Source organism: Cydia amplana, chromosome 1 (genome assembly GCF_948474715.1).
Source record: "Cydia amplana chromosome 1, ilCydAmpl1.1, whole genome shotgun sequence".
NCBI classification, from domain to species: Eukaryota; Metazoa; Arthropoda; class Insecta; order Lepidoptera; family Tortricidae; genus Cydia; species Cydia amplana.
This window is the reverse complement of record NC_086069.1, coordinates 13,031,703-13,174,751: the sequence shown is the minus strand read 5'-3', so window position 1 is coordinate 13,174,751 and position 143,049 is coordinate 13,031,703. Positions and strand designations below refer to the sequence as shown.

Genomic DNA, 143,049 nt, shown 5'->3' with positions numbered 1-143,049 from the left:
TGGGAATAACCCGATCTAACGTGCCACGAATAACGCGTTGCATTAAATAACACCCTCCAGGACCACAAAGTTGAATTCCTAAAATGTTGAAATCCCAAAATGTTGACTTTGACTTGAACTTAACTAGACGGAGCCCCGCTTCGCGGCGCTCCTATTTCTAGGCGGTTTGCCCTTCGGGCATCTGAAGCTACCTAACGAACCTAACCTACCTACCTATTGATTTAGTCTGATATCAGTGATATCCGTGAAAACATTATTCAACATTTTGAGAATCAAACATTTTGGGATTTCATCATTTTAGGAATTCAACTTTGTGGTCCTGGAGGAATAACACGATCATGATTATTATCTTGGAATAACAAGGTTTACTTACAATGTTTGTCCGGGCGCTTGAAGTACCTACCTATTGATTTAGTTTGATATCAGTGATATCCGTGAAAACATTATTCAACATTTTGAGAATCCAACATTTTGGGATTTCAACATTTTAGGAATTCAACTTTGTGGTCCTGGAGGAATAACACGATCATGATTATTATCTTGGAATAACAAGGTTTACTTACAATGTTTGTCCGGGCGCTTGAAGTGAAGCAAGACCGGTCTATAGAATCCTGGTTGCCGTATAATGCCGTATACAAACTCCATACAGCCGATTAGTACTCTAGCTAATGAAATCAGACTACCATCTTGTTCTCTGTAGCTTGTCGTTCCACCATTCATAGCCCTTGGCTTTACATACAAGCAGGTTCTTCGTGCTTAGCGTCCTTACAATTATATCATAAAGCTACATAAAAATTACATTCATACATGAGTGTCTGAACTCGCCTTTTTAGACTTTTTTATTCAAGGATAATGCAACGTTAGACCATACTTGACCATAGTAAGACCTAAGTTGAATGAGATTAACATGATATCTCCTAGAGCAGTGATTCCTAACCTGGGAGTAAACTGGTATTTTACGGGGGTAAATAAGCTAACCTAATATAACAATACAACAAACGTACACGTTTTATTTTTTATTACCATTGGGAGGAGGGGTAAAATCAGGTTCCCTAGTTAGTCATAGGGGTGACCGGACTGAAAAGGTTAGGAACCACTGTCCTAGAGTAAGGACGCTAACCACGAAAAAAATCGTACATTAACCCACCTGTTCCTAGCCATTGCACGCGCGTAATTATATTGCTGTCTCGCCCACAACGCTGGCGGTCAATGACATTGTGCGAGTGGGACAGCAATTTAATTATCCGTATGCGACTAATGCGATAGAGATAAGAACAGGCGGGTCAATGTATGAAATTCTTCGTACTTAGCGTCCTCACTTTACCAGAGTTCTACTTAACGCCTGACTTATTGCACAATGCACAAGTTTAATTTACTTATAGATAATCTATTTATGGAATAAAATAATACAGTGTTTAACACGTTGACTGTTTTAATATATCTATTCTGCATTCCCGTCCTCAATTACTGAATTAGATACGGTGTGCAAAGCTTCACCAGACGAGGAAAAACTTCCCTGCTATAATTACCAGTGGTTTATAATAGGTGAAAACATGCGGAAATCGCTATTTTTAAGTCCCTGATACACGGCAAGCAGTACTGAGTATAATTTTACAACTCTGGCCACACTGGTCAAAATGCCGCTCATCATCATAGCCCCCTCCACACTCGTGCGCGAAGCCGTGAACGCGAGTGTGGAGTCGATTTACAGATCTGAAATGAAATTAAATTGAAGGACATTGCCTTTATTATTATTATTATTATTCTCGATTATTCCACTATGTATACGTGTGCACGCTAGATGAGATTGACGCCAATTATTTTTCTGATCAAATCGTCAGTTTAGTCATCCCGTCTGAATGGACCTTAAAATTGTAGCCCATAGATAGTAGGATCCCATGGTCTAATAAAACATGGTCTTCTCTTCCCAGAGTGTCACTTGCCTACGTCACAATAACATTGCCACTTTATTTCAACATAACATGTTACATGGGTACATTATATCTATGGTTAATAAGTTAATTTATTTCTTCATAATTTAATAATTTTCATTTATATGTATTTTATCTTAAATTTTACAATAACACGTCATTTTTAATTATTCGTTAGCAATATCTTCCGATTCACGAAAGAAATTTCAGACGTTCGGGTAATTCTGTTTACACTATTGGCAACACAGGATAGTGCTGTCACATTTGACAATCCGCCAACCAGGCGGAGTATATTATTATACCATGGTAGGATCCTATACATGTGCTCACAGACCATATTAAAGAGGTTAGAATGGCTATCGCGCGCAGTTAGTATCGGAACCGGTGTCGCCGCTCGTTCCTCTCCACATTTACTAACACTCGCGCAACGGTAGTAAAAACTAGCTAGCGCTTTGTGTGCGTGGTGAATGGATACGCCTCCTTTAGACAGATTTGATGTCTGGCTTCTTAATCTGAAAGTTATTGTAGCGCAAAAGGCATGTTTACTTCGTTTTTCGGTCAGCGCGGGCGAGTAGAATGTGAGCGTTTACTCAAAACCGTCGGCGACACGTACCCTGCTCGCATCGCCATTCTAACTTGTTCTGTGTATGTGCTATACGCGTGCGTTCGTTAGGGACAAAACATACGCAATGCGACATTATAGCTAGTAACAGACTATCGGACTGGACCGCGACCTTGGAGCGTCGCACCCGTAAGTGGGAGCGAGAAACATATATCTCTTTCTCGCACTCACTTATGGGTGCGACGCTCAAGGTCGCGGTCCGGTCCGATAGTTATCACTATAAGGCCAAGCACGCAACACGATTTTAATTTTTCCGACACGATTTTAGAATCGCGCGAATATCGAAGAAATATCACTGCGCGCACTGCGATGAAAAAGTCAACGATTTGTTCATTCTCAACATGGATTTCGTACCAGTCGCTTGTCATGATACGTGTCTAATATGCGATCGCTGTATGTCTTTGAGTATTTATACCACAAGGGCGATCTCCTATTTCCATAATTAAATGGTCAACATCTAGCGTCTCATCTTGAGACTCCATTGGAGAAGTAGGTTCCGAGATGTTGAGGCTTGAAGAACGAGGTCCGAGGTGCGATTTATTTAATTATCGCAGTGCGCGCGGGGCCATACAACCAACTATACAACTCCGTATGCTGCAATTCACTTTGCGACAGTCGCGTCACGAGCAGTCGCGGAAAAATGTGACAAATCACAAATTTGAAAATCGCTGCGATTTTTTTTGCCGTATATGCGTGCACTGACATATAAACACATACGTTGCATTTCTGCGACAAAATTATCGCACGACAAAAAATCGTAGTGCGTGCTTGGCCTAAGATTGGTCGAATTTATTTGTTGCCCACTGAGTATATAGCCTAAGGAGATGTGATAACGTAAACTCTTCGAACAAATTTTTTCACCACTTTTAGCGGGGGGGCAAGGTAAACACCTACAGCACACCACCAAAAGATAAGTAACTCAACAGACACAGATTTTGCTGTTGCGACAAACGCACACTACAATAAAATTCAACACATCAAAAATTACACGCACACAGACAGAGTTTTCACATAACTATGCAGCATACATACGAATATAATAGTGATGGGTCACATCTGAAGAATGAGTCAAATCAGTTTGATGAATGAACTGAATTGTCTTATACTATTTATTATAAAATTGTAAAAGTGAAAATTCTGTACATTGAAGATATTAGGTAGCCAATAAAATGATTGTTTGTATGTATGGTTGTCTGTATTTATGTGTCTTTGGGTCTTAGCCCGCACGCACAGCTAAACTGTGGAATGAACTGTCGCCCGCGGGTTTTCCGGGTTTATAGAAAACTAGCTTTTGCCCGCGGCTTCGTACGCGCAGGAGAGTTTTTTTAAATTTTGGACCCCCATTTCACCCCTTTAGGGGATGAATTTTGAAAAATCCTTTCTTAGTGGACCCCTAGACCTTATAAGGAACCTACTTGCCAAATTTGGACTTTCTAGTCCCAGCGGTTTGGGCTGGGCGTTGATTTAAGTCAGTCAGTCAGGTCTTTCACGTTTATATATATAGATTTGAATTTCGCGCCTTTTTTTACTGACATTATTTGCTTGATCAGCTATATTAAACAAACTGCAGTGCAGTTCAAATGTTGAGTCGCTTTTTTGACTTTGTCACATCCCTTAAGACCGATTCGTCCCCGTACCACTGTATTCATGTTTACATTTTTCTGTCGTATAATGTAATGGACCCTATAATGGACGTGGAACCGGTAATGGGACATAAAACCACAAATCCTCTAAAATAAGTATCTAAAAGTAGTTTATGAACACTGGCAATATTTTACCATAAATAAGAGTCATAGAGCTGTTTAAGTTTGAATTTTTATTAATTTCGGTTACTTTTTAAGAAATTGGCGTCAACCCAAAAGTTGTCGTGTCACCGAAAAATATAACTAGTAAGAATTCTTAACAACTTCGCTAAGAGAGGTGAGTTCATATATTAAATTGTAATTAATTATAACTTGGTGTAAACTAGAATGTGTTTTGTTAATTGCATTTACCATGAAATAAGGTATACAACACACTATTTTGTGTCTCTAGAGATGTATAAAAAATAATGGTATTTTGCCCAATCCCATTATAGGAGCTCTAAAACTGCATACCTCCTATGATGGGATAACTTACAATTTACATAATGATGCTTGCCATGGCGTAATTTCATGTTTAAATAATACAGAAGTAGGTATAATGTAGTTACGAACTATGTCAGGAAGTCTTCTCGGACTTCGGATATAGTATTTTATGCAACCGTTGTTTAAGAGGGGTCAAAAAAGGCGAGTGGCGTGAAGCCGAAAATTGTTAATAAAGACGCCACGAGTATTTTTTGACTCAGTTAAACAACGTTGCATACAATACTTTTTCTACGACCAAGCACTTACTTTGAAATGCAATGAAATAATAATAAGAATAGATGATGATGATTGTTTAATGTCCTAATGTGATAGGTTGTTCAGTGCGTGGGATTCTTAAGGGGAACGAAAATTTTATTATTTTTGCGCCACGACGCACGGTTTAGGAGATACAGCCTTATAAATATATATATATTTTTTTTGTTTTTTTAATATTAATTAGGGGTTTCTTACAGAGGAATGAACATTTTATTATTTTTGCGCTACGACGCACGGTTTAGGAGATGTAACCCATAAACATTTTTCTTTCTTTTTTTTTTATTTTGTTTTGTTTTTCGTGTTTTTTTAAATATTACTTTGGGGTTTCAAAGGGAAACGAAAATTTGATTATTTTTGCGCTACGACGCACGGTTTAGGAGATACAGTATTATAAAGTTTTGTTTTGTTTTTTTTTATTTTTTTTTTATAATATTAATTAGGGGTTTCTTACAGAGGAATGAACATTTTATTATTTTTGCGCTACGACGCACGGTTTAGGAGATACAGCATTATAAAGTTTTTTTTTTGTTTTTTATTTATTTCTCTTTTGTGTTTTTTTTTAAATATTAATTAGGAGTTTCTTACAGAGGAATGAACATTTTATTATTTTTGCGCTACGACGCACGGTTTAGGAGATACAGCATTATAATTTTTTTTTTGTTTTTTTTTTTATTATTTCTCTTTTGTGTTTTTTTTTATATTAATTAGGGGCTTCTTACAGAGGAATGAACATTTTAATATTTTTGCGCTACTACGCACGGTTTAGGAGATACAACCCATAAACATTTTTCTTTCTTTTTTATAATTTTTTTTTTGTTTTTCGTGTTTTTTAAATATTACTTACGGGATTCAAAGGGGAACGAAAATTTGATTATTTTTGCGCTACGACGCACGGTTTAGGAGATACAGCCCTATAAAGATGAAAACTGATGATGATGATGATGATGTGACCAAAACATGTCTATGGTTCACTCATCTGGCAGAAATGACAATTAAAATTAGGTTGGCAACAATGTATTCCATACAATATTTTTTAAGTGGTGATTACACGAAGTATCGTAAAAGTGCCAAAAAGATACTGCGTGTATGCACAAATACTTTTTTGGGGAATAGAATAAAGACTTGTCTTGACAACTATAAGAGAGGGGTTTAAAGGTGTGTGCACGACCCTTTAAATGACAAATAAAAGTACGGGAGTAGAAAAAATTAATATCGTTTTTACAAAATTTTATTTAACATGCCTGTTAGTTAGTGTGGTTCAAATCTTGGAAGTTGAATTTGAGCCACTTTCGGATTTCCGATTGAGTTGAAATTTTGGATACGTAAGCAAATCGGATGACAATGCAATATTATGATAACATGGACCTGATCTCATGATGGAGACAGGAGGTGGCCATGGGAACTCTGTAATAAACGCAACCTTATTGTGTTTGGGTTTGTTAGAATTGTCTTGATGAGTATTAGTTGGCTGTGAAAAGAAAAATACATTCTTACATAAAAGCTTATACCAAATATGACTAATAACTAGTTTTTTGCCAAAAATTTATTCCCTGTTCCAATATCTTATACTGATAGGGTATGTCCATTATAGGGGGCCCATTACTGGATCCACGTCCATTACCGGGGTACCATTACTGGAGCTTTGGTGTCCATGACTGGAGAAAAAAGGCATAGTTTTAATTTGTAAATTATGTGGAAACTAATTGCAGTATCTTTGATATAACACGCCTGAAACATAAAAGATGGATAGGATTTTCATCTTTAAACCAGGGATCGGATACCGGTATTTTTTGTATGGGAACGGAAACGGTATTTTTTCGTTCTTTGCTAATTACTTCATTTCTAATTGGGCAATCTAATAATACGAAGTCGTAACCTAAAAACACAACTGAGTCCTACATTTCGAGTATAAAATAATGCAAAAAATATGGTTATTTCTAGGTTTTTGCAAAAAACCGGTTCCGATCCCTGCTTTAAACACGCTAAGCGGTAGAACTTTTGCCGGTATCAGGGAAATATCACAAATACTCCAAATTTCCTCTTAAATGTCCCATGACTGGTGCTGTTACTATATGTATCGCAACGGTTTTTTCTTTAAATGGAGATTGTACTTCAATATACATTTATAATAGTTAGTATAAATACTTATTTATGATAGGAAACGCAATCTTGTTGCGAATTTGAGCTATCAGATCACCTTTTACACGATAATACTGAACAAGTCACCATTTTTTAAGAGAAACGTCTTGCGACACGGAACGATGCAAAATGGCGGTGAAGCGACTTCAAGTAGTTTTATATAACGTGTTTGAACAGTTGACCAATGTACTTTGCCGGAGGGGGTCGCCCGTGTATCACATCTCCTTAGGCTATATACTCAAAGGTTGCCCATCATAATCATACTAAATTTACGGTGGGGAATAAAAAAAAGTGAGACTGGGACAAGGAAAAACAATAATAGCGCTTTCGCTGCTACTCCTGAAAGATACATAAGATAAGACTATTCCGTTCGGTCATTTCCCCCCACTCCTTTAGTCGCCTGATCCAGTTATAGGCTCATTTTGTAACCACTTGTAAAAGTCCTAACACACTGCCGCACCGCACCGCAACCTTGGTGCACCGCACCCATAAGTGCGAGCGAGAAACAGATATCTCTTTCTAACGGTACGGTAGTGCGTTATGGCTATAACAGCTATAACACACTACCGCACCGTACCAACGTCACGGTGCACCGCACTCATAAGTTATCAAAATACGACGGGTATTGAATGATCTCAAACGGCTTAAAAAAACTAGACAACGTGAGCTTGTCATTCACATTGAATTGTCAATCTAAAAATAATAAAATCCTTCCGACACCGCATTTTATTACATTTCAAGAACATTTAACTTTTAAGAACAGGATGTCGGACGTAAAGATCGTCGCGGCGTCGATCGTCAGCTTCTTAAAGCAACAACTCGAAGGTTCGGAACTGAGCGCTGACAGCCGCGAGAGCGTCGAAGTCGCCGTGCAATGCATAGAGACTTCGTTCGAGCTTGGGGCAACCGATACGGCGCGTGCTGTCGACCTGCTGGCACTCGTACGTAACACGAACAGCGCGGGTGGGACCGCACCTGGACCTGTCAGTGCAGCTACCAGCGCTGTCGCTGAGCAGCTTAAGAACGAGGGTAACGAGCTGATGAAGGCGGAGAAGCACCGCGAGGCGCTGGAACGCTACTCGCGCGCCGTGGAGCTAGACCCCCGAAATGCTGTGTATTTCTGCAATCGCGCTGCCGCTCACTTCAAGCTGGGTGAGCACGAGGCGGCAGTTGCCGACTGCACCGCGGCACTCGCACTGCAACCTGACTACAGCAAAGCGCACGGCCGTCTCGGACTTGCGTTGACCGCACTCGAGCGACATCGTGAGGCGCGCCAGGCATACGCGCGCGCTGCTCAACTTGAGCCAGACAACGAGTCGTACCGCCAAAACTTGCGTCTCGCTGACGAACGGCTCGCTGCGCGTGGCGAGCGTGGGCCCGTGGACCTAGGAGGGCTACTACAAAACCCCGCTTTGCTCAATATGGCTACAGAGATGTTAGCGGATCCCAACATGCAGAATCTTATCTCTGGACTTATGAGTGGCACACAAGCGCAAGGAGGAGGAACAGGTGCAGGCGCAGCGGGTGCTGGTGGCATGAGCGCGTTGTTGGAGGCAGGGCAGGCACTGGCTCAGCACATGCAGGCAGCCAACCCCGAGCTGGTGGAGCAGCTGAGGCGCCAGGTGCGCCCTCCTGGGCCCACGCCACCACAGTGAGCAACATTACAAGCCTACACTTTGGGACTCTGAGCCAACTGTGTTTTGTCTCTCATGGACGGAATGTTGCTAGCTATGTAATCATTTTACTCTCCATTCCAATTAAATCTACATAAAAGGAAATTCTCTTGGCAGCACTGCTTTTTTTAAATTGAAATGATAAATTATAAAATTATATTTCAGTGTAAATACTTGAATGGTATTATTTTCTAGTGTAAATATGCCATTTTTCAAATTAGCCGAATTACGACCTGTTGCACCAACCACATTTAGCAGACTGATCAACGTCACTCAGCAGTCACCATGAAGCTTCCCATAAAAAAAAATTTAGCGAACACTTTAACGGTGACAGATGGTTTGGTGCAACCGAACCGTAGTTTACAGATTAAAGTCATTGCACATACATGCTTTAATTTTAATCTTAAAAATAAATGCCTAGGAAAAATTATATTGAGTAGTTTTGTTAATTTTGGCAAACATACTTTTACCATTGACTGAATACTAAAATAAAGGATCAATGACCATTTGTATAGATTTATTGGAACAAATCAATCATTATTCATCCACTCAGTATCCTGTTTGGTTATAGAATTAAGTTATTCTTACAGTTAGTTTACTTTATGGGATGTAGATTTTCTTATTTTAATCAAATTGTTTATTTGGTAAACCTACTTGATATATGCATTTACTTATAAAAAAATTATGAATGTTTTTCACAGTATCCCTGAATTGAAATTTAGATACTGTTATGTTGTTTGCAAGTGGTGGAGATATTGGAACTTGATCATAAGTTTTATGATATTGTCATATTTAAAATAAATTGCTCCAACCACAACTTAGCACAATGGCAACGAATATTTTGTCTTAAAGCTTATATGTATATAGTTACTAATTCCAAATAGTCATAGGGGTTCCAGATACATCAGTAACTGACAAATTTGAATGTTGTGTGTTACATATAGGTACTTACCCTTGTAAGACCCACCATAGAAAGTTTTCCAATTTTTATTTTGAACCTTGTTCTATAAGTAAATTGGAACGAATTTCGTTTGTTTTAAAACGCAATGAACCAATAGAAATACTACTTTATTTGTTTCACGAAAGGTTCAAATTAGATTGCAACAAATATGTACATATAGACACATGAGGTTACCTAAATTATTTTGTACTTCACATCATTATTGCATGGTGCTATTCATACTGTTGAAAACATTAACATGTAAGTACCATACTAGTAATAGACCCTTCTTTTATTCATGCATTCAACTACATTGGTAGTAATAAGAATTCAAAAGGTACCTGTGCTGTGCAGGCAGGACGCCTGTACTGTGCTGGCAAATGTGTAAATAAAATACTGAGATGTATTAAATGTGGACAAAGAGATGTATAGTCTGTGTAATTCTGTGCTAACAATTTGCCCATAAATACTGCAAAAAGTTTCCGTAACAACCTATTTCGTTCACAGCAGTGTTTTTTCCGTGTACCAATGTGATGATTCTAAAAGGACCTTCATGCACCTCATCCTAAGGTACATTTTCCTAGAGAATCACACATCATAAAGCAATATTGCTTTAATTTCGCTCATCATCTCATCTTGATCATCTTGTTTGCATAAATGTTTTGGACGCTGACTATACATATGCACAATGTTACAGCCGCCGCTGGCGCCTCCACGCGACTATTTCTAGCTAAGATATGAAATTGGTTTTGTTAATAAATTTATTTGAAAAAGTCCTGGTTTTCTTGATCATATTTGAACAGAATAACCACATTAGGCTCATTGACTTGATAAGTTTAGCAAGTGCAGTAGTTAGACTCCTTAGCCGTCTCGCAATGCCTTGTTTTATATGTATATATAGGTATTAGTTGTCTGTGGAAAGAAAAGTACAGTCAGCGATGTAAGCTTGTACCATTTCACAAAAATGTAATTTTTGCCAAAAACATAAGAGCAAGTATTGAAATATGTATTTGAAATTATCACCATCACTAGGTGGCGTTATTTAAAAGCAGCGCCATTTACAACAAGGGATAGGTTAGGTTAGTGAGAGATAACCAGGCGTGGCTCACTCCGGAATTTCGTCGCGTCGCTACAAGTACATGCGGATCACACCCATTTTGGTGTCTAGCCATAGTAGTTGCCGCGCACCGCTACGGAACGGAGGCCTGCTCGCGATTACGCCACCTAGCGGTCAGATCTGTCGTAATAAACTCGTTTTGTTAGAGTGAATCTTTTGTACCTATAGCTGGTCAAGCAAGTCTTGTCAGTAAAAAAAGGCGCGAAATTCAAATTTTCTACGGGACGATATCCCTTCGCGCCTACATTTTTCAAATTTGCCGCCCTTTTCTACTGACAAGATCTGCTTGACCAAGTATAGTACTATTATTTATTCTGTGATTTCTGTGACATCACTTATTCAGATTACTAAACTAATATTTACGTGACTCTGCAATGTTCGTGCGTGTAGGTGGTACCTATACAAGTTACCATTCGTGTACAATCTATTTATACCTAAAATCGAGGGAACGACAGGGTAGGAAAATAAAATAAGTATTAACCATTGAATTCTTATCTATTTATTACACTCTAAGTATAATTTACGATTCTTTTAATAAATTTACATATAATTATGTACACACATTAGCAAATGTAAAAACGTTCATTGCGTGCCCCGTCCAGTGTTAGCAAACTTTTTTCGAAATTAATCTCGAAACCGTGTGTTCACACGGAACGACGCACAAAATGCATTCCAAATATCTAACGCATATAAAAATCTGTACCTATTTACAAAGAGTTCCCGCGCGGCGGGCTTCATCTGCTAGAACAGAGTAGGTATAATAATTATAGAAGCTACTGCCGAGACCGGGCGAGCGAGCGGTCCCGTAGACCGCTCTCTACTTATTGTAGCAAAGGCACTGAACAATCTGAAGGTTTCATATAAATGCAATATTTTAGGTCGAGGGACTGTTATACAAAGTAGGTATGAATAATACCGATCGATTGACCTAAGCTGAGGTGAATTAAGTAAGGAGATAATGATATCTGTCTATTGTTTGTGTCTGTGTTGTGTTATCCTAAGACCTACAAAGATATACTTTCTCTTTCATTTGTCAGTTCACAACAGCTTTAGAGAATCGACATGTATAACAGTATTTACCTTAGAATGTTTAAAGAAAGGTACATATGAAAATTATTGAAATAATATTAATTACTTATTTTGTTTCTGTCCTGGTCCAGAATCACCTAATAGGAACCACTTTAGAAGTGTAATTGTTTCAATTAATGAAGAACCTAATGTAATGAAGACAAATAAAACAATAAAAAACAGGTGATTGATGAAATTAATATTATGAATTTATGAACTAATACCGGAGGATGAACGTAACTCTTAGAGCACCAACTTCACCTCGCCAAATAAATTAAGTAGTTAAACTAAACATTGGGAGCAACGATTAAGATATAAAATATGAAATACTCTCTCATGAAATTAAAATCTTATTTAAAATTTCGATAAATAATGTAGATATTGCCACGTCCTGATATAATTTAAGAAACATCCATCTCAATAGACTCCTACGATATGCTTAATGCAGTTTGTATTAGAGTACACACACAGGTGGAATAGCCACGCCGCTCTCTGCCACAGAACAAGGGTAAGGAAAGCTGCAGACAGTCACACTTCAAGCGAGTGGTAGGACACAGGGAGGTGTGGGTGCGTGACGCAGTCTGTGCGCGGCCGCAGCTATACAGACGAGTCCCTCACAACAACGATCACACACGAGCATTAGCTCGTCACGTCAATAACTAAACATACTATATTTCATCATACGTATTTTCAACGCACAAAAAATATAATCTGTTTTAACAACAATTCACAGATAAACAATCATTCGCGGTGTATTAAATAGGTTTTATTATTATGCACGAAAATCACTGCATGGAAATCGAATAGACCGATTGACGCAGTTAACCGGAGCACCCGTTAGCGGAAGAATATAAAATTGTAAAGCTTACATAATGAGCATTCCTTTACTGAAATCTTTAATTACATTAGGATACATGTAGCCTCTTTCCGCCAACGGTCGGTTTGGATTGCATCATCGGATAAATTCGATTAATCACAAGATTCCAAACGACAATGACGAAGGCAATTAAATATTAGAAATTCGTCAACTTTCGCGGGACGCCACGTGCTAATTTCTATTTAAATACTCTCTAGAACTGCCACAGGACCGTTGAATATCCGTCAGGAGGTTCAGGGAGTAACTCTACAGCAGTGGTTCCTAACCTTTTCAGTCCAGTCACCCCTATGACTAACTAGGGAACCTGATTTTACCCCTCCTCCAATGGTAATAAAAAATTTAAACGTGTACGTTTGTTGTATTGTTATATTAGGTTAGCTTATTACCCCCGTAAAATACCAGTTTTACCCCCACGGGGGTAATTACCCCCAGGTTAGGAACCACTGCTCTACAGGATAAATGGGTAGATATATTCGCCTTCGTCGCTGTCGATGGAGCGTAACTTTACCAATCCCTTGACGTCTCAGTTCCGCTTGGAGGGCGGCACTAGATGCGGCGGCAGGTCCGCGGGCAGGTCGTGCCCGTCGATCTTCACCTGGATGAGGTGCATGGCGAGGGCGAACTCCTCGTCGTCGAGGAACCCGTCCTTGTCGATGTCGGCCAGCTTCCATATCTTGCCCAGCACCGAGTTGGGCAGCTTCGACTTCACCATCTCCGTCTTGGCCGCTGGAGACAAACCGCCAGACAGCTTAGCAACTTGCTATCATCTTACTTACACTATAAAGCTTTATTGATAAAATTGCTACGTTTAGATAGGTACAGATTAAATCAGAAAAGCTGCCGTCGAAGTATATGAACATTTTGATAAGTTAATACAGATCAATCGCTTATGAATCCACCTGTAATTAAAATTGATGTTTGCGATTCATACAAATTTATGCGATTTTAAACAATTCAAAATGATTGTCGAATTTCTGGTTTAATCGGAACCAAATGGATTATTATTTCAAATAAGCAAGAAATCCATAATACTAAATCATATAAATACAAGCTTTGGATATGGAAGTTTGGGTAAAGATAAATAGGCTATGCATTTGTGAAATATTTTGAACTTTCGATAATACGAAAAGATCCTTATCTAAGGTTATTACGACATGCATTTTAAGCATTCATAACTCTGATTATTCAATTTATAGACTTAGACTTATTGATATTACAAATAAATAAAAGCGAATACCTAAGTTTAAGCTAATAATGGATAAGTGGTAGATTTCCACGTACGTTCCCACTGACGCCATTCTAAAATGTTCGGTTTGTAAACCCAAATATATTGGATTATTTAATTGGCAGCCTTAATCAGCCATATTATTATTATCCACCTACGAAATACATAATTTATAATAGACATTACAAACCTAACAACCATAATAAATCAACACATTATAGGTACTTATAAATTTAGTAACAAATGTCAATTGTTTGTCATGAAAACTAAGGACTTCATCTGACTAGTTAAGAGCCAGAGGCGTCAACGCAGCTTGAAAGTCGCTTCAGAAGTTTAACTAAATTAGAGCGAGTGAACAGCTGGTGCAGTGAAGCTATCCGCACCAGCTCCGTCTCAGGCCCGAACGCCAGCGCCTTGGACTTGTCCAGCCACGACTCGGGTGTTCTCTCCACCACAAACTCTAAATATGGCTCCCCAGTCAGCACGTAAGCCACGGACAAAAAAACAACCTCCGCTGTTATCGTTATTGTTACTATATTCAGCAGCAACAAAAATATAAACTTGACTGAGTGAAGAACTGGTCGAAAGAAATTAGATTTTTCTTCTGGTAAATCTAGATTGTAAAGTGGAGCTTCAACGCTCGAGTCATCTTCGGAGCTATCGCTAGTTGCTATTTTATCTGTGACTGGGGACTCTGGTCTACTGGGGATGTACGTGGAAGTCCTATCTACACTAACTCGGTTGGACGGTAAACTGTGGATGGAGACGGCTGAAGAGAGCCTATCGCTACTAGAGTCATCGTTCACTAAGTAATGCGCGATTAAGTTACAGTTGTGCGTGGCCACAGTTAAGGCGCCTGCTAATCTATGGAACTCCTGATTGGAGTGTTGGTTAGTGTTATTGGAAAGCGTCATGCAGAGTTCTGTGAGCAGAGAGCAATTGTGCGTGGAGGAGAGCAACGCCTGTAAGGCATCGTGTGCTCTAACCCCTGTGAGTGTGTGAGACGTACCAGCGCCTGTGACCTTGCCGTCAATGGGATTGAGTCCTCGGAACATTTCATCGTAGCGTGGTTTCTCGCGGCTGCATATCCATTCGGGGTCGCCGTGGCCCGCGTCGACACCCTCGCCGCGCCCGTAGCCGAACGGTGACACCTGGTCTTCTACGCCCTCAAACGCGCCGCCTGAAATGTGACAATGAAAATTATATACCTACAATATTCTATAACAGTATGCCTGTTGTAAGACTTCTACTTAAAGTATAATTATGTAAGTGTGTATGTTATTTGAACATCAGCTTCTAAAATTAATGAAAACACCAGCAGGAATTAATGAAGACGCCTTGACATTTAAGGAATGTTAAAGTGAGTAACATAATTTATATATAAACTTCATTTGTTTATGAAGCCGTAGTTATGTACCTAATTCATTTTTATTAAACTTAAACAGATACTTCAGAATGTTTTCAAAAGAACCGGTTGTTAATAAAACAAGTGGAACACCGTGAAAGTTAACAAAGTCCGCGTTACTTCCTCGTGCACCTGCAGGCACGTTTCAGCACCAATGCCAGATCAACAGTCAACACATATATTGTTATTATAACAAGCTGCAAATAATACAACGGAAGCGTCTGCTAACCCATAAACAACGTGACCGCATCGTCGTGCGAAAATTATTGCACCGGCGCTAACTAGCTACTAGCATATTAAGTACCACATGCGTCAGGTTCTAAGTAGGTACCTAATATCACGTATATATTTTAGCATATAAATTGGGGTTCACGAAGTAATCTGAAGACGTGTGGCAGGCAGTGAGTCAGGCAACGCAGGCAGTGAAATGAGACTAAATCCCAATTCAACGGTTACTTATGAGTAACAATATGCGGGACTCTTAAACGTACTGGCATTAATAATTTGTGGACCATCAACTCACTTTGATGCCCTAAGTTATGTAAAGAAAGTACAGATAAATGTCTATTATGCTATTAATAATGTGAATTATGTTCAGTAATACACAAAGAAGCTCTGTCAATGGAGACTCCATTGACAAAGTTAACAGACTACCTATAGTACAGTTAGATGGATACCGAAGCCATTCATAGCCTCTAATTGGCACGGAACCGGGTGCAGCTAGTGCTTTCACTACTGACAGGATTGTCGCTCTTCGATATCTGTTCAATTGGTTATATTTAGACAAAAAAAAATGCTTTAAAAACCGGTCAAGTCCGAGACTCACGCTTGACTGTACATTTCTAATAGGTTTTCTTGTCATCTATAGGTAAAGAACTATTTTGTGTATTTTTTTCAAACTGTTAAACCCAGTAGTAGGACAGACAGACGCACGAGTGATCCTATAAGGGTTCCGTTTTTTCCTTTTGAGGTACGGACCCTAAAAAATAAGAGATCTTTAAAAAAATAGCACAGTTAGTTTATAAGGAATCAGCTAATCACGACTTTCAATTGTAAGAATCGAGAGCAGCAACCCTGGGCAGCTGAGTGAGTCCGAGCAATCGTATGGGCATTATCTCGGTTCGAGCGCAAGGCCGCCCATTCATGACCCCTCTCCTCCCTCCCCAGACGGATACGATAGTTAGGGAGGCGAATAGGGGAATTTTCGGCAATACTCGAGCGTGGCAGTTTAAGATATGAGAGATACCTTAGACCTAATAGAACAACCTTGTAAAGTATTTAGCTCTATATGTAGTGACGCGCGCCTAGGATAGACGATCAGATTAGTAAAAAAAAATGGATGGTCTGAAATACTCGAGCGCGTCAGATTAAGATATTGAGGGTTGATTTTAGTGTTTAAAGACTAAATTTAACTAATCTGACGATAAGTCCTTGACGCCGCCGAGTTATAGGGTCGCGAACTTGTAAAAAAAAACGTTAATCCGGCATTCTCAAGCGCGATTTTTTTTAATTTTATTTTGAAGAATATAATCTAAAACTTACTAAAAATACAAAATCTGCCGGTTTCCGCATGACCGGAAGTGTGGAGGAGCCATTTCGTCTTCCTAAGAACGCGTTGCGGCATATAAGTCGCGAACGATACATTTTACAAAAAAAAAGTTTAAATAAACAAAAAAGGTAATTTTAATTTACACAAAAAAGGTCTCTTTACATTTTTGTCCAAATAAAAAGCGCGGCCACGGAATTTTTTGAACCAATAAACCTTTTTCGGTCAGATTAAGAGAACCCACCAACATTTTTGTCAGATTAAAAAAATATGCTTTCAGGATATCGAGATAAACCTCCCCTATGAAAATCTGACGCGCTCGAGTATTTCAAAAACCTTTTTTTTTTTTGCATTTTCAAAAATTCATCGTAACTTATCGTCACGCCGAAATCGACAGTTTTTTTAAAAGAAGCTTCTTTGGGGCCTACTTAACACCCCTTCCGAAAATCTGACGCGCTCGAGTAAATTTTTTTTTTTTGCATTTTTGACTACTTTATATGCCTACCCCCACCACGCAAACCGGCAGATTAGTATACCGTTGTTATCAGAGGCACTCGGGGCATACGTAGTATGAATATCTGACGCGCTCGAGAATGCCCAAGTAACTGTTTTTTTTAACATTTTTGAAAAACCGTACACGCCAAACCCACCGCTAAAATGGTTTTTGCCATACGAGCTTTTCTTTTCGAAATTATTTTATCTTTCGATTTTGATAGGTCTTGACGGCGCCGTTGAATTACGCCATTTAGCTACCTCGCCTCCCTAACTACGATATCTTTTTATCGGCACTTTTTATTTCATGATTGCAAGTATTGTTCTATGACTAATAGTTTTTTAATCTATTTTCTTACTCGTAATCAAAACTAAGTCAAGGATATTATATGATGTAGGGCAAAACTTCAACTGCGATTAAAAAGGCCAATTGAATCTTGCTAGCCAGTAGCCACCAAGTGCATCAAATAGCCTGTGACGTTCACTAAATAAATATCACTGTTTAATAGTCAACCTTCGTACTGGTGTAATAAATCATGCGGACGGAGAATTGAGCAAATTGGTGTTGTTGTGGATTGCATCGCCCACAGACGACAAACAAACACACACCGGGGCACACATGCAGGCACCCACCACAGGTATCAAGATTAGTCATATATAAGCCTCTCATTTGATTTGCTAATATACCTACTTATGTACGGACACAGCCATTATTTAAGTTTCCCAGAAAAAATATATTACGCGTTACGTGTCGCAATGCAAAGCGTTTGCGTCAGGGATTCCATCATAATGAGTAAATTAATGTACTTTACAAAGTACATTAATTTACTCATTATGATGGATGTTGTACACAACATATAACTAAGCATGGGCATAGGCAATGTTGTGCCCATGCAGGCCGGTCCAGTATGGAGTTGCACTAACCTTATTGCCGACTTAAGCCTATGCCGCCGGAACGTAAAGTTGCAATGTACAACTGAACAACTAAGGAGATTTTGCTTTTTGTTAACTATTTATTTAAATTTGCTTAAAACAAGTATTAGATAAATATAATATTATATGACTAACTTTAAGTATAATACGCTCTGCTGTAAAACGCTTCTATCCAACCTTATCAATGATTCATCTCTACTCAAAACGAGACAAAAACTTCCTATCGTTACACAGGCGGTAATGGAATTAGTGAAATAATAATGTCTAGTCTAGACTAAGGGTTGCGTAAACTGGGATCTAGGTTAGCCAAATGATGTCATGTAAATAGTTTATACCCTGATAACGGTTAATTAGTACCCACTGACATAGTTTTACGAGGCAGATGACTATCACATGATAGCACAGAGTAAACAAATCATTGATCAAAGTCACCATAGACTCACAACTCAATAGGTCAATACTAAACGATTAAAATAAAAAATAGCCGCAATCACTGTGTGAAACATAAATACAGCTCGTTATCGGGTTTATGGTCAATACAAAGACAAAAGCGCCAAACAGTTTGAAACCCCAAGCGATGACATAATAATCAAGTAATCTAGTTACACGATGGAGCCCGGTGAAAGTGAAGGAAGCAGAACATTTAGTGACGGATGGCGGACAAATCGATTTATGATTACATACTCGCACACGACAGCGACAGCACGGCACGCGAAGCTGAATCAACAATACGTAGTTTGTCGACCAACAATGGAGAGATCGAGCGAGCTGTGGGAAGCCTGCACCGTGAGGGTAAGGTAAGAAGAACATGTTAGCTGACGCAGACGGAGCAGTTAGCGTCGTCGGACGACACAGGGAAGGTCAGGCGACGGACAGGATACCTGTATCCTCGGCGTAAGGAGGATGCGCGTCCGCCGCCCACCGACCATGCATCGGCGCCCCGTAGTAGCCGCGCCTGCTGACCGCTTCCTGATACTCTGAGAATTGAATGCATTCATAACGACATCACACCTTCCTTCCACTTAAATATTTATTCACCCACCGTTAGTCGATATATGTATAGCAGTTTTTTAATATGAACATGGTTTAGATTACTTTTTAGAATGTGCTATGCAAACTTCCAAAAACAAACTTCTGACCAATACAGAGTCAACAATACGCCGCCGTGATAAGTTATCTTTTGCCAGCCGGCAACACGCTGGCAGTTTCAAAAGATAACTAAATAAAATGATTGTTTTCTAGTCGATTCAGTAATGATATTTCGTTCTGCGAAAAATAGTATTTTATGCAACCGTTGTTTAAGAGAGGTCAAAAAAGGGGAGTGGCGTGAGTAACAATTAGTCATGCTTGTTATGAAAAAAAAGCTGCACTTTTGGAGGAAAGCAAGCCGCTTTGCACGATGATAGTGGAGGCCCATTAAAACATTTTTTTTCGAGGAACCCGTAATTTCGTCCCTTAGAGGCCGAGGTGAAGCGAGGTCTGTTAAAAACAGAAAAAAAATCCTGCAAGTTTCACGGATCATCCAATTTCATTAAATTGGGTGTCAATTGAAAGAAAATTACATTCTTAATTATAAAAAAAATAAAAACAAAATATTATTAAAGAAAAATAGTGTGAAAAGATAGAAAACCTATTTTTTCCTTTTAAGGTTTATTTGTGCAAATAGTGTCTTCCACATTGAATAATGTTTAGAAAAAAGTACTGTACCATAAAATTAAACACATTTTTCATCATATACTGAAAACTGCATCAAAATCGGTTAAGCAGTTTATGAGATCCATGTTTCAGAAGTTGGCTTAGTATTATTTATTTATTTTATAGACCAAGAAGCATGTAAATCATAGTACATTTTAAGTATTTTGTGGGTATTTACTTTATCTATTTTTAAAATATGTGTATATATTCACAAAAAACTGGACAAGTGCGAGTCGGACTCGCGCACGAAAGGTTCCGTACCATTACGCAAAAAACGGCAAAAAAATTACGTTTGTTGTATGGGAGCCCCACTTAAATATTTATTTTATTCTATTTTTAGTATTTGTTGTTATAGCGGCAACAGAAATACATCATCTGTGAAAATTTCAACTGTCTAGCTATCACGGTTCGTGAGATACAGTCGGATGTTTACCAGTTCTGTTCCGTTTGGACAGACGGACGGACAGACGGACAGACAGACAGCGGAGTCTTAGTAATAGGGTCCCGTTTTTACCCTTTGAGTACGGAACCCTGAAAAGGTCTATTCGCCTTCATTCGTACTTAGCTCACATGGTACGCTGCACGCAACGTATGTTTGTGAAGTGCAGCTTGAGTTGAGGGAAGGTTAGTTACAAGTTTGTTCTTTAAGTACTGTAAAAAACCGTTCTGTGCTCTGCATGTGCATAATACAATTTAATAAAATGGTTTCTAGGGAACCAAATAAGCTTACTTAGGTATAAAGGCAGGAGGTACTTCAGAATGCTACTGGACGCTGGACGTGTTGGAGTCTCAGGGCCTAAATAGGGCTGACGGAAAAAGGCCAGATTGTTTGACACTGCTGAAAACGCAGCCCCGTTTGGGATGCGACGTGTGTAAGCACACTTGCCCCTTCACACCTACCACAGGGCGCGTCGGAGCAGCCGCCGAAAATACAGCAAAACTTAAACGAGCGAAATATTCTAATTTGGAGCCTGCCTACGAATTTGTACATAGGTACAGTCGACGTCAAAGATATGTTTACACTTTTGTACCTTATGCCTTTGTAATAAGGCGAAAATTGTAAACATATTTTTGACGTCGACTGTACCAGTAGCCGTAGAGACAAGCGGCTCTTAGTGTGCTGAGGCAAAAAAAACTATCAATAAGTTAGGACAATGATGCCTACGTGAAAAAAGGGGCGACCCCAGGTCCGGCGCATATTTAGTGTAAGACACGTCGTTAGCCACACAGCGAAGCAACGCGAGCAGCGTTATAGGCACAAGCTCATCGGAACCATCTACCGCAAAAGTACTGCAAGTTCCCGGCCCTAATTCTGCATCCAAAAAGGAGTCGAACAGGATGATCGACCCACTATCTCCAAAGCTGTTTACCTCTTGCCTACAGGAAATCGTCCAGAAGCTGGTGGCTAAATGGGAAACAATGGGCATTGACGTCGGCGAAATAAGGTTAAAAAACCTGCGTTCTTCCGACGGCATAGTCTTGTTTTCCCACACTGCACCTCATTTAGAGAAAATGTTAGACCTTAGACCAGCAAGTCTTGAAGTCGGATTCGAAATGAACAGGACAAAAACCCAGTTAATGGTCAATGAAGTGAAACGTATGGTCACGGTAGATGGGCAGGATATACAATTTTGTTGACGAATACACCTGCATGGGCCAGATAGAATCATTCGATAATATGCAGTCCAAGGAAATCGATCGACGCATCGAAAACGCCTGGAAGACCTTCTGGTCCACGAAGGGCCATCTTCCACTGGCATCAAAACACAAACACTTCAACATGTGTATCCTTGCTTATCCTAACAACCTACAGCACATAAACTTGGTCATTAACAGAAGCCCAATAATAGTCCCAACTCAAGAATATGACAGTACTAAAAATCGCCATGTAAATAAAACTTAGCCAAATTTGAAAACTTGAATCTCATAAACGGCTTAACCGATTTTGATGCGGTTTTCAATATACGATAAGAAATATGTTTGATTTTATCATTTAGTGCTTTTTGTAGACTTTTTTCTATATGGAACACACTATTTGCAAAAATAAAGTGTAAAAGGAAAAAATAAGTTTTCAATTTTTTATACATTATTTTTGTATTGACATATTTTGTTTTAATTTTTTTTACGATAAAGAAAGTCATTTTCTTACAATTGATACCAAATTTAACGAAATCGGATGATCCGTAAAATTTGTAGGATTTTTTTTCTGTTTATAACAGACCTCGCTTCACCTCGGCTCCTAAGGGACGAAATTACCGGTTCTTCGAAAAAAATCGTTTTATTGAGCCTCCACTATCATCGTGCAAAGCGGCTTGCTTTCCTCTCAAAATGCAGCTTTCGGGCAAAAAAGCTTCATAACCAGTAAGACTAAATTTGAGGCGAAGCCGAATAAACTCCACTTACTTTGAAATAAAATTGTAAATTTAACAAATATTTTTCATTCAAGAAGTAGCATAAATGGAGGGTACGGGCGGAAGAAGACTGAATCAAATAAAAAAAAACATGACTATGGTTCACTTATATGTCAGAGATGACATTTAATATAGGGTTGGCAACAATGTATTTCATTCAATATTATTTAAGTGGTCATCGAAGTATCCTAACCTAAAAGTGCCAAAAAGATACTACGTGTGTGCACAAATGCTTTTTTAGGGAATAGACTAAAGAGTTGTCTTGACAACTGTAAGGTAGGGTTTTAAAGGTGTGTGCAAGACTCTTTAAATTACAAATAAAAGTACGGTAGTAGAAAAAAGCTGTAACAGTGGGGCGCGCTTAAATAAGGTCAATATGAAATAATTGAACGAAGTTAGGCCGTTCATGTTACCTACTTTACTATGAATTGGTGAAAAAGGTCAACTCAAGGTAAAATTAATATCATTATTAATGCGAAAAAGATACTTGTAAAACTATAGGGGTAACCAGACCAGACCAGATAATTACTACAAATTCTTTGTTTGCCAATAAACTACGAGTACCTACATCGATTGATTGTTTGTTTACAGAAAGGTGAAAATAAATGCGAGCGGTGTCGACTTGCATACAATCACGCGCGCGGGCGCACGTCGCGCGCATTATCATACACCATCGATACAATGGCACCGTTATGTTATGTGGAGGACAGGACCATTCCGAACGAACCCACGAGTATATTGTTTGCCAAAGCATTGGGGATGACATCATGTGAGCATACTAATATTACGAATATCGCTGATAACTAGTGCTAACATAGAGATAACGTTTAGCTATTTCATTTTACGGCGAATAGAAAACTTTAGATATCACGATGAAAAAGAATACTGCATAACTTAGAAAGTGATAAAAGGCCTGCTCGTCCCTCACATTTATAAAGTAATCAACGGAATTGGAACATCAACAAAGCCAAATATGCTAATGTATGTACTTGTACTTATAGCCAAAGAGAGTAGAACAAAATACAAAAAAAAAGGTTTAAGCCATGTAAGATATGTTATAGGCTATATAGTAAGCATATTTCTTAATTGAGCATAATGTGTGAAATAAAATGTCTATAATTATTTGTGGTGTAAGTATTTGATAATTATAAAAATAGGAAAAGTAGGCTCTTGTTAATATGCGTGACGCATCCGGACCGGACCACCATGCGAGCACGTCCATTCTAAAGAAATAATATGCGCCGCGCTATCAAGAGCTGGTTCAACAGCAGCCATGCTCATCATTACGTGCATAAATCATGTGACTTGCACCATCCAACCCGTTGGCTCTCAATCTCTGCTGTACCAATCATGTCTGACGCAGTGGCAATGAATTAATATAGTCGGAACTTCGTCCGTGTAATGACTACTAAAAAAAGTGAAGGTTGGTCTCCTGAACTCACAAAAACACTGTATTGAATTCAATTTAAAGTAGGTAGGTATAAACAAAAGTACAAAAAATTGCGAACTAATATTACGCCGTTCAATAACAATTTTTCGTTTCTTCAATATAAACATAAGAGACGCCGATCGACTGTGTGAACATCTAGGTAGGTTACCGAGCAATTGAGATTCAAAGGAGCAACTTCTTCTCGCGACAAAGGGAAAGAACAATCGAGATTCAGTTCCGAGGGTGGCCACACTGGCCACAAAGCAGCACAATAGCAGCGCACGCGCATGATGTCACAGCGGACGCGGGAACAATGCCGCCCACAATTAACTAATCGACCGAAATCGAGCGATTATATTGCAGCAGTGGAATTGGAGCGTCTATTGATCGCATAGTGGTAATAGTTCCTCATTTAGTGGGCGTCTTGGGAATCGTCGAGTATCCGCCGGCGAGAAACGCCAATGAGTAAAGCCAATCCAATCGCCAATTTTACTTCCTTGTTTTTGATAGGTAGCAGAGTAATGCGGTCGTTGAGGGCGAAGACGTTCAGCGTACACAACTACACACGCGTACGTTGTTGTTGTTGCCGAAATCGAACAGTCTACGTGAGCAACAAATTAGTGATATCGGCCATCTCGCTTAATTAAAGTAATGGTTCAAAAGCAATAATAAAATTATCCTTTCAAGTTATCTATTTTAGGAATGTACGTTTTTCGTTTGATACCCTGTCATAACAACTCATGTGTCACCTCACCTGGCATTTGCTAAACGCCGCAACAGTTTTACAAATTGTCGGTATGCAGGTATGCACCTCGGAAACTCGGAATTTGGTGAACGGATGCAAGTACGCGAAACCACTATAAGCGCGCTCTCCGAGGACTCATAACTGTCAAAGTTTTCTAATTCACAGCTAAATTGGATTAAGTAACAGAGCTTTTAATAGCGAGAAGGGAGTGAAAATACACTGTCAAAGTGGCATGATGAGGCCGCAGCCGCGCGACCGCCGTCACGGGCGCGGGCGACGGCGCAGGAAGCGCTGCGCTGCAATGGTTTGCGACACTGCACCGATCGATCCGATACCAGAATTATTTTTGTATCAGACGATCTAGATTCTAGAATGCTAGTATGCAGGTATGCACCTCGGAAACTCGGAATTTGGTGAACGGATGCAAGTCCGCGAAATCACTATAAGCGCGCTTTCCGAGGACTCATAACTGTCACAGTTTTCTAATTCACAGCTATATTGGATTAACAGAGCTTTTAATAGCTAGGAGGGAGTGAAAATACACTGTCAGAGTGGCGTGATGAGGCCGTGGCCGCACGACCGCCGTCACGGGCGACGGCGCAGGAAGCGCTGCGCTGCAATGGTTTGCGACACTGCACCGATCGATCCGATACCAGAATAATTTTTGTATCAGACGATCTAGAATGGATTTCATTGTTATTTCATCGCATGGCGTAACGAGTTTCACTCGTGGATACGATTTTTAACAAATAACGCAACTTTGTAGGTATAACTTTGCAACTTTGCAATTTCTTTGCAATATGTCCTAAAGTAACTTGTCGTGATATGACACTTAAGAAATTTTGTGTTTATGGTCGAGAGAGAACTGTGTACGACTTTAACTGCGCACTGTACTGTGTTGTACATGAATGAACCTACACGCTGTAGGTACCTACGCTGTAAAATATGTGCCGTGCATGCAAGGCGGTCAAAGACCTTTTTTCACGCTACAATTACAAGTAAATATTATATGATCCAGCTAGTGGATTGATATACTGGTGACATTAAGAGCAGTCCCAGGCCTCTACAGGCATTAGTCACCCTTCTCTGCCCACTAAACCGTATGCATTAAACATGTGATAATTATCGCCCCAGCCAAGCCACGTTGCAAGTTTTATTGTACGTAGCATAGTACGACGTACGACGAACGAATTGAAAACGCTTAAGAGTAAGAATAAGAACAAAGAGATAGCTATAGAGTTGCGCCATTGAAAGCAGACAATACTTATACAAATAGCTTAATAGGCGAAACAAATTCGGGCCGAAATTTAAACACTATGCGAATGACATCTATTAGGCTGACTGTACAGACAGTACCAAGAATTGGATGTGTCATCAAACACAATTTGATTGTCATGTCAGTCAGCCTAATAGATGTCACAAATTATCCCATTCAATAATAACAAAAGCATGTTGTTCCGGCGTGTTAATACACTTGTACAATAGACTATCAGAGGCATCGGCGTGCGCGCACAGTGCGGCGAAAGTGCCCGTTGCGCTCCCATTAGCAGGGCGGAACCAGTAGCACCCTGCATTATGGAGCCTTGACATTCACATTACGTTACGCGAAATAGTTTCCAACATAGGTAATTGTTTCATTGTAATGACATAATAGGAAGGATATGAAGACGACATTTAGATATCCAGCTTACGGGAATCGAGAAATAACACAATCACAATTATCATATCCGTATGATTGTGCAGATATTTTGCAAATGAAAACATTTTGGCTTAATTTTCCTTGACACTCACAGCGAGTTGGACGCCTCGCGCGAACAATACCTACAACACGACAGCGCAGATAAGCCACCATCCGATCGATAACATTCGATAAAATTAACAATTTTCAAAGAACAGGGCCAAGGCACTCGACGAAACGGATGAGGCGAATTGATATGATTAACGCAATTTATTGTTGGACTTTTACACGTTCACGTGAATCACATTATTGGATTGTGATATGAGTCAGAACTACTTATTATCTAGAAAATCCAAAAAAATAAAGCTTTAATACTCACATTGTATTATACTTATACTAATATGATTATGATTTGAACATTGCTAGTGTAAGTAACAAAATCAGTTAAAAAGTTTATCAAATCAAATCGATAGTTTTTAGGCTTTTGATACAAGATTAGAATTTCCGATGTAATAAAAGTAAAGAAAATTTATATGATAGACCATATACAGTCATACATGCCTTAAAAAGTTGTTTTCAAAGTTTTGGTTGCTTGTGTTGAGCTGTTGACACACGCAACGGGAAAACACGGTACAGTTGAGGATAAACTACATACGTAGGTAGTTCCTACATCCTACGTTGTACTAGAACGTACATAATGATGGAATAACGTAGGATGAATTTATTTAAGAAGGTATTTATGCTGTAGCCCTAGTCAAAAGGGGTACGTCTTGTGCGACTCAGGTGAAACAGAGAGAAACTCAGTAGACTGAAATAGATTGAGTAATTTGATTTGTTCCCAAAGTTGTGCTCAGTACAGGTACAGTATCGTTAAAAACTACATATTCATTCCAGTAACAATTTGTAACTTTTTCTGAGACGGGTTGCTTTTAATTACAGTGAGTTTTGTCAACCCTTAGTCATATTTTGCGAGGTGAACATGTAGCTGCTTCATTTCATATATTTTGGCTGAATAGATGTTGACGTGTTCTATGGGAGACCCAAAATTATTTTCGCGCTTTCATGGCTAGCCCCATAGCAAAAGTTGTTTAGTATTACTTATGTGTTATATATTTATCTTACAAAGGATAAGGGTTGAGAAAACAACTCGTATTCGCTCCGTGCAAAGCGGGTGGTTGGGGAAGCCGAAACGATCGCAGCGCTTGATGTGGCCAATAATGACAAGATTGGTGTTTCGTGTTTCTGCCAATTCCCATACTTCTCAGTTATTTTAGCTTTATAATCATACTTACGATAAAAATGGGTCACGGTAGATATTGTGTGGTAAACTGCAATAATACTGGACGAAACAGTAATAGTAAATTTTATATATTTTCAACGCCAAGCTAGATATTAGCCTTTTATACCATATAGTACTATTCCAGGCTTAACAACGTAATGGCTAAACATTTTATCTAGTCTATGTCAACACAGAGTTTTTCTTGTATGTTAATAAAATAGTATGGCTAATACAGTGTACCAACATTAAGTGATTGTAATATTAGTTATTGAAAGCCCATCAAAAGCACACTTTTGGCATGTAGGGTTATCTGTCGTCTGTCACAAGTCACACAAGTGTCACAACAGACATTGTGCCTATTAAGCGGGAGAACATACATTTTTAACATAAAATGTGTTGATCAAAACCTGTGAAAAAGGTCAAAGTTTTTATAATTGCAAGCATCGTACGTATCCCCAGGAAGAGGATCACTAAGTGAGTCATCAAAACATAGTGAAACATGCGTTTTTTCATTGAAACAACAACGAAGGAAATTGACCGAATAATATTAAATACACAGATAATTCTTACTGTTTTCACTTTAACAAAAACCAAAACCCAGCAAAAACCAGGTGTATTTAACATTAAATATGAATAGATTCCGCACATTGTTAAGTACATTATAGTAAATATTTTTAAGGAATAATCTTTATTTTGTTGCGCTCGCTATTTGACAGCGCCGACCACGTTGCGAACGCTAGGCGGCGCTGCCATCGTGCACGGTGCCATGGCCAAGAACATTGTAATTTTTTTCCGACTCGTTAACAGTTAGTGATACACTGAGTACCGATGCAGGTGTTATGGGGTCACGCAGAGGACTGCGCTATCGATCGAGTGTTTATTGCATTGCAAGTAATTGCATGTACCCGAATTAAGTTAATATACTGTGGTTGAATTTCCTTAATGGCTTTGGTTGAACACTACATTACCTGGGTACTTTAAACAAATGGATTACTTCATTATCTACCTAAGTCAAGCCGTACATATCCTTGAAAGCAGCGTTCGGCAACCCGCGGCCCACGGGCCGCTGAACCTGTCACTTGCGGCCCGCGAGCCTTCCTGGCTATTTTTTATGTAATATTGACAAACGACAATGTCTGATAAAGTCATAAATATTAACAATGTGCGGCCCGCGTCAACTTCGTTAACTACTATGTGGCCCTTGGCTACTAAAACGCGGTATCGGCCTGTCAGTTAGAACAAAAATTTGACAGACAGCAAGCATGTCCAAGCTAACGAGTCGCCAGTGGCCCGAATTGCGCTTCCGGATTAACTGGCGCGTGCGCCTAATAGCTATTTGGTAAAGCATATTTATGCAGAGCCGTAATTGGCAAGTAGATGCAAAAGAGCTTATGTGGTGCACGTCTACAATCGTCAGCATCATCCTATACTTGAGGTTGCATGACATATATGTCGCGGCGTGACTCCAGAAGGACGTATTGCAGCATTACAGTTCAATGTTTGGCTACGTGATACTTGGTTGTAACGGAATAATAGTTGCGTAGAGAGTAACGCCATCTTTTGGGGTATTGTTGAACTTAGATGATAGGTAGAAGGCTTTGGAACGTCAAGTAGTTTAACTTGGGTGAAGGTAGGTACGAGGGGTGGCATTTTTGTTGTTTTGGTTGGTAGACTGGCAGGTTTGCAACTTGACTTGGAGGCGGGAGCGGTGACGCTCCGCGGGCAGAATTGATCGGACCGAGCTAGAGATCGGACGTTAGCTAACCACGTGCCTAATTCGCCACGTTCCTGAAGGCTTATACCTGAAGGGATTATTCTGAAACATACTATTTTAACTGTAAAATAATACATCGAGGTACTACGCCCACCCGCCATCGCTCATGCATCCGTCATATATTATAGTTCTCATTAGATCATTAGGTAATTTACAGATGAAATTGGATCCCGTGCTAAACGTGAGAATGGGAATGTTCTTTCTTAAATCGTAACATTCGTAATCCGCCCATTTCTGTTTGAGGTGCAATATATGTAAAACATTTTTGATTCCTACCTTAGTCAACTTTCCCTTAATGACGATATTGCTAATTTCATAATTACGAGTATTAATTGCCACTTAACGGCCTCAAGTAGAGTTAAATAACATTTATATTGTACTAGTATCTAAAGGCATAAAAATAATACGCAATGACGGATACAGCACCTATTATACACTGGGAGAAACCGCTGCCAATTGAATACATTCACCTCGTTAGCACGTCTACTTATGTATTTAATAATAATACCAACAAGCGAATTATATCGACGGCGATAAAAACGGTGCGGTTGCCATTATGACAATTGTTTCAGTGAAAAGCGAATATTTACGACAACCGAAAGCCAACTCCGTATGCTAAGGAATGTGAACGATATGAAAACAATGAACTGAAGGAAAGATCCGAGTGGATAGATATTAGACATGATTCAGCGCAGAGATGACGAATGATGACATATCCAATAAGTACTAATAGGCAAGGCAACTTATATAGGTAGATACCAAGAAAAACACAGAAGGCCAACAAGAGTTCCGTGGAACATGGAAAAACAAGTTGAACGTTTATAGATAGCGCGTTCAAAGAGAATTAGAGATAGCTAGCAACCATAGCTAATAGCCGCAACACTTATGATAGTTATGATTAATACGTTAATTTTATAGTTACTGCGATATGTCCTACATATTAGATACCATGATTTCTGCATGGTTAATTCATACCATGGTATGATGGTATTACCTATAGAATAGAATTGACTAGGCTGTAGGTATAGTATTAGTTTGCACTCCATTTCTGCTAAGCTTAATACGAGTACAGCAAGAATAGAGCAAGTTACACTAGGAAGGAAGATGCTTACAGTGGAGACAAGTTTTGTGAATCTACAAATAAAGTTGATTGGCCTTAACCGTGATGCTTACGACTAAAAACAGTGTTTGGTGTTCTCTAAAACCAGACATCGATAAACAATTGTCGCATCTGTAATCCGAAGGCTGCGTTGTGATATAATGGAGAATCACCGTTCAGCGCACAATGGGCAAGGTCGCGCGACAGCTAATAGGTGCGCCGCCCGCCTCACTATCAAGTACCTAACCTAACTATCTACAAATTCAGCGTTCACGTGAAACGGTGACGCAAACTGTTAAATAGGTAATTCCTTAACAGGTTATTGGTAATTATCACTTGATGTGAAGGACCTGCATACTCGTAGCGCAGTGATCGCTTGATTTGGTTCCGTGTCTGTTAGCGCTATTGCTAATAATAGATTTCTGCGTTTGAAACGATCAGAAACGTTTTGCTAGATGAAACGAAGTAGTTATCAAGTATAGGTGATAGCGGACTAAGACTGTGATAGCGGTAATCCTGCGACACATTTTGATACATACACGCAGAGATTATGATACATGTGATATTTGCTTTTACTACGTAGATATAACTTACGTAATTTACAGATTATGCTTTACGTAAGATTCATTAATTCGTAATGTAGCGAAAATACTTAAGTATCATTAGGTCATTGAATAAACAAATGTAACGGCCACATTAACATAGTAGGTAGAGCATCAGAGCATTAGGCCACTGCTATCTTTATATTGAACAGGAAATCAGATTCGCGACTTTACCACAGCTTTGCTAAAAATGTTGAATTATGTCCGTACTTAGTTTAGATTTTAGAATGTGGAAGTACGGCCAGCTGCCAGCTAACTAACATGTCCAAGCAGTCACAGATCGCCAAAGCGTGCACAATTGTCGATACGAAAGGTCAAGAACCCTTTCAAGTTTCAAGTCAATGAACCTTTTCAAAACTCCTCAATTTCGAAAAGATGACTAGAATAGTTGGAAACGTTAATTACGTGACGCAACGAGAGACAAGCAAGTTGACGGGGCACTGAGAACAAAAGGAGGTCGAATTTTGACATGCACCACGCGCGCGACCAACACATTTAGCAAAACAAAATGCCGTTAATTTGTACGAAATTATGAGGCAACGCTTTTGGCACGAAAAGGACGGCGCGACAGTTACGAGTAAAAGGCGCGGATATATTGCAACAGGTGAACGAAGTCATTAGGTGGGAAGAAACAATTAAGTGTTGATGAAACCAAGGAGCGAGAATATGCTAATTACTTTAAGGGAAATTTGTTGTTATAATTATGGGTACAGAAAACACTGGAAACTCTTAACTACTACAGTCTTTATTGTTGCGGCTGTCACTTTTTGTTTCCTAATTTGTTTATGAGCGCGTGATTTAATTCTCATATGATAATTATAAGACCTTGATGGCAAGTTTCAATTAACATTGTATATCTAGAAAGTGAATCATGATATCCGGCAATGGCCCCGGAAAGCAGCTAGGATGGTCAGGCTCAGGCAGGCGAGTTTTTGAGGAAAGCCACACGCGACGCGAGGCAACACGGTTTGCCTTCTAATGAATGACCAGCAGTAGAAAGTTCCCCCCAATTAGGATATCAACTGCTGAAGCACTTAGTGCCTTTCAGATCCATTTATGATACTTACTTATGATGACTAAGTCGGTAGCACTGTTATATTGTGCAATGTTTGATTGTTGAGTGTGTATGTATATTTTTAGGTTTCTCCATTACTTTCGTTATGCGATCGTGAATCGATTTTTGAAAGTCATTTTTCTATATCTACTTTTTATCACATGCAGGTTTGTGGCAATGAAAATTTTAACTGTCTACACTTACGTGTTACGAATCAATAGAAACAAGATTCAGTTTGTGCCTAAAAAGGATATCGGTTTTATTTAGAAAGGACCAAGCACGTATGGCATCTACGACATCTATAAAATTTAGTTGGTGAACACATGACCGCCAAAGCATGAAACATAATTATATTATGCAGCTGATCACCATCTTAGAAAGCTAACAAGAAATTAGATTGTCCGAAGCACGAAACTTACGAGACTAAGTAGCTACACTTATTAATTCTATTTTACTATGAGTCAATACTATCACGAGAATTTGAACTTCTGAAGTGTTGGAATGAGTACTAATAGGAATTAAATTGTCTTTATAATTTAACTACATAGTTGAATACAAAAAAGAATAGCGACAAATACAAGGAAAAGTACATAAGGTTATGGTAGCAATTAATTACGTACACAACACACACCTACAGAGGACGCGTTGAAATTACGACCAAAAGCTGACTGACATTTGGAGGTGCCTACAGTTTGTCGATAAGACTGTTTATTATTCATCGAGTTGGCGGTTAAGAATGGTACTTGTAAGTACTCGTATTGTGAAACAATTTGTGCACGTTACGTTCATGAAGTAGGTACAACTGCACATAACGAAGAAATTAATATGCATTCATAATAATGTCATGACAATTGAGAAACTGTGATTATTTTTTTTCACATTTTGTAATGGCAATATGGCTCTTAAACTATTAGAGTAGGTAATACTAAATTCTCTCACGGGTGTACTGGCCTGAGTGGCCTGCTTTGCAAGGACACGACACGATATCGACTCGTAAATAGTCTAGTTGACTCTGAGTGGTTAAAGTAAAATGCATCGCGTGCAAGTAGTGTTACAACATCGGTAAGCGGCAATACTTTAATTATTGGGCTGCTCTATCGGTAGTTAACCGGCTGTGAATCAGGCTGTTACATTTACAACGCTTAAAGAACACATTGCCTCCAATTAACTAGCAAGTGTGCGATCCAAGATTACGCATGGTTTTTACGATATTAGAGATCACGTTATACTAGAGTTAGCTCGCCATCGACTATAAAAATGATTGAATGGATAAGTCAGGCTAGTCGTAAGTTAATACGATGCAATCATAACCAGGACGTGTCTACGCGGGCGTACTTGGGTCGCTACTTTCCCCGCCTGTCACTAGCTACTTAAAATCAAATATTGTCGAGCAGTAAGCCAGCCTGAAGCTGTTCAAAATGAATGGTAGGTAGTTCTGTGTGGACGATTATTGTTTAAATTTTGTAAAGCGTCGTTGCGAGCAGCGACGTGTGTAGCTTTGACGTGCGCCGCAGTCCACTGCCAGGTCCACCTGGTGCGGGTCAGAGACAAATCGTAGCGTACGAAATCGCTGCATTAATTACCACTACAAGCTTTTATTGAACTTGCCCTGTTAGTATGCTAAATTTGAAATTTCTTGGAAGCTAAATTTGACCCACTTCCCGATTTCCCATTGAGCTCAAAATTTGCATAGGTACATATATTACATTATGTACACCGCTATATTATGGTACCATCGAGCTGATCTGATGATGGAGACAGTTTTTTTTAAGCTAACACTTATATCCTTATCAGATAGCAAATTCAGGTCAATATCTGAGATAAATTTAACAGGCATCTAAGTGCTCACGGCATCACTTCACCGTAGTTGTATCGCCATGTGTAAGAATGATATAGATATGCACACTCGCGCACGTAGCCTTGAGAACGTGACGATAAGTGCCACTCCTTGCATGGAAACATCAGAAATTACATACATTATCTGTTGTTTGAAATATGGATTGCTCAATGGCGTTAAGTAATTAAACGATAATGGTTCAAGACTTCAAGTAGTATGAAAAATTATAGTTAGCCGGTTTGATCCCAAGAGTTGCTGATGGGGTGAACTATGCAGTTGGAAACAATTTACGATGTTTAACTTGACAATGACAAGCTTGTAACTTGTACCAGGCGTGGCTCACTCTGCGATTTCGTCACTTTGCTACAGGTAGCTAAAAGTACATCCGTTCCGCCCCAATTTTGGGGAAAGCCATAAGCCGCGTGTGGCGCTGTCGCCACCTAGCGGCCATATCTGTGCTGATCGTAACAGACGCGTTTTGTTAGAGAGTGAGTCTTCTGTACTTAGTACTATTATTTATTCTGTGCTTGTACACATACAACTTGGCGCATGCAGTATAGAAAAATCTAAAACTCGTAACATAACATGGATTAGCTAATGATCAAAACAGAAATGAATACCAAAAATTAAATACAACAGGTGACTAAATAGGACAGATAAATAGAATAGCTGCCAAGTGTCAACAATCTAATTACTTTTACATTGCAATTTTGATCCATCAGTCCAAAATTTCTTGGAACATATCTTCCAAAAATCCAGGGAAAATTCACATTTAAAATCATATTTAAGTACTATATATCCAATTATTTCCTGGTGCGCTCAGGGGTAAAGCGCTGGTGGCCTAGCGGTAAGAGCGTGCGACTTGCAATCCGGAGGTCGCGGGTTCAAACCCCGGCTCGTACCAATGAGTTTTTCGGAACTTACGTACGAAATATCATTTGATATTTACCAGTCGCTTTTCGGTGAAGGAAAACATCGTGAGGAAACCGGACTAATCCCAATAAGGCTTAGTTTACCCTCTGGGTTGGAAGGTCAGATGGCAGTCGCTTTCGTAAAAACTAGTGCCTATGCCAATTCCTGGGATTAGTTGCCAAGCGGACCCCAGGCTCCCATGAGCCGTGGCAAAATGCCGGGACAACGCGAGGAAGATGATATCCAATTATTTCCCACATTTACCAGCCTCTATCAAGGAAACCGCAAAAAACGTCATTTTTGTATATAAAAAATCTATAATAATATAAAAATACTGACCTTTGATGAATGGCTCGGAGACAACATTGGTGTCTTCTTGTGGAATCATATCCATAAGGCGGGCGATGTCATTGGCCAGCATGTGATCAACAACTTCAAGTAGCTTGGGCTTGAGGGGGTGGAACTTTGTGAAGTCGTGATTGGCTAGAGTTTCCTGCATCTTCTTAATATCTGGAAAGTCCCCGGGAGAAATCTGTTGTTCACGCTGGATCCTGTCATACACTTGTCCCAAATTTTTAATGAGTTCCTTCTTTTTGCCATCTTTACCAAACATTGAGGGCATTTCTTTTCTTAGCTCACTGACTATGTATGCGTGAACTTTCGCGAGGCGCGCCCTTTTGATTAAATCATTAAGTTTTCGTAATGCAGCATTTCGGGGGAGGGATTGCATGTCTCTGAAGAGGTCCTGTTCCTCGTCCTCAAAGAGGCGGCGGTTAACATCATAGCGCAGAGGCTGGTCCCAGAAGGAGCCTATGTAGACTCGCGCCACCTCTGGCGTCTGTAGCACCTTGCCGAGCGACCACATGAGCGCGCCATATACGCGCATTAGTTGCTGGTGATCAATCATGTCTGCTTTGTTCAACACAATGCGAATCTTATCGTCGTGGCCGCGCAGCGCTTCTATGCTGCGCCGGAACTCGTCAGAGATATCCAGCTTATGCGCGTCGAACAAGAGGATGATGCGATCTACACGTTCCGCAAACCACTCCAACACGCCAGTGAAGTCGTATCCTCGGTCCACACGCTGTTTCTCGCCTGACAGGATACCAGGAGTATCCACAATGGAGATGCCGCGCAATACCGGTGACGCTACCGTCGAGCACTGGAAGCGGTTAAGGAAGGCGTTTCCGAACTTGCTGAGTGGTCGGAACTGTTTCTTGGGGTCGACGACGAGCGCGTTGCCGGGGATCACGCCCTCTTTCTCGTCGAACATGACGGCGATGAAGCGGTCCGTGGTGGGCTCGGGCCCGATGCGAATGCCAGGGAACTCTCGCTCCAGCAGGTACTTGATGAATGTCGTCTTGCCGGTCGAGTATTGTCCCACGAGCAGTATCATGGGTTTGGCATCGAAGTCCGGCTCCTCCAGCTGTGGCGAGTGAAAGTCATGGAACTGGTAATGCTGCTCGAGTGGCAGCAACTTCTGTTTGTAGATTTTTTTGAGCCCCTCGACGACAGTGTCGATGCTCTCCGTTTTTTCACCCTCCTTCTTTAACCAGCTAAACATGGTGGTACTTTCAGTTCAGCTGAGGTGAAACACTTAAACACAATTCACTCACAACACTATTTTACAGCGCTACTCCAACGAGACCACCACGATCATCCTCCTGCACGAAAATGAAACGAATGACGTGTGTGACGTGACTTCATCGATGTTGCCAAGTCGTGGTATGGTAATTGCCAAATTAAGTAACTTTACTAATTATGTGAAAATTAGAAGTAAATCTGCTTCTAACTATCATTGTAGCAAATAACATGAAGAAAAATAATCATTACATTATTTAGAACTACTATTAGAGAAATACTTTGATACCTCAAAGTCCTTAAAGCAGTTTTAACTAACACTCGAACAACACGAACTTGAAATCGGACAGTGACAGTGACAGCCGCTGGAAAAGGGCGAACTGGGCGAAGGCGCAAATGTGTGTTGTTGTTATTAACAATTTACGTTTCTTTCGACAATTATTAGATAAACCATGACGATATTTCACGACGAAATAGAAATCGAAGACTTTGAGTATGACGAGGACGATGATATGTATTATTATCCTTGTCCATGTGGAGACAGATTCCAAATCAGTAAGGTTAGAATTCGAATCTTCTAATTGGAATAAATGCATATTATCTTCTAAACTAATTCGCATTGGGTATTTATCTAAAACTTTCGGTGGTTTTGTTTTCCAGGAGGAATTAATGGCGGGAGAAGAAGTAGCAACATGTCCTAGCTGTTCTCTTGTTGTCAAAGTTATATACGATTTGGTAAGAATATTGACCATTAAAATATATCACACTATATACTATACCACAAAAGAGGAGTGTAAACAAATCCATTAAGTATTCTAAATGAAACATTTTAGATATGGTTAAAAACTGGCTATTGCTCACTGCCATCTCACTGCAGATGGCACTAAATAGGTTTCTACTCATTTGCTTTTGGTTTTTATTTTTTACCATCTAGCGGTCTAGCATAAGTTGGATTCTTGCGCGCGAGTCCATGCTTGAAGTCATACTTGATGTATGGAGTCGCACTCGAGAACGCAACTCATGCTAGGTCTAGCTAGACGGTCGTCTGTTAACATAATTTATTAATGTATACATCTGAAAAATAAACCTCAACCATGTGCTGACTGAGACTGCTTTAAAGGCCAATTAGCCACACTTTCAACTGTAATTTATGTTTGTTATACATTTGTCTATAGGAGAAATTCAAAGCAGAGGAAGAGGAACTACACAAAGCCGATGGCGACAAGGAAACAGTGAAGGCGTAACATGACTGAATAGCCATACATGTTGAGAATGAAATTCTACACTGCTAGTCCTAAGTTTGAGGCTTCTAGAAGCACTTCTTGATGGACAGTGGTTCAGTGATTTTTTGTGATACTCTTAATTAGGCTTTGGCACACAAAGAGGATGTGAAGCCGCTATCCATGCCACTCGCACATTTGTAGCAAACCCAGCAAACACAGACTGCGTTGTCGTCAAGTTAGACGTTAAAAATGCGTTCAATTCCGTGGAGAGAGACGTTCTCTTGAGCGAAATAGAACAACTTTCACCGTCTCTATATCCTTTTCTGTACCAAGTTTATCATTCCCCGTCTAACCTATTCTACAACGACTCTTTGATCCTTTCCCAGGTGGGTGCGCAACAGGGAGATCCACTCGGACCGCTCACCTTCAGCCTCGCCATACATAAAATAATACCGCTTTTAAAATCACCTCTTAACACATGGTATTTGGACGACGGGACCTTGGGAGGGAGACCTGATACCGTAAAGCAAGACTTGGATTTTCTTCTTCCCCGTCTTAAGGAAATGGGTCTGGAGGTGAACGCGACAAAATGTGAATTTTTCTGCTGCAGCCCAACTTCTTCTTCTTCCTTGTATTCTTTTCAGACTCTGCTTCCTGGTCTCAAAGAACTTTCACGTACCACGTTTTACCTTCTGGGCTGTCCAATATTCCCAGACGCCATCCCGGATGCAATAGAGACCAGGAGACGGCTCCTTCTGCGCGCCCGAGAGCGCCTCAATAATATAGGTACCCACGTCGCCCTTGTTCTGCTTAGAATGTGTTTTGCGGTTCCAAAAATAACGTACCTTTTAAGAACCACCCCGACGTGGTTGTGTCCTGATGAGGTGTCTTCTTTTGACGACACCTTAAAGGATACAACAGAAACCATTTTAAATGTGTCCCTTTCTGATGACCAGTGGACCCAAGCTTCTCTGCCTGTACGTCATGGTGGCCTGGGATTACGGCGCGAGGGGGACGTAGGCCTGCCAGCCTTCCTAGCGTCAGCGCATGGGGTCGTTGACCTTGTCTCTAAAATGTTACATTCCCATGGAGACAGGGCTACAATTCCCTTTGTTAGCGATGCGCTGGCAATATGGTCAGTTCGTTACCCAACTGCGACTGTGCCTGAGGCTCCGCAAGTGCAGAGAGCCTGGGATGACACGGGAGCCAGAAACACACTTGCCCGTCTCTTGAGTGCTGCTACGGGTGTGGATTTGGCAAGACTCCGGTCGGTGTCAAAGGTAGAAGCGGGAGCGTGGTTACAGGCATTGCCTTCCCCTCATCTGGGAACACTCCTTGACAGTGATTCAATGCGTGTGGCTGTAGCTCTCCGCCTGGGCTGCGATGTTTGTATACCTCACCAATGCATCTGCGGCGCCACGGTGGAAGCTAATGGCCATCACGCTTTGAGCTGCTGTCGCTGTTCAGGGAGATTTCCCAGACACCACGCGCTTAACGACATCGTCCGGAGGGCCCTTATATCCGCGAATATACCGTGCGTTCTGGAACCACCTGGCCTCTCGTCGCACCGATGGCAAACGGCCGGACGGCTTAACTTTGGTGCCGTGGCAGAAGGGAAAGTGCCTACTGTGGGACGCGACGTGCGTCAGCACTTTCGCCGCCTCACACCTTAACCGGACGGTGCAGACAGCAGGCGCTGCGGCAGAGCTGGCAGCGTTAAGAAAGAGGATAAAATATTCCGACCTTGAGGCGAATTATTATTTTGTACCACTCGCCTTCGAGGTAACGGGGTGTTGGGGGTCTGACGCCATAACTTTTATAAGGGAGGTGGGACGTAGAATTAGGGAGAGGACCTCTGATGCTCCCGCGGGTTCGTACCTGGTGCAAAGGCTGGCCATCGCTATCCAACGTGGCAACGCGGCAAGTGTCATGGGCACCTTTGCACCCGGTACAACTCGCGGAGGTCTTTTTGATTAAAATATTTTAATATTTAGATTTATTTAAGTTATTTTTGTATGATTTTTTATATACCATTAACCTTTTGTATAATACAATAAAGACTTTATTGGTTGATTACTACTTAATAAAATATCATTGTAAATAAATTTGGGCTCACTGCAGGGGCGTATTTACCCTAGGGCCATCCGGGCCATGGCCGGGGGCGGCACATGCCGCCCTGGCGGATTGCATTTTGTTTTTCTTCCTTGACTTCTGGGGCGGCGAAACGTATTGGCCCAGGGCGCCAAATTTCAAAGTACGCCCCTGGCTCACTGGAATCCCCATGATGAATGGATGATGCCTATCCAAAAAAAAGTAACAATACAGTAAGCATCAAATAGATAGTGATGGCTAATGTGGTGAATTATTTTATAGTCAAACACCTTTTGTTACCATAGAAATATATGAGAACACATCCTTTCCAATATTTTGACCATCACTGTTGTTTTGGTACAGACTGTACAAATTAACAATATACATAGGTACAAGCAACAATGTAAAAATTATAGTGGTTTTCGGATTTGTAGGTTTATAAAAGAAAGAATATATGTTTATTATTCAATAGATCTATTTTACACTCCATAAATAATAAATGCATTTAACTTAAATATTAAGAAAATTTCTCTAAAATAATTGGTAATAAATAAGTAAATTTACATACAAGTAGTAAAACAAAGGTTGACTAGCTATTCAAAATACTTTCATACTTGGTACTCAAGCTACATTCACTTGTATTGTCAGTTCTGCTCACAGATCACAATATCATGTATGTGTATAAAATATCCATTGCCAATAATCCACCCAATGAGTTGAGTATGGTTGTTGGTAAAGGACATTAACACCAATAATAAGGCCTGCTCCAGCTAACAACTCTCAACTAACTTATTAAGAATACAATATCACGGATATAGAGATGCTAGATTACACAATTTTTTCTTTGGATATGACAATCTTGATAATAATTTTAATGTGTGTACATATGAGATTGTAAACCTTCTATTGGACTGAAAAGCTCATCTTAAATAATGTGAAGGAAGGACAAGCTTGAGCTAAACAATTACCATTGTCTGTTAACACTATAATTATTTTTTAACACTATTATATAAAAATATTGGAAATGTAATTAAACAAATCTTTATATGTACAAAAATGTACTCTAAACAAGCGTAAAAGCAATAAATGCCAGAATGAACACTAAAGGTCAATATGCTAAGTAATCAGATCTAAATGAATCATCGGCGAGTGTATTTTTATTAAAAGTAGTAAATGGAGGTTGTCAGCACAACAACCATTGCAGTAAAAACGATTGGGTGTTCTGAAAATGTAGTACCTTCCAAATTTTATACAATATAATTCAATGTACCTATTACAATTTTATTGTATTTTTTATATTAACAAATAATAATCTCAATTTTATTTACGCTGACAACCCCTCCTCAAGCACACACACAAACATACCGGCAAGACTTACAATTATAGCTATTACTATATTACAGTGCATAGACATTATTTTGCAGTGCTGGGTTTCAATTATGTAATGTTGTTACTAATTTTTAGGGTTCCGTAGCCAAATGGCAAAAAACGGAACCCTTATAGATTCGTCATGTCTGTCTGTCTGTCCGTCTGTCTGTCCGTCCGTATGTCACAGCCACTTTTCTCCGAAACTATAAGAACTATACTGTTGAAACTTGGTAAGTAGATGTATTCTGTGAACCGCATTAAGATTTTCACACAAAAATAGAAAAAAAAAAACAATAAATATTTGGGGTTCCCCATACTTCGAACTGAAAGTCAAAAATTTTTTTTTCATCAAACCCATACAAATACGTGTGGGGTATCTATGGATAGGTCTTCAAAAATGATATTGAGGTTTCTAATATCATTTTTTTCTAAACTGAATAGTTTGCGCGAGAGACACTTCCAAAGTGGTAAAATGTTTGTCCCCCCCCTTTAACTTCTAAAATAAGAGACAGATAAAACTAAAATAAAATATATGATGTACATTACCATGCAAACATCCACCGAAAATTGGTTTGAACGAGATCTAGTAAGTAGTTTTTTTTTAATACGTCATAAATCGCCTAAATACGGAACCCTTGATGGGCGAGTCCGACTCGCACTTGGCCGCTTTTTTTTTACCTCTTGAAACTTTACGTCGTGATAATTGTAGCGACATCTGTTCACATCTCATCACATCACATTGTATATTAGCAAGAGATTGATAATATTATCCACAGAAGATTGTATATAGTCAATTGGTTGCAGTTAAAGTTGATAATGTGTCGTTCTACGGGTAAAGGCACCTTATGGCGGTTGGCGCTTAGGCTATTACTAACGACACTCCAATATTAATGCGGTGCTGCACGACGTAAGCGCCGTACCTTTACCCGTAGAACACCATATAAACCCTAGTAACGGATGTAATAGCGACGCTGTAACAAATTCTAGTTTTATAACCGATTTCTTGTGAAAGTTGTGAAATCATAGCTCACACCTTGCGCAAAATGTTACACAAACGTAATTGAACGTTGTGCCTTGTCCAAGGTGATAATATTTAACATTTTATTGAATCTTATTGCTAATGTTGGTAATTAGAAGAATCTACAAAGTAATCTGTAGCACAACAAAGTAAAGGTCTGTTTAACCAAATCAAGTTAAGACACAGGCTAAAACAAATTAGACCTTATGTCAATATCAGAGTCATTTACATGTCGTCGCTATACTCAACATTTGAGTGTATTTTAGTAAAAAATAAAAGACAGTAAATGTCATCGCATTAAGATAAGGACGACCGCATCTCCATACAAACATAGTCCTCATTTTCCTCTCTGGATATAAACATGATCTTACGACGCTTTCTCTTACATCTTACGATGTTAAATAGGATCTTAAGCTTTGGATTCCTCCGAAAACGGTGCCGTCATATTACGGCCGCTATATAGCGTTGACTGACGTCACTAGAACGTTGTCTATGTAAACAAGATGGCGCGGTTTCCTAGACGGCGTTACGTTACGTTGATTGTCAACGTAACGTAAGATGACGGCCGTCATGACGGTGTCGATAGTTTCGTGAACGTTTTATTAGATAGCGGTGACGCCATTTTGAATAAATGACACGAGATTTGAATAAATGATTCTGTACTACGATTATTTTCCTCTTCTGATCATCTTTTCTTTCATCCTCCAAGTAAATTATAGATGATCAAGCAAATCTTGTCAGTAGGAAAAGGCGCGAAATTCAAATTTTCTATGGGATGTTATCCCATCGCGCCTACATTTTTCAAATTTGCCGCTTTGACCTTGGTGGATGACGGTGTGTTATGACGCCGTGGTACTTTCCACATGTCGCCACCGTAAAGACGGCCGTCTTTTGCGGCCGCTATATGATGGCCGTCATATGACGGCACCGTTTTCGCAGGAATCCAAAGCTTTACGACGCTTTAAATACGATTTTACTTTACGTAGATTGCAAGATACCGTGGAGGAGCAGAGACCCCAGAACTAAGAACCTTATGCCGCTCGATTTAAGTTTTTTTTATGCAGACCTCGGCGATGTGGGCTCGGTGGGTGCATTGGGCGGGGTGGGCGCGGCGGGCGGCGGCGGCAGGGTGGGGAGGGGGGGCAGCGGCGCCGGCGCGTGGATGCTGAAGTGCTTCACGGCGGCCTCCAGCGCCGCGCCGTTGCCGCTGAAGTACGCCGATACGGCGTTGTGGAACAGGAGAAGTTGCTTGTTCATCACTTTAACCTGTAAATACAATATAGATTCTTATAAATTGACATGAATGTAATTTGTACTGTAATCATATATTGTGACAAAAAAAAAATACAATAAAGTTCTAATAAAATACTATAACAAACAAGTTACGCAGGTAAGCCGCACAAATAACTGACCCTGTCAGAGCTTTTGTTGCCTTAAGTGGAACTAATTCTCTGCAGATTGTTTACCCTTTTTACTATTACTAAGACTCCTCTGTCCGTCTGTCTGTCTGTCACCAGACTATCTCATGAACCATGATAGCTAGACAGTTGAAATTTTAACAAACAATGTATTTCTGTTGCCGCTATAACGACAAATACTAAAAACAATAAAATAAATATTTAACCCTTCGTATGTCTAAGCACTGATCAGTGCGCACGAATTTTACAAAAGGTTTAAATTCGTTCGCACTGATCAGTGCTAATACATAGCTCCCATAGAACAAACGTCATTTTTTTGCCGTTTTTTGCGTAATGTTACGGAACCCTTCGTGCGCGAGGCCGACTCGCACTTGGCCGGTATTTTTATTTATTTTGGTTAATTTGCCTAAGTAAGCCCTTCAAACGTACCTAGCAAATTTGAACTTTATTATCTTTGTGCAAAGACTCATATTGTCGTACATACCCTGTTTTCGTGTAGCAGCGCCAGTTTGACGGCGGAGTCGTCCCGCAGCCGCTCGTAGGCGCGCCGCTGTCGCTCGATACTTGCCAACAGCAAAGATGGCGGATTTCCGCCGCGCGCTTCCAGTTCACTGCGATACGCGTCATATTCCACCCTGCATAATTACACATTTTATAAAATACGATTAAAATAATGTAGGTACATATTTTAGTCGAAGCGCTGGTGGCCTAGCGGTAAGAGCGCGCGACTTGCAATCCGGAGGTCGCGGGTTCGAACCCCGGCTCGTACCAATGAGTTTTTCGGAACTTATGTACGAAATATCATTTGATATTTACCAGTCGCTTTTCGGTGAAGGAAAACATCGTGAGGAAACCGGACTAATCCCAATACGGGCCTAGTTTACCCTCTGGGTTGAAAGGTCAGATGGCAGTCGCTTTCGTAAAACTAGTGCCCACGCCAATTACTGGGATTAGTTTCCAAGCGGACCCCAGGCTCCCATGAGCCGTGGCAAAATGCCGGGACAACGCGAGGAAGAAGAAGAGGTACATATTTTAGTCGTAAAAAAGAAACGAGATGACATGCCTTCGAAGGCGTAACAAAAAGCAACTGCGATCAGCGGCGATAAAACGAGTAGCTGTCGACAATTTTCTTGTACAAGAAACGTAGGTACCTACGTTTCTAGGTATATTATTTGTTGGCTGTTCACACCGCCGCCAAGTACACAATTTTTTATACAATAACACTCCCCCGTCGCTCCTACCAATTGGACACCAGGCTACGGTATCTAGCCGTACAACTGTTTTGATTGATCGGCACTTTATTTTTAATCACTTGAGAAGAAATACATTTATTTTAACGCCACAACATAGTACATGAAAAAAACTTGCACTCACTGTTGACATTGAAATTAGAACTCACCTGGCCGCCTCGTATTGTCGTATGGTGAGCAGCGTGTCTTCCATAGTTTTGTTGGTGAGCGTGTTCAGCGAGTTGTTGAAGAAGTGCAGCGCCGCGAGCAACGTGTCGCCGTGCCGCGTCAGCGCGCGCTGTGTGTCCGCGTTGTACAGGAACCTAGAAAGGGAAACTAGCGTAAGACGTAAGGCCACTTATGTACTTGCGGTTGCAACCGCAGTGGCGCGTCCATATCGTGCGGTTGATCAATAAAATAGAAGTTGTGGCCCGTTTTGCGGCGCAAGTCGTACGAGCTCTAAGCAGAGGGCCATATGGCCAGGTTTCGTTATTTTACTTCAGAGTTCCTACGACAATCTTCCGTCCGTTTTGAACCTTCATTGCAAATAAATAATGGTAACATTTTGTACTGACTGTGTCTGCAGCTCGGGCGAGCGTTGCGCGAGCTCCGCGAATGCGTCGCCGAGCTGTCGCTGCGTGGCCGCTGCGGCCGCCAACTGCGCTGTCAACGCGCAACTCAACCGCAGTACTCCCGCGTATTTGCGCTGCGTTTCCCGAAGCGCTTCGATTTGCGCCTCCAACTCTATACCAGAAGAGATTGTAAATACATAGAAAACTAAAATTTTAGATGGGTACGTTTACCAGGCTATATATTTCCCACATACAGCACTTCAAACATGTGCTTTATTTTCGATGAGTAAGACTGACATTTGATTGTCATTTCTGAAATGTCAGCCTGGTAAAGGGTTAAAAACATTGTTAACAAAAGACATAAGCTTCGAATGACTGCAGACATAAAAACTAATCACATCAGGCATTATGTAATTTAATGTTACCAGCACATCTTTGTGTACAAGAGCAGGTTTAGCACGAGTACGGCGCGACAGTGTCACGCGCATGAGACAAACTACCCGTCTTTTTCTAGCTGTATCAATCAAAAAGGGAGGGGCAGTCCTATCTCACGCGCGAGATACTGTCGCGGTTGCGGTCGTGCTAAACCTACTGGGCAAAACAGGCAGGAGAGTTATTAAAACACGTTGGCTAAACAAAAACCAGTGATGATCTTTATGGTACTAATACTAACCAGTATCTACAGTGCGTGAGGTCTTCCCGAGTTTCTCGTAGAGCAGCTGCTTAGTGCATTTGTATGTGGAGAGCGACCAGGAACGCAGTGAGTCGAGACGCGAACCTCCCGCGCGGAGCAACGAGCCTGCGCCCGCGCCCGCTGAAACATCCGGTGGCGCTGCGAAAAAATGTACGTGTCTCATAAATAAATAAACACAATAATTAAACCTATATACCTCCTAGTGCTGAGCACAATTAAGCCTCCTCTCTTGAGTTTGGATTGGGCTATAGTCCCCACCCTGGCTCATAGTGGGTAGGAGACTTCACAATCACCTTTTGAATTTATTCATTGATGTATGCAGGTTTCCTCACAATGTTATCCAGCAGAGAAAAGCTTGTGGTAAATATTAAATGATATGACTGTACATTAGTTTCAATCAACATATTGATACACAGCCATGTTTTGAGTCTGCAACCTCCGGATTGAATTTCAGGTGCTAGACCTCATCGGCTCGGCCATCACTTTTTATTTGCAGTTCTAAATTGCCGAGGTAAAAATGTACTATGGATTAATACCTAATACCTACGTAAAGGAACAAGTTTCATAGAAAGGTAAATTATGGCTAGGTAGATTATTTTTTGCCAAAAATACTTCATTACTCGCATAATTTAATATTAACTGTGTATTGAATAATTTTACGGTTTAGACTCACTTGTTTTAAGTCACTCGCGCGACATGTAAAATTATTCAATGTTAGCATGTCTCACAACAGTTTAAATTCGATTAACTGTGTATGTGAATAGAGATATAATAAATAGCATTAAAAGATGCAAAATAATACCATAGGCTGGTGGGAATGTCATAGAGCGTGAAGCAGGGAAGTTGGGCTCTGTGCCAGATGTGATGGAATCACTGGATTCCCGCAGCGGTGGAGTATCCTTCAGCATCTCATGTATACTGCGTTCTGACTGCCTGGAAATATGTAAACAATAAAAATATATTCTTTGGATGTGATCAAAAATAATACAACTAATTGTGTTTGAGGTAAATTAGTGTCTTCTTTGTCAAAGTAGACCCAATATGCCTTGGGACGACGACATCTAAAGAACAGCGGGGAAGAAGTGGCTCCAGGTTGCACAGACCGTGATGAGTGAAGGAAGCCTACACCCGAAGGGTAGAAAAGGGCTAAAGAGAAAGAGTCTTCTAATGCTTCGCTCCTTCCCGTTTACTTGTGGTTGGCCCTTCTAATCATGATGGAGTATGATGAATTTAACAAACAATTTATTAAAAAGAAAATGTTTTTCTAGTAATTTTCTGGTGATTTATTTTGTGTATGGTGTGAAATAATTTATTTGAAATTCATACAACATCCCTATTATGTTAAATTTTTATAGTATGTTTATAATAAAATACTAAGTAAGTACTTAGATTTCTACGATTTTTTTTCAAGATAACATTTTTGGAATTTACGATAACAGAAGAATTTCATGGAGGGAAATGGACTCTATTTCAGGAAGCTTTTGCCGGTTACTGATAAGTAACGTGTGTGTATTAAATACACTGGAGTTATAGAACTGTGTCATTGCGAAGACACGCAACTTATAAGAACAAACTCAACGCTAAATCAGAAACAAGATGAGGTACGTAGTCTCTATTGCAGTTAATAGGATCGAGTACGTTTCCCAATTATACTAAACGATCTTAGATTACAACCATATTGTTTGTATGCAACAATGTTTATAGCTTAAATGAATAATATGACTCACCACTTCGACATCTTCGGCAACTTAGTATGAGATATGTTAAGAAGGATAAGTATCACTTAAAAATTATGAGAGCTGCTTCAGAGTTTCACAAATTTCACCATTTTTACTGAAATACAATACTCCCGAAAGCTTACAAAAAATTGACAGACGTTTGACAGATTTTTTTTTAAACAGAACTTGTTTTTTTTAACAGTTATGGCTTGGATGCGAGTTCTTTTAGCCAAACAGAACTTACGGTCTGAGGAGTTTTTTTTAATATTAACTCTATAAAACTACTATAGTTAGTCAAAGGACTGTCTCATTTCAAACATTGACAGAGAGAATCATACTATACCTGGTCAAGCAGATTTTGTCAGTAGAAAAAGGCGCGAACTTCAAATTTTCTATAGGACGATATCCCTTCGCGCTTACATTTTTCAAATTTGCCGCCTTTTTCTACTGACAAGATCTGCTTGACCAGCTATATCTTTGTTTTACACTACCTAAAAGAAAAGGCTGAGTACAGTTTTTTGTTCTTATTTACTGACAAATTTGGTTTGACTAACTACAAAAGCACGCTTACCATAGATCCGTAACTTGCTATATCCGTCAAAAAATAATATCTATGACATAGATGTATTATTTTTAAAGATGGAGCGTAAGCCACCTGTCACCGTAGCCTCACACACACAGACACATTTTATGTACGATTTACAATGAGGAACCAGAGGCATGTGGCCACGACGATAAAGTCATATCGATAAACTATACGGCCTTTTTACAATTTAAATTTTACTTGAAAGGATCTAAACTATCTAAAATGAACAGATAACTATTATAACATTAATTTAGAAGTTCTTTACTTATAAGTTGCTCTTAATTATGACCCCGTTATAATTATTTGAATTATTGTCTAAAGTCATATCGATAAACTATACGGCCTTTTTACAATTTAAATTTTACTTGAAAGGATCTAAACTATCTAAAATGAACAGATAACTATTATAACATTAATTTAGAAGTTCTTTACTTATAAGTTGCTCTTAATTATGACCCCGTTATAATTATTTGAATTATTGTCTAAAGGAGGCATGGAACGCCACATATATGTATAAATGTTACATTAAAACCAAATAAAATATGTTTTTCGCAATAATAGAGTTTATTATTATATTATAAAATTTATAAAGTATTCATTATCCATTAGCATTTCCGGTTGTTTATTTTTAGTGAAGATATCGAAGCTTCAATTAATCGCTATTACGTTCCGCTGTGTAGAGAGTATCGATATATAACATGATTAAAATCGACAAATCTACATCCCTAGAAACGTGCAATAAACTCACACATACACATTTTAACGCACACATACACAGCTTGCCCACCACCAAAATGGCTACGGCTTGACAGATAAATTTTGTACTGAGAACCGAGAACGTTGGGGCCTTGATCTATGAGCATTATTATAGTCTGTCAAGCCATTTCGGTCATTACACACTATCGCACGCACCCATAAGTGAGAGCGAGAAAAAGATATCTCTTTCTCGCTCTCGCTTATGGGTGCGACGCACCAAGGTCGCGATGCGGTGCGATAGTGTGTTACTACTTTTAGAATAGTGGTCGTCCCATAGAAATTTTTATACTGGCTAAGTTGCGCCTTTTTCTACTGGCTAAGTTGTTTGACCGGCTATATATCGCGCGAGGCCGCGAACGCGAGTGTGGAATCGATTTTCGCAAACAGCGAAATCGACTCCATACTCGCGTTCGCGGCTTCGCGCCGCGATTCACGCAGTCTGGAGGGGGTTAAGTATAATATAATTATCGTCCCATAGAAAATTTTAATTTCGGGTTGTCTCTCTTTCATGGGTCTACAAAAAAGTCCGCGATGGTGTATGTATATCTTTTAAGGATAACTTACTATACCTACCCATTCTTAACTTCTAGAAAAATATCACATAATAGGTGGCATTTGGCATTTGCAAAGCTTTTTACACGGATACAGCATCAATTATTAACAAAATAATTACGTTACTTATAATAAGCATTTCATACAGATTACAATGGTCCATTACACCAAACAATTTAAATGAATATCTCAGGAGTAATCGTAAATTAAATTTCCAGTTCGAGCCATATAACTTACAGTATGAAATGTTAAGGACTCTAAAATGTTTAGTTCCAATTTTCATCACCGCATGCGCTGCGATTGCTTTACTTACCCCCACCATGTACTTCGCACGTAGCCAAAAAAGTCGGAGCAAGAGAGGAAGACAACTCTGAAGACAGCTGAAATAGATGGTGGTGGTAGACCATAATGTTATGTTGTCAACGAAAACGTCGTCAGCAGAAATATAAAAAACCGGCCAAGTGCGAATCGGACTCGCGCACGGAGGGTTCCGCACCATCAACAAAAAATAGAGCAAAGAAGTCGTGTTTGTTGTATGGCAGCCCCCCTTAAATATTTATTTTTAGTACCTATTTGTTGTTAGAGCGCCAGAGCGGCAATAGAGATACATCATTTGTGAAATTTTCAACTGTCTAGCTATCGCGGTTCATGACATACAGCCTGGTGACAGACGGACGGACGGACGGACGGACAGCGAAGTCTTAGTAATCGGGTCCCGTTTTTTACCCTTTGGGTACGGAACCCTAAAAATAAGATACAGATAAGGGCCGACGAAAAGGTAGAGCCCTCTGGTAGTGTCGGAAAGAATCGAATCACGAGTGAAAGGGACAGAGGTAAAAGAAAAATTAGATTTTTTTTTAATGATATGTGCTTTAATTTAATTCTAGGATACTTATTTATTTCACACCTATTTTATAAAAAAAATACAAAATAATATAGATAGAATTTCGGTGAACTTATTGAGATTCTGCGTGAAGGCTATACGTTATACCAGAAATAGACACACTTAGTAATACTACTACTAAGACATGTAATACATAGTAGGTATCTAAGTAATCAAATACAAATAACAAAAAATCTTAAACCTCATTTCGCGGACGTATTTTGTTGAAGTAGGACCCGCCCACCATCTTTCTGTTTTGCATAACGTTAACTGGTAGAGAATGCCCTATTGGCATTAAGTCCGCCTTTTTACTGTAAGGTTTTCTTTTGTACGATAAGGGTTAAATAAATATATAAACACCAAATTTCATCTCAAACGGTTCAGCGGTTTAAGCATGAAGAGGTAACAGACAGACAAAGTTAGGTACTTTCGCATTTAAAATATTAGTAGGGATTGTTTATAATTTTACCTACTCTTAAATCAAATCGAGGTACATGTCACTAGGTACGCTTTTTTACTTACTAAGGGTAGGTATGTTATGATGTAGAATAGAATACTTGTATTTGTAATTATTATGAAACATTCTGGTAACTTTTTCCTTAGAAAGCATTAATTTATATCGCTAAATAATTATTAATTACTTACACAAATACGCATATTATACAATTGTAAAACTTCAAGCACAACATTAACTATACATTTATTTATACTAATATTTGTAAGTATTAGGTAGTTGGTTCCTCGTACATAAAAAGTACATACCTAAGTACGTACCTATTTGTTCTATGTACAATGTCAATTTAACGGTAAACTATCGCCCTGTATATTAACAGTTAAGTACACATCCATGCACGTAAAAAATGCCTATTAATTTAAAAAAAAAGGTAAGTACTTACCTACCTACCTAAATATTTGTTGTAATATTTATTGAATGTACAATTTGAGACTAGTTCTTCACAATCAAAATCTAATTCTACTTTTTCATACAAAGTAATTAAGTGTAAGATGTAACGGCTAAACAGCTTAATTTTCTTATTGCATACAAGCTGTCAACTATTGTCCACAGGAGTGAATCTTTGAATAAAATATATGTAACCTGTATGTTCCACCTACCTGCAGATTTTTCTCAGCTAACTATCTAAGTATCTACCTATATTTGCCACTTTAACACAATCAAGATGTTACCTCGTGATGCTCGTGGTATCCAGTATTATTTTACGTAGTGTACTTAATGCAGTGGTTATATTCTCTTTGCCTACCCTAAGTTGCCACTGGGCAGTAGGCAAAGAATATAACCACTACGTTTGCAGTAGGCACCTTGATTTCACGTTTGGTATTTTTAAAAGCTAGTTGCGAAGTATTATATTTACAACTTCCCAGATGTAAAAAGTAGCCCAAAATACATGAACAATTTTTTTTACTGTGGCATCTTGTTTATCATTTGCATTTGTGTATCATAGATAAATGACAATATTTTGAATAAATGTAATATACGTTATGTAATTCGTTTTAGTAAAAAAATAATGACATTTTGTAAAAGACCTGTAAGTAAGAAAACCTAAAAATTATTTGTCAACGTATTTTTGGCCCCCCCCTGTCGTAGATATTCTTAATGATAGGTACTCTGATGATCGAACTGATCGAACATATTTTGCTAGTTCATTTGTAAGTATTTATATGTATTAATTTATCCCTTGTTTAATTTAATAATTTACCTATGTTAAACGGATAATAGATTTAGAGCATAGGTAATATGTAATTAGGTACATGTTATAGTCCTCAGGTTCATTCTAGATATTTTTGTCTAGAAGAACGAAGTCTTGATTTTTATTTAACCGACTCCTTAGGTACACTTGGTATATTTTCTATTTTATGGCTACCTATTTCCTAAGTTTTACATACATCGTTATCTTATGGGCTTAAGCGTAGGTTCTTATTACATCATAATTATCCATTTAGCCTAGTCGTAACACATTTCATGACTTAAAAGACTTTAGGAGAGACAAACAACTTTATCAATCTACTTAAAGTTACTTCGTCCAATCATGCCCAATTGTAAATATGCACGTTCTCGAATTAACTGCAGAGTTCACATTCGAGCAAGTTTAGTCACAATCAAAACGTGTCACGTAGTTTTAGAAACACTCTGAAGAGGGCGGGCGGTTCGTTCACTGGTCATTCGAGCTTTGAACACCGCGCGCCGTAAGCGAACGTCGCTGCTTCACTTCACCTCGGTGCCCGAGCTGCCACGTGTCTCCTGAGCGACTCTGTCTTCACAGACTCGATCAACTTTGAGCGAGCCCTCTGACTAGACCGTGTCTAGAGAGGGCGGTCGCTCCACGGTCAGTCCAGCAAGTGCGCGGGAGTGGGCGCCGGCAACGCGCGCAGCGGCTTCATCTCGGCGCCCGAGCTATCGCTCACCAGCAATGTCTCCTGCGGGCAGCACGATGTCTTTATCGACTCCGTCGATGTCTTGTGGTTCTGTGAACATAGATAAGTAATTGACTGTAAGGCTAGAGATAAACTGGGTATAATGCCTAAATATATCTACTACTGCGGGGTCTCCAAGCTTGGGCACGAGGGCAACTGCTAGCCTCTGCTCACTATTTTCGGACAAGTTTATATAGAATTTGGCACTCTTAGCGGGCCAAATTAGCAGAACGTAGAGCAACATACTTAATTTAGCAGCACGAATAGGTCTAAATTTCCTGCAGTGGCACTATATAATTATATTACACGCCCCTATTAATTAATAGGGGCGTGTATACGGATAGGTACAGAGGTGAATTTGTGTAAGTAAACACACTGACCCGTTTAAAACAATGCGCAAGAGCGTGGCTCAGCGCTCGCAGGCAGCGAGGGCGCGACCGGCGCATCAGCACGTAGAGCACGGGGTCGAGCACGTAGTTGAGCAGCATGAGCAGGTCTGAGATGGCCCCCAGTGGCGCCAGACGTGGCCAGTAGCGCGAGTTCAAGGACAAATATAGGGACGACGTTATCTGCAAGAAATATAAAATACCATGTCCATGTGTAATATATGGGGTACCTACTAATATAATTATTGCCGTGCCCCATGACAATATATTAAACTTACTAAAAAACCAAATATTTAACAGAAATCGCAAAAAATCTTTCTTATTTATCGCCAATATTCATCGTCCGATCAAAATACATGCCTATTTAATACATGCCTGCACAAAAGTTAACTATTACTAAATTTAATAAATTAGTGTTCTTTGAAACATTCCAATAAATAGAGCATTTAAAGAGGCTTTGCACACCATCAAATACCTAATACGACAAACGTGCTGATATTAGTAAACATAAACTAAACTAAATTCAGAGGCTTTTAATTCATTTCTTCTAACTTGTTTTGTTCGTCATTAAGGAAGACGCAGGGCGCCAATAACAATAATAACACACCCACTCGCCTTAATTAAACCTCGAGAAGAGCGTTACTCTTACCGCCATCGCCATCGTAAAGCGTTCTGGGGAGTAAGTACATACGGCGTACCTAATGGTAATGAAGAAGCGCCATGAGCTCATTCAGGGCAATATGAAAACCAAGCAGTTATTTCGGTCGTTTACCGAGTATTTGCTTTTGATGAACCAATATACAGATAGGTATTACGATGTCCTCGAAATTCACAACATAGATGGAGCCTGAGGCGAAAGGTCGCCCTCGTATTGTATTCGGTGGGAATACCTACAAAGTCAGGGGAGAAAGTTTATCAAAATCAAATTGATAGCTGGAGGCTCAAGCCATAGCAATGTATTATCAAAATAATTAATCAACTGAAGTATGTTAGCGCAATCGTTCTAGTTCACCCAAAAGTTGAAGTTCTACTCACCTGGGTTTGGTTAGCGGTAGAAAGAATAACTAGGTAAGTGTTTTTCCTATATCTGTAAAATGTATATACGCGTTCCAGTATAAATGGACCCCTTTACTTTTAAAAAATACGCGTAATCTTAGGTCAGATTTATTCTGGTCCGTCTACAGCTCACGAAGTACTTAAAGGTCCAGTTGAGCTTACGCGTAGCTGCATTTTAGTATTTTATCGTGTTAACGGAGGCTATTGAACTTAATTAAAATCGCCATTCCGAATTAGCTGTAAGTAATGGCTCGTTTAAATTCCAGCGGTTGACATTGGCGAGTTTAAAATTTCAATCCATGGCTTAGGTATCCATTTATTGAGACAATGAAATATTTTCGCGCGTTACACAGCGCGCATACAAAGTAACTTATACCTTATTAATTTAGTGGCTACTATCTAGTAGTGAGAGTCACTTGTTGTGAAGTTAGGAGCCAGTAGAAAAACTTTAGGTAGATTTTATTGAGACTATTGGAAGTACCTACTTAAATATGTATTTATGAACCGTGAAATCAGTTAAAAATATTCACACAATGAGGAAAAGACTTCACGTTGTCTCAGTCTCAGTTGGCCCAATTCGAACTTTAAGATACGTCATTACGACGGTGTGTCTATTAGGCGTAATATTTTACGTAGCGTCTCTGCGGAAAGAAAAGAGTCGTGGGGCCCGATTCGGATTTTGAAATTGACATAAATTTGCGCGATTCTGGAGAAACTCTTGAACGATTTCTACAAGATATGACTTAGAGATCCAATTCATCAATATATATAATAAAAGAAAGTGTACAATGTGCGTGCCGCTAAAACTCAGAAATGAGTCCCGATACGCTCAAGGAAGCTATATAGGGTGGTAGCCCTCTATCTGCCGTCCATGAAGAAGTTTTCCGTTTTTACCTGAAGGGTGTGCTTTTGAAGATATAAGGGCTGAAAATTTCGCCCTCTGAGACCAAGAAGCAGTTGTTTTTGTTTTTGAATTTTGAACCTTAACTTAATAAAACAAAGTTCAGAATAGATCGGGAAGTATATACCTACAAAAATGTGTACCTGTACGGATATGATGGTCGTTCTTGTCTACGTGACAGCGTGATAAAACGGTGTCCGTCACTTTCTTTCCCACGGTGTTAAACAGTGACAGTTATTTTATCACGTGGATAAAGATGGATAAAGCTATCCATAATAGGCTGGCTGGTGAGGTGTCTTGGGTCTCGGAGGCTAGATATTTCTAGAACAGTCCAGAACATTCGAGAGTATTCGAGAGCATTCCACAGCATATCAGAACATTCTGGAATGTCGGCGAATATTCGAGAACATTCCAGAACACTTTCGAATGTTGTGGAATATTCTGGAACATTCGAAGCCGCCTCGGAGGCTAGACATTTCTGGAACAGTCCAGACCATTTGAGTCTTCGAGATAGTTCCACAGCGTATCAGAACATTTTGGAACGTTGTCGAATATTCGAGAACATTCTAGATCATTGTGGAACATTCCAGAACATTCGAAAGTATTCGAGAGCATTCCACAGCATTTCAGAACATTCTGGAATGTTGTCGAATATTTGAGAACGTCCAGATCATTGTGGAATATTCCAGAACACTTTCGAATGTTGTGGAATATTCTGAACTATTCGAAGGTTTTTTGTAGGATCATAGCTACCTATTGTGGTAACGTCGTGAGGTTCGAATGTTCAAGAACATTCCGGAATATTCTGGAATGATGTCGAATATTCAGAAATAGCCTAGAATCCTGGATACCAGATCATTGTGGAACGTTCCAGAACACACTCAAATGTTGTGTAATGTTCTAGAACATTTTGGACTATTTGAAGCCTTTTTTGTCTTTACATAAAGAAGATGGGAATTTTTACCTGAGGGGCGTGCTTTTGAAGTTAATTACACCCTTTAGACATTTCTAGAACAGTCCAGAGCATTCGAGAGTATTCGAGATCATTCTATAATATTTCAGAACTTTTTGGAATGTTGTCGAATGTTTGAGAACATCCCAGATCATTGTGGAATATTCCAGAATACTCTCGAATGTTGTGGAATATTCTGGAACATTGTGGCCCATTCAAAGCCTTTTTTGTATGGGTGGAGCTACAGAACATTCTGGAATGTTGTCGAATATTCGAGAACATTCTAGATCATTGTGGAACATTCCGGAACCCTTTCAAATGTGGATATTCTGGACCATTCGAAGCCTTTTTTATAGGGTTACCTTAATTATTAGGGCTACCTATTGGTAGGGGTATATATAGGTAGGGTAGTAGGGGTAAGCAAGACAGTTGTGAGGTTCGAATGTTCGACAATATTCCGGAATATTCTGGAATGTTATAAAATATTAGTAAACAGCCTAGAATCTAGGATCCCAGATCACTGTGGAGTGTTTCAGAACACATTCAAATGTTTTGGAATATTCTATTGAAATAAACGCTTTATCTAAAATCTTATCTATCTAGAACATTGTGGACTATTCGAAGCCTTCATAATCTCAGGAGATTTTCGACAAACACTTTCAGTTATCCCTATTCCCTATGCTTTTCTCACGGTCAACTATATTAGGTACGGGTCGTAGGTTGTTCTCGAGTTGGAAATAAAAAAAAATGTACGTAGAAGTAGGTACAGGTATTGTAGTAAAAAAAACCTAAATATATTTTAAAGTTGTTCCTTTTACTACAACCACCACACAATTCACATGTCAGCTCCCTGAGCGAAGCCGGGTACCTCAGCTAGTATCTAATAGATATCTAACTCTATCTAACGTAAAAGTGACATTGGTTGCCCGAATTGCGCTGCAAAAGAGAACTAGTTGATATCTAAACTATAACTTATCTAGTACGTGTCGTCTCTTGTGAATATCTTAAAGTTCGAATACGGCAGGTGGAATCTTACACATATAACGCCGCTTTTACACATATAACGCTCACGCCCCGCCCGGAAAACGCGCCTGTGTGACGGAACCATTAAAGTTCGAATCGGGCCGAATATCTAAGTGAGCATTAAAATATATATGTAGGTACGTAAGAAATATTTAGGATCTATAGTAATCTGTAACACGTAGTGAGCCACGGGAGCCACGAAAGTATTTGGCAAAGCAACCTGATAAATACTCGTAATGACTAGGTGAGGGTGGGGAGGGTCGATCCCTAGGGGACACTTGGTAAACTTCATTTTTAATCAAACCAAACGAGATACATTTTTTTGCACTGGTAACACTCATTCATTCGTTCCTAACTTTACGTTCTGTCATGGCACTGTATCGGAAAAGTCAGTGGTTCAAAAATGGCGGACGGTGAAAGATTTTCTGCGTACTATATTAAATTTTCGGTAAGCTTTAACTGGATTTATTTTATAATATGAGATGGAAATGATGTTAGTGAGTGTGCTTATTTTATTTGTTGTTTATTGAAGTGATGATTAACTTGGATTACATTGATATACGCGAACACACGTTTCGAGTACGGCACGTTTTATAATCTTACTATGTCTGGGGAGACTTTGTCTTTTTCTTCAGGGGAGATATGATTCCGGGATCATGTCACCCCCAAAGCGATCAAGTATATACATTGTAATAAATTTACTTACAAAATGATTCATAGAGCTATCATAAATATTTTCTTTTCTTTAGTAAATCATGCCGCAAAAGTACGTCCAGAGATACACTGATTTAAACTTTCAAGGTTTTTGACTGATTATTGTTTATTAAAACGGGATTTAATGGCGTATAATTCAGTTTTTAATTATACAACCGACTCCGAACTCCGAAAACGGAATTATCCCCGTGGCCTTTGAAAAGACTAACTAAAGTTGACATCAACATTTTACGAACTACCCGCACTTGGTCTTGTTTATCAAGTTAAACGTTTTACACACAGGGGATGTTACTCGGTCGACAAACAACACTTATAACGATATTTGGTTTTCAACCGGCGATATTTGTTTTTATAGATGAAATGCTATTTCAATTCAATGGCTTTCCGACCTTATGTACTATAGAACCGACGGTCCATAGAAAGGATTTTAGGATTATGCAGCTCAAACACCGTCCTCGAAACGTGAGCAGTAAATTTCTAAACTTATTTATTATAGTAAACAATAACGACCAGATATGGGTAAAAAATTTAAAATTGCTGTAGGTAGATACCTACAGCAATTACATACAGCAGCGTCAGATGACGCTAAAAATACCTTCATAATAACTTTAAAAAATTTAGCTTGTTACAAGAAATTTTATGTTAATAACTTAGATTTTTGTTTTTTTTTTAACTTTTTTTTTGGTTCAAAAATTGATTCCCTATTTTATGTTGTTTTATGGATAATACGATTACATTGTTTTTTAAAAGTATAAGATTATGGATTAATATGTGTTAGATATCTTCATATATTAATTTTCTGTAGATAAAGTGAATAAATTAATGTAGATACTACCCTCGAAATTGACATTGCCGCTTAAAATCTTTTTACCAAGTGTCCCCAAATCTGGAAGACTTGATCCCTTCGGCTTAGACATCTGATTACCGGAAATACAACTTCAAAGCATGGAAGATGCAATATATATATGTTTGCTGTGTATTTTACAAATTATAGATGCATTGCTAATAGCGATCCTAGTTATATAATCAATGAGAATCTGGTATGGGGAGACACGGTAAAAATCTGTTTACCATGTGTCCCAAGAACCAGGGTCACTTGATCCCCCTAGGATCAAGGCTCCCGACCAGGGGTAAACAAGTCTCCCTTACATAGGGGACACATGGTAAAAGTCAACAGTATGGGTTTTCATTAAATAATGGTCTAATTTATTGCACAAATCTGTTCTAATTCAAACTATTAATGAAGAGATAAATTCTGAATCGTATGGTCTATAAAGTTTTTCAATACTACAAATAGTTAAGAAAATGTATGCTAAAAACAAAAGGGGTGATCAACCCTCCCCAGTTTCCCCTATAATTAGGCGTCCTACCTGATTTAAATAGGAAAGTCTTAACGTCACTGACAAGTACGTAATGAGACGATTACGAGAACTCACTTCACTAACATAATAATTCATCTTGTATTTTTGGTGAAGGTGGCGTTCATTCCCAAGCTGTTCTATATATAATTAATCAAAAAAACAAATAGACGACTTTTTAGGAAATGAAAAAAAAAATTCAGTTACTAGTATTATATATGACTACCAGTAGTTATTAGTAAGTACTTGACTCTAAAACAATAAATAGTTGGTTTTACAGGACAGTTCAAAGGCCAAGGGAATAACTTTTTTCATAAAAGCGGTAGGTAGCAGATACGACCATTTTTATTTAAATCCAGATTCAAATTGCTTTTAATAGAATATCTGGATGTAGACGCATAAACTTAATCTGCTTTAAATTACAAAGGAGCTATTTGATCCATTGAAAATTAGTAAACCAACATAAATAAATAAATAAAATTCGAGTACTTATAATTATTTCTTCTTATTTATTTTGCTTCTTAACTACTTAAATTAACAATCTGTTATTCTGTTGAAAGTTGTAATGTTAATTTTCAACCGTCTTAACCCTGCTATGTAACTGATGTAACGTAACACCACGGGAGTTATATACATATATTCACGATAAACTTTTGCGTATTGCGCGTCTGGCTTTATTCTTAGTTGCAAAATGAACTATATATTTCGGATAGAGCGTTCTTTTAGATAAACAGCGACGTACATTTTTCAAAGACTCTCATCATTTGTAAATTTTAGTAAGTAGAAGGTTCTAACACTTCTAACATGCCTAAAAGGATAAAGTAAGCAAGCATAGTAAGTTAACTAAGCCTAAAAAAGTTTTTGACTCTGATGCGTGAATTTCAGATAAAACAATAACATATAAAATACCGCACCTTGTAATATCATGAGGATTTGGTTAAATGTTTGATTGAACGCGAACATGTCTGATGGTGCGGCAAATAGAAAGTGCCGGAGTTTTCTAATCGATTACCTCTTTCGCTTTTCAGTTTCCAAGAACGACTATTTTTACCAGTAACCGTTAGTACCTAAATACGACTCATATTGTTTTATTAGTATCGAAAAGTTACACTCATGGTTCGATATATAGCACCAAGAGCTAAGTATATTACATAACATAAATTACATTCAAAATACGCGTTCAAGCTGTTTTTATTAATAGACGCGTCCTCTTGCCCACAGACCCCTCACTTTAGGTTAAACCTTGAAGTCGGTGTGTAACAAAGCTCTCATTTTAATATTAAACATGTTAAAAAAAGACAAATAATCTTTACGGATTAAAGCGTAAATTTCAGTGCTCAAACTATGAGTTTTACTGAGGGAGTTCTAAATAAATAGACCCGGCGCGGCGTGACGTGACGCTGACGCCCCGCCCCTCTCATTATATTTACTCCAGTAGACAGCTGACAACAGCAGCCCGAGCTGTACTGGTTGGTTGTGAATGTTGTGATGTTTAGCAAACGGTGACAGCTCTCTTCTACCCTAATTAGTTTTGTAGAAAGGCTCTATCGACATTTATAGCTTCGTAGAAATCCAAGAATTAGGTAGGTTAGAGTATTGGAAAATCCGAAGGCAGTTTAAAGTTCCAATGCCAGGTGCATTGGAACTTTAAAAAAATGCAAATAACCTTAAATCTACTTAGGTAATATTTGCCTATCTTAATATATTTCTGAAAAGAAAATTTTACTCTCGATTGCGTAACGAGAAATATCTTGAAGGCGGGTTAACACTTCCAATATTAAGTATAAGTACTATTTTATAATCTGTGCCTCAACTCTTAGGGCCCGGCCACATGTGTCAGCGGTGCGGCGCCCCCCGCCGCCGCGCGGCGCAGCACCGCAGAAATCTGCGGCACCGCAAACCGCTCTGCGGCGACGCCCGCCGCAACGCAAAATTTTGCGGTGCCGCGCTGCGGCGCCGCGCGCGGTGCCGCAAAGCGGTGAGTTTCGCCGCGCGCGGTGCCGCCAAGCGGCGTGCGGCGCCGCGTGCGATGCCGCGCTGCATAGTAAAGAATAAAATTCGATTACCAGTTGTTTAATCAGACATGGATCCCTTCACACGTGTTCTGCTCTTGCTGTTGTCGAGGTGATATTTTGCTTAAAGTTCTTCAAAACACGGCACAGACATTCGAAAATAGATATAAAATTTATTTTCAATCATCTTCAACGCCTCGTATTTTCTTTTGAAATGATTTGAATCTTCATTCATTATACGAAGATATGGGTTCACCCAAAATTTTCTTTTCAATTGTTTTTTTATTTCTGCGCCTTTTTAATAGCGCTGGCAGTACATCGAGAAATACAGTAAATTGCTGCAAATGATGTTAAAGGTATGATAATCGGTGCGATTGATCTTTGGGACATTTGAAACAATTTGACCCGAAGCACCAACAAATTAAAAAAAAAACGAGACGAGTTACCTTTTTCTTGTATGGAATTAAAAAAAATACTGTTTAGAAACCTTTCGTGTGTGGTATTAAACGAAAGGGCTTTCTGAGCCGATTCCAAAAATATATCATATTATTCATTATATTTCAGTCATTTTTAGGGTTCCGTACCCAAAAGGTAAAAACGGGACCCTATTACTAAGACTCCGCTGTCCGTCCGTTTAATACTACACAAGATAGGTTTCTAAATATATTTTTTTAAATTCCATACAAAAAAAAGATGACGTCATAGCTCCTCTCGTTTTTTTTTATTGTTGGTGCTTCGGGTCAATTTGTTTCAAATGTCCTAAAGATCAATCGTACCGATTTTCATACCTTTAACACCATTTGCAGCGTTTTTTGGCGAATCGCTATCGCTATAACAACAGCAAGAGCAGAACATGTGTGAAGGGATCCATGTCTGATTAAACAACTGGTATATAGTCGAATTTTATTCTTTACTATGAAGCGCGGCATCGCACGCGGCGCCGCACGCCGCTTGGCGGCACCGCGCGCGGCGAAACTCACCGCTTTGCGGCACCGCGCGTGGCGGCGGCGGCGCCGCACCGCTGGCATGTGGCCGGGCCCTTAATTCTGCCCATACCTATCTATAAATGCAGTGCCTACTAGTAACCACTTACATATGTACTTATAATCATATAAGTAAGGTCTGTGTTGTCTGTTAATGTTCAATCAAAGATAGGCTAAGTATCTATTTGTAAACTTTACTGACAAGATAATATATATAAGTTCTACAAAATGGTCGCACAAAGGGTTCTTAGATTGTAAACTCCAATTACCCCACTTGCAGTCTCGTTGGAAATATACAGGCATTTTAAAACAGATGAACGTTGTTTTGATGTAAATATTCAGTTCTGTACTTAAATACTTACATCGCAATAACTATTACACAGGGTGCCCAGTAATTAGTGGATAACCTTCTAACCACCGACAGAGCACCTTAGGCTGGTCCAGAAAATGCACTTATAGGTCTAGTAAAAGTTTCGTGGTTTTCGATATAATCGAACTTTTCTGTCTTTTTTAATGGCTAGCTCCATACTTCACTTTAATCACAATCTAGGCCATATCTTTGTCTGTAAAGATGTAATTAGCGTGTGTGATACCATTTTAGAATCAGTATTAGATAAACTTGTTTTTAAGAAAGTTGGCCATTCTGTTCTCCATACATTTTTTTTTTCACCACAAACGATCAAACTTATTGAAATTTTTTAAGAAAAAATTGATTGGAATTATTTGTGTGGCTACCATAAAGCGACAACCATAGGTGATAACGAAAGGTCCGATCGCCGTGTATCGCTCCAACCTATGGTTATCGCTGCCACGACATTGAGCGACTTGCGACGGTGGCAGCGATAACCATAGGTTGGAGCGAGACACAGCGATCGGAGCTTTCGTTCCCACCTATGGTTGTCGCTTTTTGGTGGCCACACAAAAAATTCCAATAAATTTTTTCTTAAAAAATTTCAATAAGTTTGATCGTTTGTGGTGAAAAAAAATGTATGGAGAACAGAATGGCCAACATTCTTAAAAATAGTTTATCTAATACTGATTCTAAAATGCTATCACACACCCTAATTACATCTTTACAGACAAAGATATGGCCTAGATTGTGATTAAAGTGAAGTATGGAGCTAGCCATTAAAAAAGACAGAAAAGTTCGATTATCTCGAAAACCACGAAACTTTTACTAGACCTATAAGTGCATTTTCTGGACCAGCCTAAGGTGCTCTATCGGTGGTTAGAAGGTTATCCACTAATTACTGGGCACCCTGTATATGAGATGTGTATATTCGAGAACGTACCTACCTACACTCAAGCGCAATGAATATACCTACGGGTTACATTTTCTGCATTTTATACAGAAATTGTGACTGCTTTCACTGCTCTTGAGTGTATTTTATGGGAATGAGCACGTGAAAGTATACATATTCGCTTATGCATCGTTATACATTTTAATATAGGTAGTGGATAAATTTAATTTTGGATATGTGGATAGTACCTAGGTAAGTACTTACTTATAGTTTATGAGGGTCGATTTACTCGTAACGTAAGAAACCATTTTTCTGATGTGTGTAGACCTACGTACCGATATGGAATCGAAAACGTATTGCGAATCGAGTACGTTGAGATTGTGAGTAGGGAGCTCGTTTGCATTTACAGCGTGGTAAATAATATGCGTCCAGAATATCAATTACATATAGGTACGTAATATTATAAAGCCTATAATTATTGTTAATCAGCCATTGTAGGTAATAGGCAGGTAAAAATACCAACGATTTATACCTATAAAAAATTTTTTTGGGGAATATTTAGAATGAAACATCTCTTATTTACTTATAAGACTTATATATTGCATTTCTCATGCACCAATCAGCGAGAGAAATTTTCAGGGTCGTATCAAAACAAAATTCAGAATCGAATAAATTATATCAGAAAACAAACGGCCGACTATGCGAAGTGTGACGTACCGAATATAATGAAAATTATTATCATAGTGAATACTCTGTTTTTAATTCTGCACAAACGTGCATTACAACACATTAATTACTGACATTAATAGATAGGATTCAATCAAATAACTTAAACTTGAACTAAGTAGAATGATTTTGCAGAAGTTCCTAAAACCATTCCATATTTAATAAGTATATTGAAACATTATAAGTAGTAGGTACTGTACGTGTACCTAGTTAAGCTACCTATACCTAAATGTTGAAAAAACACACACCAACGTTTAATAATAACACATTAAAATTTAGTATACTTATACTGTTACAGTCTCGTAATTTATACTCTTAGCTCATTCATAAATTATGATAATTATCAATTGCATGTTTAATTAAATTTTCGTGACTGAAATACTATAGTAATTAAGATAATATATTAAATTAATGTTACTTACATTAAGATTAAGCTAGTTTTTACTGGATGAAGTGCTCAATCAACCTATCCGACTTAATCCTAAGTATTATTTAAAACATATTGTATAAAACTTTACTAGGCGGTTCACATACAGAGTCTAAGAAACCCTATCATATCATAGAACATTCTTAATATTAATAACACTCGAAATTGTAACCAAACAATTTATCCCCACCCTCAGAATACTGGCCTTCAAGACCATAAGGATTTACAAAGTTTTCCGCCGTCACAGCCGACATAACACATAAATAGTTGCCGAACGCTCACAATCAGTTAAGTACACAGAAATTCCGAAAGAATGACCTGCTGAAACGTTGCGCTGGAGGGGGGAGAGTATTTGCTCTTCAGCGTTGGAATTACACCAGAACAAGGCTGTGATTTTTTTCTGTTGCTCGGTACACACTTTACATCAATTAAAATTTGTTACTGAATGAATAACCTTTCATCTAATAATTACAGTCCAAATTATCTGGGACGTATACGGGACAAGGCAGTTGAGGGGTTAATTAAGAATAAGAAGAAGGTACCTTAGATTTTTTAGACAATAATCATGGCGTAGTGTGTGTAAGCATTTACGTTTAGGTAATTGTTTCTTTAACTACATATTAAAATTAAAAATAATGTTAACACGAAAAATTCATCTCCACTCACGTGTCACGTATATACTTACCTGCTAATCTATATTATACCTTTAAACGAGCAATTCTTGTATATTTATGTATTTATATGTATATATATTTCAGGGATCTCGGAAACGGCTCTAACAATTTCGGTGATATTTGCTATATGGGAATTTTCGGGGGCGAAAAATCAATCTAGCTTGGTGTTATCTCTAGGAAAACGCGCATATTCGAGTTTTTATATGTTTTCCGAGCTTTGCTCGGTCTCCCAGATATTATTATTAAGGCATGTAAAATACCTGTAAGATGCAAATTAAAGAACATTTGAACTGAATATTTGAAGGCAATTATCACATTTTTCGCGCGTAGGGGATAATTCACGTTCACGCTTTGATCCTCCCTCGATCCTCGGTGTTGAGGAAATTTGTTGATGTATTCCTATAATTTCCTTTGACGGTAAGAAAATTACTTTGGTAGGTTTTGTAACCTCCTTTGGTTTTGTTGTGGTATGTTGTTTAAATCTTCGCCATCGTCATCTATATATATAAATGCACGTGTCCTGACTGATTGACTGATTGACTGACTGACTGACTGACTGACTGACTCATCAACGCAGAGCCGAAACTACAAACGCTAGAAAGTTGAAATTTGGACACTAGGTTGCATTTATAAAATGTATAAGAGTTAAGAAGCGATTTTGAGAAATTCAACCCCTAAGGGGGTTAAAAAGGGGATGAAAATTTGTATGGGGTTCAAGTTTTATTTTTTGCTAGGAAATTGAAACTTCGTAAAAAGATATATTATTAAAATACACGAAAATTAATTTCAGCGTTTTTGAAAATTCATCCCCTAAGGTGGTGAAAAAGGGGTTGAAAGTTTGTATGGATATCAAACATTTTTTTGAGTGCGAGACTTGAAACTTTGTGTATGGAAATATTATTAGAATACAGGAAAAGTAATTTCAGCGTTTTTAAATTTTCATCCCCTAACAGGGTTAAAAAGGGGTTGAAAGTTTGAATCCATTACAAATGCTTTGAAATTTCTAAGAAAGGCATAATAGCCGATTTCAAAAAAACTTATTGCGACATTTTTGGAAATTCAACCCCTAAGGGGGTTAAAAAGGGGATGAAAATTCGTCTTGGGGTGCATATTTTATTTCAAGCTAGGAACTTGAAACTTTGTAAAAAGTTATTATATTAAAATGGAAGATAACTAATTTCAGCGTTTTTGAAAATTCATCCCCCAAGGTGGTGAAAAAGGGGTTGAAAGTTTGTATGAACATCAAATATTTTTTTGAGTGCGGGACTTGAATCTTTGTATAAGGGCATATTATAAGTATACAAGAAAAGTAATTTCAGCGTTTTTAAAAATTCATCCCTTAAAAGGGTCAAATAGGGGTTGAAAGTTTGTATGGAGATCAAACATTTTTTTGAGTGCGGGACTTGAATCTTTGCATAAAGGCATATTATTCGAATATAAGAAAAGTAAATTCAGCGTTTGTGAAAATTCATCCCCCAAGGTGGTGAAAAAGGGGTTGAAAGTTTGTATTAAGACCAAATATTTTTATGACTGTGGGACTTGAATATTTGTATAAGGGCATATTATTAGAATACAAGAAAAATAATTTCAGCGTTTTCAAAAATGTATCCCCTAACAGGGTTAAAAAGGGGTTGAAAGTTTGAATCCATTACAAATGCTTTGAAACTTCTTAGAACGGCATAATAGCCGATTACAAAAAAAAGTAATTGAGACTTTTTGAAAATTCAACTCCTAAGGGGGTTAAAAATGGGATGAAAGTTTGTCTTGGCGTGCAAATTTTATTTTAAGCTAGGAACTTAAAACTTTGCAAAAAGGTATTAAATTAAAAGACCAGAAAACTGATTTCAGCGTTTTTATCAATTCATCCCCCAAGATGGTGAAAAAGGGGTTGAAAGTTTGTATAGAGATAAAATATTTTTGCGAGTGCGGGATTTGAATCTTTGTATAAGGGCATATTATTAGAATACAAAAAATGATATTTCAGCGTTTTAATGGATTCAAACTTTCAACCCCTTTTTAACATTCATCCATTAGAATACAAGAATGTCCTAAGCTAATGTAGAATAAAATAACCACCAACATACAAATCCACGCGTACGAAGTCGCGGGAAACAGCTAGTCAATAATATTCACAAAACTGTCGAAAAAAAAACGAATGAACTCCGACCTTAACCCACTTGTTAGATGCAACCATCTTTTTACATCCGATGCGGGTTTTTGCTCAGTTAAGGCCACTTTTTGTCGAAGTCAGTGTTTTAACTACGGAACTAGGAAGTTCCGAAAACGCGAAAATACTAACTTCATAACATTTACAAGGTAAGTAAGTATCTCCGTTGGACAGTAAACATAATTGTAACACAGTAATAATAGTTTATGTGTCTGCTACATAATGAAAGGCATATATAGGTAATACGAGTGTAAGTTTATGAATCGAACTAAGTGTGCATCATAAAAGGATCACACATCACAGTGACACGAGTGTTTTAATAGGTATCTAATTATAAACAGTTACAAACACTATTTTATCACACACGTAATTATAAGCTCTTCTATGATGAGATTAATGAATTCAGGTATCGCATGTTACGACCGCCAGTGCAGCATCGCCTTTCTGTCGCGGAATTTGCGGATATGAGGTAGCGATAGCGTCTCCGAATTATCTTGATCGCTTATTTAACACAAAAATTTTGCTATACATCATTAGATTATTCGTTTATAAACAACAAATTCGAATAAAAAGTTATTTCGACAGATGATAAATAAAATAGATTTTTTTTTCAGAGATGTTCGAAAAAAACCGGTCAAGTGCGAGACGGACTCGCGTTCCAAGATTTCCGTACATTAGGTAGGTACCCAATTTTTAACAATGTATTTTTTATGTGGAATGTGAATGAAATGTCTTTAAAAAACCCACAGGGCTCGGATCAAAAACTACGTAATTAAGTCCGACTCACGCTTGACTCACACGAACATTTCTACTCGTAATAGGTTTTCCTGGCAGCCAGACAGACGCACGAGTCGCACTATGGGTTCCGTTTTTTCCTTTTGAGGTACGGAACCCTAAAAATCGATTTCATTGTAAGTAATACATGTAATAATAAAACAATAAAAATATCATTTTCACAAGGTTGTAACAAAACAGTTTATGCTGGTCGTAATTTGCGGTTTTTGATCGCATCATAGAGGGTTTATGATTATGTTTGTAGATAAAATAACAATGGTGGTATTCAAGGTCACATCATGGTTGCTGCGGTTGCGGTCATGAGTAGGTACAGCCAGCGGCAGAAGTTGGTAAGCGGGCCAGGTGTTCAAAATGATCTTGACGCGACTTTATTGTTAAGAGAATAAGAGCGTGTCCAGGTAATTTTGAACACCTCGCCCGCTTAGCAACTTCTGCTGCTGACTGTACATACCATTAGTAAAGCAACTCGTACGATAACACATTGAAAAAGTTCACGTACCATTTGTGGCAGCCAGCAGATCATAAATAATACAGACAGCGTCGCCATAAGTCTGCTGAAGGCGACTTCCTCAGCCGTGGCAGGGTTGTGGTGGCCGGCTTCAGAGGCGGGCACGGCGGCTCTCTGCCGACAGCTGCTCTTGGAGACTCTGCGCATCACAGGAGCCCCGCGAGGCGCGCTTATCTCGTATAGCGCGCGGATAACCGCCAAGTTGCAGTATACGAGAATCACGCACAGCAGGGCACCTAGAAACCAAGTGATCATCAGCAGGGCACCTAGAAACCAAGTGATCATAAGTGTCGTTAAGAACGAGTGTAAGTACCTACATAATTTCCAACAAGGGGTTCGTATAATTGACCTTCATACAAGTATTGCATACCAAATACCAAGCAAATATTTCAGTCATATGACTGCCAGTGTCATTCTATCCCGTAACCAATTAGAACGACGAGAACGGTATTTTTAGCGCGAGTGGACAGTTGTGCTAGGTTAGCCTCTAGGTAGGCCTCACGTGGTTTATTCGACGTCAGAGGCTCACTTTATTGAAATCAGAAAATATGTAAAGAGATAGTGGAATTAAGAATAGACTGGCCTTAGGTATGTATGTATTGAGCACAGCTGTTCTATGATTGTAAATAAAATAGGGACAAAGGTCACCAATATTGATAAGGATTAGCTATATTGCGTAAGATAGGTACAGTCAGCAGCAATAGTTGCTAAGCGAGTGAGGTGTTCAAAATTATCTTGACACGACTTTATTGTTAAGAGAATAAGAGCTCGTCAAGGTAATTTTGAACACCTCACCCGCTTAGCAACTTCTGCGGCATAATTTGTTCTTTCCAAAACTGATGATAGGTACCTAAGAACGTAACGTAGCACGAACTTGTCGAATTAATATCACCCCCTTAATGCTGCTTCGATGAACAGCATTAGGCAGCAATAGGCATCAGCAGCATAGTCGCGCAGGTCACGTAGTAGGTACGTTACTTGAGAACTCACCGAACGTGACGTAGATCCATGCGTAGACGAAGTCAGTTGTCTCAACAGCCATGCGGTAGCGCATGCAGCAGCCGGTGCTCTCGTTGTAGTACAGGCCGAGACCCAGCACCGGCGCGCACGTCAGCACCGCCGCCCAGAACCATCCGGCGAGCAGAGCGGTGCGGATCACGTAGTATGTCACTTGCTGCAACAAGGATGGACTAGGAGATTTAGCACATAAACGAGAATTATTAACGTTGTTGTATTAGAAACGACGTGAGCTCACTCGTGCGGAGACTCACCTAGGTACTGATAGCAAATTGAATTGGCGTAGGTATTGGATTTGGATGAGATTATTTGAAAGGTCTCGAGAAGTACTTGATAGATATGCAAAAGAGAGAAAGTACAGTCGGAAATAAAAGTGTGTATATATCTAAAAATATACGGTTCCTTTTTAGGGTTCCGTAGCCAAATGGCAAAAAACGGAACCCTTATAGATTCGTCATGTCTGTCTGTCTGTCCGTCTGTCTGTCTGTCTGTCCGTCCGTATGTCACAGCCACTTTTCTCAGAAACTATAAGAACTATACTGTTGAAACTTGGTAAGTAGATGTATTCTGTGAACCGCATTAAGATTTTCACACAAAAATAGAAAAAAAAACAATAAATTTTTGGGGTTCCCCATTCTTCGAACTGAAACTCAAAAAAATTTTTTTCATCAAACCCATACGTGTTGGGTATCTGTCTATGGATAGGTCTTCAAAAATGATATTGAGGTTTCTAATATCATTTTTTTCTAAACTGAATAGTTTGCGCGAGAGACACTTCCAAAGTGGTAAAATGTGTGTCCCCCCCCCTGTAACTTCTAAAATAAGAGAATGATAAAACTAAAAAAAATATATGATGTACATTACCATGTAAACTTCCACCGAAAATTGGTTTGAACGAGATCTAGTAAGTAGTTTTTTTTATACGTCATAAATCGCCTAAATACGGAACCCTTCATGGGCGAGTCCGACTCGCACTTGGCCGCTTTTTTATCTTACTTTAGGACTTACTAGTCACTTATTGAGTTTACTGTGGGGAAGTCGATTTGTGTAAGATTGTCCTATATTATTTAATTTACATACATACATTTATTAGGTAACACTAGATTTCAAGGGCTTCTAAGTTATTTTTATAACAATAATTGCGATATGAAGCTAATACACCTAAGTGTCCAGACGCCATTAGGAAGTAGGAACACACCCAATATTACACACGAGTAGGTAGCGATTGTAAGAAGTTTGCTGGGCTATAAAAAGGGGTCGCGCCCGAGATATTGGGCAACTTGAACGTGGGCGGAAAGTATGACCGTAATCGTACCGCAATACAAACATATGTTAGATAAGGATACGTAACGAACATTGAATGAGATTGAAATATCAATTGTCTGCCGTATTCGAACTTCAAGATATTCACAAGAGACGACACGGACTAGATCCATTCTAGATACGTTATAGTTTAGATTTCAACTAGTTCTCTTTTGCAGCTCAATTCGGGCAACCAATGTCACTTTTACGATAGATTGTGTTAGATATCTATTAGATGTGAATTAAATCTCTAAGTAATATCTTGTGGTAATCGTTCAAGAGTATCTCCAGAATCGCGGAAATGTCAAATTTGACAGGTTAGATCTTAAACATATCGTTATCGTATCTTGGCGATGTCTAAAAGATATTTAACTTAACCGATGTCTATTACAAAATCCGAATCGGACCTTGTGTTTCTTTTTTCTTGCTACCCGAAAATAAGATGTGAAAGACACGAAACTTGTTTAAAAAGAGTATCCAAATTACTGTATGCGTAGGTAAGTAAAAGCAGTAGGTAAGTAAGTAACAGTTACTTTTTAAATTAATATTCTCTGAGTTTTGATAAGGTAGGAGTAAGGCTAGTGAAACTCATAAAATCTGACCTGCTAACTTCGAGTAAAAGTTGAGATTAAACGCACCCCTTATAATTTATTCCTTACAATTCTTTTATAATTGAAATTCCTTTGTTAAAAACTGGCGGGTACCAATACTGTAGGTACCTACTAATCCACGATTTTTTGCCTTTTTTTAATATTCTGTAGGAGTTGAGATGAGGTAAATATCCGACACTTATTTTTTTTTTCTTTTTTTATCTCCTGTTATTCTTTATTTGCATAAAAGATAAATACAGTGGTACTACTAAACTAAATTAATAACTAGCTTAAATATAAAATATTCCTTATTTTTAGTTTATTTGTATAACCTAACCTAACCTAAAAATGGAAAATAGTACCTACCTAATAAAATGTGTGAGAATTACAAAATGAAAATGAAAGAACTGTCACGACATCAAGTGTACAAACACATATGAAACAATTAAAAAAGTGATAAAAAAGACAAGCCCAGGCCTGTATCTTGAATCAATGTGCCTTGTGAATGAATGCCTTAGGTAGCAGTTACAACAATATTTTAGTTCAGCTAGTTTGACCTATTTGCTACTTGCACAACGGGATGCGTATCTGCGATTCAAACGAGATATGTGCGCACCACTTACGCATGCAACCAGGTTGACCGCTGCAAACCGAATCACTAATTTGTTGTTGTAAAGAAAGAGATCAATAGAGCTACCGTTTACTTGACGTATCTAGTTAAAGATTTCATAATTTTGTATCCTTTCATAATCCGAAATCCACCACCAAATTCTAGAAATTGTAGACGACCGGAGAACACACAAAAAATAAAATTGTCTGACATTTTAGAATATTCTTATATACATTGCGTACGTAGGTATCGGATAAGTAGGGGTAAATTATAAATAATACCTACTAGGGCTTCCAATACCGGGATCCCGGTATTTCGGGATCCCGGGATCCCGTCTTTTTAGACGCATTTTTCAATACCGGTATTTTTAAAAGCAATACCGGGATCCCGGTATTTTAAAAAATGAGGGAAATGCGCAGTATAAACCCTTTAAATCCAATATATTCGGCTGTATCAAAAAATTCCAAAGCTTACTAAACGTCAGACGCATCTAGAGTTAGACCAAGAAAAGTCTGCAACGATTTTGATAACACGCGCAGTGCAAGTGTTATTTTAAACGTCAAAATTCTATAAAATTATGACGTACAAATAACACTTGCACTGTGTACTGCGTATGCTATCAAAATCGTTGCAGACTTTACTTGGTTTAACTCTAACTGGTCTCTAACCCTCATTTTATTATTGAAACAAGATCGTTGCCTAATGCGTCAGATAAATATTTGGTGGTTGGTGGTGGATGAATCCTGAAGTTATGTGAGTGATGAACAGGGGTCGGACAAAAAGTGCGGATGACGTCAAACCACTTATAGGATGATTTCAAATAGTATTTTTGATTTTCATAAACAATTATCACTTATCATTTATCAACCTCTTTATTAAACGATATCGCCACTTGAAATGAGTAAGTACGTTTTTGACTGACACATTGTCAATCAGATGAACAATAAATTGACGTCGTTATTGTTTAGCTATTGTATCTTCACGATTATATTTAGCTAAAATTTATATTTACTAATGTATAAGAAAACGCTCTAAAATGTCATCTTTACTCGAATATTGTGGCAAGTTTCGTGAAATTTATTTTATTCACTACATCACCCTACCACCTGTATTATTAATTCCATGGATTTATTTACGATTATTTTGTTAGTTCATTAATACTACTTTGTTACTACATGTCACACGGAAGTTTAAATACAAACTCAAACATCATCCTGTGTGCAAGATTACGTCATTTTTACGTCATCCGCACTTTTTGTCCGACCCCTGATGATGATAGTGACATTAACATAATTAGTTCTTATAATTTTATCAAAAAATAAAACGAAAGAGCTAGGATAACTGTAATAATGGCAAACCAATTTTGAGTTAAGTTTCACTACAAATGTGACTGGTGAGGTGAAGTCAACAAATTGGATAAAATTATTGCCAACCTGGAGTGCGAAATAAAGTTATTGCAGATGGCGGCATTAATTGTTTATTGTTGTAATAGCTTTTAGGACATATCTGGTATTTCAGTGAGCCTTTCTAATTCTCCTTTTTAATAAAACTATATATTTTTAAGCGATTCATATCCAATACCGGGATCCCGGGATCCCGGTATTGATGAAGACAGTTCCGGTATTAATACCGGTATTGTGAGAAGTCCGGTATTTGGAAGCCCTAATACCTACTAATGTTGGCTGTCATCTACCATTCAGCCTTCAACCATAAAGGAAGCAGTGGTGATTTTCCCATAGAAGTGGGGCCTATGACAGTAGGTTCAGGCAGCATGATTATTAGCTTTGCACCCTGCATTCATATTTATATGCAAAGGTGCTAAGCTAATAGATTTGCTGACTGTACTTTAAATGTTCTATTTGATTCAATGCGTGCAATTTGCATGCATTCCTGTTTTTTTATGCAAATAAATGATTGAATATGAATATGAAAAAGACATTGAAAACTTTAATTGGCCGTTTAGCTGTACCTACACCTAATCTTATGATAATGTAATAACATTAATCATGTCTAATTATGTACGGAGCGGATGCCGGCAAACACGATTCGTACGCAACATACAATACAAATTCATACAAAGTGTATTAAACTCGGCGCATGCATTTATTCTGCGCACGCGCTTTTTGCGCGCCCGGGATCAACAACATCGTCTATGTATGAGACAAGTGACGGCCTTCTTGACGATTAAGGTACAACATTCGACTTGTGACTTGTAACATTTGACGTGAATTTAAAATAACAACGATGTATTATAATAAATAGGTATATTAAAGATATATTGGATACAGTCAGCGTCAATTAGTACCTACTTAGTGCATGAAACAACGCTCGAAAAGTATCTGCTATCGGAATTATTTTAATAGAGATATGTAGTACATCTCTACAGTTTGCATTCTAAACTAAAGTATCAGCATACATATATGCTGTAATGTCTAATGAGTCCTTTTTGAAAAAGAAAAAGAAATACATAGACTTACTGAAAGGGTAAGTAAGCCCTTGTTAGGCTTAGCGTTAATAATTATTAGATAGGTAAGCAAAATAATAGGCGAGTGAATAGTAATTTTGTAAGGGAAGGTATTGTAGGAGAGCGCTTAGGTAAGGGACGTTATAAGCAAATTGGGTAAGTTTAAGCCTTAAGCATAACTCACTTGTATACAAAATTCTCTGTCTTTGGATTTGACACTTTCACTGCGGCTAAAAGTGAAATTGTGTCATACCGTAAAATGGGGTGAGTAGGCGCAAAACTGACATTCAAACCTCGATAACATTTAATTTTTACATATGCAAACTGAATGGTGTATATAATAAGTGTTCCGGACGTTTGTATTTTAGTTTTTATCTTATTTTGGGTACTTAGTTCCATTTCATAACTTTGACGATAAAGAGGAAAACCCACCTCACCCCGTAGTGCCTCGTATTTGGGATGAGAGGGCTTTTCATACAAAGGTGATTTTGGAAGAATGTTGGATCGATTTTTTTTATTATGCGTATTACTATAGCTCCATTTTAAATTGGAATACATTATTTTTGTAGCAGTAGCCTTAAAATCCCTTCTCATCCCCCTCTCAAACCTTCTCTCCCCATTCATAACCCACCCCTCCCCGCGAAACCTACTCACCCCATTTTACGGTAGATGTTTAAATCTCGATTACATCTCCATACTTAATCGAGATTTAAACATCAAAGGGTCAAAAACTTTTTATAATAAGTAGTTAACTCGTTCGCGTATTTTCTGTGCATATCTAGACATCGCAAAGTTGAAGGAATCTACCTAAAGCTAATTTTTACGTTGGACCTATATAGATAGAGGCGAGATACCTTTGTTCAGTACTTGAGACGCAAATAAGAAGAATGGCAAATATGTACAAGAGTCGTTAACGTTTATTGTATTGTTCACAGAAGTGACTTTTTTCTAACATGTGTTTGACCCTAAACGACTCACTTCACTTAGGTAACATAGAAATGTTCTGAATTGTGAAATAATTGAATCTTATGAATCTTATCGCGCGGTCTAACAGCTCAGAGAGCCACTAGTATTACCTATTCAATTTGTAGCTTGTTAATATATGTAATCCAGATTTACGAGGGCAGTTGTTGGTTTATGAATGGGGAGGGAATGGATGACAGAGGGGTGAGTTGGTTTTACAGGCTACTGGTACGTAAATTATAAATTCTAATAACAAATCAAGCTATTATAATGTTCATAATCCCAAAGTGTCGATCCAACAATTTTCAAAACTCACCTAGTAGGAAATCCCTCCTCACCCTAACTACGGGGTGAGCTGGGATTTCCTACTATTCCGTGTTTATCTTTAAAGTTATGAAATGGAACTACACAAAATCATAAAAAAACCAAAATATAAACGACCGGAACATTTATTATGTATATAAATCAGCAATTTGCCACATGTAAAAATAAAGTTTTATCGAGGTTTGAATGTCAGTTTTATCCCTAACTCACCCCATTTTACGGTACCTAACGTTTTTTTGACATCATAACTACAAATCAATCACTCTAAAACTGGAGAGGGGCGTATAGGTAAGTATCAAATATTTTCCTACACACGAAAACATCAAAGCTTCGTGTTTTACGAGGAATAACAACAAAATGCGCTCTTTCCATTTTACGCCCTGGTTTCATAAGGGTAGAGTTTGGCATAACATTCCTTTGTTGTTCTTTAATGTTCATGTTGTATGAATATAGACCATATTAGACCAAGGATAAAGCAGTTATTACACTGGAACCAGAAGGAGGATCATCTGGAGGTTGGATCATATCGAAACCACTGCAACACAGCAACGTCTCTAACATCAGTCCTATACCTAAGACCGCCAAAATAGCGTCGAATCGATCTTCATAATATTGAATTGTCGAACAAATTAATCATAAAAGTAACCTTTTCTAAACAAATTAATTAAGGAGAGAAAGTAATTAACAATTTGTTATTACAACAAATAGGTAGGTATGAGATTTAATTTTAAGCATCAAACCACTATAGGTACCTATGTAGGTACAGATTCAATGAATTAACAGCAATGACACATTTATATGGATGTTACTACAGATTGAGAGATGACTATCGTTATCTCATTCTATCAAATAGCTTTGCCCCTACTTACGTAAGTAAAACTTACAAGTCTGTCTTGGGCTTTATTCTCACAAAATCGGTACTAGTTCTTATTTACATCATCTTCTGCATCTTAACTTCTTCAGTTTAGCTACATCTGCGATTACTTAGTGCTGGATGTTTACTTAGTAATTTATTCTTTCTGTAACATCAAGTTTATAAATATCAAGTTATTTATGTAGAAGATTTATACAGAACTTCTGATATGATGATATGACGTCTAAAACTCTAAACATATAAGTAGGTAGGTATAGGCACATTTGCGTGATCGGATCGGGCTAACTGGCCGCACACTGGACAGCAATGGTGTTGTGAATCAGAAACCGCGCGTGACGAGCAAGCAAAGGGTTTTCATTACAAAGCCGTAAAGCTTATTTAATATATTTGCAATACTGTAGGTAAATCTTTGACTTTATTGATACCTACTACGTCTGGTTGGTTCTGGTTAGTATTAGTGAGATACATACGTTGCATTTGTTTTATAGAACTGTAAAATTCTAAAATAAAGGGTTCCATATCGCACAAAAGGTTTTTGTTTTGGAAAACTACTGTTTCTCTCTACTACTTGCGTATACTAACTTTTATTGTGAACATATTTATCGTATGTCTATTATTTATCTGATCTTGCCCCTAATTCTTGAATTTTTGAGTGAACTTCTGAACTGCAAGTGTTTTGGCCGCCTGTTCCCTATCCCTACCGCCATATCCCCTCTGATCTTACTTAGGCACCTCCAGTACTTAAAATAACAAAAAACGTTCCAACGAGTCGAAATGTTAGATATCGTCGGCCTGCGCTGTACGTAAGTAACTGTTGGTAACTGTAACCTTAATTATTTAAGTAGATTTAACATTCAGCACTTGTTTACAAAAACAATTCTGAGCAATACTCGAAAGGCCTTAACTGAATACGAAATTTCTGTCAGTTGCATCTTATTTTGAAGTGCCGAATTAAGTAATAACAAAGTTTGTAAGTAATAATTTAGTTGGCCTTGTAAACAAGTTAGCGAATAAAACTGGTTAACAACCCTACAACTGGAGAAAAACAAGGGTGAAGTTGTTTAATATGAAACACAAAAGTGTAGGAAAGTGATAAAAGCCTATTGGAAATGTTTCACGGTCGAGGCTGGGACTTTGCCAACCAGCGGTCACAGATTCATCTGGCAAATAAAAACGGCGTCACGTAATGGCAAAACGCAAATATTGGAGAAGCTCCCACTTACGAACGTTATAAGTTATTTTATTCTGAAAAAACTTAGGGCCCGATTTTCAGTTACCATTTAACTCGTCCGACAGCTACTTAAATCCAACGAATTAAATTATGAAAATAACACATGAAAACTTCGAGCAACACCTGCTTCCGACACGTCGGAACGTCGGCGTCGTACCTACGAGAGCCACGTAAGCTGAAGACGCGGGTTCAATTCCCGCCTCGGCCACGGGTGACTTGGGGCCCCATTCGGATTTTGTAATAGACATCTATTAGATATCTTGTAGACATCGCCAAGATACGATAACGATATGTTTAAGATCTAACCTGTCAAATTTGACATTTCCGCGATTCTGGAGATACTCTTGAACGATTTCCACAAGATATTACTTAGAGATCTAATTCACATCTAATAGATATCTAACACGATCTATCGTAAAAGTGACATTGGTTGCCCGAATTGTGCTGCAAAAGAGAACTAGTTGAAATCAAAACTATATATATATATATATATATATATATAGTTATCCATGCCGTAATCGGCAACGGCGACCCTAACTAATTACGAGCGTGAGCTCGGATATGGCTGGCAAAGCCGAACTTACTTTTAAAAACTCTATCGCAGGTGGGGCAGTAAAGTTGACCAGAATTATTGTAAGAACTAAGCCAGCAGCTAACTATTGTAGCTGTCTCGATGTCCATTGAGAACTTTGCCAGGGTCATCTGCGCGTGATTAGATTATAGTGGGCTAATAGTTGCGCCCCTACATGCCCACTCTCTCGTTCCCAGCCTCCTGGCACCAGTGGACCGTGTAACCGATACGACTGGCAGAGACAGGGAATGCAGTGACTTGCCAACGCCCAGGTGGACGTATGAATTATGGCATATCACGTAGGATCCATTAGTCGCCTCTTACGACACCCACTGGAGGATAAGGGGTCAAAACTATAACGTATCTAGAATGGATCTAGTACGTGTCGTCTCTTGTGAATATCTTGAAGTTCGAATACGGCAGTTGGTCACTTTTTCTTTAGTATATGATATCTATTTCAGTGAATAATTTATATATAGTACGACTACTTAAAAAAACACAAAAATATATTTATAAAAATAATTTGATTTCTTCCTTAGTTGGAGTGCCTGCCAGCTTGTGTCCAACACTGGTTCCATTGTCTTACAATATAATACTTTTTTCTGTCTGTATATTTATTGCGTTCGTGTAATCGTAGTTTTAGTTAAATACGAAATATCATCAGTGGATTTTATCACTTTATCAGTCAGTGCCATCAGTAGACCTAAACTAGGTATATCGAGATGAATTAATAATATCTGGGAGACCGAGCTTTGCTCGGAAAACATATAAAAACTAAAAAATGCGCGTTTTCCCAGTGATTTAACCTACCGAGATATATTTTTCGCCCCCCAAAACCCCCATACAGCAAATTTCATCGAAATCGTTAGAGCCGTTTCCGAGATCCCCGAAATACATATATGTCACCGTAAAATTGTAAACACTCGTCATATTATAATCTCGCTAGTTACATTATAAACTGACGGTAGGGAGATTATAATCTAACCTAACCTAACCTACGTTAGATTATAAACTGACGGGTTCACAATCTTACGGTGTCATATATAAATAAACATATAAATAAGCAAGATTTGCTCGTTTAAAGGTATTAGAATATATATGAAAGCCACTGTATTTTCTTTCTCTTATAAAGATAAGAGTGTAAAAGGCTGCCCGTGATTTTAAATGGTGTAATTGAAGACTAAAAAAATTACTTTCTTAGTATTCTACGAGTACTTGGGGTCAGAAACCTTACCGTTCCGAAAGCTTCGTGTGGAACTACAATAAACAGTGCCACTGTCCGCGCTCGCAGTGTTCCAGTAATTGCTTAATTAAGACTTTGCTAAGTCGCACAAGGACGCGCGTCATGACGCGCGAAGCACAATAATAGCTTTGTCGCCAGTTTTGTAGCTTTATCAGTGCTTAATACAGGCTCCACCCCATTTTTACAGTTAATATAAACAATTAAACAGGTTAAATTATCATGTGGGCGCGACAGCCCACACATTCGAATAGTAATACTGTTATATGTGACGTTATCTATGAAAATGGACCTTATTGTCGATGGCGCTTACGCCATTATTAACGATGCTCCGATACAAATACAATGCCGCCTGACGCTGTGCGGCGTAAGCGCCATCGACAATAAGGTCCCTTTTCATAGATAATGCCCCATATGTACACTCAGCATCAGCCGCCACCCAACAGGCTCAGCATGGTTCTCCATTTTTATCGCCTGTCACTATGCCCGTCACTTTCGCACCTATATACTTGTTAGAACGTGACAGGCATGGTGACAAGCGATAAAAATGTGACCGTGCTAACGCCGCTGGAATACTTTTCCAAATAGAGATATATCTCTACAGTTTGTGTTCAAAAGCATCTGTTTCAATCTTAATTAAATATTTATAGAGTCTGTGCGGAAGGGAAGAGCGTAGAATGTATGGGGCTCAATACATTCCACGACTCTCCGCGGTATTCGGAAAACAAGATCCGTTCTAGACTAGCGAGCGATACGATATGTAATAGATACGTTGTAGTTTAGATTTAAACTAGTTCTCTTTTGCAGCTCTATTCGGGCAACAAATGTTACTTTTACGTTAAAATATCGTAACATGTAATATCTTGTGGAAATCGTTCAAGAATATCTACAGAATCGCGGAAATGTCAAATTTGACAGGCTGGATCTTAAAAATATCGTTATCGTATCTTGGTGATGTCTAATAGACATCTAATAGATGTCTAGTTCAAAATCCGAATCGGGCCCTTTTTCCGAAGTTTCCGAACCGACTCTATATCTTTTTGTTAAGCAAATAATGACGCTGATTGGAACTCTTTGGCCTTAAGGTTATAAAATGAAAATAAAAATCTTGTGTGTCTACTCTACAAATGTGGAGAATACAAAATGCGCTTTTATGTTTTATTAACTTTTATTGAAGTTTTGAATTAAATAAAATTACAAAGTGATCGCGGGACGTGCCGGTTAGTTCGGATCGAGAAGGAAGAGAGAGAGTTGCCATATACATTTTTAAGGCAACTACAAATGTGTTGCTATATAACAAAAATACTTAAGCTAAGTTTACACACTATATGTTTTGTATTAAACAAATGAAATAAATTTATTCCAACTACATACCTTATCAATGTAAGTAATCGAGTTAATATTTCCTATCCGGCCTTTGATTTTAAGATATCTACAACAATCTCAGCACCAATAATTTTTACTGTAAACAATATCACACATCAAATTGGAAAACAAAACAACGACCAAATGTATTATTAATTTAAAGAGCCGGGAAAACAGATCTTATTATATGTAGTTACTTGCCTTACTCGTACATCTCGCTTTGGGCCCGATTCGGATTTTGAAATAGACATCTGTTAGATATGTTTTAGACATCACCAAAATATGATAACGATATGTTTAAGATCTAACCTGTCAAATTTGACATTTGCGCGATTCTGGAGATACTCTTGAACGATTTCCACAAGATATGGCTTAGAGATCCAATTCACATCTAATAAATATCTAACTCTATCTAACGTAAAAGTGACATTTGTTGCCCGAATTGCGCTGCAAAAGAGAACTAGTTGAAATATAAACTATAACGTATCTAGAATGGATCTAGTACGTGTCGTCTCTTGTGAATATCTTGAAGTTCGAATACGGCAGTTTGTCACGGAAATTCAAGCATTTCTATTTAATATTCGGTTCAAGAGTTTCATTGGCTGCGAGATGTAAAATTGAAAGATCTGACGCAAGGAAACGAAGACGTGTCTATTTTCAATATTCAGAATGCATATTATATGCGACGACGTCTAAAAGAGAGATCGCTAACAATACAGAAATACAGACAGTACCTATCAGAAGCTATGTTTACAAGTGAGATACTGCCGTATTCGAACTTCAAGATATTCACAAGAGACGACACGTACTAGATCCATTCTAGATACGTTATAGTTTAGATTTCAACTAGTTCTCTTTTGCAGCTCAATTCGGGCATCCAATGTCACTTTTACATCAGATAGTGTTAGATATCTATTAGATGTGAATTGGAGCTCTAAGTAATATCTTGTGAATTCTTGTGGAAATCGTTCAAGAGTATCTACAGAATCGCAGAAATGTCAAATTTGACAGGTTATATCTTAAACATATCGTTATCGTATCTTGGCGATGTCTAAAAGATATCTAATAGATGTCTATTACAAAATCCGAATCGGGCGAATGGGGTCAAAATGAAAATCTAGACACAGTCTAGTAAGCTCGTGCCCTTAATAATTAAGTCGTACTTAGAAGATTAAGATTATGCACACTTCGCTCGCTTAGCCGACTGTGAAGATCTAGCTACACCGGTAATACCTAAATATTTTGAAAGCCGATCAGCATTACTTACGCCTAAAAATATTGTCAGGTTGATATTTCTAACTTAAATTAGGTACTAAATGACATTACTGATAGCAATAATATAACCGTGTGCGGTGTGTGGTGCTGAGACAAAGCGCCATTTGGGTGGTAGGTATGGCGCTGGCATCGCGATAACCTTAAAAACATTGACGTAGGTTTAGGATAATATGATAAAAATTATATATGTAAATTCTAATCTACATTTTTAATCTAGATCTGCAAGGTAGATTGGTATATGAAAATAGACTCATGCAGTGTTCGCGATCTTTAAAAAATCTAACCCAAAAATTGAAAAGCTCAAAATCAAATTTAGCCACCTTTGTTTCGAATGCTGGTAATTGGTTATAGGTAGGTATGTACTATTTATGACCAAATGATGAGTGAGTATGTAAACATAACGCCTGAATTGCTAAATCTCTCACCCTTAATTTGCTTTAGTTTTTTCGATCCAAAATCCAGCGAATGATTCAGACCTAAAATAATTTTAATTACTTAGCACATCTAAGTTCCGCGACACATACTTAGGTATCAGCTAGGCTGAATAGTAGGTAAATACCTACATAGTTTGGTAAATTAAGCAGCGTAGACTTAAACCCATTATTTATTTCAGTAAGTAAATAAACCTGCGTAGTAATAAAAGTCATGTTTGTCTTCTTGTAGACGAATAATTTCTAATCTGGACGTCCACCGTATTAAAGGTACAACAAGTAGGGCAGACGGCGATAAGTTCAGCAGAGCAACGGGTGTCACATCAAGTGCCGCGTTCGCCCCTGACATTGCTGAATGTTTACGGCGACGTAAGGGCGAAGAGAGGGAGAAGAGAAGAGGATTACATGAAATTGAAATGGGTTTTTGTTTTACTACAAGTTATACAAGTTGTGGAAGATTGCACAACCTTTTTAGGGTTCCTTACCTCAAAAGGAAAAAACGGAATCCTAATAGGATCACTCGTGCGTCTGTCTGTCCGTCCGTCTGTCACAGCCTATTTTCTCCGAAACTACTGGACCAATTAAGTTAAAATTTGGCACACATATGCAAGTTTGTGACGCAAAGATGGACGTGTAACGTAAATAAATGAATTTTAAATATGGTGGCCATTTTTGGGGGGTAAATGAGAAAATTTAAAAATAAAGTTTTTCAAACTATATCGTGTTGCATATCAAATAAAAGAGCTCATTGTAAGGATCTCAAATATTTTTTTTTATAATTTTAGGATTAATAGTTTAGCAGTTATTCAAGAAAATAGGCAAAAAATGACCATTCCCCCCCTTATCTCCGAAACTACTGAGTCAAAAATTTTGAAAAAAATACACAAAATAGTTCTTTACCTATAGATGACAGGAAAGCCTATTAGAAATGTGCAGTCAAGCGTGAGTCGGACTTAATGTACGGAACCCTTGGAACGCGGGTCCGACTCGCACTTGGCCGGTTTTTTATTAAGGGTCTGGCCCTGGCCAGAATGCCATAGCAAAATCGCCCCTGGCTGAAATTCAACTATTCTTATGCACGTTTATTTGTATATAATTATACTGAATATTATGCCCTAAATGTTTACCGTTTGCGAAGTAAATAAATAAAATTTTATCAGCCAAAAATTAAACAAAAAAAGAATAAAAAAAATTGTAAAAAAAAAACAGAACCAAAATAACTTAATTTTATTTCTTTTAAAAAATAGGAACCGCCTTCAAAAAATCAACCCACTGAAAAGCACAAAATAATTTTTATATACCCCACCCCTATCCTTCTCCATTCCCTATCGCGTCGTTAAGCAAATTTATGCCAAAAAGTAGTTAATACCTAATAATAAGAAAATTAATAGCCATCCGGGTAATTACTTAGTTTTTGAAGGCGGTGCCAAACCAACAAAAACATTATTTGCTGCCTAACAGAATAAAAAACGAGTAATTAGTAGTGCAAGAACTAAGTTAGTAAGACTCTAAAATTTTGGTTTGGCACCGACTTCAAAAACTAAGTAATTACCCGGATGGCTATTAATTTTCTTATTATTAGGTATTAACTACTTTTTGGCAGAAATTTGCTGAACGACGCGATGTAGGAATGGACAAGGATAGGGGTGGGGTATATAAAAATTATTTTGTGCTTTTCAGTGGGTAGATTTTTTGAAGGCGGTTCCTTTTTTTTAAAAGAAATAAAATTAAGTTATTTTGGTTCTGTTTTTTTTATAATTTTTTTTATAATTTTTTTGTTTAATTTTATTTTTATTTTTTACTTTTTAGTGGTAGGCCATTCTTCATTTATTTTAGGTTTTGAGCTAAAATACGAGTTTGTTTATATTTATTAAGGCGGTTAGAAAAAAAAAGTCGATCGACCCACCTAGGTCTCTCTAGGTAACTCTGCAACATAGGCACACGACAATGAAGTCCGTTAACCAAAACAGTAGGTGCCTATAGTTTACCAAACCTGAGTTCCACTAGGTACAGTCAGGGTTCAGCATCAGCTCTATCTTGGGTATTGTTCTCCCAAGTGCTCATCGAGGCGTGTCGGATGACAAAAATAGAGTGTGTCTATATTGCACCAAACCTGAGATCCACTAGGTACAGCCAAGGTTCAACATCAGCTCTATCTTGGGTACTGCTCTCCCAAGTGCTCATCAATACGCATCGGATGACCAAAACAGCGTGTGCGTATGTTGCACCAAACCTGAGTTCCACTAGGTACATCCAGGGTTCAGCATCAGCTCTATCTTGGGTACTGCTCTCCCAAGTGCTCATCAAGGGGTGTCGGATGACCAAAGCGTGTGCGTATGTTGCACCAAACCTGAGTTCCACTAGGTTTCAGCCAGGGTTCAGCATCAGCTCTATCTTGGGTACTGTTCTCCCAAGTGCTCATCAATACGCATCGGATGACCAAAACAGCGTCTGCGTATGTTGCACCAAACCTGAGTTCCACTAGGTACAGCCAGGGTTCAGCATCAGCTCTATCTTGGGTACTGCTCTTCCAAGTGCTCATCAAGCGGTGCCGGATGACCAAAACAGCGTGGGCCTATGTTGCACCAAACCTGAGTTCCACTAGGTACATCCTGAGTTCCACTAGGTACATCCAAGGTTCAGCATCAGCTCTATCTTGGGTACTGCTCTCCCAAGTGCTCATCAAGGAGTGTCGGACGACCAAAACAGCGTGGGCCTATGTCGTACCAAACCTGAGTTTCACTAGGTACAGCCAGGAATCAGCATCAGCTCAGATCTATGTATACTAAAACCTTCTCCAGAATGTAACAAACACTTTTCTGAAAACCGCATCAAAATCGGTTCAGCCAAACGCGAGATAATCGCGAACCAATATACATACATACATACATACGGGTCAAACTGAGAACCTCCTTTTTTTTTAAGTCGCTTAATAACAAACACTTTTCTGAAAACCGCATCAAAATCGGTTCAGCCAAACGCGAGATAATCGCGAACAAATATACATACATACATACATACGGGTCAAACTGAGAACCTCCTTTTTTTAAGTCGCTTAAAAAGGGTGAATAATTTACTATGTATACAATCTTCTATATATATAAATGCAAGTGTCCTGACTGACTGACTGACTGACTGACTGACTGATTCATCAACGCAGAGCCGAAACTACAAAAGCTAGAAAGTTGAAATTTGCACACTAGGTTTCATTTATAAAGTGTACAAGAGATAAGAAGCGATTTTGAAAAATTCAACCCCTAAGGGGGTTAAAAAGGGGATGAAAGGTTGTATGGGGTACAAGTTTTATTTTATGGTAGGAATTTGAAACGTTGTAAAAATGTATTATATTAAAAAACAAGAAAACTAATTTCAGCGTTTTCGAAAATTCATCCCCCAAGGTGGTGAAAATGGGGTTGAAAGTTTGTATGGAGATCAAATATTTTTGTGAGTGTGGGACTTGAAACTTTGTATATTGGGATATTATTATAAGTCAGGAAAAGTAATTTCAGCTTTTTTGAAAATTCATCCCCTAACAGGGTTAAAAAGGGGTTGAAAGTTTGAATCCATTACAAATGCTTTGAAACTTCTTAGAAAGGCATAATAGTCAATTACAAAATAAAGTAATTGCGACGTTTTTGGAAATTCAACCCCTAAGGGGGTTAAAAAGGGGATGAAAGTTCGTCTTGGGGTGCAAATTTCATTTTAAGCTAGGAACTTGAAACTTTGCAAAAAGATATTAAATTTAAATACAAGAAAACTAATTTCAGCGTTTTTGAAAATTCATCCCCCAAGGTGGTGAAATAAGGGTTAAAAGTTTGTATGGATATCAAACATTTTTTCGAGCGCGGGACTTGAATCTTTGTATTTGGGGATATTATTAGAAGACAATAGAAGTAATTTCAGCATTTTGTAAAATTCATCCCCTAACAGGGTTAAAAAGGGGTTGAAAGTTTGTATGGGGTTCAAATTTTATTTTAAGCCAGGTACTTGAAACTTCGTAAAAAGATATACTATTAAAATATAGGAAAACTAATTCCAGCGTTTTTGAAAATTCATCCCGTAAGGTGGTGCAAAAGGGGTTGAAAGTTTGTATGGATATCAAACATTTTTTCGAACGCGGGACTTGAATCTTTGTATTTGGGGATATTATTAAAAGACAAGAAAAGTAATTTCAGCGTTTTGTAAAATTCATCCCCTAACAGGGTTAAAAACGGGTTGAAATTTTGAATCCATAACAAATGCTTTGAAACTTCTTAGAAAGGCATAATAGCCGATTACAAAATAAAGTAATTGCAACATTTTTGGAAATTCAACCCCTAAGGGAGTTAAAAAGGGGATAAAAATTCGTCTTGGGGTGCAAATTTTATTTTAAGGTAGGAACTTGACACTTTGCAAAAATATATTAAATTTAAATACAAGAAAATTAATTTCAGTGTTTTTGAAAATTAATCCCCTAAGGTGGTGAAAAAGGGGTTGAATGTTTGTAAGGATATCAAACATTTTTTCGAGCGCGAGACTTGAATCTTTGTATTTGGGGATATTATTAGAAGATAGGAAAAGTATATTCAGCGTTTTGTGAAATTCATCCCCTAACAGGGTTAAAAAGGGGTTGAAAGTTTGTATGGGGTTCAAATTTTATTTTAAGCTACAAACTTGAAACTTCGTAAAAAGGTATTATTTTAAAACGGAAAAAACTAATTTCAGCGTTTTGAAAATTTGTATCTCAAGGTGGTGAAAAAGGGGTTGAAAGTTTGTATGGAGTTCAAACATTTTTTTGAGTGCGGCGCTTGAATCTTTGTACGGAGGCATATTATTAGAAAACAAGAAAAGTGGTTTCAGCGTTTTTAAAAATTCATCCCCTAAAATGGTTAAAAAGGGGTTGTAATTTTTATATATATTCCACTAATATAATAATTCCACTTGTAATTGGGTATTCTGTGGTGACTCTTGTTTTAAAGGTATAGTACCTTTAAAACGAGAACATAAAGGATCATTTCAACATTCGCTAGGTACTTAGGTAAATTATTGCCACGAGTACCTATTGACTTTCTTTTGAGTAATGCTGAATGATGAATTTTGAGTATCGTTTGTCTAAGGGCGGTTTCGCACTACGTCCGATCCGAATCCGATCCGAACCCGTGAAAATATGGTCCGTTGTAGCCGTAGAACTATTTCTATGGTAAGTTACGCACTACATCCGATATCCGTCATCCGATTTATTTCCGTCATTCTAGAATCTCCATTCCGGAGAAGATTTTTGACGGACCGAAGTACCCTTAGTATTATTTGTATGAACGCTCGCGCACTGCGTCAGAGTTAAAGGCGAGCTGCGTACGAGCAGAGGGGCAGCGGGGCGGGCGGGGTATGCGGATAGGACTAGTGCGTAGGCGAATATCCGAATTCGGTCCGAGTTAGACATATTTTCACGGGTTCGGATAGGACTAGTGCGTAAGCGAATATCCGAATTCGGTCCGAGTTAGACCCATATTTTCACGGGTTCGGATAGGACTAGTGCGTAAGCGAATATCCGAATTCGGTCCGAGTTTTCTAGATCCATATTTTCACGTGTTCGGATCGGATTCGGATCAGACGTAGTGCGAAACGGCTCTTGAGGTCATCTAAGAAGCGGCTTTAAAAGGTTTCTACTCTAGGGCCTACAAATAGTAATGTACCCTTAAAAGAGTTAAAAGCACACACTTATGGTGAAGTAGCCGCGCAATGCGCATCGTCGCACACGCATTAGACATTTGATTTCTCTCAACAATACTGACAACGGCCATGTACATTACATACACAGACATACCTTCTGATAGAGAAACGGCCTGGTGAGCGCCAGGTACCGCTCCAACGCCATCGTGACGGCGATACAAACGCTGCCGATGCCGAACACGCGCAGAACCACACGTATGGCGCAGTACGCGCGCGTCGCGCTCACCCACGGCATGGCCTCGGCTACCATCATCGATGCCATCATGCCCACCTGCCAAAAAATAAACAAATTAAATTCAAAAACAAGACACTAGAAAATATATGTACCGATAAGTGTAAGGCCTGAGTGGACGCTCGAAGCGGAGCGTTCGGCGGAGCGTGCAGCGTGGCGTCGGGCTCACAAGTAATTTGAGCAGCGTGCACTAAGGCCGCTACTATACGTTTGCATTTGTTTAACAAGCACGCCGCACGCCCCGCCCCGCTGCACGCCCAACTCGAGCGTCCACTCAGGCCTTACACGGCTAGCGCTGGTACTCTCTGTTTAAAAATGATCAGTTTTAGGATCACGGTGTATTGCTAATGAGAATGGTGGTTTCCGACTATTACACCATAAAAATGATTGGCTAATCAGACAATAACAAATTATGTTCTTGCAGGGATTTTACAGATTCAATCTAATTTCAGTAATTCAGTAATTTGAATTGAACGAATAATGCAAGGCAATCGCTCCTTCAGTTTCAGGTTTCAATAGATTCGCAAACATACAGTTCAATGTTGATTCAGTCGTGACCCAATTATCAAGCGTTGACGCGTCGACAATATTGTTATGTTATCTTTGTGTGAAAAATAAGGACTCATTCATCCCTAAACTAAAAATTAGAATGCAAATCTGTCTGGTTATTGACATTGTTTAGATCGGTTTTGTTTGGATAAGTAAAGTCAACGCCTTGCACTTGCACCATCCCACTAACCCGGGGTTGAGCGGTTAAACAGTTAACCTAGTGTCAAATTGTACTGGTAACCGTGGTAACTCCAGGTTTAACCGGTTAACCCTGGATTAGTGGAATGGTGCAAGTGGGCCTAAGAGCGGTTTCGCACTACGTCCGATCCGAATCTGATCCGAACCCGTGAAAATATGGGTCTAGAAAACTCGGACCGAATTCGGATATTCGCTTACGCACTTAGTCCTATCCGAACCCGTGAAAATATGGGTCTAACTCGGACCGAATTCGGATATTCGCTTACGCACTAGTCCTATCCGAACTCGTGAAAATATGGGTGAAAAATATTCTAAACTTCACGTCACCCAGCCGCATACCCCGCCCGCCCCGCTGCCTCTCTGCTCGTACGCAGCTGGGCTTTAACTCGGACGCAGTGCGCGAGCGTTCATACAAATAATACTAAAGGCTACTTCGGTCTCTCAAAAATCTTCTCCGGAATGGAGATTCTAGAATGACGGAAATAAATCGGATGATGAAGATCGGATATAGTGCGTAACTTACCATAGAAATAGTTCTACGGCTACAACGGACCATATTTTCACGGGTTCGGATCGGACGTAGTGCGAAACCGTTCTAACTGGTGTAGTTTTAACGAAATACGAGTATAAGGAACCTTACCAAGGCAACGATGTCGTTAGAGGCTAAAGAAGTAAGCAGCAGCAGATGTTTCCTGTTGCGTACTCTCTTCTCTCCCTTCCTCAGACACATGATCGCAACTCCATTCCCGAGGATGCCGATGACGTACACCACCTTCAGGATTATACTGAATATCTTCCCCAAATGTGGGGTGGCGCATGGCTTGGATGTGCCGTTCACGAAGTGAAGAGACTCGTTGAGGAAATTATACTCGGTGAAGTCCTCTGGCGATAACGTCGTTATTTCCATGTTGGTAAGAATTCGTGTCAGGAACGTTTGTTTTACGGTGTTTGCATTATGTTCAATTTTTTTAGCTACGTAGTAGCTATAATTTATGCGTTTTTAATTCCGATTTTTATATAAAAGTATGGTTCAATCGTATCGTTGCTCGTATTCGGCTGCGTCTACCTCGTGCAAACTGAAAGAAAGGTTCAGCGTTAGACAGTCATGATACTCATGATAATGAAAATAAATTGTTATTGTTTTACGTAGGTATTTAAAGAATCCAAATTGCATATGCCATGTGGTAATATGGAGAATAAAATGGTATGGTAAATACAATAGGCATGGCCAATCTTCGGAGCTCTTTTGTTTAAGTTGGTACATAAGTAATTATAGTGCTTTTATTACCTAGATGTATTTAACTGACTGAATGTTTTATTTATTTCGAAACATCTTAACTAAAAAGACAGGTATCTGGAAGCGATTGTAGATGTGTATGTACACTAACAAAGACCCGCCCGGGCTTCGCACGGGTAAACCGTAACAAATTATACACCTAAACCTTCCTTAAGAATCACTCTATTGATATATGAAAACTGCATGAAAATACGTTCAGTAGTTTTTGAATTTATCGCGAACATACAGACAAACAGACGCGGCGAGGGGACTCTGTTTTACAGGTGTAGTGATATTATAAGTATAGACTTGTATGAAAGCAATCTGTACGTCGATACTAATTTAATAATTTGTTATGGTTTTGATACGACCTTGACGATTGTATTGGTGATTGGCGCGAATCAAGTACGTATAAAAATATTCAGTATCAAAACCGTAACAATTGTTACTTCTGAATCGGCCTCTCGTTTACACTCAAAACGGGTTTAAAAAATACATTTTTAAATAGTATCCTGAATTTTCCTTCCTTATTATAATATCACAGAGGTACATTGCAGTGAACCCCGCACTAGGCATGGCCTGTATCGCGGGGGCCAAGGTCAACACGAGTTACAGATGATATTTATAGGTATTATGTATTAAGCTTAAGCAAAGGAAAGAAAGAGGAGTGTGAACTTGTACCTATGTGTGTAAGCTTTGTTGAGAGGAGTGAAATGTGTGTAAGTGAAATCTAAAAGTGTATACTTAATGTAATGTACAAGTTTTTTTTTTCTGTTCCAATTAATTATTTAAATTTCATTGCAGGTAATTAATACCTACTAGTAAATATTAGAACGGTGCCAAAAGTAACCGGTAAGTGGCGGTAAAAGTTTGTTTGGATTTAATTGTGTTCGAGCGTTACACGAGCGTTATGAAAATGTGAATAGGAGAACTCGAAAAGCAATTAAGAAGTAATCCTTTGAATACGTAATGTTAGGAATCTGTTGGGAATTCAGAATTTCCAAGACTTTAGCAGGTTTAGAATACGAATTTTTGCCTCATTTACGTTACAGTGCCTAATGTCACAAATTTTGACTACTTTCATAGGTACTTTATTTTAATACAAAGTCACCTTTTTTCATTGCGTTCGAGAGTAAATTGTACTTTGCAATTAGGTATAGTTCAGAAATTCATTCAATTATCTACCCATGAATCATAGGAATCCCATAATGTATAGTATTTTAGCAGTCTATTTATGTATGTATATTGTACCTATATAGGTATATTGGAATGTGGATATTATGTTTGTATTCTGATGTGTTCCACCGTAGTTAAAATTTTACAGCGGATTTTAGTGAACGAAATGTCATTCGATCCATTTTTATGACACGGCTGACGCTGACATATCTACGCTTCATATTAGCAATTTTTAAAGACCTTTGGAGACCGAGGTGAGTTGTGACATTGTCGATTTTTTGGAACCTATTAACTGTTAGCGATGTCGCAACAGTGCGCGTTGTTAGCTAGTAACTTGAACTAACATACGCGCGCTAATGCGAGCTCGTTATAGTTAATAGATTCCTCTCGGTCTCCCCTAGTTACAAAAAAACGTATTTCGGACGCTTTGCTTGTTTTACAATTTTTTTTTACCCTTCCTTCTTACCTATCTTGCCTTCCACTTGCTGCTAATAAATTGAAAGTCATATTCGAGTGACTGGCGACTATACCTACATCATAAACAAAGCTGCTGATTATTAGGTGATTAGAAAGACAACAAAAGAAGTGACAAGTGGCACGTAGTCGCGCTAAATACATAGACGTATCTTCATTTCAAAACCTAATTTGAATTCGTATCTTAATGTCTTCGGTGGAATTTATAAGAATTTTTGTATTTATTGTTTCATAATTGGGGCCGAAGTGAAGACGTGACCAATAGGTATATATACGTACCTACAGAAAGTGTGAGCAATTTAAATGGGGAAGTAGGTAAGTTAATTAACTACTGAAATTATAAGTGAAAAGAAAATTTGTTTCCTTAGAAGGGACAAAGTTTAAGTGTTTTTAGAAAGACGAGGGAAATTGTTTTTTTTTGTAGTTATATTAAAGATTCTATATAATTAGTATGTTTGACGTCGACTGTACCTTCCATCGTCCACACACCATACTAACACATTTGTACGGTCAATTTACTCATATTTTCTTAAATAACTTCGAAATTATCTACCTTATTTTATTTTATTTTATTTTCTTTATTGGGGAAAAAAACAGACATAGGCAGATAATACAAAAAGAGGACATCGGATCATAGGTGCAACCTACTTCCTTGGACAATTCCCACTAAGATTTATAAACTAAGAATATTTAAGTGGCATTGTCATCGGATTGAGGTATAAATTGTGTGGTATAATAGATACTAAACTAATATTGGTACATTGATGATAATAATAGTAATTACAGTACTGACAAGATTCAATCACATAACATTGGAGAAGCGTAATGAGGAACTATAGATAATTAAAATTATAAATAAAATTTATTTGAATCCTTTTTCACTTTGATATGTCACACGATATAGTTCTAATTTACCAATGGCCGGTAAGTTTATAATTATATTTATTTTCGTTATTCGTCCGTCTTTGGGTCACCGAGTACATCTGTGTACCTAGGTAACATAATTATTGTACCTAACACAATAAGCCCAGAGCAAATTGGCTGTGACAGACACTCGCGAGAGTCGCGAGTAATCCCGTTTTTCCTTTTGCGGTACGGAACCCTAAAAATGACGAAAAATTTATATTATTCTAATAATAGCTGGGTCTGACCTTTGTTTAACTATTTAATACCTAATCATATATTTACTTATACATATATAATGAACATGGATGCCGAAACATGCAGAAGTTCGCAAATTCCGCCGCTTTCGTATTACTTATCATCAGCTTATCTGGCTTTATCGAAGTTGCAGCGCTCAACAAGCTGTTATATTGCTATTAAACACTTGCTCCTGATAAATATTTTTAGTAGTAGATACTTATGTACTGAAAAAAACATACTTTGGGTTACTGAAATCAAAATGTCTGAGTAAATGTACTTATAAAATAAAACTACTAAAATTAAATCTTACTAGAATAAAATAGGTACCTCTACCTACCTAAAACAAACCGGTCTCTGTACGGATATGATGGTCGTTCTTGTCTACGTGACAGCGTGATAAAACGGTGTCCGTCACTTTCTTTCCCACGGTGTTAAACAGTGACAGTTATTTTATCACGTGGATAAAGATGGATAAAGCTATCCATAATAGGCTGGCTGGATTTGTTTTATCCTGATTTTATCCAAACTTAATTGCACTTGAGTTTTCTAGAAATTTACTTTCGGTGTTATTGTAGCGAATATCGGGTTAGTTGCATCCTAAAAGTTTATTTTCTTTTGTGCTGTCTCTTGTCTTATGTATCAGCAATGTGCTACAAGGAAATTTTGCGCTAACTGCAAATGTGTCACAAATGGGCATTTATGTGCCTTTTGACTTCATTTTATAAAGACTTCATGTGCAATAATGCACTGAAAATCCCATTGCATACCTAATGTGTACCTAAAATAACCGATTACGTTATTTATACGAGTGTTATTAAACTATTGTGATTATTTACATCATCCTGTTACCTGTTTACAGAATGATGCGATTAATGGGCACACGAGTGTTCATTGTTATTCGTGTAATGACTTCTGTTTAAAAATCTTAATATAACTTGTAGTAAAAAATTTTTTTAGGAACTTACCAACAAATAAAATAAGTTTACTCCATCGGTCTCAAGTCAATCGCTTATTAACACTATCCAAATGTACTATAACTTCAATGTCTGCCTTCGTAATGTTAAATTACGTAACCTGAACATAAGTACAATATGTCGTACAAACTAGAAGTTAAAACTTAGTTCGGATATAAACGCAAGTTAGGCACGAACCGGGCTGCGTCAAGCGCACTCCTCGGCGGCCGACGCGGACGGTGGGTCAAGCTAGACTGACGCACACTGGACACTTTCGGGACTGCCTCCTGTAGAGTGTAGACCTCCTATATATGATTGTTTGTTGATATATCATGTTAGTGTCATCTCTGATATTATCTCTGGTATAATTTGGCCCCGTGAATCCCGTGATTCGTTGGTGACACCGATAGTCCGATGTCTACGGCAGGTAAGTGCGGTAGGTTGCGACAAAATAGAACCGCACAAGGTTCTTAAAGTCTAAACGTAACATAAAAGACGACGACTTTTGAATGTACATATGTCTTAAAGAATGTTGGTGTCTTAAATAAAAAACACAGATTAAAATGCAATTAAAAATCATTTACGGCGATAGTGCACCTCATGAATGACGATTAGGTACAGTCAGCAGATTTAACTTCAACCGATCTATATAAGTACGTAATAGTTCAACAACCTTAATCAACGTTTGTTACGTGTTAACATTGTAGGTACCTACCTACTCGTAAGTTCCAAAAAATGTCTGAGAAAGAACTTGTAAAAATTATATCTTAAAGAAAATTAATTAATATTAAAATAACTAGTTTTGCCCTTACACAATTAAGTACCTACCGCCAAAAAAGTGGCTTTCTTAATCGAAGGGCAGAAATGCCGATAAGATGCCTACGCTCGTTTCGTCCTATTTTTAATATTCTTTTCTTGCATCGCACGAAGACACGGAAACGGAAATTTCTGTTAGCCGATTGTTATTTGTTTTTATTATCAACTCATTTTGCTACGGCGCGGCGTAGCACTGTTTCGTAGCACCATCCGTATTCATAAATGTAGTCTAATTATTAATTATACTTAAGTTAGCCTTACAAACAGCTTTATTTTAGTAGGTAATGCCATATGTAGTAAGTATACTAAGTCTGACTAAGTATACAACATTAGCAAAAAAAAACTACATAAGAGTAATTATTGTTACGTTTTCGTGACTACAACAACCACGGAATCCACGGATAATGGAAATAAATGGAGGGAAAGGAAGAAGTTCATGTTTATCGGCAATATACATGATATAAAATGCTTAACGCGTACAGTCAGTAAAACTATTAACTTAGCACCCCTGAATATAATTAAAATTGTATAACTATACATATATTATATTATATTATGTACTTTATATAGGTACATTAATTTATAAAATGTATAAACCATCTAGTTACCATCAAAAAAGTAGTAAGTAGTTAACAGTATTCCTAACTCATTCGTAGTTTTGATGTCGTTCCAGTCAAACAAATACTATTAAGGAATGAGTATAACGAGCTTTGAACAATAGCGAATTCCGCCATTTGTGGCGCGCGCCATCTACCACCCAAATATGGAACTCCGCTATACGACTATTCACATCGCTCTGTAGTCTGCAGCCCAAGTAGCTACGCAATAAAACTGATTCGAATAATCCTTATTGTCAAGACAATAGAGGTGTTGTGCAAAATTTAACGTTGGCGTGCTTATTTCAGCAGCACAATACGTAGTGTATGTGTTGACTGTTGATTGCGAATTGTCTTCTGATGATTGTTATTATTATTTCGCTATTGTACTCAATAGTAATATCTGTTGGTATAATTTTCTAACGACACCACGTACAGATCTAATTATTTCCCTGCCATTTATTGGGTAGTGTAATTCTGTGGCCCTAGTGAAAAAGGGCATAAGTGTTACGTCGTGGATCTTACGCTCTTTTACAACTGCGCTGCCCGAGACGTGTACCCTTATTCACTAGGGCCATAGAATTATTTATTACATTACTCCACTAAATAAACTAGTAGGTACAGTCAGCAGCAGAAGTTGCTAAGCGTGCGAGGTGTTCAAAATGATCTTGACGCGACTTTATTGTTAAGAGAATAAGAGCGTGTCACGGTAATTTTAAACACCTCGCCCGCTTAGGAACTTTTGCTGCTGACTGGAGGTAGCTAGTGTTATGGAGCCAATCGAACAAACAAACACAAACTTATGTGCGATAAAAAAGTCTTTATAATTAATTTCATTTATTCCCGCACGCTTTCGGGCGGATTCAAACGCTTTTATATGTTTTATATATTTTATAAAACCTGACTAGTAATATATATTCACACGCGCCATGTTGCGGAATTTCACTGGAACTAATTTTTTCATACTAATCCGCAACTATACTATACTGAACTGTCACCCTATAGGTATATGAAAATACATGAGAAACAGCGCCCTCTTTGACAATGATCATAATGTTTAGGCTGGTCAGGCTTTACTCCAGATACTATCTAATCTGCCCAATCAAACTGTGATTTTAGTATCTGAAATATTCCTAGTGTTTTCCCGGCATCTTCACTTCACTTATAAATCGGCTCAAAAATATCTGACTGACCGGCATATATTTGCGGCATTTGCAGTAGAAACTCTGGGACCGTGGTGCCCAGGGGCCCATAAACTAGTTCGGCAGCTGTCAAAAAAAATCTTCGAGGTCACCGGGGACCGTAGGGCTGGCTCGTTCCTCGCCCAACGGATCGGCATAGCCATCCAAAGGGGGAACGCAGCCAGCCTTATGGGAACCCTCCCACAGGGATCGGACCTGGGTGATCTAGCCTAATATATACATATTGGGCTAGGTCACCGACATTATCTTTATTTATTTTTTAGGTATTAGTTTTAGTTTTGTAGGTAGTTTTAATTTTAGGTTAATTTTTATTTTAAGTTTGTTATTAATTATGTTTATGGTTTTAATAAAAGTTACATCATGTTTAAAAAAAAAAAATAAGTTTATCTCAATTAATGTGTGTCAATGAAAATTTGGTTCTTTCGATCGCGTGGTGTTAAAAAGTTTGCTCTATCACGTCGCTAACCGCAGGTACTTATTACGCACGTGCTATGGCGAATCATCGCCATGTTTGTAAAAGTAGTAAATGATGACAAGCGCAGTTATGAATGGTTTACGGAAAACCGCAATTAGTTAGACCACGACGCGTGCGATACAAGAATCCATTGGCGCAATGGAATCAAGCAAAAAAGTGACTCTGATAGTCAATGATGTAACCAAAAGTCCAATGTCATACAAAATTGCACAACCGATTTCTAAACGGATAAAATATCTATAAATTCTATAATGTTTTTCCTTATATATACCTAGGCGCTAGCAACTGATATGTTAGAAGGGGAAAATGTTAAAAGCGTCAACACACTGTTGAATCAAACGCCGACTCTGGTGCGGTTCGATAAGAAATATAGAAAACTGTCCATTAGTTGTTTGGGGGGTATTGTTAGCCGGTATTGTATTTGGCTTGGCATCAACTTTTTAGACTTATCAGCTAGCGCATATAAAAGACATAATCTTGCTTTATGTGATAATCGGCAAACGAGCAGCCGGTCACCGTAGCCCATAACATATTTAAGCAACATCAGAGGAGCCACTAAAGCATTGCCAACTTTTGAGAACCTGAAATATCCGCTTCTTAAAGAACTCCATTTCGTAGCTCAAAGGAAATACAGTAGAGTCCGGTTATAACGACGCCCAAGGGACCGCTGATATTGCATCGTACTAACCGGACGTCGTACAAAACGAACTGCAAATTTTAATATATTTTTTAATCAAAATAATTACGTCATTTTGTTTTTATTAATACTTATGCGACAATCAAAGAAAAAAAAAACCATTTCCTTTAAAATATTTATTTACGTCAGTATGACAACACTTTGTCTTAAATGGAGAGACTTTTGTGCTTAGAAGAAGCCACTTTTCAAGGTACGCGTAGTCAACTCACTCGTCATCCGCAAATTACTCGAATCGCGTAAAATAAAAAGTCGTAATTCTTGGGGATCTAATCCAGCTGACGTTGTTTTATCACACAGATCCTATGTCCATCTCCTGTGTCCATAGATCAGCTCGAAGGTACCTACCAAAATATTTCATTGTACCTAACTTATGTACATAATTATGTATGTGAAGTTTAAGCTCAACTGAATAATGGGAATTGGGTTTTATTTAGTTTGCAAGATTACGAAAAGTCACATGACTATTTCATCTTGATGCGTGTGTGCGGCGTATAGGCAAAAGGGGGAGGGGAGTTAGGTGCGCGGGACAGAGTAAGCTTCTTACCAACTATTTATTTGTAAATACCACGTCGCTCGTCGTTGTAACCGGACTTGACGGACGGATTTTGAGTCAATTTCCGTCGTTAAAAGCGATCGCTCGTTATAAGCGGAGTCGTAATAAACGGTTGTACTTTCATAGTAGCTCGTACTAAAACCAAACAAGTGCCTATACTTACGTCGCTATAAGCGGTTGGTTGGGTTTACTAATATGTGGCCGAAAATTGTATGGCAAATTATCACTTCCCAAACTATTTTTCCCATAGTATCATTTGGCAAAACTATCAGACGGCAAACCAATGTTTCGCATATATAACATGTCGCAAATGATTATTTACAATATTATTGTATGGCAAAATATTTAGTTGGTCATGTTTTAAAATGTCTTTTATTGTTATGTCGAATGAATTGATAGGCATAAATTATTTTTCGCCTAATACTGTGATGCATACTACTAAATACCCTAATAATGTAGTACTCATGGTACAAGTTACAGTCAGGTTACAGTAGCATTTTATTTCGTTATGTAGGTAGTTTTCTATCGGACTCGGAAAGTAGCCCCTTCGCCCTTGCGTATCAAAGCGCAGGTACAAATGCTCGCCTTCGCAGCTTCGGCTTCTGGTCGCCGAACGGGCGAGGTCTGCTTCCCCTCCGCGCCTCCGGCTTTTTACATACACTCTAGGGGTAGGACAGACAAGACCACGTGGATAGTGGGGTGCTCCGATTCGGATTTTGGTTAGTTAGACTTAAAAAAGTGCGTTTAGGTCTTATTTTAAAAACACGAATTTAATTTTTCCGACTTTACAAAAGATCGAATTTCTGAATACCGAATTACTTTATTTCCGATTGGTCAATGATTTTTCGGAATAGACAAATTCGGAAAAAATATTTTCGGATTTTTTCTAAATCGGAACTTTAAGCTTTCGTCCATATGGAAATCGAATTTTAAGTATTCAGAAATAACACAGTCGTGATTTTCTTCTTTCGTGGTTTTCAAAGTCGTAATTTCGAATTTTCCGACATATAAAAAATCGGGATTATGAAAATCGAGGTTATGAAAGTCGGAAAAACATTTTTCGGAATATTTGGGTGTTCCCTTAAAGGTCACATAAATAGCTTAGGTACTGCTTAGCTTAATAGTTTGTAAAACATGTTGGTACAGTCATCAAATCTATCAGCGTAGCAGTACCCCTGCATGGAAATATGTATAGGTACTTAGGTAGATACGTTTGATAAAAAATAGCCACCAACAGGCATCAAAATATATTATGAAATGTAAGTATAAATAAAGCAAACGTTTTTTGACAATGAATAGTTAGCTAAGTTGAAACATTTGCTAAATAACTATTTGTCTTACCTAATGAATTTTGGTAAAATGAACATCTGCTAAATATAATTGTGATCAAATAAAAAGTATGCGAAGTTTCAATTTGGGCAAACGTCATATAACAATAAATATTTAGGTATAATGAAACATTTGCTTAGTGACTATTTTTCTAAATAAATCGTGGTAAAATGAACATCTGCTAAATTATATTGTGATCAAATAAAAATTATGCTAAATAATAATATGCTAAGCATTGGTTTGCCAACTAAAAGTACTGCAATAAGTTGGTTGGGAAGTGAAATTAGGCGAAAAATATTTCGGCGAGATGGCAGTACACCGGTTGGTTGTTATAATATGCGAAGTCGTACTAATCGGACTCTACTGTATAGTATATTTTATATAGTTCGTCAAAAGACTGTCTTATTTCAAGCATAGACAGAAAGATAATCCATACTATCTTTGTCTTACACTAGTACTAGTGTAAGCACTAGTACTAGCAACCAAAAAAAAAGGATGAGTATAGTTTTTTTCGTTTTTATTTACTGACAAATTGGTTTGACCAACTATATTAACTATACATTTCCTACATGACAGAAGTGCAAAGAATTCGCTAGGAAGTGACTGACGCTTCATGCAAAACATGCGCAGCACTAACTACTTGAATGTAAATCAGCTTGAGGAACAATGGGCAGATAACGTGTATGGCTACTCGTGTATGGTTTGTATGGCGTCACTTGTATGGTGGGCATGGAGCCACGACCCGGCGCCCATGACTAATACAATGTACTATTAGGCAGTCAATTAGAAGTCTCGTATTAGTGAATTAATTATAATGCTTGCATTGTTACCACATCGTTATGCGGTTGAATATTTAGTTCACACATAATTTAGTAAGTACCTATAAATAAACGACAATGTCGGACGGGTAGGCATCACTACTTGAGTAAATGTTGCTAAACTTAACTACGAATGAACACAAAATCATTTTACCTAGAAGGAGAGTGGAAAATGACAAGATGAAAATAGTGTGACTGCTGTGAGTTGTTGGCCACTACATACATAGTAATTGACCTTTCCTAACAAATCAGAAAGAAACAAGGCAATTGAAATCTTGTGAAGAGTGGCCAATTATTATATAGTGGCCAATAACATAGCAGTCACTCTATCAAGTTAGCTTAGTCCTAAAAAAATGATTTTTTTTATAAGTCTTAAAAGTAAGTTAGACCTGTTAAACCACGCAACAAAGGCAACTATTTTAAGGCATTGGGAAAATAATATTCGACATAGTTATAAGTTACAACTTATAACATTTTCCCGAAATAAAAAACAAAGTAGGTTGCTGTAATGAGAGTACTACACGGTGATTAACGATTAACCAAGCTTCTTGAACTTGATAGGGGCGCAATACAATTTTACTTACCTGATAATATGATAATAGACGATGAACAGCTGCTAGACGCCTCTGGATCTAGTACTAAGGATGGTAGGTATAGCAAATTAACTAGACGGATTTCCTTGCTCTTGAAATCGATGAATATTTTATGAGGCGAGCACTCCTTCTATTACCGTGGTTGCTTTGCTCTGTTGGCTCAGAAAAGCCTTCTTGTGTGAAATATATGTTAGGTAGGTACTTGTTTCTTTATTGGAATATTTGTGTTTTTTGTTACTTCGAAGTTCGGCGTGGTCGTTAGGTTGCAGCAATGCCATATTGCTCGCCCATGCAGCCTGAGGAGATTGTCTCATCAGATAAATTTCTTACATTGTTCTTTTTTTTTTATCAAAAGTTGGATAAAATTAAAGCGATTTTTTACTTACGGCATGCACGTATTTATCATGTAGACGAATACGCGACCATCACAACCGTAGTTAGCACGGACCAACAAGAACCGACACAAATGCGCAACCATAACCAGTGGATCACATGTTATTGTTTCACAGTCGTTCTCTGGATGTTAGTACCTACCTATAGTACCTATGCATATTTGTATAGGTATCTAGTACATGGTTTTGTATCTGATACCTTTATTTTTATGCAGACTGGCGTACGACTGACGTACGGAAAAGCCTGTTTTTTCAGTTAGTATCTTTAACACATTCACTGCCAGCGCGAGCTACGCGCTGCGAGCCTAGCCGGTAATACGGGAAAAACCTTATGTAGCGAAAAGCGCCTACAAACAGAGAATCCGAAGCGGGTTGCTGGCAGTAAATCTAAAGAGAAACTGAAAATAGTAGCGGTATGGTAACGGCTACTTTCCACTGCCGTGTGAAAATTATATGGTACCTACATATATACGTATAATATGTAGGTATATACCTCGGGGTATAACTCATATTGTTAACATTAAAATAATGAAACAATACCATTTATTATGTACGAAAACTAACTAAACACTTAATAAGTTACCTGCAGGTACCATTAATAAAATAAATTGCACTTGACAATGAACGTGAACTCGCTTAGGCAGCCCATTGACCTTTCCTTGACAATGATTCAGCAACTTAAGTAGGTACCTATACTTCTATTTTAGACTGTTCCACGAAATTGAAACAATATCTTTAATGGTAATAGTACCTACACACTGTCTCCTTAAGTTCGTTGTCCACTATCTACGTATCTACGTACCTATATGCCGCTTTTAATAAAATTCGATGATAAAAATACCGACTGACCGAAGCGATAATGATTGCTATGTTTCACACTAGTCAAAAGTCTATTGGATTTCGGAATTTTAGTATCTGCTTACGCAACAGCAAACTTGACCTTACGATCAATGGACCCAGCTGAAACTACAACCTAGTGCCCAGAACGCACCGCACCGCCAGCCCTAGTGTTTTATTTCAATAGTAGCTAGAGTAGCAATAAGTGGCGGCAAGTTGAAAGTACTGTTATTGAAGGTCCCTATCATCTACCGCGAACCTGGGTGCCTAGCCAAGGTAACAAGTGACAAATTACCGAATAAGTACTAAATTTCGATTTCGACTCTTCTTGAGATCATCAGTGACGGGTCCTGCCTGCAGTCTTAATTAGCAGAAAAAAACTGATAGGTGTCGGTAGGTGTGTTATGGTGTTTACCATACACCGCATGTAGGTAGCTAAGTACTTTCCGCTTTTGTAGCCTTGCAAGAATGTGGTAGGTTCATCTGACTGACGCTACTGCGACTGGCTGTAGTGGACGCCGGCCTACCGGAAGTGGCGCGTGCGTTCACCTTGTTACAGCTCTTCCAACTTTCATACCATATCTATGATCTGCCTTTAGTCGCTCCCTAACAACTAAGCTATCTGCTTAATTGCTCAATACAGTTTGTTTGCGATAACACCTTTACTAACGGCGTTATTACATGAACTGTTTTGTTGTCCTACTTATTACTTATGTGAGCTTGATTGAAATTGATTAAATAAAGAATAAAAGCTAGATCTACAGTCATATAAAACATAAAACGTAGTTATGTTATGTAATCGCTCTAATTTGATCCGGTGGCTTCTGATCGATGGTAACAAATATCACAAGTACCTATACATATTAGTGCGATTATGTTGATCCCTTTGGAACGTGCACCTACTGCTGGTTAGTATAGTTTAACTATGTTACTATTTACGTATCTACTTAGTATAGGTATATACCTACTTGTATTGGTACTTACTTGCGCGGCTGCACTGCGGCGCCTGCGGGACAGTCGCAACAGTCTCCTGACTGTTATAGCGGACAGGATGGACAGTCAGCTTCTTGCGCACTGGGCCGGGGTACACTCGGTGGTGGCTACATACACATGAGTGTATGTAGTTATTACCGAGTCATCAAACACTATTTATAGTCTAGCTCATATTATTAGTGTTCCGTACAAAACTTTGTTTTTAAGTTAAATTTAGTTTGTAGTTAGTTGTAAGTGTATGGACTCAAGGTCTGAAATAAATGATTTTTATTTTATTTTTATTTATTTTTATTTATGTCGACAACTATTATATAGGTATAGATAGAGATTTCATATCCAAGACGGGCGCAAAGTTTCGTGGCAGCGCTACGGCGCCGGCGTAGCATTAGGCATGGCTTCCATCATTTACAGTAATTACAGTACGTACGCACTTTCAGTTAGATCAGCGGTCGGCAACCCGCGGCCCGCGGGCCGCATGCGGCCCGTGAACCTGTCACTTGCGGCCCGCGAGCCTCCCTGGCTATTTTTTATGTAATATTGACAAACGACAATGTCTAGTCTAGTCATAAATATTAACAAAGTGCGGCCCGCGTCAACTTCGTTAACTACTATGTGGCCCTTGGCTGCTAAAAGGTTGCCGACCGCTGAGTTAGATCATCACATTAGCTTTGATTTGGGGGGCAATTCAAACTTATACCTGACATCAAAACGATAGGTATCTAAATAATTACATTCTGTTCTAATTCGCCAGTGCGTCTCGCTCGCGCTGAGCGCTAAATTAATGCATGTACGGACAATTCCGAGCGAAATGAACGCGCGAATTATTTACTACTGATGGACATTATTCAAATATTTAGACATCGTTTTGATATCAGGTTCAAATTGGCCTGTTGATCAGTACTTTTATAAAAAGTTCACAATCTATGTAAGTATGTATAGGAGGTTCCTACTAGATATGTATAACAAAGTAACACTGTACAATTAAAGCGATTGTGTATATTTAGATCGAAAAGTCAATTAATTTAAACAATTATCGCCCGTGTAAGCTTCGACGCTGGGCAGGCACCATGAGGAGGCGGACGTTCTTTTTATAGTACGGACAAAAGGGCTCATCGCAGCCAAACACCTCAGCCTCTCGCACCACCGGGCTCCCTCGAGCTAGCAGCTCGTCTCCAAGTGCCAACCTCCTTGCACACGCCAAGAAGCAAGGTCCACATACCGCTACAGCGCACGCCGCCGCCAAAAACTCCAGTAGGAGCATAGCTGCCTCAACCCACATTTTGGCTGTTAGCACTTTTCACTTCCATAAATAGTTGCGGTCAAAATTCAAAAGCTATAATAGAAAGGAGACTGAGATTACAAAAAAAGTTTAAATGTTACTAAATATTAGATATTACATTGACATGTTTTTTTCCTTTAGTCTAAATTAATGCAAAGACAATGCAATGCTATTTAAATAAATAGCCCACCTTTTTTATGCAAGTTGCCAATTTGATTGTCTCGTCTGTACGAGCCTTTTACTGTTGGTGTATCTAGGGTCCTAAAGTCTGTATTTGGTCTGTATTGAAAAAAAAAATTCTATAGTTTGGCCAGGGATAGAGAGTATCATACTGTCTTTATCATAGAAGGTAGCATCCTATAGAAGTGGTCTACGCGTGCCTCCGTGAGGGACAAAACATATAAATTCGACCAATCATAGCGTCGCATTGCGCCGCTATGATTGGTCGAATTTATTTGTTATGGTGGGCAACAAATGAATTCGACCAATCACGGTGGTCAATTTACGGTGGGGAATAAAACAAGATGCGAGACTGTGACAAGGACAAACAATAATAGCGCTTTCGCTGCTACTCCTACTGAAAGATACATAAGACTATCCCGTTCTGTCAGTTATCCCCACCACTCATGCCCAATCCAGTTATACTAGATTCATGGTCTTTATCTTACGCTAATATTAGCACCCATTACCTTGGAGGATATAATCAAACGGAGACGCCATGTCTGTAATTTTCTGTACAAAACAGTCTGCCGATTTTTGCGGGGGAGGGGAACGTCAAATGTATGCGTAACGTAAAAATAGCCATGTCAGATAAACGTCAGTCCATACATTGTGTATGACCGTTGGCCGCCTATTTTCGACAGAGGGGAAAGCCTGTTAATGGCTACTCCGTTTAGTTGTATCCTCCAAGCCCATTACCCATAAATAAGGATTAGTATATAAAGTTTCTTCTTAAGTAGTATCTAGACGGGATTGATCAAATCAGTTGATTTGAGCAGGAAATTTGCATTCCATAGATAATTACTATGAAAATTGACATTTATGTGTCCGCACCGTCCGCACCTGCTGATTCGATTGGAGAATTTCATCAGATTGGCGAAAAAACATAATTTTAATGCAGAAAAAATGTATCCGCATACTTGCAAATACCTATACCCCAAATCGTAAGCTGCAAACCACACTATTTAAACTTCAAAATTCTAACTTTACCCTCTTTATATATCTTGGAAATAGCCACTTTTGTCAGAAACAACCTTCATTTAATTAAATTTTATAATAGCGTACGTCGGAATGATAAACTCAGCCCACCAGAACCCATACTAAATATTTTCAAAAAAGGCTCATATTACAGCTCAATAATAATATATAACCAAATACCAGTAAATATACGAATAATCACCACCAACAACTTATTTACTACAAAATTAAAAGCGCTTTTAATTCAGAAAGCCTACTACTCGGTTGCAGAGTTCCTGGAAGATCAAAATCTATAATGGCAAAATTATCACCCCACTGCATTAGTTTTAAGAACTAGCCGTAAGAATTATTTTTTAAGAATACGTGCTATACCCTGTCAGGGTCCATGTGATACCTTAAATATCTGTAACAACCATAGATGGTAGTATTTCTATAGATGTGGCCTACCGCGTGCCCCCGTAAGGGATAGACATAGATGACGTCACAAACCCGGGGATACCATATAGCTAAAAATTACCCCAATATTATCAAATATTGGGGTAATTTTAATCACGTTCGCGAGTTGTTCGCCTACGTAAGACGCAGCGATAAATAAATATCAATGGGCCAATTTTCTTTTTTTTATTTTATTTAGAAAACAAACAGCCTTTTACAAATAAGTCTTGCAAAAATGACTAAAAATAGGCCTAAAGTTTCATACGTTACTAAGTTGATTATTACAATGAAAAGTAAATAGGTTACTTAATTATAAATTACCCGTACATAGTGAGTACAACACGCAAATAAAGTAAGAAAACAATGCAAAATATTGACTTGAAACAATTTTTCAATTACTAGTAAACAAAATATGCCGAACTTTGTTCTTGAAAACGGACAAACTATGAACAAAAATGTCTATATCATTAAGCGATTCATTATACATATTACAAGTACGCCTAAAGAAAGAATTTTTAGCATACTGTGTGCCACAGGAACAAATAGAAAAGGTAGGTTTTCGTAATATGCTTTGAGCATATCCGGCAGTTTTGCGTCGGTGCCCAGTTTCTCCTTCCGGTTGCTAAAATCCATTTAGCACGCGTGCCTGCATCTTGTGGAAATCTGGAGGTAATAAACGAAATATTCATTTTGTAATCTGTCACTCTTATTGCAAAATTAAGAATTAGTGCCTGCAGCATATCATAGAATTAGATTCTCTGAGTCGTGGCAAAACCCCCTATAACGTTAGAAAGAATCCGTAATGCTTAAATAAATATAATTTACATTCTAATTTAAACACAGTTCAATTTTATTGTTCGTATATGTCCAGTTCTACAGCAAAATTATTTATAAAAATGTTATTAAAATACAAAATACCCGAATTTTTAACCGCCTTCAAAAAAAAGGAGGTTCTCAGTTTGACCCGTATGTATGTATGTATGTATGTATGTATGTATGTATATTTGTTCGCGATTATCTCGCGTTTGGCTGAACCGATTTTGATGCGGTTTTCAGAAAAGTGTTTGTTACATTCTGGAGAAGGTTTTAGTATACATAGATCTGAGCTGATGCTGAACCCTGGCTGTACCTAGTGGAACTCAGGTTTGGTGCAACATAGGCCCACGCTGTTTTGGTCATCCGACACGCCTTGATGAGCAATTGGGAGAGCAGTACCCAAGATAGAGCTGATGCTGAACCCTGGAAGTACCTAGTGGAACTCAGGTTTGGTGCAACATAGGCCCACGCTGTTTTGATCATCCGACGCGTCTTGATGAGCACTTGGAAGAGCAGTACCCAAGATAGAGCTGATACTGAACCCTGGTTGTACCTAGTGGAACTCAGGTTTGGTGCAATATAGGCCCACGCTGTTTTGGTCATCCGACACGCATTGATGAGCATTTGGGAGAGCAGTACCCAAGATAGAGCTGATGCTGAACCCTGGATGTACTTAGTGGAACTCAGGTTTGGTGCAACATAGGCCCACGCTGTTTTGGTCATCCGACGCGTCTTGATGAGCACTTGGAAGAGCAGTACCCAAGATAGAGTTGATGCTGAACCCTGGCTGTACCTAGTGGAACTCAGGTTTGGTGCAACATAGGCCCACGCTATTTTGGTCATCTGTCACGTCTTGATGAGCACTTGGGAGAGTAGTACCCAAGATGGAGCTGATGCTGAACTCTGGATGTATCTAGTGGAACTCAGGATGTACCTAGTGGAACTCAGGTTTAGTGCAACATAGGCCCACGCTGTTTTGGTCATCCGACGCGTCTTGATGAGCACTTGGGAGAGCAGTACCCAAGATAGAGCTGATGCTAAACCCTGGATGTACCTAGTGGAACTCAGGTTTGGTGCAACATAGGCCCACGCTGTTTTGGTCATCCGACGCGTCTTGATAAGCACTTGGAAGAGCAGTACCCAAGATAGAGCTGATGCTGAACCCTGGCTGTACCTAGTTGAACTCAGGTTTGGTGCAATATAGTCCCACGCTGTTTTGGTCATCCGACACGCCTTGATGAGCACTTGGGAGAGCAGTACCCAAGATAGAGCTGATGCTGAACCCTGGATGTACCTAGTGGAACTCAGGTTTGGTGCAACATAGGCCCACGCTATTTTGGTCATCCGTCACATCTTGATGAGCACTTGGGAGAGCAGTACCCTAGATAGAACTGATGGTGAACCCTGGCTGTACCTAGTGGAACTCAGATTTGGTGCAACATAGGCACACTTTGTTTTGGTTAGCCGACTTATCGTCATGTGCCTATGTTGCAGAGTTCCACCTAGTGAGGTGGGTCGATCAACTATTTTCTGACCGCCTTTAAAAAAAGGAAGTTCTCCGTTTGACCCGTATGTTTGTATGTATGTTTCTTCGTGATTATCTCGTGTTTGACTGAACCGATTTTGATGCCATTTTCGGAAAAGTGTTTGTTACATTCTGGAGAAAGTTTTAGTGTATGGATGGTTAGAAAAACCAATTGGATCCGGTAGGTGGCGATGCTATCGGTATACCTACCATCAAATTTAAGTTGCTGAATCCGATTTAGATAAAATAGTGGCAGTGGGAGTCGGAGTTGGACTCGGACTGGGAATGGGAGTGGGACTGGGACTGGGACTGGAAGTGGGAGTGGCAGTGGGAGTGGGAGCAATATTAATATAAATCGTTTAGCACCGAAACGTCATCTTATGTTTTGTCGCGATTATCATCGAGTTAGGCCATCAGTTCAGCAACATTAGTAGGTAGGTAGTTACTTACTAGCCCAAAACTAAATGGAGATCCTAACAAACAAGTATTTTAGCCCAAAACCTAAAATAAATGAAGTACCTATCACTAAAAATTAAAAATAAAATTAAATAAATAAAAAAGAATAAACAAATTAAAAATAAACAAAAAGAAAACCAAAACAAAATAACTTAATACTAAATTACACTAAAACTAAGCCTAACAAACTAGTATTTTAGCCCAAAACCTAAAATAAATGATTGACCTATCACTAAAAAGTAAAAAATAAAATAAAATAAATAAAAAATAATAAAAAACTTAAAAATAAACAAAAAGAAAACCAAAACAAAATAACTTAATATAAATTCTTTTTTAAAAAAAGGGAACCGCCTTCAAAAAACCAACTCACTGAAAAGCATAAAATAATTGTTATATGGCACCCCTATACATGTCCAGTCCCTATATCCCGTCGTAAAGCAAATTTCTGCCAAAAAGTAATTAATACCTAATAATAATAAAATTAATAATCATCCTGGTAATTACTTCGTTTTTGAAGGCGGTGCCAAACCAACAAAAACATTCTTTGCTACCAATCAGAAAAAAAAATACGATTATGTAGTACCTACAATACAAGAACTAAATTAATGAGTAAACCAAGTATGTATTTATAATGCAAGTACGTGCAGCGTTCTTCGTTGTCTAAAATATCGGTTCTCTAAAGTTTTGGTTTGGCACCGACTTCAAAAACGAAGTAATTACCCGGATGATTATTAATTTTCTTATTATTAGGTATTAATTACTTTTTGGCAGAAATTTGCTTTACGACGGGATATAGGGACTGGACATGTATAGGGGTGCCATATAACAATTATTTTATGCTTTTCAGTGAGTTGGTTTTTTGAAGGCGGTTCCCTTTTTTTAAAAAAGAATTTATATTAAGTTATTTTGTTTTGGTTTTCTTTTTGTTTAGTTTTAAGTTTTTGGGGTAATGATATGCATCGCGGGCTGGTTTCCCTCGAATAATAGCAATGCGACTAAATTGAATACACGTTATGAAAAGGGTGACGGCTTACTGTCAATATGCGTACGTAATTTGGTCGGTTAATTTATCAGGAAATATTTATAGGTTAATATTTTTACCCGAGTTATTATTTACTGTAAATGCTTTTTCTACTCAGATTTTAATTGATATAGATTGTAGGATGCTGTTACTAAGCATGATAATGTGACCGAAGTATAAAATACTGTATTTACCTGTGAAATGTTACGTTGTCCTGTTTTTGCCGGCAGTCACTTGTACAGCGCAAAACTGAGCAATTCACCATATTTGTTGAATTGTTAAGTACTACTACATGCACACGAAACACTGATTTCAATATTTTTCCTGATAATCTTTGCACTGTTCATATGTTTCACACCAATTTGACGTTTACGCATTGTTTGTATCCCACCATAAACTACGGTGGGGAATAAAAAAATATGAGACTCTGACAAAGACAAACAATAATAGCGCTTTCTCTGCTACTCCTAGTGAAAGATATATAAGACTATCCCGTTCTGTCAGTTATCCCCACCACTCATGCCATGCCCTCGGTAACAACATATGTACCATGGTTGGCAATAAACGATTATGATTATGATTATGAAAATTGTCTTATCTGGATACCACTTTATTTACGGACAAATGGGGTTTGCCTGACTAAAGTTAAACGTGTGTTATGCCGGCTACACACGATTCACTCACGAGTGTGGAGGGGGCTTAACGTTGAAATATCGTCACCAAAGAGTATAGCTGGTCAAGCAAATCTTGTCAGTAAAAAAAGGCGCGAAATTCAAATTTTCTATGGGACGATATCCCTTCCCGCCTATATTTTTCAAATTTGCCGCCTTTTTCTACTGACAAGATCTGCTTGACTAAGTATAGTATAAGTAAGTAAGTATTGTGTGTCAAAGGACTGTTATGTCCATGAATCTAGTATTAAACTGGATTGGGCATGAGTGGTGGGGATAACTGACAGAACGGGATAGTCTTATGTATCTTTCAGTAGGAGTAGCAGCGAAAGTGCTATTATTGTTTGACCTTGTCACAGTCTCACATTTTTTTTATTCCCCACCATAAATTAGTATGGACTAGCTGAGGTACCCGGCTTCGCTCAGGGAGCTGACATGAGAATTGTGTGGTGGTTGTAATAAAAGGAACAACTTTAAAATATATTTAGGTTTTTTTTTACTACAATACCTGTACCTACTTCTACGTACATTTTTTTATTTCCAACTCAAGAACAACCTACGACCCGTACCTATAGTTACCCGTGAGAAAAGCATAGGGAATAGGGATAACTGGAAGTGTTTGTCGAAAATCTCCTGAGGTTATGAAGGCTTCGAATAGTCCACAATGTTCTAGAATATTCCAAAACATTTGAATGTGTTCTGAAACACTACAATGATCTGGGATCCTGGATTCTAGGCTATTTACAAATATTTTATAACATTCCAGAATATCCCGGAATGTTCTCGAACATTCGAACCTCACAACTGTCTTGCTTACACCTACTACCGTACCTATATATACCCCTACCAATAGGTAGCCCCAACCCTATAAAAAAGGCTTCGAATGGTCCAGAATATTCCACATTTGAAAGTGTTCCGGAATGTTCCACAATGATCTATCTAGAATGTTCTCGAATATTCGACAACATTCCAGAATGTTCTGTAGCTCCACCCATACAAAAAAGGCTTTGAATGGGCCACAATGTTTCAGAATATTCCACAATATTCGAGGGTATTCTGGAATATTCCACAATGATCTGGGATGTTCTCAAACATTTGACAACATTCCAAAAAGTTGTGAAATATTATAGAATGATGTCGAATACTATCGAATGCTCTGGACTGTTCTAGAAATGTCTAGAGGGTGTAATTAACTTCAAAAGCACGCCCCTCAGGTAAAAACGGGAATCTTCTTTATGTAAAGACAAAAAAGGCTTCAAATAGTCCAAAATGTTCTAGAACATTACACAACATTTGAGTGTGTTCTGGAACGTTCCACAATGATCTGGTATCCTGGATTCTAGGCTATTTCTGAATATTCGACATCATTCCAGAATATTCCGGAATGTTCTTGAACATTCGTACCTCACGACGTTACCACAATAGGTAGCTATCCTACAAAAAACCTTGGTCCAGAATATTCCACATTTGAAAGTGTTCCGGAATGTTCCACAATGATCTAGCTAGAATGTTCTCGAATATTCGATGACATTCCAGAATGTTCTGTAGCTCCACCCATACAAAAAAGGCTTTGAATGGGCCACAATGTTCCAGAATATTCAACAACTTTCGAAAGTGTTCTGGAATATTCCACAATGATCTGGACGTTCTCAAATATTCGACAACATTCCAGAATGTTCTGAAATGCTGTGGAATTTTCTCGAATACTGTCGAATGTTCTGGAATGTTCCACAATGATCTAGAATGTTCTCGAATATTCGACAACGTTCCAAAATGTTCTGAAACGCTGTGGAACTATCTCGAATACTCTCAAATGGTCTGGACTGTTCTACAAATGTCTAGCCTTCGAGACCCGAGACGGCTTCGAATGTTCCAGAATATTTCACAACATTCGAAAGTGTTCTGGAATGTTCCACGATGATCTAGAATGTCATCGAATAATCGACAACATTTCAGAATGTTCTGAAATGCTGTGGAACGCTCTCGAATACTCTCAAGTCATCTGGACTGTTCCAGAAATGTCTAGCCTCCGAGGCGGCTTCGAATGTTCCAGAATATTCCACAACATTCGAAAGTGTTCTGGAATGTTCACAATAATCTAGAATGTTCTCGAATATTCGCCAACATTCCAGAATGTTCTGATATGCTGTGAAATGCTCTCGAATGTTCTGGACTGTTCTAGAAATATCTAGCCTCCGAGACCCGAGACACCTCACCAGGTACACATTTTTATACTTCCCGATCTATTCTGAACTTTATTTTATTAAGTTAAGGTTCAAAATTCAAAAACAAAAGCAACCGCTTCTTGGTCTCAGAGGGCGAAACTTTCAGCCCTTATATCTTCAAAAGCACACCCTTCAGGTAAAAACGGAAAACTTCTTCATGGACGGCAGATAGAGGGCTACCACCCCATATAGCTTCCTTGATCGTATCGGGACTCATTTCTGAGTTTTAGCGGCACGCACATTGTACACTTTCTTTTCTTATATATATTGATTATGGTGGGCAACAAATCAATCATAGCGTCGCATTGCTTATGTTTTGTCCCTCACGGAGGCACGCGTAGACCGCTTCTATAGGATGCTACCTTCTATGGTTAAGTCTCATTTCAAACATAGACAGCATATAGACAGAGAAAAGAAAAGGATGAGTATAGTTTTTAGTTCCTATTTACTGACACATTGGTTTGACCAACTTTATATTAGAAAGGGGCTACTGAGGGCTTACCGCGAAAACTGAAATTCGCAAATTGTGGGGATCTTTCTCCTTTACTATGAAGGCGTAATTAGAGTGATAGAGAAAAATGCCCGCAATTTGCGAAATTCGGTTTTCGCGGTAGCCCCTCTGACGTTAAGTGACAGTTAAAGAGTCGTTCAAATTCCATTTTTTAATTATTCAAGTAAGTGGACTTTCATCCGTCATTATTTTTGCTCTTATTCTATAATTAATTGAAAAAGTGATATAACAAGATTAGTTCAAAATTGCATCAGTGGAATTTATTTTGAATTTTATATTAATTCATAAAAACATACACATTGAATATATTATTGTAGACAGATCTTGAATATCCGAATGTTATCTGCAGCAATCGTCCCCTGACTTTGACAGGCGTGTCACGGTCACGCAACTCCACAGACATAGAATCCGCGCGAGCCCTGAGAATAGTGAGAATGGCACTAGCTATGAAGTCTAGTAAATGATAGGTAGGCGATTTATAGTATTAAATTGCCTATAAATTGCAAAATTGTGTTAATTTCGATTAATTCGAAAATGACATTTTTTTATTATAAACAGTATTGTTTCTAGATTTTATTATAAATCTAATAAGTGAAAATGGGTTCTAAAATCATGATTGGGTAAGATGCTCTCTATAGTTTTTACATTAGGACACATATCAAACGTTGTCGGTTGTGTGTTATTTGATATATAGCATATATTTGTATTGTGAAAACGTTATATCAAGTTAATAGATTGCCAACAAATCAGTTTTTATGTTATACCTACTTGATAGGCCTCCTCTGGGGCTACTTGGTAGAATAGCTATAAACTGTTTTATTTTCCTCAAAAGAAATACATTAAGTGTTACAGAGAAAAACTCCTTTTCAACCAAATATCCCAGATGTTTAAGCTCTTTGTACAAATCAGCAACTTAGCCCTTAGGTACCAGCCTTGTATTGTACTACAATTTATTTTGATAACTATGCCGACAGGTATTTGGTAGTATGTATAATGCCATTACTATAGACTCTGTATGCCGTTCTATTAACATGCTTAGTACATCTACTAAGCATGTTAATAGAATGGCATACCAATTTTCATAATTGATGATCACCATGCATATTATTTTCTTTTGTTCCCTGGACCACTAATCGTAATATGTAACAAATAAAATATGTTTATTTGCAGGTTTTTGGGGTTGTCAACAGTGGTTGTGACTTTCCTGGCAACTCGTCTGTACAGAGACCTGCTCATAAGCTATGAGCAGAGCTCTCCTGCTCAGGAATATTCTTGGTAAGTAACTATAATAAAGTACAGGAAACCACAGACCGGTACCCTAGAGGTAGGTGGGAAGACGAAATAAAGTTAATGGTGGCACTATTTCGCAGAAGAGCTACGATGGAAAGGATTCATTGGAGAGATTTAGAGGAGGCCTTTGCCAGGAGGCAAACTGAGTTGCTTGATATTATCTAAAAACCAAAGTGAATTAGTATTTATTATTCAAAAAATATTTATTTTCATTGTAACGTTTGTTTGCACTCATTTTACTCAGTAATAAAGGCAATATAATCAATCATAATAAGGGAATATTATTTTATAAGAATATAAAAAAGGAGAGTAAAGCTGATATAACTTATAAGACCCTTTACGCTTCTTACATCTGTCTCATTAAAGTGTCATTAAGGTAATCAAATATAAATTCATGTACATACTTAATTTCTTTTTTTTAGGTTCTTTCACCTGTTACTAAACATGGCTGGGTATTCCACAATTCTGCTGCCAGGTTTCGTCATTTACAAGTACATACAGAAAACCAGCTACTTCGACAAACTGAGTAAGTCACTCCATACCAGCGGCAGGGTGTTAAATGTGGGTTACTTGGGTATGCCGGTACTGATTTGTTAAATTTTTTATTCTAAACTGAAGGATAAGATGCTCAACTGTATCAAAATAGAAATGCCTTAGGGAATTGTTGATGCTATGACACTGCTCCATACTTGTAAGAATGAAAAAAAAAAAAACTAACTTGTTACACCAATAATTAAGGTATTGAAGTTCAATCTACTATTCTACGATTTTACGCATGAGTATTTAGACACACACGTGTGACTAATTATACTTGAATACAACCATAAAACTACAATAGGCTAGTGTGTTGATTTACAATTTGATAGGTATTTTATACTTAAGTTTTTTATGCGGTTAATACAAATATTATGTTCCCAGCTTATGTTTAGGATTGCTTGTCTTTTTAAATAAGTACAAAAGCACCCAAGGTATCGGCATATAACAGTTTGGTAGGGAAGACCATCATAGGACAAGAATTCATGTATTTGAATATGTTTATTGCTCAAACAGTCAGAAAGGAAGAGGCACCACCAGAGCCCATCATCAGTTTTATTGGTGAATTTTATACCTAAATAAAACACAGTTATAGCAAGTATAATTTAATACAGTTATCAAAGAATACAGCGAAATTAACTGACAAAGGCTGAGAGCCAAAGCATGAAGATTAATTTAATGAGGTGTTCATTTCCCAAGGTTAGCGGCTGACCGGCGTTAATCACTGATAAAAAAAGGAGTACAGTTTTTTTTAATTCACATCTGACTTTAGATTAGGTAGGTACATATTTGATAGTGTTTTTACACATAAAGGTAATAAAATGATGTAAGTTTCGCCACATTTCTTTACACTACCTATTTTACTTTAGCAAATAAGTAACCCTGTTTCAGGATACTCACTAAAAAGTTAAAGTATATCAATTTACGCTATTGTCGCGATCTCATTTCTATTTATAGTGTTTTAATTTAAGGTAGTCTACAAGAGATTGGAGCGAATATAACCAATACCAAATTAATCTGGACTCATATGATCCTCTTTCAAAAGCTCCACCACTTTTAGAATACCACTTTCAGTCCCCCCCCCCCTCTCTGGAGAATAAAATTTAAAATTAGCTTAATGTTACTTCTGAAGACAGTTTAAATTCGATTATTTTCATTACTCTTGAGTGCAGGTTCGTTTTGTTTCAGGCTCACCAGGCTGTCTGTCCCGCAGCCTGTTCGCCATATTTGGAGACCCCGGCGATCGGTTGCCCACCACTGATGCACCGAAAATAGAAGACAGTCCGCGCCGCGAGGCAGCCGAGCTGGCGCTCTGCTTCAGCGGGCTCATGACGGCTTATCTCGTGTGGGGGCTTCTGCAGGAGAAGATCATGACACAGGTTACTCATACACTGGTTTAGTACTTGACGCATTGTTACCCTGACGGAAATCTACGATTTCAAGTTGACATAATTTACGTGATACCTCTAGACTAACTAGAGAAACACGGAGTATTTACCATGTTGGTATAATTGTCACAATTATAACATGCAGCACTTAAGTTATTCCGTTTAGATGGCATTGTCATTTGACGGCAGTGCCGATATATCACGAACTCATGAAGACCAATAGTACTTATACGTATAATTGTTATGCCTAACCAGAAATGTATTAACTCTCTTAAATCTGTTTAATCCCCGCCGTGCCGACAGCCCGACACGCTCAAGAATTTCATATGTATTAATTTTTTAACATTTGCAGTGCGGGTTCTTGGCAGTCGATATGTTAACCACTATAGATTTTTTGTTTGCCTTTGTTAAAAAAACAATTAATTTTAAACAAGATGTGACCTTGCAGACCTACACGATGTCCGACGGCTCCACAGTGAAATTCAACGACTCCCAGCTGCTAGTGTTCATAAACCGGCTCCTCGCGTTCTGTATCGCCGTGGGCCGCCTGCTCTGGACTAGGACCCCCCTGTTCCCGGTGCCGTTGTATCAGTTCTCGTACTGCTCGCTCAGTAACATAGTCAGCGCGTGGTGTCAGTATGAAGCGCTCAAATATGTCAGCTTTCCTATGCAGGTAGGTTTTGCGTTTTAATTTAACCCTTTACCAGGGGCCGATTGCATAACAACGTAACTAATAATATTAGCGGAAGTCTCTTTCTAATCAAAGGAATGGAAAAGAGACTTCCGCTAATATTGTTAGTTACAATTAAGTTATGCAATCGGCCCCAAGCTGATAGGTAGTCCAAAAATGACAATCGAATGTCAGTCTTACTCATCTTACTGATCGATAATACTTAGACGTATGTGGGAAATATATGTCCCTTAGCCTGGTAAAGGGTTAAAGTTTGTGTGCGTGGGCAGTCGTCGTTACGTTAAAATTCAGCGGTCGGCAACCAGCGGCCCGCGGGCCTGATAAAGCCTGCCTGATAAAATATTAACAAAGTGCGGCCCGCGTCAACTTCGTAAACTACTATGTGGCCCTTGGCTGCTAAAAGGTTGCCGACCGCTGCGTTAAATTATCCAAGATATATACCTACCTAATATTTGGATACGGTACACGGTGTTAAAAATAAGTAATAGCTTCTTATAAACCGACGAACAGCTGTCTTCGCACACGTGCGCTTACGAATATTGGTGAACATAACTTGCCTACATAATACCACTGGGTATAGGGTTGCCAGATGGTCGCGATTCGGCGGGATTCTCCCGATTTTTAGCATGTTTTCCCGATTCCCGACAAAGTGAAAATTGTCCCGAAAAACAGCATCACATTATAAAACAATAATTTCAAGTTCTGAACGCGCTGGGCGCGCGTGGCGAGATTGGGCAGAGCAGCTGACGTAGTGCCAATGCCAATAATGTAAAATACCGTTGTTTTTAATACAATTAATTTAATTTGAATGGTTTTTTTCCCGACTTAAGGCCCAAAATCCCGAAAAGTTGATATTTTTTCCCGATAATAACGCCTTTCGATCTGGCAACCCTAACTGGGTACCAGATTAGTATTCAGTAGGTATTTATTGCTTGCAAGCCACCGCATTAGTAGACCAATGCATGACAAAATCCACAACAATATGTAAATGGTATCGCATTTGCAGGTGCTATCCAAATCGTGTAAAGTGATCCCGGTGATGTTGATGGGCAAGGCCGTGTCAGGCAACAAGTACGAGTTGTACGAATACGTGACGGCCGCCATGATCTCGTTCGGCATGGTGTTGTTCATGCTTGCCAGCAAGGATGAATATGCAGGTACCAAGTACAAATCTTTAACAAAAAAACCGGCCAAGTGCGAGTCGGACTCGCGCACGGAGGGTTCCGCACCATCAACAAAAATAGAGCAAAACAAGCAAATAAAAAACAAACAAAAAAAACAAGCAAAAAAACGGTCACCCATCCAAGTACTAACCCCGCCCGACGTTGCTTAAGGCTCCGTTAACGATTTTAGGGCCAAAATGTAAAATTGATAGATTTAGTCGTTGAAATTGTACTCCTTTTGTTACGTAATATCTAAATAACAAGTATTGGTTTCTATTAACACGTCTTCTCATCTTGCCTTTTAATAATCAGGTCCCATGCGTGCGTCACCGGAAATATATGACGAGAAGGGGCAGTTTTTAAAAATTCATCAAAAAATTATAGTTATAAATTATAAAAAATGATGTATAAGAACAGTTTCAGGAAATGTTGTAGATTGTTTAAGTATCAAAATTACGTTGAAATTAAGTCGATTTTCACGAAAAATGTTCACTTGTTTTGAAGTAATTTCTGGTGAAAATTGATTTCGTCTAACTTTCATTTACTCTTGTTCAATATCACATAACAAAAATGTAGTCTATGAAAGTTGGAGTACAGGATATGTGTAATACAAAATTACCATTTTTAGCAGTCCAAACTTTACGAAATTTACAAATAAGATCGACTAAATCAGTGCTTTACGCGCGTTTACCTAAACGTCCATCAGAAAAAAAATCATTACTAATTTAGTGAGTCAGTTTAAAAAAAAATGATCTGTACAAATGCAAGATAAGAAGACGTGCTAATAGATACCAGTACTTGTTGTTTCTATTACGTTACAAAAGGTGGACAATTTCATCGACTCAATCTATCAATTTTACATTTTTGCGACTAAAATCGATACCGGCCTCTTAACTTCGGTCAAAAATCACGTTTGTTGTATGGGAGCCCCACTTAAATCTTTATTTTATTCTGTTTTTAGTATTTGTTGTTATAGCGGCAACAGAAATACATCATCTGTGAAAATTTCAACTGTCTAGCTATCACGGTTCGTGAGATACAGCCTGGTGACAGACGGACGGACGGACGGACGGACGGACAGCGGAGTCTTAGTAATAGGGTCCCGTTTTTACCCTTTGGGTACGGAACCCTAAAGAGAACCTTATAAACTAGTTTTCAATGCCATCATTTTGTAGTTTTCATCGGGAGTTTCAGTTCGTCAAATGGTACTTAGGTCCTATGGACGAGTTATTATTAAAAATACCCAAATCACTATTTATTTGAAGTTTTCTCGAGTTTCCTAGGATCCCATCGTCACAATTCCGGCTATCAGATTGGGGTCCGGACCCAAACCAAACCAAATGTGAGAAACATTTACAAAGATTTCTGGTTCAGCCGTCTGCGAAATCGGTGAACATATATAAAATAAAATTTCCCTTTTTGGAAGTCGTTTAATAAAAAAAGAGGGACGTTACAATAAGTAGAGATGACTGAAATTCCTTAATTATTCAATACCAAATCCTGCTGTAGCACAGTCAGGGCTGGATCCACTCGCTCTACCCTAGTAGAGCGAGTGGAGTAGCCGCTCTAGGCGCCGGATGGCAAGGGGGGCGCCAAAATGGCAAATGAGAATTTTTTTTTTAAAAGACGCGAGTGTGGCGGTGCCCCAAAATACACTTGAAAACTTCAATGAAGGGCGCCAAAACCCGATATCGCTCTACCCCATGGGCGTACGCACGGTGGGGCAGTTGCCCCACCCTGCTGTCTGACTCGAGGTTAAGAATTTTTAAAAATTGGTCCAAGATTTATAAGTTTAATTCTGGGTAATTCTGGATACGTCCATGCTCTACCCTGATCAAGGGCTCAGGCCAGCACTGAGCACGGTATATTCACGAAATAGATACAGTACAGAAATCAATCACATGTATGTACTTCACTTTTCATACCTACGCTCGGCGGTCGCTCTAGGGTTGTCAACTATGATTTATGCACAAAAAAATATCGTGGTAGTGGCACTTGTATCTAGTAGTGGCCAGGGCGGGGTGCTTACCTACCTAACCTAACCCTAACCTAACTGACCTACCTAACTGTTCCTACCTGTTCCTAACTGTACCTAACTGTTCTGTTTGACGTTAAAACGAACCATCGTAATACAAGCAGATACCTACTTACCTCTTTGAAACCACTGGTAGCTTAAAAAACGACAATTCACCGTTTAATGTTGAATTTAAACAACCGTCCACTGAATAGTTATAATAACTTTTTTTTTATTCTCCATTATTGCACAAAAAAGTTCACAGACGCGTGTCTCAAGCGGTTGACACTCGCGCTCGCACTGGTCCCAACCGGTCCGGGATATCGTGTCTGTGAGCAGTGTCTGTGTGTGCGTCGCTCGAGCGCACTTTGTATGTAGATTGATTTCTGTACTGTATCTGTTTTGTGGTATATTTGTTTCACAGCGGGCACATACTCCCTCGCGTCGGGGGTAACCCTCCTCGCGCTGTACATGTGCTGCGACAGCTTCACGTCGTCGTGGCAGGCGCGGCTGTTCGCGCGCACCCGCGCCGCGCCGCTGCACATGGTGGGCGGCGTCAACCTGTTCTCCGCGCTGCTCACCGCCGCCGCGCTGCTGCAGCAGCCGCCCGCCACCGCCGCGAACCCGCGCTGGTCGCTACTGCAGGTACCGTACTCAATGAAGACTCGCAAGGAGATCTGTTTCACTCTACATGGTATTGTTTTATTGAAAAATGTAAGAGATTAATAGAAAAATCCTAATCCTAATGTGGCTACTGCTATTACATGTTTGTTAGAGATAGTTTTATGTATAATGTTTGACATAGTATATTAATATTTGTGACGCTTTGGCTTGTTAGCTGTAAGTTACAGATGTATATTGAAATAAACAAATAAACAAATAAACCGCATGTCTACATCATTCATTAAGAGCCGACAGGAGCTAAGATTTAAATATTTTAGGTAAATATACCCGTCTAACGCAAGCGGCTCCTAAAACTAGTGCGATAAGGACAAGGCGAAAGATCCTGCGTAAAAATCTCAAAAATCGAGGTTTCGCACTCGACTGTTTCCTCCTCCAAAACTTAACCAATCGTAACCAAATTTGGAAATCTAAATGATAATGACATTATCTGTGTCGGACCGTTTTGCTTTTTTGACTAATTGATATCAGTTTTGAATAGCACGACTCTCATTGCGGCATAGTCAATTAGGCCATTTTGGCCATTTTTGAAGAGCTCTAGCGCCTTAAAAAACAAAAATAAAAAGAAAATCAAAACGGTCCGACACAGATATTGACAATATTAATCTGTGTTGAAAAAATCATTGCTCTAGCTTCAAAACCCACGGAGAAAACAGTCGAGTACGTTTGTATGGAGAAATGACCACTCCTGTTGGCTCTTAACTAAGGGCCAGTTGCACCAACTACATTTGACAGACTGATCGTCATCCGGCGCGCCTCGGTGCTTTACTATGAAATTTTCCATACATAAAAATTTTGCGAACTCTTTAACGATACGAATAGTTTGGTGCAACCGACCCTAAAGCTTTGGTTTCCTCCGATAGCGGTGCCGTCATATGGCGGCCGTCTCCATACAAATACTACGACATCCATATTTAGCCGTATTATTTAGTATGGAGACGGCCGCTATATGACGGCACCGCTATCCTAGGAAAACCGATCTTAAGAGATCATACGCATTTACGGTTGCTACCGCCGTTAAGAGACCGTTTAACGGCTATGGCGGCGCAACCGTCATAGCGTATATGGCAACCTTCCCGTCCCATAGCAGGGGGGTGTCACTCCGCAGTTTAGGTACATTTGGCCGGCGCGCCCATCGGACAGGCGTATGGCAGTGGGCTGCCGCTCGGCGTGCGCGATAGTCGTGTCACGTGGCGCTCGCGCAAAATTGAAAATACACAATGGCTTCGAAACTTACTTCCGTGAGAATCAGGCATACTATCTCCGGATAAAAAATGTATGTTTACATAATCAACGTTTGTAATTCCTACATATTTATCTTAAAAATAATAAATCAGTGGGTATAGGTATAAAAACTTGTCAAGTGATAACCCCGTGCCGACACTCACAGCTCGGTCATAAAACTGCGGCGCGCAAAGGAGATTCACGGTTCAAGCGCGGTTATAAGTTTCAATTTTGCTTGCAGGCGGTAGTGATGGGTAGGACATCAATTTAAAATGAGTTTGTATGAGTACCTCATTTTCTAAAATGAGGTGTTACAATGTCTTACTTCAAATGAGGTGAGGTACTAGCATATTTTCAGCGTCGACTATTCCATTAATTCCAACGGCGACAAAAATATTTAATGTATATACATATTTATGTATTCATCACTTCCTTTATAAATAAATAAATAGTAACATTTAATTGGAGTGCAATTCTGGAGGTTAAGAATAGAACTTTTAGGAGAAAGATAATTTTAGAATCAAGTAAAATGAATAGTGAAGTAAGACATTTTTGCGGCACGAAGTACTGCGACAAATTAACAAAATGAGTGGTACAAATGAGGTGCCTCACGAGTGAGCGACTCAACACTAGCAGGCGGCGATATAGGTGTAATTTTATACCTAAATCTGACTTGTGAAGGAGTGAATTTTCTGTACGGTAGTACTATTAGTTATTCTGTGACCGTGCGTCTACACCATAAACCAAGAGTTAACGCATTTACGGTTGCCACCTCCGTTATAGACAGTTTAACGGCCATGGCGGCGCAACCGTCAGAGCGTATGGCAACCTTGACGGCGCGAGCGGGCTGCCGGTTCCCCTCCATGCGCGGGCGTGCCACGAGTGGCGGTCAAGTGCGTAATATAATCATACGCCGTTCCATACTAAAAGCGAAGGCGCGGCGACTGAAAGTGATATGAGGCCTAAATAATTACGAGACTACGCGTTAATATTATGAAGGTTTATTGTCGCGGTCTTCACACATTGCCGTTTCTTTACATGTTAGTACGTAATTTGCCACGAGCCGTACTGGGTATACTCACTATACTCAGTTATGAAGTGCACCGTTTCGTATTACAGTTACGTACAGTCAAGTGTAAAATATGGGTGCACAAATCTACTCAAAAATATAATTATGATAGCTCTTATGCCAGCGAGTTAAGAACTATGGGACATATTTTGAGTAAGTTCTCTACACCCATATTTTACACTTGACTGTACCTACTTACAATAGTTGTTTACCGTTTTCTATTTATAAATAACTCAATTTCGTTGATGTCTGCAAGCGACATACAAGTAAAAAAGTGTGGCATCTGAATTAAACTATAGCTTATAGCGCTCTCATACATAAATATGCTGTTAATGTGTGGTAAAATCGCGAGTTCTTCGAATAGCTCTGTGAAGCTCTTAGAATTTTGTTGCGTGGCCTTGGTGCAACTACTGTATTTATTATTAAAGGTTCAAATTCCGTTGACTATTTAGACGCGTCCTTATTTTGACCCTATTTGATGTGGATCGTACCTACACACGTTGATGCAAATTCTCATGCCCCTCCGATGTGAAGACCGCTTAAGAGCCAACAGGAGCTGAGATATAAATATTTTAGGTAAATATACCCGTCTCGCTAACGGAAGCGGCTCCTAAGACTAGTGCGATAAGGACAAGGCGAAAAATCCTTCGTAAAAATCTCAAAAATCGAGGTTTCGTACTCGACTGTTTCCTCCTCCAAAACTTAACCAATCGTAACCAAATTTGGAAATCTAAATGATTATGACATTATCTGTGTCGGACCGTTTTGCTTTTTTGGCTAATTGATATAAGTTTTGAATAGCGCGCCTCTCATTGCGGCATAGTCAATTAGGCCATTTTGGCCATTTTGGCCATTTTTGAAGGGCTCTAGCGCCTTAAAAAACAAAAATATCAAAAAAAGCAAAACGGTCCGACACAGATATTGACAATATTAATCTGTGTTGAAAAAATCATTGCTCTAGCTTCAAAACCCACGGAGGAAACAGTCGAGTACGTTTGTATGGAGAAATGACCACTCCTGTTGGCTCTTAAAATGTTGTTGTTTTGTCTTGTAGCACCCGCAGTTCGCGACCGACGTGGTCCTGCTGTCGGTGAGCTCGGCGCTGGGCCAGCTGCTCATCTACCGCACCATCGCGCGCTTCGGCGCCGTCGTCTTCACTATCATCATGACACTGCGGCAGGTCAGACATGTACCCTTTTCATTTTTATTCGTGTACAAATAGGGAGGGTTGCACTGTGTAGTCAACAAATTGATGCAAGTGAAATATCGGCAGCTGTCATGCCACATGCAGAGAACTGTTAAGCTTTTCATAATAAGTACGGCAATTACATATTTGTTACTGTTCCAACTGCGATGACGTTAGCAGACAGTTTGGTGTAAAGATCGGTTTTCCTAGGATAGCGGTGCCGTCATATAGCGGCCGTCTCCATACTAAATAATACGGCTAAATATGGATGTCGTAGTATTTGTATGGAGACGGCCGCTATATGACGGCACCGCTATCGGAGGAAACCAAAGCTTAACCGGCCCTAATGGTGCTCCCACATTGGCTGTGTGACAGCACCATTAGGGTAATAACGGTGCTTAAACAGTAAGTATACGAAAATGTGTCTTAAAAATTACGAAATGTAGATACTCGCACTGTACAGCAAGCTGCAAAATTGCATGGACACATTATGAATGAATCCATTCATAAAGCGGCCATGCAATTTTGCGGCTGGGTGTACACTGTTCAATACTGGACTAGCATTTCAGTTTTAGTTATAGTTAGGTACATTTCGAGTGGGACAAAGAGCAGCATTGTTATGAACCAGTTAAGTTTTTTTTAGTTCTACGTTTTTAATAAAGTTTATTCCATACCTACATTACCTACAATCAGTTTAAAGCAAGTAGGTATTTGGGGCATTATCTATGAAAAGGGACCTTATTGTCGATGGCACTTACGCCGCACAGCGTCGCGCGGCATTGTATTTAAATCGGCGCATCGTTAATAATGGCGTAAGCGCCATCGACAATAAGGTTCACATTTATTTTAATTTTGCAGGCGGTGTCCATCCTCCTGTCGTGCCTGGTGTACGGGCACCGGTTGTCGTTCGCGGGCGTGCTGGGCGTGTGCGCGGTGTTCACGGCAATATTCCTGCGCGTGTACTGCCGCCAGCGCCTGCGCCGCCGCCGCGGCGCCAGCACCTAGCGCCGCGCCGTCGCCGACGGGACGCACGCGCGGCGGGAGAGTCAAGTGTAGGTTGCAGGATAGGCTTGTTGCCTGACTTGCGGCAAGCTGTTCCTAGTTAGCGTATTTTAGGATTTGGCGCCCAGGCCTCATCGGTTGGTCGCGCCGTAGCCGACCGAAACAGACAGCTAAGTTAAGCTTGCGTCGCCCCAAGCTCTTTTGGCCATAGGCTAAATATGCCCCTGTACACCTATTTACGAACTTGGAATACGGTTAACCCATTGAGTGCCACGACTATTATATATAACGGGCCATTGTAAATCTTATTGAAATGCATTAAGGTTAATATAAAACTTTAACTGTGTGTCTTTGGCAGTTAAAGGGTTAATATTTGTAGTTAGCGGGAGTGCTTGAGTATTAAAACCAGTGTTAAACTGGATCCGGGTCTGGATCCTATATCTTATGTGTTCCTTACCAGTCGGATACGAAATCTGAAAGATGCTCGAATTCTTATTTAAATAAGCGATATAATGTATGTCAATGTTGACTTAAATAAGGAAGTTGACGAGGGCCTGAATTACATTTCAATAAATCATTTTCGATATACTGGTCCGATTGCATTGATATTTTGTCGGATAAAACGGTTCTCTAATGTACCTACGTTTTCCACCGACTGGCTGGAGTCGGGCCGCACCGGAGGGCATTTTCAATCTAGGTTTCACTCACTTGAATTTTTAGTCACTATTGGCGACATGTTTCGGGCCCTTCGGGGGTCCTTCTTCAGGCTCGAGTGCTCGCGGCGACTGCAACTCGTGCACTGATCGCGCCGCCCGCCTCGTCGCTCGTTGCGCGCGCGCTGACAGGGCGGGGCGATTAAAAATCCAAGTGAGTGAAACCGTTGTCGTCTAAACAGTTTAAAATATGTCTCACGAAAGTTTAATATCGACTAGATACATTATATGTAAATGGCAGAAGCGATTCAGTCCATCCCGAGCCGACCGGCTTGCGGCCGTACAAATGTGAAATGCGCTCCGACTCCGCCTGTTCGGTGTTTTTTTTTTAACCTTTTGGTACTTTTTTTTTGCAGCATCCATGTATATGGGATAGATAATCAGCACTTCAACCCCTCTAAAGCTTTGGTTTCCTCCGATAGCGGTGCCGTCATATAGCGGCCGTCTCCATACAAATACTACGACATCCATATTTAGCCGTATTATTTAGTATGGAGACGGCCGCTATATGACAGCACCGCTATCCTAGGAAAACCGATCTTAAGTGTGTTTAACCGCGCGGTTTTTTTATGCGATAAATGTAGCGTTGAACGCACGCCTCAACGGAATACTTATAGGAAAAATAACAATGCGTTTACCGCGTAAAACAATGTAGGTACATAGTGTCATTAGAATCATTAGATTATCTGATGTAAAATTGATATGCGGCAAACGCATTGCGTTAACGCTGCGTTTATAGCATAAAACAATCGCGCACTTTAGTCCAGTAGTATCATAAATACATAAATTAGATAATATTTAATTTGTCTAGGTACATATTTTATTTTAGTGCAATGCCCCTGTGGAATTGTTGTACATATATTATTATTATACCCAAATATATTTATTTGTGATGGGTTTATACAATATTGTATATTAGATCAGACTACTATTTTTTTATAGAATTACTTTACTAATGTTTCTACAAGTTTCATAAACTGTCCCAGAGAAACTCAATATAATTAAAATAACGTTTTCTCAAACATGCAATTAAATATTGTCATTATGTTCCTTACTTGCTTCGACTAGACAAATTGAAAAACAACTGGTTGCACTCCGGGAGTGCCGACAGAAGTGAAAACTCAATGACATCTTACGTCTTACCACAGAATAAGTAATAGTATTATCATACAGAACGGACATGCACCGCCCCGCCCCGATTCGGATTACCTCGCCCGCGACAGGCCGCGACATGAATGTGTGCGTAAGTCGCTCTACTGAGATTCCGTCAGGATTCCGTCAGAAACTCAATGACGCGTGTACAGACGTGCCGCGCACACATATAAACGCACATAATTTTTGATGTATGGCGTGTCCGCCCTGTGGTTGCGCTCTCGCGAGCTTAACATTTTTTCCCCATCACAGAAAGTGCACGGCGCCGCTAAAGAAGTTTTCACTTCAAAAAATATCGATTTCTCTGTTTGCTGTGATTTATAAAATTTGAATATGAGTTTATAAGTTATGTATTTTATTTCTTTATTTCATTGCATGTTGGAGTTTCGTCTAACACCCCGCCGGGGACGGTCGCGTCATTATTTAGCTCCACAAAACTGTAATAAGCCCACGGAAAACAAAAGCCAGATGCTAGGTGCCACATGGGCGAACTGGCCCACCGCGACCATCCAACTCACGCTTCTATACAAATGGTTGTATTTACCTCACTATACCATTCAAATTTCGTGATTTATCTTAACAAGTGTGCAATGTGTTTATAAGTATGTATAGGGATTTCTCAAAGTGCGTGTATACAGTGTGTGCGGCCTGAGCTAACACCAGCTATGACAGCTACCGCAGCGCAACCAGAAACCTTGGTGAGATTGTTCCAATTTGAATGTATAGAATAGAATAAAATTTATTAAGGACGCTTAATAACACTAAATTTTACAAAAACATGTCACAAAAACTGTTTAAAACGTCACTGAAAATGTTTACTATTACTATACCATCTATTCTGCCGGTAAGCCCTTCTTTCCCGGCCTCTGCAGTAATGTACTATGTATTACGTGATGTTCGTTATAGTTATGCATAGACTAGGAATCCTCTAGACTGTTTAGAGCAATTATTTCATGAAACCGATGCTGCCAAAAATACGGGGGTGCGGGGGGACGAGGTGAGCGAATTCCGTCCCGTGCCGCTTGACAACTATAACATATTGTGATTGGTCCGTTCAAAGACACGGACCAATCACGGCACGGGATTGACTCGAAGATGGAGTAAAACTACCGTATAAGTGGCAGAGGGGGTAGCGTTACTATGCTCAGTCTAGAGGATTCCTAGTCTATGTAGTTATGTAAGACACCTAGGTACTTGTTGCACGCTTACTCGTTGTAATGCACGTTATATGATTTGTGCTATTGTGCGTGCGTGGTCGTTTTCATATCAGATTGTTAGAGTAGCAAAATACTTGACATTAGTTTTTATGAAATGACAATACTTAATTATATTTGTGTAAATATTTATTGATGTCATAATTGTACACCATTTACATGGAAAACATAATAAGTTTGTCATGTTTGATTGACGATAGTGTTAAATGAAATGTTTACAATGATGTAAATTTAATGTTCGGCTGTAAGTCAGGTCGGCCGCGACAAATTGGCAATATTCCTATGGAAACGTAACCTTTAATAAATAGTGGCATTGCCACTGTTTGTCGTTGCCAAGTCGCTGGAGTCTTAAATTTAACTGGCTCTATAATGTGTTTTTGCACAAAAAATGTTAAGGTAATGTGAGGTAATCAGAGAAATAAATGTTCACTATTGTGGTTCGTATGTTTTATTTAAACTTGGGAAAAATGAAGTTTTAGCAATTTATTAATTGCTTCGGGTCAACCCGAGAGAAAGAAATTGGTTGAATGTAAATGTCTTTGATATGATTTGTACCATTGGAAAATACATACTTATTAAAAGTTGTGTTTTTTAGGAAAAATACCAAAAAAACAATTAAATATGGGTGTCACTGTGTGACAAAACCCCTTAGGGACCCTATTACTAAGACTTCACTGTCCGTCTGTCTGCCTGTCACCAGGCTGTATCTCGTGAACCGTGATAGCTAGGCAGTTGACATTTTCACAGATGATATATTTCTGTTGCCGGTCTATAACAACAAATACTAAAAACAGAATAAAATAAATATTTAAGTGGGGCTCCCATACAACAAACGTGACGGTTCCGTTTTTCTTTTTTAGGTTATTAGGGTGTAAGCAGTTCGGTTAAATCGATATCTCGAGACTTTTCGTTCGCTACTACTCTTTGGCCGGACCTCTATTAGAAAAAGATTTACTTTTCTGGCAGGAATCATTACATTACTACCTACAAAAGAAAAAGTGGTACTGTCAAAAGTCTCAAAAGAGCTTTAATGACAGTCCATAGCTGTCACATTTTCAAGCTCTACCCGCTCTACATGATTCAATAAGTAGATTTCGCATGGTTTCGCAGGACGCTTGTATCCCGAACTAGGTATGCTGTATTGGCTGAACACTCCGGCCAACATTAACAGTTATTATGAGTTCAGGGAATTTCAGGCGGCCTGCGAGAAGTAAAATCTTACTGTAACACTGCACGAATAAGAAAGGTATGCTAGCTTTATACCACTGTGCTGCACTGGGTTAGCCTAGGACTGAGCGTTTCGAGCTACTTGAAAATTTATTATCCGAACATATACTTAATAGGTACTTCTGCGCTTTTAAATAGAAACTCAAATATTAGGTAAGTACTTTAGAAAAAATATTTTTGTTATCATAATTTGTTAGCACCATTTTAGGGGTAATAAAAGAACACCGTTGGCTTAGCGATCATCTGGTGGAATACTCTCGCAAATCATACAAATTTCCGGTAAAGACAGAAACTTTAACCTGCAATACCTACCCAGAATGTTACTACATATACCTAATAGACCGTAGGTGAGCAATTCTCAAAAAGTTTGTACATTTCGATCACATAAATAAATAAATAAATAAATAAATATTGGGGGACATATCTTACACAGATCAACCTAGCCCCAAACTAAGCAAAGCTTGTACTATGGGTACTAGGCGACGATATACATACTTATATAGATAAATACATACTTATATACATAGAAAACATCCATGACTCCGGAACAAATATTAGACATCTTAGATTTCAATAAAAATTGCTATGCAGGTAAAGTACATGAAGCTGAACAACTTCCACCACATTTCCCAAAATGTCCCAGAAAGTTTCTAAGAAACATTCCTTTTTGTTACCAAATGTGTAAGGAAATCTGGGCAAATCAATTTTTATTGAAATCTAAGATGTGATCGAAATGTACAAACTTTTTGAGAATTGCTCAGGTAAGTACTTACCCAACATAAATAATCAACGCTATCAATAGATATGGGCCCAGCCAGTCCTAAAGTAGGTAGCACCACTCTGTTGATGCTGAATTTGCTGAATCCTTTTCCCTAATTTGCTGAATCCTTTTCCCTAGACTTGCAAAATAAATAGCAATTACCTACCTAGCAGAGTCAACTTAAAAGAAAGTGAAAAGCAATTCATTGAGGTACGATCCTTAGCAATGAGGAATACGACTCAAGGAGGAGGAACGGGTCTAAGCCAAGATGACAATCGTTTGCGCCGTAGCGACCGTAACGCCTCTCTATCGCACATTATATGGAAGAGTGACAGAGAGCGTTTCGTTCGATACGGAGCAACCGATCATCGTCTTGGCTAGGCCCCTGTACGAGCTTATCGTTCAACGTTGATTCCAGGCGGAACGATGATATTTATCAGCTTGACGAAAATGGCTCTTACGGTACTAGCGGCTATTGTCCTGTCGCCATATGTCATTGAACGTGCCTGCACTTCGCGGTCTACGCGGCCCAGCACCTCCGTGTGTATGCATCGCTACAACCCCAATAAATAATGATGGTAGGTACCTTTACATATTGTATAATTGTGATTCACCGACAATTGTACACCGGAACTTAATCGCGTAGGTATCTAAGTTTTAATCATAGTAATTTCAATCGGGACGAGGGTTTCAAGATCTCATCCACATGGAATCCAGTCATTAGTAAATGTAAGCGTAAACAAATATCGACAGTCGATAAATCGAATATCGTTAGTGTTGTGTGTCGACAGAGTGACATCCCTAGTGCGCAAAACGTTCAAGCTGATAAACAAGACCAAGTGCGGGTAGTTCGAAAAACTCGCGCGGTTAGAAGATGCTGATGTCAACTTAAGCCAGTCTTCTCCGAGACCACGGGGACAACGCCGTCCTCGAAACGTCGGAGGTACCTAAATCTTAAAACTTAGATACGCGATTAAGTCCCGGTGTACAATTTAATAATGTGTAAAAATAGTGAAAGTTTAAATCAGAATTATTAATTTGGCATTAATGAACCTTACGGTGCCAGTAGCTCTTGTACTTTCACAGTCTGACATCCCGGTCCTGTTGCAATATGCGGTCTTCATGGCTCAATACCTCAGACTGCAGCTTGGCATTTGCATAATCTTAACTAATTTTAGGTCATTATTCGGTAAACACGAGGCTTGTCTGAGCGAGATAATACTTGACTATGTTATTACCCCATACCTTTCGTAACTTATGGTATACTACAGTGTTTTCAGATAAGTAGTAATCGGCAAAATATTTTAACTGCTCGTACCACCATGGGATATAAACAAACCTTGGGAATCATTATATAACATATTCATAAGGTAACTAAACCAATATCAGTAGGTAAGTCATAAAGTCACCAACGATGAAAGTAGGTACCTATTGTTGGTTTGCGTGTATTATTATTTTATCGCAAGATTCGCAAGCTAAGCTTAAACATGTTTCCAGATTCTTAACTATTATGCTTCCGTTTCCATAACCATTCCGGACCCTTAATGCGATTTACAGAACATGACCGCCACTTCAAAATTATGCAAAAATTAAGTATGTACCAGCACGCTTAATAACTTAATAAGGTACCTAGGCAGTGGGATAACATTCCCTCTTCCCCAGTAATCCCTCTGCCTAATAAATGGCTTTGTAAACCTTGTAAATAACAAATTAAATAGGATTTTCGATACATTGTGACATTTAAACATCTATAAAGCCCCTAAATATCTAATTAATTTCATTGTTTTTCAGATAACAATATCTTGGCGATCCTGAAACAATTAGATTTTACTACTCATATACATATAAGTAAACCACTTGCTCGTTTCGAAGATACCAATAACAAAATCACCTGAACAAGGTCAGTTTTGTTCTTTGTAAAAGTAAAATAAGATACGCTTTGACGTTTATTTGCGGGTAGGTACCCTATTTTTATGGTGATTAATTGCACATTTCACATGCGTTGTCTCCGAACCATATTAAGTAGGTAGGAGAAACTTGGAAAGACCGGGATGGGCGGGAATCACCTGCCCAAAAAATCCCAGGAGCGATATCACCCTTTTTTACTCACACGCAGTGACGCGACCGTCCAGTTAAACAATTTGAAATAAACTGGTTGAGCAGGCATCAATAGAATATATGTATATATGAGCTAGCATCAGATTTTATCCAGCACATTCAGTGCATTGTCTTCATAAATAGATATATTTTTTTTAACAATGAGGACGTTTACGTTGCTTCCCGTCAGACAGTTTATAAACAGAGTGCAGTTCGCTGTCACAACATCGCCCTGTACCATGTAGCAGTATAACCTGTTACAGTTCTACTGAGCATAATAATATTTTAGAAATCTATATTTCATAGAAATTTTGGCATCGACCGCTAGAGTGCTTATCAATATGTATCAGAATGCTAACCTATCTAGGTACCTATACCTCCCTCGAGCCGAAGTCAGGTACCTGACAGCGACACGTGTCGCTTACACTCTGCGAGGAAAAACCAATAAGGTATATTTGGAGAAGAAAAATAATAATAATAAGATTAAAAAGCAGTCTGAATTTCCTTGTACTTAAAACCATTTGCATCATACAACCCAGTATCGGGACTGCAAGTTCCACGCACGTCGCGTCGCCTGAAAAAATCGACTGCAATAATAGGTCGCATTATTTCAGTAGCATCGTGGTACGGGGCATGATGCAAGCTCGCATATATCATGGTAAGAAGGCACATGCTCGCGAGTGCAAGTGCAAGAGGTGCCTCAATCTCGGTTGCGTCACGTTGTGCTGCGGCTGTCACTGCGCGTGTAAAAGGTACCGTATATATACGTATACCTACATACGAGTAGAAAGCATAACAGATGTATAAATAGAAGAATTAAACTGTCTAAAAAAGTTTTAGAAATGATCCCACATTGTTCAGACCTGTCTTAGTATTACGCAAATTACCTACCCATTTTGATCCATAAGCTGAACGGCGTTATACTTACCCCTTTAAATTAAATAAATAGATTGGGTCTGTAAACTATTAGTTAAAAATCACTAGAACATAAAAGTCATTAATTTCAAAAAGTTCCATTTGCTTTTAGTATCGGTACCAAACCTACAATAACATATATTTTAATTCTAATCATATGTTGTCTGTGTTCTAATAGATCGTCTACATTCTACATCAGACTAAGATGTGTTTTTGGATATCGTTTCGTATGTTACCTCTAGAGTAGCATCATAATGCAGCACATTCGAGGAAACTGTGCCTAACTTTGTATAGATGCTATTGGCTTATGTATATGTATGCTATGTATTCCAGAACTACGGATTATCCAAATCAAAACGTGATCACTTACTGAAGAAATGGGGGAGGTCACCAGCTTGAGAGCCATGCCGAAGGTGGTGATGCTGCTCTGCCTGCTGGCCGGAGCTCACCAGGTCTGTGACATCTGAATAATGAATTGCAGTTTCGGTTTAAAAAATAAATCACTTTTTACCCACACTCTGTTGATGTGATTTTAAAGAAGCCGAAAAATAACGTGTAAGTAGGTACCTGCCATTTTAGAGAAGGTATAATACTCGTATGTAATTAATAAACGTGTTCGAAAAAAAAACTTAGACGAGGACTGTTTTTAAACCTAGGTGCCAAAATAACATTAAGTTCTGTTTTTCAGGCTTCAGCGGGTTGTAAACATTGCTCAGTAAGTATTATACAACATTTGGAACATATACCAGGCAACATATAACATATAAAAGTAAGGACACTAAAATACTGAGAGTCTCACCTAACAAAATTTAATTATGAAAATATGTTGTACTTATAGTTTTTACCATAAGAAATACGAGTGTTCTCAAATTTCCTTTTTTAGTGTTATTATTAATAATAACAAAGACGTTTCATTAATGATTACCTGTAGCCTTTAAATATACCCCCTACCTTCATTAGCAGACCGTAGGCAAGGAAGAGAAGGCCATGTTCCGCACCCACTCGGACGCCTGCTTGGCCACGTCCAAAGTGGACCCCGCGCAAGTGGATGCTCTGAGTCGTGGGGAATTCCTGGACACACCCCAGCTGAGGGCGCACGTGCACTGCGTGCTGATGAAGTGTAAGGTGGTCGGCAAAGACGGCAAGCTGCAGAAAACGGCCGTCCTTGACAAGCTCGCTGTGCGTGGGAACGGAAAGGATGTTGCTAAGGTGATTGATTTTTATGTACCTACTACCTACCTACCTAAATTGATTCCAGTCATAGGGCAGTAAACTGCAAGCTAGGCCTTTAACATGGCGAGAAGATAAGGCCCTATATTGGGCCTCCCTCGTCCTGAGTACCATCCGTTAACCTGGCTATACCCGTGAGGTAATATCATTTTATTATTGAGGTAAATTACCTCAGGTAATATCATCATCGTCCACAACGTGTCCTGCACTGCATGCTGTCCCACACACTTCGCTGGCTCCACAGAAAACCAGCGCGGTTGGCCACGCTAGTCGTGCCAGCTGCATTGCTGAGTGGAGACCATTTCGGCTTCACATCTCTATTTCCACTGATTTGTTTATCTCTGCCTTGTATTTGCAATATGTGTTGTTTGTATTGATGTGTTGTCTTAATAAATGATTTCTATTCTATTCTATTACTGTCTTTAGATCCTGGAGAACTGCGCCGAGCACCAGTATGGTGACACGCCGGAGGACCTGACCTGGAACCTATTCCGATGCGCCTACAACAAGAAAGCTATTCTCTTCGACTACATGCCCAACGCAATGAGCACTCTGCAAGCATAGCGCCATTTGCTAAATAGTACACAAAAGACATCGTTCTCGCCTCATCGGTAAACGCCGCTATATATTGCTATTCCTACTGTCTTGTTATCATTTCCAATTCTATTACCTTCTGAACGTGCACTCTATCAATAATGTAAATTAGTTGTGTTTCTCCGAAATAAAATACCTAATATCTCAAACTTTCTATCACATTTTAATTTGCTGAAGCGACGGTAGAGCAGAAATTGCTTGGGTACCTAATACACATATGAATATAATATTCTCCAATAAATACATTTGAATTTGAACTATTAAGAGTAATTGCAGTTCACACCAGAGTTATAAATAGACCTTAGACAATTTAATTTTTAGGTACCTATTCGTTATTTCAAAGATCTTTGTTTATTTCCCTGTACTTATATAGTATAATTTTTGCAGAATGTATTGTTTAATGGGTACCATTACCTATGTACCTAAATAGATAATTTTACTATTCGGGGCAATACATAGATCGCTACGCTATTAGGTACACAGTACACACTTACAGATAAATACCTACCTACTTACCTACGTAGATCTGAGTATAAAAACTTAACAACGGCAATTTATGTAAGTAGGTATTTGTGGTTTTGCCTTCTAAGAATCTCAATGAGCTCGAGAAGCATACCTTTCGGTCTTTGCTGATGATGTGTCGCAATTTCCGGAAATTGTTTAATAATCCATATGAAACATTTGAAGGAAATTTTATATTGCTTAATACCTATTCAACAAATAATACAAAATTTAAGAGTTACTTATTGTTTAATTCGTAACGCAATCCACAGTTAACAGTTTCGACGCTTAGGTAACCCGTATGTTACCTAGTATTTTTTGCAGCAGAATTGTTGTAGTAATACTGGATTAAGTGCTTAAAAAGTATAACATTTGTCTGTAAAATTTAATGCATTGTCTCTTTAGATTAAAAATAGGTACTATGAATGATTGGGATGGTACTTATTCATCAATGAGTATCGAAGCACGTTAGCCCGCTACTATTTAGTGGCAGCATTAGGTTTGGATTAATTGGAGCAGCTTACCCTACCCTTTTGTCTCAGGTGGCGATGTTTGGCACGATTGTTCCCTGGGTTAAACTAATCTACCACCACCACCAACCACCATCCAACTAATCTAACCATTTCTGACTTATTTTGAAGCTCATATCGAATGTGACATCAACAGGTACAGTGACAAATACAGTAACTAGGTAGGTACAGTTATGGATTCGTCACGGAGTCAACAGCCGCCGACAGCTATTCAATCAATGCGAATCAATGAAACGTCACTGAATTCTCATGATATCTGATAAATATGTTACTGGGAACGTGGGTACCGTAACACGCCGAAAAAGACAAGTTTCAGCAAGATTGAGGTCAGATATTTGTTTTACAAGAGGGCAAAGTTGTTGTTTCACTCCTCATCCTAATATAGTTATCCGAGAAAACGAAATTGAACCACGAGAGTAGCGATAATTTCAAGGCAGCAATGTTGAACAAACTTTGCTTACGAGTGATATATTTATATTCTTCTAATAACTACCTACCTTTATACGAGGTCTTATAGATATATATATATATATGACACCGTAAGTAAACCCGTGAACCCTTTAGTTTATAATTATCTAACGTAGGTTAGGTTAGGTTAGATTATAATCTCCCTACCGTCAGTTTATAATGTAACTAGCGAGATTATAATATGACGAGTGTTTACAATTTTACGGTGACATATATATATTATTTATATATTTCGGGGATCTCGGAAACAGCTCTAACGATTTCGATGGGGGTTTTCTAGCTAGGTACTTATTAATATTAACTCTGGAAAAACGCGCATTTTTGCATTATTGAGTTATCTGTTTTCCGAGCAAAGTTCGGTCTCCCAGATATTATATTTATGTTATAGTAGGGATGACGCAATCTTAAAGTGATAATTGATTAATCGACTGACTGAGATATACCTAGAATTGTTAATAAATCTAGCAGATATAATGTCGCTGCTGACTATAACCCTCAGGTACAATATTCAGGTCATCTAGTATCCAGTAAAGGACCAGTTTATATTTACATCTTCAACGAGTCCTTTATGCAACGGTGCCAAATCAGCATATCATTAGCAACATTCACCGGAGGCACAGGAAGTGTGAATTGGCCCGTGAGATCAGCAGTGGGCGGCAGCGGCAGCCCACGGTCCCAGCGCTGCAGTAGCAGAATGCCAGTATCGTATGAGCCTCACTCCCGAACGCCATCTTGGATTTTTAATATGTTGAGCTAATGACATTTACGCGCCAAACTTGAATGGTGAATTTGAGCTTTTCTAGTGACTTATTTAGCCAATTATTGATTGCCTAGTTTTATTGTGATTTGTGTTGTGATTGATTATGAGCTTTGGATGCTAATGTATGGATTTGGAGAGTTTTTGGAATATTGCTGTGAAACGTAAGTTGATTGTTAATTAGGCAATAAATACGAATAAGAATACCGATGACTGATTAATCAAAATCGTGCAGTTTTCCATCCAGCAGAGTACACTTTTCTAGGTAGGTAAGAAGAATAATGTCTTCTTATCCTACATAGAAAAGATTTACTGACACTAATATTGTAACAGATTTTCTCAAAAGTTACAACCCTAACACTTTTGAAAGCGACTTGTATGGAAAAGAGCAAAAACGGCTAGGTAACATTAAATACCTAGCTAGCCCCAAATTTTTAGAAGGGAATGCTAGGATTACTTACACTTTATCACGAAGTGATCAGTATTTCAACGTCTTACGGGCTTTATTTCACTACGAAATTGACGTGGACAATGGTAACAAAAACTAGAGATATATATTATGTACCTATTATTTATTTCAGGCATTAAAATTGGCAAAAAAGTGAGTTTAGTAATTATTTAAAAAATATTTGCGCAAAAACTCAAGCATATGCGGTAGTTAATGTTCATTAAGGATCTACTAGATAGATCAAAGAAAAAAGATAGTCTTAATTTTTTTTTAATCATTATTTTCGAAAACAATTGTGTCGTGAATGAGTTCCCTCGATTCGTCACGGATCCCATCATCAGACCTGGGTTTTGACAAAAATGGGACCAATCTATATGTTAACTACATTCACTCAAAATAGTATTTTATGCAACCGTTGTTTAAGAGGAGTCAAAAAAGGCGAGTGGCGTGAGTAGCAATTTCAAATTGTTACTCACGCTACTCGCCTTTTTTGACCCCTCTTAAACAACGGTTGCATAAAATACTATTTTTAAATCGTTCGAGAAATGACGGAGTGATGAATAACAAACATTTAAATAAAAAACATACAACCGAATAGGGATGATGACACATGTTGAATTTTATAAGAAAATCTAGTAAAATAGACAGCAAACGAGCAATGTATCACAATAATGTGGATATTAAAATAAAATATTGAAAAATTACAAAAATACAGGACCTGAAAGTTTCAAAATTTAAGTTTTTTTTAACTGCCAAAAACGAGAAAAGTAAGGATACCATTCGATACCTTACATTTCATCCAAAAAAATATTGTATAGCAACTATATACATAAACGCAATATTTCACCGACAAAAACGAAATTTTCTTGTTTTGTCCATACTACAAGATGGGCTCCCAGAGACCTTGACGTCACGTTCCCTTGTCGTTTTGTATAGGGCCTTTCGCGAGTGAAGTGCGACTGTCGGCCTTTGACTACAATTTCTGACTTTTGTGTTACTTTAACGCAATGGGTCCCATACACGTAGTGATTATATTCTCTTTGGTCCCATATAGACATTTGATCCTAAAAACAAACCCGATCGATTTATACCATACATGAAAATTAGTCATGTAGCCTAGAGAACCTCCTCCTTTTGAAATCTTGAAGTCGGTTAAAAAGACTGGTCCCTTTATCAAACTCCTGTTGTTACGAGTAGGTAAAGCAAAGCATTCAACTTGCATACTTTGATGAATATTTGCCAAGCGTGGGAATCGAATGCGCAACTCATTTGGGCTTCATTCGAAAGCCTAAATCTTGCTGTAAGCAAATTAAACAGGAATCCGGGACGGCTGCATGCAAATTTGAATGTTTGGCGTGGAGTGAATGGTATGGATTTTTCTCACGCATTCACATCAGTGGAAAGGTACCTAATTAGGTAGGTACTAATTAATTTGGTATTTTTAAGTAATTATTGCTTTTAATGCTTATTCAGGAGATGTCCAAAAGCTGCTGCAGCTGGTGTGGTGAAAACAAATAGTATATTTCATCCGCCTTATCTAAAAACGTGGTAGCATAGAAAACATCGATGTATTTATCTCTGTTCACATCAAACGGTCCTAACAACGCTCTTCTACATAATTCCAGAATAATGGGAACATTAGGGTCTACCTACACTAATGGCAAAATGGTTTATTTACCAGAAACTATACCTTAATAGATGTATTATCTGCCATCGTCAACATTGTTAAATGACAATGCGTAAACCTTATTACAAAGGCATATGGTCCACTGATGTCTAGTTAAGAGCTTTGATGTAAATGCTCTGTCCATCATACCTGCGTGCGCGCCGTGGGTGGTGGAGGCTGGTCTTTTGGCGTTACACTCATAACCAAATATCGCCGATATGGCGTATAGCCCGTAAGGCCAAACGGCACGTTTCGCAAGACCTGATTTAGGTTGGTTATAGTCATAACAGATTCCAGAAATAACTTGGACAAAGCAGAGCATTAACTTGGCAAATGGTAAGAAGGTAATATGATTATAAACTGATCCGTTCGCTTTTTATTGGAATGCAAATTGTGGCGATTTCACACCATTTAGAGCAATAATAATTATGAATATCATTATAAGGTCTGATAAATTGAAATTAGGCATGCAAGTTGGTAATGTAAACTTTAGAATGTAAGTACATAGGTACGTAGGTATAATAAGTAATAAGGTGGGAAGTTTATTAGCCTAAGTACGAGACTAGGTAAACTAATAGTACCTACTTTCCTAAGTAGATTTTGTGTTTTGTCCTCCTTTTGCAAAAATGAAAGAAGTTTTAAGTCAATCTTACGACTCTTACGAGTGCATGCTTACGAAGTAAGTGCCTACCTACATCCTTTTTAAAACTGTTTGGACTACGGCACCTATAACTATAACGAGAAATATGCGATTTTGCTCACTGTTTTTAAGTAGCAAGGTACCCTTATTCGAGCTGCTGAGGTGAAAACTTAATTGTTGGTATATCTTAAGAAAACATGAGTGAATAGAGGTAAGTGATGAGGAAGGAATACATTTTTCGGGTTCTCTAATATGTTCTCACTGCTGAGGTGAAAAGTTTTGTGAACTACACGAGATCAAAGTTATTTACATCTCGTGCGCTTTTGAGTCCCTTACTACGCTCAAGATTCTAAATTAGTATAGAATCTTTCGCTTGCACGGGACTCAAAACAAGCACTCGAAGAAATATCAAACTTTGATCTCTTGTTGTACAAATAACTATTGTCTTCCACAATAAGTAGGTACCTAATTTGTCTTACTTAACGCAAAATCATGTTACAGTCTCTTGCACATGATTATATTTGTTTATTGACATAATTATTAGAACCGACGCCAGTGGGCGCCACCCACAGCTACAGCCGTGAATCATGAACGAATAAAGTATAGATAATTAAATTAAAACTATAAGTACCTACTCATAAATATGTCGACAAATCACCAGTTGACCTAATAAAGCAAGTTAGGTATATTAACTATGAACTATAAAAGTATAAAACATTGCCCTTTAACATAACTTTGCCCACCGCGTCTCAGTTCAGTAAAAGCACTGGTAAAAGCGAAATAACTTAAAAGTAGTTTTACAGATGCAATTTCTGAAGAAAGTGGATCTTTCAAAGTATGTATAGGCAAAATCCTTAAAGAACCTAAACCACTTCAAACAGTTTCTTAAAAATAAAACTCTCCGCAACTCTCCGTCTATGGAAGCCTTCATAGTATATGTCACGCCAAAATCATAAAAATGCAAAAACTAGCAATCATTTCCTTCTCATTTTCTGGTTAAAGGCTACCAGTTGACCAGGCGACATCTCCGCAGAACAAATCAGTGCAGTACTTACCAAACGATACCTACCCATAATTTACTATGTCGCTAGTGTTTGCAATTGCTGTCATTGTGACCATATTGTTTTTCACTTTTTTCCGGGACAACTTGATTGGGCTGGTAAATATGCGTATGCTATTAATAACTAATAGAAGTAGATATTGAATGTATTTTAAGATCGATAAGTGGTATTGTAAATATAGACTTACAACTACAACACTCAACAAGAATAAGTGCATTATTTAGTAGGTATATAGCTGTACTAATTTAGCAAAAACTTGTGTTTACGCTTACAAATTAAGAAATTTTGATTGAAATGTTGTTTTTTATCTTATAGGCATGGTCCGATCTGAATTCAAGACATGATGAAAAGAAAAAGGAATATGGATGCTTTTTTATTTATCCTCAGAATAAAAAAAAGATATCGAGAGAGCAGACAAATATTAAGGTACGGGAGGTACGGTAACAAGGTACCTATTTAAAAGGTCTATCCTCGAAAAGTAATTAAAAGGTTATAAAATATCTGTGAACCATCTTTATCAAATT

General features: G+C 38.6%; 7 protein-coding genes across 7 annotated transcripts; 4 read left to right on the top strand and 3 right to left on the bottom strand.

Moving 5' to 3' along the window:
• The first annotated feature begins 7,741 nt into the window (after positions 1-7,741).
• On the top strand, positions 7,742-8,915 carry LOC134647953 (small glutamine-rich tetratricopeptide repeat-containing protein alpha-like). The gene has a single exon (XM_063502349.1). It carries the CDS (start codon positions 7,838-7,840, stop codon positions 8,726-8,728), a length of 891 nt encoding a protein of 296 aa, XP_063358419.1. The 5' UTR covers positions 7,742-7,837; the 3' UTR covers positions 8,729-8,915.
• Positions 8,916-13,201: 4,286 nt separating this feature from the next.
• LOC134648330 (EH domain-containing protein 1) lies at positions 13,202-36,563 on the bottom strand. The gene is made up of 3 exons (XM_063502840.1): positions 35,204-36,563; positions 14,983-15,153; positions 13,202-13,474 (listed from the first exon to the last, which is right to left on the bottom strand). The coding sequence occupies exons 1-3, from the start codon at positions 36,426-36,428 to the stop codon at positions 13,272-13,274; spliced, it is 1,599 nt and encodes a 532-aa protein (XP_063358910.1). The 5' UTR covers positions 36,429-36,563; the 3' UTR covers positions 13,202-13,271.
• A 278-nt stretch (positions 36,564-36,841) lies between these two features.
• On the top strand, positions 36,842-37,774 carry LOC134648656 (diphthamide biosynthesis protein 3). Its single transcript, XM_063503148.1, has 3 exons — positions 36,842-37,005; positions 37,106-37,180; positions 37,621-37,774. Exons 1-3 carry the CDS (start codon positions 36,898-36,900, stop codon positions 37,687-37,689), a joined length of 252 nt encoding a protein of 83 aa, XP_063359218.1. The 5' UTR covers positions 36,842-36,897; the 3' UTR covers positions 37,690-37,774.
• A 5,427-nt stretch (positions 37,775-43,201) lies between these two features.
• Positions 43,202-47,271, bottom strand: LOC134653646 (arfaptin-2). The gene is made up of 7 exons (XM_063509043.1): positions 47,249-47,271; positions 46,861-47,021; positions 46,038-46,196; positions 45,368-45,536; positions 44,963-45,115; positions 44,048-44,198; positions 43,202-43,411 (listed from the first exon to the last, which is right to left on the bottom strand). The coding sequence occupies exons 1-7, from the start codon at positions 47,269-47,271 to the stop codon at positions 43,202-43,204; spliced, it is 1,026 nt and encodes a 341-aa protein (XP_063365113.1).
• A 5,577-nt stretch (positions 47,272-52,848) lies between these two features.
• On the bottom strand, positions 52,849-90,788 carry LOC134648418 (prostaglandin E2 receptor EP2 subtype). The gene is made up of 6 exons (XM_063502942.1): positions 90,492-90,788; positions 88,967-89,143; positions 69,897-70,080; positions 68,898-69,142; positions 53,364-53,552; positions 52,849-53,034 (listed from the first exon to the last, which is right to left on the bottom strand). Exons 1-6 carry the CDS (start codon positions 90,756-90,758, stop codon positions 52,897-52,899), a joined length of 1,200 nt encoding a protein of 399 aa, XP_063359012.1. The 5' UTR covers positions 90,759-90,788; the 3' UTR covers positions 52,849-52,896.
• A 23,985-nt stretch (positions 90,789-114,773) lies between these two features.
• LOC134653295 (adenosine 3'-phospho 5'-phosphosulfate transporter 1) lies at positions 114,774-126,573 on the top strand. Its single transcript, XM_063508626.1, has 9 exons — positions 114,774-114,930; positions 115,481-115,585; positions 116,023-116,126; positions 117,323-117,513; positions 117,971-118,195; positions 119,220-119,370; positions 121,815-122,035; positions 125,419-125,544; positions 126,409-126,573. The coding sequence occupies exons 1-9, from the start codon at positions 114,908-114,910 to the stop codon at positions 126,553-126,555; spliced, it is 1,293 nt and encodes a 430-aa protein (XP_063364696.1). The 5' UTR covers positions 114,774-114,907; the 3' UTR covers positions 126,556-126,573.
• A 7,760-nt stretch (positions 126,574-134,333) lies between these two features.
• LOC134653286 (uncharacterized) lies at positions 134,334-136,458 on the top strand. Its single transcript, XM_063508615.1, has 5 exons — positions 134,334-134,467; positions 134,964-135,082; positions 135,319-135,345; positions 135,591-135,839; positions 136,287-136,458. Exons 2-5 carry the CDS (start codon positions 135,008-135,010, stop codon positions 136,422-136,424), a joined length of 489 nt encoding a protein of 162 aa, XP_063364685.1. The 5' UTR covers positions 134,334-134,467; positions 134,964-135,007; the 3' UTR covers positions 136,425-136,458.
• The last annotated feature ends 6,591 nt before the right edge of the window (positions 136,459-143,049 follow it).

Coding starts and splice junctions, on each gene's coding strand:
- LOC134647953 (XM_063502349.1), top strand. CDS start 7,838: ATGTCGGACGTAAAGATCGTCGCGGCGTCGATCGTCAGCTTCTTAAAG.
- LOC134653286 (XM_063508615.1), top strand. CDS start 135,008: ATGGGGGAGGTCACCAGCTTGAGAGCCATGCCGAAGGTGGTGATGCTG. Junction 135,083..135,318: donor TGCTGGCCGGAGCTCACCAG/GTCTGTGACATC, acceptor TCTGTTTTTCAG/GCTTCAGCGGGTTGTAAACA. Junction 135,840..136,286: donor ACGGAAAGGATGTTGCTAAG/GTGATTGATTTT, acceptor TACTGTCTTTAG/ATCCTGGAGAACTGCGCCGA.
- LOC134648330 (XM_063502840.1), bottom strand. CDS start 36,428: ATGTTTAGCTGGTTAAAGAAGGAGGGTGAAAAAACGGAGAGCATCGAC. Junction 15,154..35,203: donor CTCCGAGCCATTCATCAAAG/GTCAGTATTTTT, acceptor GTCACATTTCAG/GCGGCGCGTTTGAGGGCGTA. Junction 13,475..14,982: donor CGGCAAGGTCACAGGCGCTG/GTACGTCTCACA, acceptor GTTTGTCTCCAG/CGGCCAAGACGGAGATGGTG.
- LOC134648656 (XM_063503148.1), top strand. CDS start 36,898: ATGACGATATTTCACGACGAAATAGAAATCGAAGACTTTGAGTATGAC. Junction 37,006..37,105: donor ACAGATTCCAAATCAGTAAG/GTTAGAATTCGA, acceptor TTTGTTTTCCAG/GAGGAATTAATGGCGGGAGA. Junction 37,181..37,620: donor TCAAAGTTATATACGATTTG/GTAAGAATATTG, acceptor ATTTGTCTATAG/GAGAAATTCAAAGCAGAGGA.
- LOC134648418 (XM_063502942.1), bottom strand. CDS start 90,758: ATGGAAATAACGACGTTATCGCCAGAGGACTTCACCGAGTATAATTTC. Junction 69,143..69,896: donor ATGGATCTACGTCACGTTCG/GTGAGTTCTCAA, acceptor CTTGGTTTCTAG/GTGCCCTGCTGTGCGTGATT. Junction 53,553..68,897: donor TCTGCTGGCTGCCACAAATG/GTACGTGAACTT, acceptor TATTTCTTGCAG/ATAACGTCGTCCCTATATTT.
- LOC134653646 (XM_063509043.1), bottom strand. CDS start 47,271: ATGATTAGAAGGGCCAACCACAA. Junction 46,197..46,860: donor GACATTCCCACCAGCCTATG/GTATTATTTTGC, acceptor ATTTTTTCGCAG/CGCCACCGGATGTTTCAGCG. Junction 45,537..46,037: donor CTCACGCACTGTAGATACTG/GTTAGTATTAGT, acceptor CTTCTGGTATAG/AGTTGGAGGCGCAAATCGAA.
- LOC134653295 (XM_063508626.1), top strand. CDS start 114,908: ATGGGTTCTAAAATCATGATTGG. Junction 114,931..115,480: donor GGTTCTAAAATCATGATTGG/GTAAGATGCTCT, acceptor GTTTATTTGCAG/GTTTTTGGGGTTGTCAACAG. Junction 122,036..125,418: donor CGCGCTGGTCGCTACTGCAG/GTACCGTACTCA, acceptor TTTGTCTTGTAG/CACCCGCAGTTCGCGACCGA.